General features: G+C 39.6%; 1 protein-coding gene and 1 non-coding gene across 3 annotated transcripts; one reads left to right on the top strand and one right to left on the bottom strand.

Annotated features, from left to right (window-relative positions):
* Positions 1–29,470: 29,470 nt before the first annotated feature.
* Positions 29,471–139,791, top strand: RNF182 (ring finger protein 182). 2 transcript variants are annotated; one of them, XM_066268352.1, is made up of 2 exons: positions 29,471–29,536; positions 137,117–139,791. In XM_066268352.1, the coding sequence occupies exon 2, from the start codon at positions 137,326–137,328 to the stop codon at positions 138,064–138,066; it is 741 nt and encodes a 246-aa protein (XP_066124449.1). In that variant the 5' UTR covers positions 29,471–29,536; positions 137,117–137,325; the 3' UTR covers positions 138,067–139,791. The 2 variants fall into 2 exon arrangements, with proteins under 2 accessions (XP_066124449.1, XP_066124450.1); XM_066268353.1 differs by lacking the exon at positions 29,471–29,536 and adding an exon at positions 29,963–30,007.
* Positions 87,866–87,941, bottom strand: TRNAG-ACC (transfer RNA glycine (anticodon ACC)). Its single transcript has one exon. It is a non-coding gene; the product is annotated as a tRNA-Gly (tRNA).
* Positions 139,792–144,179: the final 4,388 nt, after the last annotated feature.

The following is a 144,179-nucleotide window of genomic DNA, read 5'->3' as shown; positions in this document are numbered from 1 at the left end:
TCAAGCTGTTGGTTCTTTTTTTTTTACAATTATATTTAAATATACAGTAATGGATATGATAAATTTGCATTTCCAGTTAGGTCACTTTTAATGTTCTACCCATAGATGGCAGCAAGCGACCACTTGACTAAATCGGCAGGCCTTCGGCTGGTCCCTGTTAGGCCAATGAGTTGTAAAGCCACATTAAAAGGGAGAAAGTGGAATATGACAGACTGCATCTCTGGAGGAAGCTTCAGTTGTTGGAGATGAGGCTTTTCTGGTCCAAGAGGGAGAACTTAGTCCTGTTTTGATTCTTCTTCTAAAGTTTAAGAGAAGAACCCTGTAATGTTGAAGGAATGGTCAAGTCCAGGAAGAGGGAGCCTGTGGCTTGAGGAGTCCCTGGATTGCTCAGTCAGTTTCTTCTTCCTTTTGCCTCAATTCATTCAACTCCATGTGTTATGAAATCAAAGTTCCTTCTGATAACTCAGCCTTGCCTATTTGGTCCCTGTGGGTCTGGAGTCCTTCTCTCATATTTCCCAACCTCCCAGTTAATTATATTCTGGGGAAGTTCCTATCTGAGTCCTGATATGCAACAACTTACTGGTCCCTTGATGATGGAAAGTGAATTAGCAGATGACTTGAGAGAGAAAATTTAAAGTAGGTATATATATATGTATATGTATATATATGTATATGTATATGTGTATGTATAAAATAAAAGGCATATGTTATCCCTTTTATTCTGCACTTATTATTTGTCAAGCACTGTGACAAATACTTCATATATATCTCACTTAATACTCATAAAAGCTCAATAAATTAAAAAGAGAAAAAACTCATGGACATGGAAGTCAGTGTGGTGATTGCTGGGGGGAGGGTGGGGGAGAAGTGGAGGAGAGCATGAAGAGATAAACTGTGATGGACAGAGACTTGCCTTGGGCTGGTGAGCACACAATACAGTGTACAGACGATGTGTTGTATAATTGTGCACCTAAAACCTGTATAATTTTGTTAACCAATGTTAACCTCAATAAATTTAGTAAAAGTAAAAAAAAGAGCTCTATAAATTAGAGATCTGAATGTCTTTTGACCAATGAGGAAATGGAGTGAATTAACTTGTTCAAGTTTACAAATCTGGTTTAAACTGCTTTGGCTTGTTTAAGGAGGCTCCTTCTTGGGATGTGGTAAGACTTTGACCTTTCCAGTCAGTGTATACACATTACTTTCATGTATATTATAAAAGATACAAATCCATACCTTTGAAGACAGTGGGAGGGCTTACACACATGAAAAAGACATTGAGGCACAGAATTTGAGAATACCTAAATTATGGTAATGGGGGCCTTCAGAAGACACTGAAATAAGAGTTTTTTTTAGAAATGAAAAAGGCCTGGGTAGAAAAGGAAGCTAAAAAAGCATTGGGGGAAGTAGGTAGGGGGAAATGAAGGAGGGTACAGGAGGATAAGTGGTGATGGATGCAGACTTGACTTGGGGTGGTGAACACACAGTACAGTGTACAGACGATGTGTGGTAGAATTGTGCACCTAAAATCCTTATAATTTTGTTATCCATTGTCACCTCAATAAATTCAATTACAAAGGAAAAAAATAAAAAGGAACCTTGTTGAACTCAAAATCTACCATCTTCCTGATTTCCCTTGATTGGGATAACACTAACAACATGGCTATTGTCTTACCTTGCAAGGGTCAGATTGTATAAACCAGATCTTTTCAAACTCTCATGGGAACCAGGGTCTGGATCTGCTGTCAGAGTATCTCTGGTGATATAAGCTCTCTGGAAGCATCAACAAGAGGTATTTTATAAAAACCCATAGCTTACAAAGGACATGCAGAGATACTCAACATCATTAGTTAAAGTAAATGCAAATCAAAACCACAAAAAGATACCACTTCATACTCTTATGAATGATTAGAATCAAAATGTCAGAAAACAACAAATGTTGGTGAGAATGTAGAGAAATTGGAATTCTCATACCCTAGTTGGGGGAATGAAAACTGGTTCAGCTGCTTTGAAAAAACAGTCTGGTGGTTCTTCGAATGATTAAACATAAAGTTACCAAAGGACCTAGCAATTTCACTCCTAGATTTATATCCCAGGGAAATGAAAATATTACGTCCACACAAAAACTTGAACACAGGCCTGACCAGGCAGTGGTGCAGCAGATAAAACATCAGACTGGGATGCAGAGGACCCAGGTTCAAAACCTCGAGGTCGCCAGCTTGAGTGTGGGCTCATCTGGTTTGAGCAAGGCTCACCAGCTTGAGCCCAAGGTCGCTGGCTTGAGCAAGGGGTCACTCAGTCTGCTGTAACCCCCCAGTCAAGGCACACATGAGAAAGTAATCAATGAACAACTAAGGTGCTGCAGTGAAGAATTGATGCTTCTCATCTCTCTCCCTTCCTGTCTGTCTGTCCCTATCTGTCTCTCTCTCTGTCTGTCACAAAAAAACCCCACAAAAAACAAAAACAAACTTGTACACAAATGTTTATAGAATTGTTCATAATGGCCTAAATGTGGAAACAACCCAAATGTTCATTAATTGATGAGTGCATATATCCAAATAATGGAATAATATTCAGCTATAACAAGGAACAAAGTACTGATATATGTTCCAACAAAGACAAACCTTGAAAATATGCTAAGTGAAAGAAGCCAGTCACAGAAGACCATGTATAGTATGATCCATTTATATGACATGTGCAGAATAGGCAAATCTGTGGAGTTTAAAAGTAGATTTGTGGATGCCAAGAGTTGGGGGCATGGGATGTGCAGATAGGAGGGTGATAGCTAAAGAGTACAAGGTCTTTTTGGGGAGTCACAAAATGTTCTATAATTGATTGTAGTGATAGTAGAACAGCTTTGTAAATATATGAAATTATACATTTGAAATGTGTGAATTTTATGTATGTGAATCATATTTATTTATTTTTTTACACAGAGACAGAGAGAGAGAGTCAGAGAGAGGGATAGATAGGGACAGACAGACAGGACCAGAGAGAGATGAGAAGCATCAATCATCAGTTTTATGTGATGACACCTTAGTTGTTCATTGATTGCTTTCTCATATGTGCCTTGACTGTGGGCCTTCAGCAGACAGAGTAACCCCTTGCTCGAGCCAGCGACCTTGGGTCCAAGCTGGTGAACTTTTACTCAAACCAGATGAGCCTGTGCTCAAGCTGGCGACCTCGGGGTCTTGAACCTGGGTCCTTCCGCATCCCAGTCCGATGCTCTATCCATTGCACCACTGCCTGGTCAGGCATGAATCATATTTCAATAAAGCTGTTAAAAAAAAAAAAAAAGAAAGAATTCATGATCTGCTACAGCTACTTATGCAGAATATGTTTGCCAAGTATTGTTCTAAGCACTTTGCATGTGGTAACTCTTTTAGAGAGAGAGAGAGAGAGAGAGAGAGACAGACAGGAAGGGAGAGAGATGAGAAGCATCAACTCATAGTTGCGGCACCTTAGTTGTTCATTGATTGCTTTCCCATATGTGTCTTGATGGGGGGGGGGGTCTCCAGCTGAGCCAGTGACCCCTTGCTCAAAACAGTAACCTTGGGCTTAAGCCAGCAACTTTGGGCTCAAGTCTATGATCTCACACTCAAACTGGTGAGCTCGCATTCAAGCTAGCACTTCAGGGTTTTGAACCTGGGTTTCAGTGTCCCAGACTGACACTCTATCCACTGTACCACCACCTGATCAGGCACATGTTGTAACTCTTTTAATCTTGACATCTCACTAATTGGTACTTTAATCTTTCCTATTTTACAGTTAGGGTAGCCAAAGTGTAGACTCAGGGTGATGAAGGATCTTGCCCAAGGTTACTCAGCTTGAAAGAGGCTGCTTCAGAATCTTCTGGGTAGAACTAGAGAACCGCCAAGTCTTTTCTTGCTTGTTTGTTTGTTTGTTTGTTTAAGTGAGAGTAGCGAAGATAGAGAGACAGACTCCCTCATGTGCCCCAACCAGATCCACCTGGCAACCCCTGTCTGGGGCCAATGCTCAGACAAATTGAGCCACTGGCTGTGAGAGGAGAAGAGAGAGAGAAGGGGAAGCGGGAGGGGAAGAGAGCAGATGGTCACTTCTCCTGTGTGTCCTGACCGGGATCGAACCCGGGACATTTGTACTCTGGGCTGATGCTCTCTGTCCACTGAGAAAACCAACCAGGGCCCCAAGTATCTGCTCTTAATTGTAGGCCATACTGCCTTTGAAGGAGAAAATCCTTGTGTGTAATCGCCTAGTTAAACCCTTCGTTTTATATATGAGGGAAAGGGCACACTTAGAGTGGAGCTGGCCCAGAAGCCCCATCTACCATGCCATTTCTGGGACTCTCCATTCCATCATGTCATCCAGGTGTGAAAGAGTCAGACAAGGACAGAGTCTGAACCATTGCTGTATTCAGGAAGACAGTTGTTTATTTTAAACTAATTATTATTCATGTTGAATCCAGGAGAAAAGATAGGTCAAAATACATAAATGGTAGTGGAGGAGAATTAAAAAGAAGAAAACGAAGGAGCAGGAAATAAAATTGGTTGGGGATTTGGGAATTTATGAGAGGTAATATGCAAGCTTATGTATGAAATAGTGCCCTTTTCATTCTCTATTATCAGAAGGTTTCAAGGAAACTGAAATCCAGAAAGATCTTGCAGTTAGAGCAATTCTTTTTAATATGAGAGACTATTAGGCATTCCATACAGTATTCCACTTCTGCTTCACTGAAATATATCAAGGAAGTGGGCAGATAGCAGCAAGGCAGTGGAGAAAGAGGGAAAGCAGGAACAAGCCTTGACATTCTGTTACAGCGACTTAAAGTCACAGAGTATCAAAGAAAGCCCTCTGCATCAGCATCTGATCAAACCCTCTATCATTGTTCCTCCACAAAGCTCTCTTTCATGCATCATTCTCTTATTTACCTAAATCAGCCATCTGTAACAGACCCCAGGCAACTTTTGTGCTCCTCTTGTCTCTTTACAATATTGGCACTCGGTTTGGCCCAAGGTTTTCTGAGGGTTTTTTTTGAGGCCATACTCATTCTGTTCCCTGGCATTTTAGTCATTCTTTTTGAATTGCTCAATTGCTGTGTTCATTCACCCTGCTGTCTCCCGAATGGCTCAATATGAAGCACAGCTTCAAAGAGCACTATGATATTTGGAGTCTCACATTTGATTTTTAACCTTGAAGCTTTCCCCAGAGGAGAATTTATAGATCCCTGGGCAATGTTAGATTGCAGCATGATCAAAGAACATTGCGGTGAACGTGTGAATGCAGGACATGACCCATCCATGCAAAAGTAAATAAAATAAATTTGAGGTGAGAAAGAACATTAGAAAAAGAAAGTAAGGATGCAAGGAAGCATGCTGTGAAACCGTGATCAAAGATAAATGACAGTTGTAGTCTGGCCAACAGGAAGTGATCAAGGTTGGGTGACTCAGTTTGAATAAAAGCTCATGATCATGGGCAGATTGAGAGGAATTTTCCCACAAGTCAAGATAAGCTTTCAGATCCAGTAATTACACATAAGCCACTATGTAATTTAATGACCAACATGAAAAGAATAAATAATGATAGCCTTTCAGCTTAATTTAAGTAAACATAGAGAAATGTTTCCAGTAACCGTGCATAATAATATCCAGGACAATAAAACAAGCAACAGTTTAAATCAGGTAGACAGTCTTGGTCTTTCAGATTCAGCCCTTCCTCATTATTTCTTTCTTTTTTTTTTTGTATTTTTCTGAAGTTGGAAACGGGGAGGCAGTCAGACAGACTCCCGCATGCGCCGGACCGCACGGAGAAGATCCACCCGGCACGCACACCAGGGGGCGATGCTCTGCCCATCCGGGTCATTGCTCTGTCATGACCAGAGCCACTCTAGCGCCTGGGGCAGAGGCCAAGGAGCCATCCCCAGCGCCCGGGCCATCTTTTGCTCCAATGGAGCCTTGGCTGCAGGAGGGGAGGAGAGAGACAGAGAGAAAGGAGAGGGGGAGGGATAGAGAAGCAGATGGGCACCTCTCCTGTGTGCCCTGGCCAGGAATCAAACCCAGGACTTCCCCACGCCAGGCCGACGCTCTACCACTGAGCAAACCGGCCAGGGCCTCATTATTTCTTTTGATACTGATAAGATAATATTATTATTTGTTTGGATTTGGGTTAATCTATGGGCATACCATGGAGGCATTGTGGGTTCAGTTTCATACTACTGCCAGAATGTGACTATTGCAATGAAGTAAGTTGTAATCTTTTTTGCTGGTGGAGGGTCTTGTCTTCAATTTGTAAAAAAACATATCTGTGAAGCACAATAAGGCAAAGGGTGCTAAAATGAGGTCTGACTGTGCATGGAAAGTCCTCTATTCACTCCTGTCACTATTGATTAACTGCTTATGAAGCACCTTCTCAATATTAAACTATACATAGATGGAGAGAAGTTTATAGCGTTTGTCAAGTACAGTAGGTTGTTTGCCCAACAACCATTTTCCCTATTTCTTACTCTGAGAACCCCATTTTTTTGTTCACCTGGCAGTGTGCCAGGTGAATAACAGGGAATGGCGTGACTGGCCTCTGCCCTCATGGTTTTTGAGTTTCCCTTTGACAAGGATTGGTCCAGAGATGAGACTCAGTTCACTTCACTAACACCTAAGCTGCTGAGGAATTCTAGGAAAAATGATCCTCTCTAATTAAAGAGAGTAGCTGATGAGAAAAGCCTTTTATTACATATCATTTCTTCCTGTTTGGATGTAGTTATGTGAAGGCACGATATTTAGAGTCATGCCAGCCATTTTGTGATTATAAGAGGGACTGCTGCTGACTTTCTGGGAGAGGAAAAGAGAGCAGAGACGTAGCAGGAGCCTATCTATCCCTGGCTGATAGGAGCTGCAGAATGTCTTTTTTTTATTTATTTTTTTTTATTTTTATAGAGACAGAGAGTGAGTCAGAGAGAGGGATAGACAGACAGGAACAGAGAGATGAGAAGCATTAATCATTAGTTTTTGTTGCGCGTTGCAACACCTTAATTGTTCATTGATTGCTTTCTCATACGTGCCTTGACCATGGGCCTTCAGCAGATCGAGTAACCCCTTGCTCAAGCCAACAACCTTGGGCTCAAGCTGGTGAGCTTTTGCTCAAACAAGATGAGCCCTCGCTCAAGCTGGCGACCTTGGGGTCTCAAACCTGGGTCTTCCACATCCCAGTCCGACACTCTATCCACGGCACCACCGCCCGGTTAGGCCAGAATGTCTTGTTTTGTGAAATAAACCCTTATTATTTGGAATACTTTTAGTCAGTTATTTCCTTTCTTGCAGTTGAAAGCATCCTACCTGATATATGTTGCTACAATCTGAGTGTTTGTAGTCCTCCCAAAATTCCTGTATTGAAATTGAAAGCTCAGTGTGATGGTATTAGGAGAAGGGGCTTTGGGGAGGTACTGAGGTCAGGAGGGTGAAACTCTGATAAGTGGGAATAATGCCCTTATAAAAGAGACCCCAAAGGGATCACTTCCCCTTCTGCCATGTGCGGTTATAGAAAAAGATGAACTATGAACAGGGAACTGGGCCCTTGACTATATGGATCTACAGCACCTTTATCTTGAACTTCCCACCCCCAGAGCTATGAGAAATCAATGCTTATTGTTTAAGCCACCCAGTACCTGGTACGCATATATATAATAATATTTAATATATATATAATATATATTAATATATATAACATATATATATGTTAATATATAATATAATATGTTGTATATATAATATATATATAATATGTTATATATATAATATATATAACATATATAATATATATATAATATATATATAATATGTTAATATATATAATATATATATATTATAGCAACCCAAATGGACTAAGACACAGGTACTTTAACAGCTTAACATTTTGCTGTTATAAACATGTAAACACTCAAGACAATCTGGGATGTATGCCATTAGTTTGTCCCCATGCCCCCGAGACTGAACTATCTTTCTTCTCTCTTGCATTTCATCCACTTTAATCATCTTATTTTGTGCACACACTACAGTGTTACAAATAAAATCCCCAAATAGAAAATAAAACCAAAATAAAAGTTTGCTTAAGAAAATTGATCCTGTTAAACCCTTTTGGAGTAAAAGCTGATGAAACAAACATGTCTGTAGTGGTGGGGTTTTCAGGCTGTTAAACAGGGCGAAAGTCCCAAGCTGGAAAATCCTCCAACAAAAGAAGCCCCAATAAGCAATCAGGGACACAAGAAAGGGAGCTCAGATTGCAACTTCAGAGTGGTGCTTTTGTACCACTAAGAGCAAAGGGATGAGTTACTTTCCAGGCCACAATTTACAAACTGGCACCTCTTCAGCTTGCCTTCATGTAATACCCCAAATGACCAACGACCAAAACAGAAAGACAAAACAAATCTTTGATGTGCACTCTCATTTGCCAGCTAAACAAAATGCTACAGTAATGACTTTGATGGAAGTTACAGCAGGGCTGCAAGTTCTATGTGGAACAAAATACTTAATGAATTAATTCAACAAAAGAAATGCCAATGGAGGGGAAAGCACCGTGTTAGGAGGAAAGATGCCATGCTAGGAATGATGTGGAATTCAAATATAGGATCTCAAACTTTTGGATTAGGAGTTTTTATTCCTGACATGTGCAATACCAATCAGCACAAAATGTAAGGTAGTAAATTCTACAAGAGAGATACAAGGTCACGTGTTGTGGGAGAGACCAGGTGGGAGAGATTCAATCTCACCAACAGGATGAGAGATCTTTTCATGGAAGTATGGGTGTTTGGAGTGAGTGGTGAAGGGGGAGGTAAAATTTGAACATGAGGTACTATCTGAACATTAGAGAAAAAGGCATTGCAAGCAGAACAAACCCAGCACTATAGAAGGACACTATGTTTTAGTCTAGCTGTAGCATGAAGACAATGTAGTAGGCATTACAGTGGGAACAGTGAGTTAGTGCCAAATCGTAGAGAGCAGAAGATTTGGGAAAGGTTGTCATTCCAGAGGCAATAAGGAGTTACAGAATGCTCAGGAGCAGGGCATGGCATGTGCAAAGCTATGTTTTAGCAAGATGGGGTCAGCAACAATGAGTGAGATGACTACAAAGGTAGGGGGAGACCACATGACCAGTTAAAAAAGCTGTTATATCAGATAAAATATAGTAAAGCTATTTTATCAGATAAAATATAGTAATCCTTAGGAGGGTTATGTGAGCAGGAGGATGGGTTTAAAATTTAAATAGAAAAGTAGAGTTGTTAGAAAGTGGCAAATGGCCAGAACGCAGAGGGAAAGGTTCACCCAGGCTTTTGCCTAATGTGAATTTCTGAAAGGACAGAGTACCCTCCTAGCCTACAGGTTTTGTTTTCATTAAAATCAAATGGTTCTAATGAATGTCTTTCCTGTTAAATGAGTTAACTAAAGCCCCTTGTGATTCCATGATCTCAATAAGCCTACACACAGGCAGCTTTGGAGGATTCCTGGCTCACTGCCTTTCTCCAGAAAGCTGCTGTCATTGATGAGGTTGACAATGGCACTGGTCTTGGCGACACTGGATATCCGTCCATGGGAACCTGGACTGGGACCAGCAGACCTCTAACGTCCAATACTCTTTATTATTAATCCTTTTCAGCTTTAATATTTGCTAAGCTCTTTCGAAGGCAGTCTCATAGAGAATGTCAAAGAGCACTCAAGAAAGGATGTGTGAAGTTCCCCCTACTCAGCTGCAAGGGACCCCTGAAGCTTTAGCATTGAGAGTTGCCAGTGGCTGGGAAAACCTAGGAGGGAACAGAGTCAGGCTCTGTGAGGTCTTGCTCATCAGGAAAGCACCTTTCCAGGGCTAGAGTTTACTATCCTGGGCTTTAAAATAAATGCATTTTCCTTACACTGGTTCATACAATTTGGTCCTTGCTACTGTACCAATACAATTTCCTGCCACTATCCAATAAAAACCCTGAATTCTGGCCACACACCAAATGGAGCCCTCAGAACTTGATATGCTAACTCAGCATCTCAGCACCTCGCATCTCTTGTTTCCTCTACCTGGAATGACCTCCTTTCCTTTGTTGCCTCCAGAATCAGTGGGGAAATTACCTTCTCGGTGGCCATCAGGGCCCAAAGCATGAACTGCAGAGTGCCACAGAGCTTACCACCTGTTCAGCCATCGAGTGTCACCCTCATGTCTTCTTTGCAGACAGCCTCCACTCATGGAGGCTGCCCCTTCCTCATCTCTACATCTCTGGCTTAACCCAGGGATTGCACAGAAAAGGAAGGCAATGCAAACAAATAAAATCTTGATATATCCGTTCTAATTTTTAAAAAGTTGTGGTTCTTTCCCTTGTTAAGGGTTGATATATCCCCTAGCTATTGTCCAGACTTCTGTTGATTTACATTCCTATGAGTGTTCTGGGATGACCCTTTGCTGGTTAGGAAAAAAAGGCATTTGAAGGAGGTCAAAGAAAAGGAAAGGTTATTATAAGGGCATGACTATGTTATAGTGGTCAAAGGCAGAAAACAAGCTAGAGTCACTTCCTGTGAACTAGAACCTGAAACTGGGACACCATCCACAAGAAGCCCATTCACTAGGCATTTACTGAACACCACTGCACCAGGTGCTGTTCTAGTGAAAGAGACAGGCAAATCCCTGCAGTCTGGGAGCTCGCTTGCTAGAAGGTGGGGTGGTGGACTCGTAAACGAATGACAATTTTGGAAGATGGTATTTTGAAAACAATAAAAGAGCATAATGTGATAATGAGAAACTGGGGTTATTTTAGATTGGGCGATCAGAATGTTCTCTTTGAATCAATGACATTTAAGTGGGTAGCTGAAAGACACAAAGGAGGTAAAGTGGGAGGGGACAGCGTTCCAAGTTAGGAAACAGAGGAGCAAGGAACTCAGAAACACACTCAATGGGGTCCAAGCACAGAAGGAAAGCCCATGAGGCCACCCTTTAGATCAGGGGTCAGGAACCTATGGCTTGTGAGCCAAATGTGGCTCTTTTGATGGCTGCAGACAAATCTTTAATAAAAAGAATAATAACGTTAAAAATATAAAACATACTCATGTATTATAATCCATTCATTTCCTATCGCTCATGTTCATGGTTATGGGTGGCTGGAGCCAACACAGCTGTCCTCTGGGACAACACCAAATTCTTTTTTCTTTCTTTTTTTTTTTTTTAGGGGTGGAGAAGCAGATGGGCGCTTCTCCTGTGTACCCTGGCCGGGAATTGAACCCTGGATTCCTGCACTGCAGGCCGACACTCTACCACTGAGCCAACTGGGCAGGGCCACCAAATTCTTTTTTTTTTTTTTTTAATAATAAATTTTTATTAATGGTAATGGGATGACATTAATAAATCAGGATACATATATTCAAAGAAAACATGTCTAGGTTATTTTGTCATTAAATTATGTTGCAAACCCCTCGCCCAAAGTCAGATTGTCTTCTGCCACCCTCTATCTAGTTCTCTGTGCCCCTCCCCCTCCCCCTAACTCTCTCCCTCCCTCCCTCCCATGTCCTCCCTCCCCCCACCCTTGGTAACCACCACACTCTTGTCCATGTCTCTTAGTCTCATTTTTATGTTACACCAATGTATGGAATCATGTAGTTCTTGTTTTTTTCTGATTTACTTATTTCACTCCTTATAATGTTATCAAGATCCCACCATTTTGCTGTAAATGATCTGATGTCATCATTTCTTATGGCTGAGTAGTATTCCATAGTGTATATGTGCCACATCTTCTTTATCCAGTCTTCTATTGAAGGGCTTTTTGGTTGTTTCCATGTCTTGGCCACTGTGAACAGTGCTGCAATGAACATGGGGCTACATGTGTCTTCACGTATCAATGTTTCTGAGATTTTGGGGTATATACCCAGTAGAGGGATTGCTGGGTCATAAGGTAGTTCTATTTGCAGTTTTTTGAGGAACCACCATACTTTCCTCCATAATGGTTGTACTACTTTACAGTCCCACCAACAGTGAATGAGGGTTCCTTTTTCTCCACAGCCTCTCCAACATTTGCTATTACCTGTCTTGTTGATAATAGCTAATCTAACAGGAGTGAGGTGGTATCTCATTGTAGGTTTGATTTGTATTTCTCTAATAACTAATGAAGCTGAGCGTCTTTTCATATATCTGTTGGCCATTTGTATCTCTTCCTGGGAGAAGTGTCTGTTCATGTCCTCTTCCCATTTTTTAATTGGATTGTTTGTTTGTTTGTTGTTGAGTTTTATGAGTTCTTTGTAAATTTTGGATATTAGGCCCTTATCTGAGCTGTTGTTTCAAAATATCATTTCCCATTTAGTTGGCTGTCTGTTTATTTTTATATCAGTTTCTCTTGCTGAGCAAAAACTTTTTATTCTGATGTAGTCCCATTCATTTATCTTTGCCTTCACTTCTCTTGCCATTGGAGTCAAGTTCATAAAATGTTCTTTAAAACCCAGGTCCATGATTTTAGTACCTATGTCTTCTTCTATGTACTTTATTGTTTCAGGTCTTATATTTAGGTCTTTGATCCATTTTGAATTAATCTTAGTACACGGGGACAGGCTGTAGTCGAGTTTCATTCTTTTGCATGTGGCTTTCCAGTTTTCCCAACACCATTTGTTGAAGAGGCTTTCTTTTCTCCATTGTGTGTTGTTGGCCCCTTTATCAAAGATTATTTGACCATATATATGTGGTTTTATTTCTGGGCTTTCTATTCTGTTCCATTGGTCTGAGTGTCTATTTTTCTGCCAATACCATGCTGTTTTGATTATCGTGGCCCTATAATATAGTTTAAAGTCAGGTATTGTAATGCCCCCAGCTTCATTCTTTTTCCTTAGGATTGTTTTGGCTATTCGGGGTTTTTTATAGTTCCATATAAATCTGATGATTTTTTGTTCCATTTCTTTAAAAAATCTCATAGGGATTTTGATGGGAATTGCATTAAATTTGTATATTGCTTTGGGTAATATGGCCATTTTGATTATATTTATTCTTCCTATCCAAGAACAAGGAATATTTTTCCATCTCATTGTATCTTTTTCGATTTCCCTTAACAATGCTTTGTAATTTTCATTATATAGGTCCTTTACGTTCTTTGTTATGTTTATTCCTAGGTATTTTATTTTTTTTGTTGCAATCGTGAAGGGGATTATTTTTTTGAGTTCGTTTTCTAATATTTCATTGTTGGCATATAGAAAGGCTATGGACTTTTGTATGTTAATTTTGTATCCTGCGACCTTACTGTATTGGTTTATTGTTTCTAATAATCTTTTTGTGGAATCCTTCGGGTTTTCGATGTATAGGATCATATCATCAGCGAAAAGTGATACCTTTACTTCTTCTTTTCCGATATGGATGCCTTTTATTTCTTTGTCTTGTCTGATTGCTCTGGCCAGAACTTCTAGCACCATGTTAAATAAGAGTGGAGAGAGTGGACAACCCTGTCTTGTTCCTGATTTAAGGTAGAAAGTCCTCAGTTTTATGCCGTTTAATAGGATGTTGGCTGATGGTTTATCATATATGGCCTTTATCATGTTGAGATATTTTCCTTCTATACCCATTTTGTTGAGAGTCTTAAACATAAAATTGTGTTGTATTTTATCAAAAGCCTTTTCTGCATCTATTGATAAGATCATGTGGTTTTTGTTCTTTGTTTTGTTGATATGGTGTATTACGTTAACCGTTTTGCGTATGTTGAACCATCCTTGAGATTCTGGGATGAATCCCACTTGATCATGATGTATTATTTTTTTAATATGTTGTTGTATTTGGTTTGCCAGTATTTTGTTTAGTATTTTAGCATCTGTATTCATTAGAGATATTGGTCTGTAGTTTTCTTTCTTTGTGCCATCCTTGCCAGGTTTTGGTATGAGGGTTATGTTGGCCTCATAAAATGTGTTTGGAAGTATTGCTTCTTCTTCAATTTTTTGGAAGACTTTGAGTAGAATAGGAACCAAGTCTTCTTTGAATGTTTGATAGAATTCACTAGTATAACCGTCTGGGCCTGGACTTTTATTTTTGGGGAGGTTTTTAATAGTTTTTTCTATTTCCTCCCTGCTGATTGGTCTGTTTAGGCTTTCTGCTTCTTCATGACTCAGTCTAGGAAGGTTGCATTGTTCTAGGAATTTATCCATTTCTTCTAGATTGTTGTATTTGGTGGCATATACTTTTTCATAGTATTCTACAATAATTCTTTGTATATCTATGATGTCTGTGGTGATCTCTCCTCTTTCATTTTGGATTTTATTTATTTGAGTCCTGTGCCTTTGTTCCTTGGTGAGTCTTGCCAAGAGTTTGTCAATTTTGTTGATCTTTTCAAAGAACCAGCTCCTTCTTTTATTGATTTTTTCTATAGTTTTTCTGTTCTCTATTTCATTTATTTCTGCTCTGATTTTTATTATCTCCTTTCTTCGGCTGGTTTTGGGTTGTCTTTGTTCTTCTTTTTCTAGTTCCTTAAGGTGTGAAGTTAAGTGGTTTACTTGGGCTCTCTCTTGTTTGTTCATATAAGCCTGATGTGATATGAGCTTTCCTCTTATTACTGCTTTTGCTGCATCCCAGAGATTCTGATATGTCATATTTTCATTTTCATTTGCCTGTATATATTTTTTGATCTCTGCGCTTATTTCTTCTTTGACCCATTCATTTTTTAGAAGTATGTTGTTTAGTTTCCACATTTTTGTGGGTTTCCCCCCCTCTTTTTTGCAGTTGAATTCTAGTTTCAAGGCTTTATGATGAGAAAATATGTTTGTACAATTTCAATTTTTCTAAATTTGCTGATATTGTCTTTGTGGCCCAACATATGTTCTATTCTTGAGAATGTTCCATGTACACTAGAGAAAAATGTATACTCTGTCGCTTTGGGATGAAGTGTCCTGTAGATGTCTATCATATCCAGGTGTTCTAGTATTTTGTTTAAGGCCACTATGTCTTTGTTGATTCTCTGTTTGGATGACCGATCTAGAGCCGTCAGCGGTGTATTGAGGTCTCCAAGTATGATTGTATTTTTGTTAGTTTTTGTTTTAAGGTCAATAAGTAGCTGTCTTATATATTTTGGTGCTCCTTGGTTTGGTGCATATATATTAAGGATTGTTATGTCTTCTTGATTCAACTTCCCCTTAATCATTATGAAATGACCATTTTTGTCTCTGAGTACTTTTTCTGTCTTGTAGTCAGCATTATTAGATATGAGAATTGCTACACCTGCCTTTTTTTGGGTGTTGTTTGCTTGGAGTATTGTTTTCTAGCCTTTCACTTTGAATTTGTTTTTATCCTTGTTGCTTAGATGTGTTTCTTGTAGGCAGCATATAGTTGGATTTTCTTTTTTAATCCATTCTGCTACTCTGTGTCTTTTTATGGGTAAGTTTAATCCATTTACATTTAGTGTAATTATTGACACTTGTGGGTTCCCTACTGCCATTTTATAAATTGCTTTCTGTTAGTTTTGTATCTAGTTTGATTCTTCTCTTTTGTTTTTCTATCATTTGTTTTTGTTTGTTTGTGTTCCATACTTCTTTCCTCTGTTGCTACCTTTTTTAAGTCAAGTGTTTTTGTGGTGTTTTTTTCAAGGGTGGTTACCATTAAGTAATGAAAAGGGTACCTACCATATTCATTGTAGTACCCTATCTTATAAGTATTTCTGCACTTCATCATCCTTTGCTACTGTTAATCTCCATCCTCTCCCCCCCTTTTTTCCTTTGTTGTCACAGTTTAAGTTTGGTTTTATTGTGTTCTTGGTGGAGCTGTTACTTGTGGTGTTGTTTTCTTTTGTTCTTTGAATCTGGTTGGAAAACCCCCTTTAGTATTTCCTGGAGTGGGGGCTTTCTGTTGATAAATTCTCTCATCTTTTCTGTATTTGTGAATGTTTTTATATCTCCTTCATACTTGAAGGATAGCTTTGATGGCTATAGTATTCTTGGCTGAAAGTTCCTCTCTTTCAGGGCTTTAAATATTGGGGTCCACTCTCTTCTAGCTTGTAGAGTTTCTGCTGAGAAATCTGATGATAATCTAATAGGCCTTCCTTTATATGTTGTACTCTTCTTTTCCCTGGCTGCCTTGAGAATTTTTTCTTTGTCATTGGTTTGTGTCATCTTTATTATGATATGCCTTGGAGTGGGTTTGTTGGGGTTAAGAAAACTCGGTGTTCTGTTTGCTTCTTGAATTTGAGGCTTTAGTTCCTTCCACAGGCTTGGGAAGGTCTCGTCTATTATTTGTTTGAATATATTCTCCATTCCATTTTCTTTCTCTTCTCCCTCTGATATACCTATTATTCTTATGTTATTCTTTTTGATGGAGTCAGACAATTCCTGTAGGGCTTTCTCGTTTTTTATTATTTTTGAGTCTCTTTCTTCTTCTCTCTGTTGTGCCTCAAGTTGTTTGTCTTCTATTTCACTAATCCTATCTTCAATCTGGGCTGTTCTGTCAGCTAAGCTTGTTACCTCGTTTTTCAGCTCGTGAATTGAGTTTTTCATTTCTGTTTGATTTGTTTTTATAGTTTCAATTTCCTTGGTAATATATTCTTTGTGTTCATTGAGTTGTTTTCTGATCTCCCTATATTGCCTTTCTGTGTTTTCTTGTATATCTCTGAGTATTTTTAAGATTTCTATTTTAAATTCTCTGTCATTTAGCTCCAAGGCTTCCAATATGTTAAGTCTTTTCTCCATAGATTTTTCCACATCTATTTGTGTTACCTCTCTTTCTTTTGTATCCATAATATTCGATTTCCTCTTTCTTATCGGCATCTGAGGGTGGTCTTGTTGATAGCACTAATTAGAATTAATAATGAGTAAAAAGAAAAAAAAAAGAAAAAAAAAAAGGTAAAACACCCCACAAAAAAAAACAGTAATAATTTATTATTTCCCCCTTTTTTTCTTTCTTCTCTTTCCCTCCTCTCCCCTCCTCAGGGAAATATCATGCCTATAATGGAGGGCCTGATTTGGGGTGAAGAGTTCAAGGGGCAAAAAAAGGGAGTAGGGACCTACTAAATGCAAAAAAAAAAAAAAAAAAAAAAGGAAGAAAATCTTAGACAAGCATAAGATGATTTGCTTGTAAGTGATGGTCAACTAAGAGAAATAATGAGAGGGATAAGAGGGAACCAGAAAAAAGGAACAAAAAAGAATAATAAAGAAGAAAAAAAATAAAAATAATAAGTAAAAATCTGTTGTATTAAGTGGAGCGAAGATTAAATACAATGGAGACCTTGGGTTGGGAGGACCCAAAATGCCACAAAAATAAACAAACAAGAAAAAAAAATAAAAACAAAAGCAAAAAAGAGAAATAAAGCCAAAAAAAAGCCTTGAGTCCCAAATTAACTAATTTGTTCGTGATTGAGGATTATATGGGAGAAAAGTAAAATGAGAAAAGAAAAAACGAATAGAAAGGAAAAAATAAGAAAAAGAGAAAAACGAAGGAAGAAATAAAATAGGAAGAGAAAAAAACAAAATAAAGCAAGACAAAAAAAAAAACAAAAGAGGGGAGAGTGAGAGTTAAGTGTTTTGGAGTATAACCTTAAAGGAGGGTGAGGATGAAGAAGAGAAATAAAATGCAACACTCATGAGTAGTGTAGTTCAAGAAAGGGGAAGCATAAGATGGGCAGAGAATAGAAGGACCAAGGTGGAGGAAATAAAGGCAATAAGATAGAAGAAACAAACAACAACAACAAAAAAATTAGTGGATCAAGTTGTAAAGTCTGTGGATTTTTCTTGATTTTGAGAGGTTAACTTCTTCCTTTTTCTTTTCTCTCCCTCTTCCTGGTCGGTGACTCTGTACCCCAGGCTCTGCCCCTGTGTCACACTTAGGTAGGGATTGCAGTTGATGGGATTCTATGGCAATGTCATATAATTGGCTTTAGTCTTGTTGGTAGTCAAGGCTTGTTGGCGTTTGCAGGGTCCAACGATGAGAGAGTTTGCTTTCCTGGATTCTCTCTCCTAGTCCCCCCTTTCTGAATTAGCAGCCTGGTGATCCAGCTATAAGGCTGCAACTGCTTCTGCCTGGGGAGTAAAAGGCTCAAAGAGCTGGGAAATCCCTCTATCCCCACTCAGTGCAAGGCTTTGGGAAAGGCTCTGAGAGTCAGGGCCTCCAGTTTAATCAGGCGGGGGTGGGAGTCAATTGTTGTCAAGGTGACTGTTCAGCCCCTATCATTTAGTTGGACCTCTCAACCCAGGCTTTCCACACTTTGTTGCCTGTTTTTGCAGGGAAGAAGAGGCACTAGTCTCTGCTTGCGACTAGTGTAGTATAGATCTTATTATCTGCCAAGTCCTTCTTGTTAGCGTTTATCCCTGAATATGGAGGCTCTATCAATCAGAAGTTGCCCCGCCCCTTTAGCGAGAGGCACTAAAAAATATCACGCCTCTTGTCTTGGATCGCTGAACTGAGAGAGATCTTATCAATTAGAACCGAGGGTGCGCAGATTTCATGGGTTAAGCTAATTTCAGTGATTGGGTCGCAGCTGTGCTTCCGAAGGTATTTTAGGCTGCCTGCGTGCGCCCCTCCCCCAACGCTTGATTGTTAGCTTGAATGGCTGGGTGAGGTGCCCCGCCCACAGAGAGAATCTCCCAAGCCTCTCCCGCTCGCCCTGCCGCTGGCGGCTGGATCGCACCAGGCGCAGGATAATGGAGCACCCTGGGTGTGCCGTCCAGTAGGGCGCTCTGGGCGCGTGGAATGCCCAAGGCACACGCGCGAATGGGGTGCTCCAGGCACCGGTGGCTGGCGACTCTCACTCGCTCTGTGCGGGCCCCTGGGAACGTTAGCGGTGCCCAACCGGACCGGGTGCTCGCGCGGCTGCTCGCGGCGGCTCGCGGCGGCGCCTCGCGGCTCCCAAGTGTGGGCTGACTCACCACAGGCGCACTTCCTCGCGGCTTGAATGAACGTCCTTGCGGTAGCTTCCTCCACACCCTCGTCTCTCAGCTTCAAGTGATAACAGTCCTTTCGCTTTCAGTTTGTGTGGAACTCCGGAATGCTCCGAGGATAAATTTTTCTGTTTCTAGTTGATAAATTTGTTGTGATTTAGGGGAGAGCTGTCGGACGCGCTGCTCACGGCGCCATTTCCGTAATGTCACTCCACCAAATTCTTATTGAATAATGTGTAACGTACATGGTCGTTGTGAGGTCAGGAAGTAAACTTCCCTCCTGTTAATCATGTAGTCAGCTAGCTAATTGCAGAAACCCTTTTGAAGAAGAAGATGGCTAAAAGAAAAAAAAGATGAGGTGTATCATACTTTTCAGCAGGAATGGACAGAGGAATTCGCCTTTGTGGAGAGAGCAGGTTCTGCAGTGTGTCTAATATGCAATGATAAAATTGCATCAATGAAACGGTCAAATATAAAGCAGCACTTTGACACACACCATACTACATTTGCATCGAAATATCCAGCAGGGACAGCAGTAAGAAAGCATGTCAAGAGCTACTGTGCAGAGTGCAAGCTAGTCAGCAGCAACTCCGAATTTGGACCCAACAAGGTAACTGGAATTTGGCTAGCTTTGCTGGTGCTTTAGCAATTGTGAGAAATGGAAAGCCATTCATAGATGGAGAGTATGCCAAAACATTCGTGCTTGATGTTGCCAATGAACTTTTTGATGACTTTTTAGATAAAGACAAGATAATCAAATGAATAAAAGACATGCCTCTGTCTGCAAGAACTGTTCACAATCGTACCATCACGGTGGCAAATCAGACTGAGGCAACACAAGTGAAGGACATAAATGCAGCATCATTCTTTTCTCTCATTATAGATGAGTCAACAGACGTAAGCCATTTATCCCAGTTCAGCATGATTGCAAGGTATGGTGTCGGTGACACAGTATGTGAGGAAAGTCTTGCTGTTTTGCCTATGAAAGAGACAACAAGAGGGGAGGATTTATTCAAGTCTTTCATTGAGTTCACTAAGGAAAAAATCTACTGATGGATAAACTTATTTCGGTGTGTACTGATGGTGCTACATGCATGGTGGGGAAAACCAGAAGATTTGTAGAGCTTCTTCATGAACATGAAAAGAGATCCATCCTAAGTTTTTAATGCATCCTACATCAGGAGCACTTTGTGCTCAGATGTCTGGCGAGCAGCTTAGTGAGGTGATGTCGCTGGTCATTCAGGTGGTCAACTTTATTGTTGCCCGAGCTTTAAATGATCACCAGTTTAAAACACTGCTTGATGAAGTTGGGAATAATTATCCTGGTCTGCTTCTGCATAGCAGTGTGCGTTGGTTGTCAAGTGGGAAGGTGCTCAGCCATTTCGCGGCTTGTCTGAGTGAAATCCAGACTTTTCTTGAAATGAAAAACGTTGAGCATCCTGAGTTAGCTAACACTGAGTGGCTCCTGAAGTTCTACTATGTTGTGAACATGACTGAACATCTGAACCTGCTCAATGTGAAAATGCAAGGCATTAGAAATACAGTCTTATCCCTTCAACAAGCAGTGTTTGCATTTGGAAACAAGCTGGAACTCTTCATCACTGACATTGAAACAGGTCATTTACTACACTTTGAAAAACTGGGAGAGTTTAAAGATGCATGCACAGCAAGTGACCCTGCTCAACATCTTGATCTCCAGCAGCTAGCGGCCTTCACATCTAATCTCCTGCAGACATTCAAAGCGCGCTTTGGAGAATTTCATGAGTGCACTCATCTTTTTACATTCATCACCCATCCACATGAGTGTGCAGTGGACAGCGCCGACATGAGTTACATCCCCAGGGTCTCCATCAGAATTTTGAGCTACAAGCTCTGACCTGAAGGCCTCAGACATGTGGGTGAATAAGTTCAAGTCAGTGAATGAAGATTTGGAAAGACTTGCACGACAGCAAGCAGAGTTGGCGAGCAAACACAAGTGGGGAGAAATGAAAATCTTCAACTCTGGACCAGCTGATTGTCAATACTTGGAACGCACTTCCCATCACATACCACACACTGCAGCCTGTGAGTATTGCTGTACTGACAATGTTTGGCTTTACGTGTGCATGTGAGCAGTCTTTCTCACATCTAAAGAACATTAAGACCAACCTACGATCACGTTTAATGGTTGGAAGTCTCAATGCCTGCATGAAGCTTAACCTCACTACCTATCAACCTGGTGACTACAAAGCCACCAGCAAAACCATGCAACTCCAGAAGTCGCATTAATGGTAAGAAGTACTTTATTCATCATTGGTTAGCAACAGCATAACAACGTTATTAAAAAGAATTCAGAGACTTATTGTACGTTAAAAGTGTTGGTCTTACATAAAATGCACACATTTACTTGTATTTAGTGTTAAACATATTGTATGGCTCTCACAGAATTACATTTTAAAATATGTGGCATGCATGGCTCTCTCAGCCAAAAAGGTTCCCGACCCCTGCTTTAGGTCTTCTAGGGGCCACAATATTCTTCTTTCTGTTTTCTCTTTGCTGTTGATTATCTTCCTTCTGCCCTGAAATCTCCATGGTAGTGAGCTCTATCAGTGCATTATGACATCTCACTATATCCACTTCCACCATCTGGTCTTAGTTTCTTCTTTCAGGAGAGATAACCTAATTGGCTTAGTTCCTCTCCCCTGACAGAGTTCTTTATGGTTGCCCAGAAACCTAGGAGGCATTCTAGGCACTCTCCTCTCCCTTTTTGTCTTAGAGGAAAACCCTTACTAAGACTTCTTCATTCTTTCTCCAAAATATTTATCCTTTTTAACTTCTCTCCATCTCCACTGCCATCACCCACCCTGCTCAACACTAAATCATCTGTCACCTGATCTAATGAATTATCATACTCATGAATCGCTTTGTTTTCATCTTGCTCACCATTCTTTGTAAAAAATGAGTGATCTTCAAATATTGCCAATTGGGAGATAGACTCATTTGTGGTGGTAATACATATTAGAAACTTTGGGATGGATTTTTCAGACTCTATTTCCTTGTTGGAAAATTTGAAATGCCTCTGGGGGAGTATGAAGTGAGGTATTACTGATTGGAAGGTTTGGTTTCATGAATGGTATGGAGGCAGAAACACTGAGAACCACCCCTCTAGCCCGGTGTTTTGGGACTCAGCATCAGTTTACACTTGTTAGTGTGGCCTGGATCTTGTGACCAGTTCTAATTACTGTGCTCTTCTTCTCCCCAATCTTCCCCACATCTACCCACACTCACTTTATTGACCATGTACCTGCACTACCATGATTAGCCATTGACTAAGATCATGATAACTACAGATATTGCTCTGTGCACTAGAACAGGTTCTTCCTCAGAGCTACACCTGCACCTGTTGAGATCTTCCCTGTGCTCTCTGCCTAGGGTTGACTGAGTTAGCAAATAAATAGAGAGGATACCCAGTTAAATTTGAAGTCTAAATAAACAAAAAAAAAGTAAGTTTGAATATCTGTAATTCCCAAATACTGCACATCCTGTGTTTTATCTGACAATTTTACCTGCCTTTTACCCTGACCCACTGAGCAGACCTTGTTTCAGATCCCTATTCCTGCCTAAATCTGACACATCTGGCTACAGTTAACAAGCCAATCTCCGGGCATTTCCTGTGATCTGAGCCTATCTAGCAAAGCAAGGTATGCTCTTGAAGTGATGGTGAGGCATCAGTGAACATGCTGTCATGCATATTTCCTTTGACACATTGTGACCTCATCCATGAAGAGCCTGCGTGATCACAACACCCTTGGCTTGCCTTTGATGGTGTGGAATACTTCATGCATGATGTTCAAAAGATGTAGTCACAAAGAGGAACTTCAAAATAGTTTCACTATTATAATGAAGTGTGGAGCACAGTTTCCCTTGAATGCCTCTTCTAGTCTCTCAGTCCAGTAGTATTACAGCATTAGAGTCACACAGGACCTTTGCTCAATGAGCTTTATTGAACAATCTAATTAAAACTTACGAAATTCTCTCCTGGGGATAAGGGCAGGCTTCAATACCCTCATTTTAGAGATGAGAAAACTAGAAACAAATTATTTCCATTCTGCTAAGAGGTCATTTGCAGCTCTGTTAGGAATCAATAAGTACATACACTATGAATTTAAAGCAGACAATATTGGAAATAGTTCATATTCTGACACTTTTTTTTTTTTTTTGCCATTGAAATAAGATAAGCTGTGAGTGTGGAGAAGGTCTGATGCCAGGGAGCTCTAGAAAAAGATGTGAACCTCTGATTAATGACCCCAGGAAAGGCAGCGACATCTTTACAGTCACTCTTTGAACACAACCAAAAGTTAGTTTATTTAAAATAAAACATTTAAACCAGATTAAAGCACATCAAAAGTTCAATGTGATCTGATCAATGTGATCTGATCAATATCAAATTATGCTTTTGGCTGAGATATCATATTGCTTTCTCCATAGGGAGCTTTTGGCAAAGAACTGTGATGTGTTTGTTTCTTTAATTCTGTTTCCCTGCCACTTTCTTCATGGGCAAATAATATGTGTATATTTTAAAATAGGGTGAATGATAAATACAAGGAGATAAAAAATGATGAGTAAGACAGTCCTTCTCAATCCCATCTACTTTTGGCTGCATTCTCCATGAGTCATAGAAGATTCATTTCTCTAATTAACATAGCTTTTCTCACATTAATATTTACTGATATGTCAAGTAGCTAAATGATATGGCCACTATCAATTATTGACAACATTTTTCTCAATACTTGATTAAGTAGCAAGGTAATTTCAACAGTAATCTTATCTTTGAAGAATGGATTACAGTGAGAACTTCATTTCCTTCAGTTCTATAAACAATTATGGGACTGTTTGGCATTGATAAGAAAGCTGGATTTCTTTTTGTTTTTTTACTGCTAAAGCTAATAGGGTGCTCCATAGTCTATTGTCAACCAACACATTATACACAGAGCTCATTTCAAGTTAGGTGACAAATAGCAACAGTGATCTTGAGAAAGAACAAAGTTGGAGGAACCATGCACCTGATATCAAATCATACAACAAAGCAATAGTAATCAAAACAGGATAGTACTGGCATAAAATTAGACATAATAGAGAGCCCATAAACAAAGCTATGACTTTATAATCAATTAATATTTTACAAAGGAGGCAAAAACATACAATGGGGTAAAGATAGCCTATTCAATAAATGGTGTTGGAAATATTGGACAGATGTGCAAAAAAAAAAAAAATGAAACTAGACCACCTTTTTACACCATATACAAGAATAAACTCAAAATGGATTAAAGACTTGAAACCATAGAAATCCTAGAAGAAAACATTATCAGTAAAATCTCCAACATTTCTTATAGCAATATTTTTTCTGATATATCTCCTCGGACAAGGGAAACAAACAAATGAAAAAATAAAGAAATGGGACTACTTCAAGTTAGGTGAAATTCTTGTCATTTGACTGGATCTTTTATTTCTCTAAGAGATTATGATGAAGAAATTGATTATGTTAACTAGGCATCTCTTGGATATTTTGAAACAAATATGATTTTTTTTTCTTAAAGCAAGAGACAGGGAGTCAGAGAGAGCGACAGATAGGGACAGACAGACAGGAAGGGAGAGAGATGAGAAGCATCAATTCTTTGTTGCAGCACCTTAGTTGTTCATTGATTGGTTTCTCATATGTACCTTGACCTGGGGCATGGGTGGCAGGGGCTACAGCAGAGCAAGTGATCTCTTGCTCAAACCAGTGACCTTGGGCTTCAAGCCTGCGACCTAGGGTTCAAGCCAGCCATCATGTGATCATGTCTATGATCCCATGCTCAAGCCAGAGACCCCATGGTCAAGCTGGTGAGCCCACGCTCAAGCTGGTGACCTTGGGTTTCTGAACCTAGGTCCTGTGAGTCCCAGTCTGATGCTTTATCTACTGTACCACCGCCTGGTCAGGGGGAACAAATATGATTTAAATGCTCCTGTATGGCCACAGGTTTTTGTAGTCCAAAGGACCAATATACTTTCTTGGTGCCAGGATAGCCATGCTGCTTTGAAGCAGCGTATAAAGAAGTGCATTTTTCTCTACTTGCAGGACTATGGTAGTCAATATTTGCCTTTGAGGGCAGCTTTGCTTAGTGTCCTAGGGAGCTTTTGGGAGGAGAGGAGTCTGTGAGTTCTGAATTTTCAGCTTCTATAGACTTAGCAGAGTCTTTGATTTTCTTTTTCAAGTATTCTGAATGGCCAGAGCTCTGTTTTCCCAATCAAATTGTAAAACTATCCATAAAGAAAACTCTTTTAAGACATAGACAACAGAAGTATTTTTTTCGTGTGTTTTGAGTCTGTTGATATCACCTCATTAAACAATGTTGGAACATGACTAGAAGGCAAGGGTTGAAGGAATTGTTGTTTAATGAGGTTGTAAGAGAGAACATTGAAGTTTGCTTTTTTTCTTTGCCTGTTTCAAAACTCATGGCTTAATGTGATACAAAATATTTGAACTCAAGCTCTCAAATAAGATATTTCTTAGTGTGTAGTGGTTAAGAGTTTAGTAATTCTGCTACTAAATAACTGGGTGACCTTGGGTACAATGTGCAATAAGTATTAGTTATCATGATTTATAATCAAGTAAAAAATAAGGGTTTGGATAGACAAATTTCAAATTATAGAACAAGAACTTTTTTTTTAAGTGAGAGAGAGAAACAGAGTTAGGGAGAGAGATGAGAAGCATCAATTCTTTGTTGAGGCTCCTTAGTCTCCTTAGTTGTTTATTGATTGCTTTCTCATATATGTCTTGACTGGGAGACTTGAGGAAAGCAAGAGACCCCTTGGTCAAATCAGCGACCTTGGACTCAAACCAGCGACCTTGGGCTTCAAGCCAGCAACTTTTGGGCTCAAGTAAGAGACCTCAGGGTTTCGAACTTGGGTCTTCAGCATCCCAGGCCCATGCTCTATCCACTGTGCCACCACCTAGTCAGGTAAGAACAAGAACATTTTTATACAAATACTTCAGTAGGGTAGGGATAACTTCTTTATTTTACAAATTAGGGATTTAATGATAATAAACAGAATGTAAACCATTTTAGACATTTGTTGTATTTTGTTAAACCTGGAAATTTTAATATTTATCAAAATGAAATTATTATGAAGGCAGATCCAGTGATTGGAATTTTCATTTATTTTGCAAACTTAAAATGGATCAAAATATCTCTTTGATTTTGATAGCTGTTTTATAATCAGTGTAAGGATAAGGAGAATGAAATTTTGATGGCTCAGTCACAGTTACAATAAGCTTATTTAAAGAAATATGAAAGAATTATTATAAATATAGACTAACCTAAATTGAAGGTTAGTAGAATGTGACAGACCTGACAAAACGTAATAATAATAGTAGTGAATAATAATAGCTAAAATTGCCTGACCTGTGGTGGTGCAGTGGATGGAGGGTCGATCTGGAATGCTGAAGTCACTGGTCAAAACCCTGGGCTTTCCCTGTCAAGGCACATACGAGAGCTGGTCAAGGCATATACGAGAAGTAACTACCAGAAGTTGATGCTTCCCTCTCCTCATCCCTTTTTTCTCTCTCTCTTCTCTCTAAAATAAAAAAAATTAGCTAACATTTATTCAGCATTGAATATAATCAGGTATTGTAATTAGAGTTTTTGATGCATTCACTGATCTCATTCTCACAACAACTCAATGAGGTAAGCACCATTATGATCACCATTTTATAGATGAGGAAATTGAGTACCAGATGTAGTAAACTGCTTGCCTAGGTCATATAGCTGATAAGTAGTAGAGCTGGGACTCAGTATCAGGTAATATATCTTTAGAATCTGTAATAAAATTTTCCTAAAATATAATCAAATGTCTCTATATAGCATTTTTCTAAGTTTAAATTATTTAACATAAATTACTATATTAGGGCACATCTATACATTGGGAAGTATTAGTGAAATAATTATTTTGTTTCAACTAAAAGTGAAGTAGAATAACTCACTTTAAATTTCTTTCTTTCTTTCTTTCTTTTTTTTTTTACAGAGACAGAGAGAGAGTCAGAGAGAGGGATAGATAGGGACAGACAGACAGGTACGGAGAAAGATGAGAAGCATCAATCATCAGTTTTTCGTGGCAACACCTTAGTTGTTCATTGATTACTTTCTCATATGTGCCTTGACCGTGGGGCTACAGCAGACCGAGTAACCCCTTGCTCAAGCCAGCGACCTTGGGTCCAAGCTGGTGAGTTTTGCTCAAACCAGATGAACCCGCGCTCAAGCTGGCGACCTTGGGGTCTCAAACCTGGGTCCTCTGCATCCCAGTCCGATGCTCTATCCACTGTGCCACCGCCTGGTCAGGCCACTTTAAATTTCTTAATGATATTTTACCATAAATACCAATTCTAAATTAAAGCTGTCCAATATGTAATTTAGGAACCATGTTAAAACAAAACAAATGTAATAATTTTAATGATATATTTTATTTAACCCATTATATTAAAATATTATTTCAACATGTAATCAGTATAAATATTACTAATGAGATATTATCTTTTTTGGGAGCTATTGTTACAAGTCTTCAAAATCTGGCGTGTATTGTTCACATATGGAACATATCACTTTGGCCCTGTTTTAAGTTCTCAATAGTCACATTGGCTAGTGGCACTGAATTGGATAGTGCAGCTATAGAGGATCTTTTTAGGAAAGTAAATTCATTAGTTTGCATGTTTCAAAAATGGTGAGAATAAGAAAGGCCAGTGTGCATCCATATAATAATTTCTCAGCTCCAGCACCTTCATTTCCAAATTCACTAATTGGATTAATGCCTGCCACTTAACCTGTTTAAATGCTATACCCTGGTAGGTAAGGTGACATGTTTTAGAAGTATGGTTTCCTTGCAATCTTGTAATTTTGCCTAAGAGCTAGGCTGGAGCTGACCTCAAGTTAAAACTAAATCTCCTTGGGAGAAGTGAATGTCTGCAAGAATATCTACCTCACAGAACAAGCAGAACCAGTTCACTAAGGAATTCACTAAGTGTGGACCCAATGTGGACTTTCTAGCCTTTAGCATCTGAGGGCTGGACTGGCCAACTCAATAGCTTTTCACTGTTCTGTATTCATTTTTCAACCAAGCAGTTGACAAACACTTGTTAAGAATCTTTGTTTCTGATTCTTCATTGAAAAAATTACTAATACATGCTCATTGAAAAGGAAAATCAAACAAACCAAATAATACTGGATTGTTTATATAGTAACAAGTAATATTTCCTTCAATTCTCACTTTAGTTTCAGAGATAACCACTGTGAATGACTAGGTATATATTCTCCCATACTTTTATCTATATGTCTATGTCTGTGTTTCTATCTTACCTAGAACATTTTTTTGGTATGATAATGGACATACCCCATAAATATTGTACTGCAGCCTCTCTTTTTTATTTAGATGAAATCAATCTCTTCCTATGTATTTTATACATTTTATTCTTATTAATGGTATTATATGGTATGAATGTGCCAAATTTATATAGCCACCTCACTATAGATGAACAAACAAGTTGTTTTAAATTTTTGCTATTGCAAAACTGCTGCAATGCACATCCTTGTACATCTGTCACTGCACATTTGTGTATTTCTGCTTGAAATATTTCTAGGAACTGAGATATCTGGGTGAAAGGCATGTCCATTTAAAATTTTAACAAATACTACCAAACTGCTTAGCAGTTTGTGGGAAAGACCTTGTCTCTTGACTTCACCTGGAAATACCAATGCTCCCATTACAGGAAAGTGGCCAACCCTTCTGAGAAACCAACTGTTTCTATTCTCCACTCTAAACAGGATCTTATATAGTATTTTCATTAATTAATATGGGTGTCTTCAATTGGTAATAACAGTGTTCTGCTTTATAACTTCTCAGATAGATAGAAAACACAGAAAGAAATCAGCTACCCTGGAGTTTTATTATAAGTTTTAGACATTCCTTTGGTGATTTACAAATGCCAGAAAATAAACGCCATGTTCCCCGGGGTCTAAATGAAGACATTGTGGGTTTTGAATTCAGTAACTGAACTTTCAAGAAGACATAGTATGGGGTGGTGACTCATTCACCTGATGGTATCTGTCCTCTAGCTCTGTCCTTTAGAGGTAGCATTATTGTGGATCTACTAGTACTTTTCCCTCCCTCTCCAAGAATTTCTTTAGGCGAGGATGCCTAGCAGGTGCCAAGGTTAGCCTTGTCCCTCTCTTTTCCGGAGCAGAGCGCCGTGGCCTGCAGTACACAGCCCCTCCTTGGCACACAGTCAGCCAGAGCTCATGATAGATGCTTAGCAGTCACAGCCAGTAGCTGAGCACTGGCAGCAGCGTAGACTCCCAATGCAGCTGGAAAGTTGTGTTTTAGCCTGTGAGGTTACAAGGTGTATCCTGTGTTTACAATAAAATAAGTAAATAAATAACAACAAAGCCCCCTCCCTACTCTGTCCTACTGGAGACCTCAACAAGGCAGATGCAGGATTTCGATGGAGAGAGACCAGACCCAGCTGAGGCAAGCTTGATGAGGGAGGGAGGCGGAGGAGGAGGTACGGTGTCCCTTGGCAGCTCAGTGCAGGCTGCGGCAGAGGCAACAGAAGCGCCAAGTACCAGTTGCTCAACACTTTATCAGTTTGCACTGCTTTCTTTTCTCATCAGTGAATTTCCATTTTGAGGGTTCAGATCCATAGAAGAAAGGTGTGTTGGGGCGTGGGAGGAGGTTTGGAATGTCCCGTGTGGGAAGTCAAAGGGGGTGCCTGCTAGGATGGAAATAGGAATTGGTTCGGACTGCTCCTCCGTCTCCCCTTCCTGTCCTGCTGGGGCGAAACAGCGATTCGGCCAGGGAAACTGACAGGGGTGTGTTTGTGGTGGCGGCGGCTGGTTTCCCTCGGAGCACTCAGACTACTGAGGAGAGGAGCGGGGGCTCTGCCCGCGGCGGCCCGGAGGGTCCCGGACTCTGGACGTCCAAGGGTCCCCACTGGGTCCCGGCCCCCGGCGGTTGCCATGGTGACGTAGGGTCGGCAGCTCCACGCAGTGGAAACAAAGCCGCCCGCCGGCCCGCCTGCTCCTCGTCGGAGCTCCTCCTCCGCGGCCGCCTCCCTCACTCCCAGGCGCCGCGACCGCCGGAGTGGCTCCGGGCCCGTGCCCCAGGCGGCCGCCGTGGGCCAGGTAAGGCGGGCGTGCTCGCGGCAGGGGCGGGGGCGGGCGCCTTGGGCGTGCGGGTCCGCCCGCCTGAGGGCAAGGGCGCCGGGCCCGCTGCACCCGAGTCTCCGCCGGGCGCGTCCCCGTAGGGAGATGGCCTCCCTGCACCGGGGAGCCCTCCGCCCGGCCGCCGGCGCGCTGAGGCCGGGGGACCGCGGCGGCTGCCCCGCGGCAAACTTCGCGGCCAGCGGCGGGCGGGCGGGCTGAGCCTCTTCCCGGCCCGACGGTACTGGCGCCGCTCGACGGTCCGCGCCGCACGGAGCTTGAGCCCAGGCCGGCTGCATGTTGGCTGTGATTTTGCAGAGAGGCGGCGGGTGGTACCTCACCTATATTCAGTTTCAGCCTCTCTCTCTCCCTCTCTCGCTCTTGTTATCGAGGCCTTTAGAAAAAACACATGGAAATATTTACCTTTAGGCTTTTGTGTTTCATAGTTTCTTCTCTTTGAGGATTGGATGGGAGGGTTTTCAAGGGGAATATATCATACAAGACGTCTTTTACAATCTCTGGAAAGTGCGCTCATATTCCTATGCCAGGGACAGAAGCTTTTGGAGGTGCTTATGAAGTTCGTGTGGGTTTTGAACGTACCAACCCTATCTCTGGAAGTTGTAGTTGCACCTGTAACTAAATGGGAAAGGTAGCCTGGGTTTCCCATCCAGCAATACTAGAGCTCATAGCAAGACGGGTACTTTGTGGATTAACTGCATACTTGACACCTATGTCATTGGTATTGTTTCCGGAAGGTATTGTACTCCTGCTTTAAGAAACTGCAAAATGCCTGCGTTTTTATATGTAAGGAAGCAATGTTAAGTACCTCTGAAAGCAGGTAGCTGGGCGTATTTGCATGTGTTAATGAGTGTGATGAGGGTTACCATGCCGTTGTCAAGGGCGTACGGGTATTGGATGGGGAATTGCTCAAGTATGGATGCCCCCTCCTTTCTTAACGGCCCAAGTTCTGCCTTTATTTCGTTATATTTAGTTTGTTGCAGACACAAAGAATGTATTAAAAATATTGCGAAGACTGTTTTGTGGCTACTGACATATCTTACGTGTAATAATGTGAAAGACAGGAAACTTCATATTCAGAAATATAGCTGATTAATTTGAAAGGAAGTAATATATTTGTTAATATTTGTTTTAGTGAGAGATGTCACATGGATAACAGGAAATTGAATCAACTAAATTGTAGATACAATTTAGTAAAATAATTTATAAGTTGGAATTGGTCAATTAGCACACTATTTCGAATACAAGAGATTTATCTTTGCTAAAAGGTAGTTAATGAAAAGAAACCAGTGGCATGGGTCATTTTGAATTGCATTTAAGTTGATTAGAATTATGAGTATTAAAGCTACATGAGGTGTCAGGCATAACGTGATTATCTAATATCCCTCTTCTCTCTTTCGAGATTCAATACCTGTTAGCCTGCTGATTACTAGGTTTCTTTCAATACTAAGGTTTCTAAGTCTGTTCATATTTGCTAGCAATTTTAAGTAATGTCACTTTATTAGAAGATTGTATTGGAAACTAAATGAATAAATTGCAACAACAGTTTGCAGATTTTTTCACAATTGGGTTTTTAACTGAATTTTACTTGTAGAGTGATTCACAGATGCTCTGCTAAATACTCTTTGATGATGGTAATGAAATGGTACATTGATTAAAATGAAGTAGATCTTCAGAATATTGAAGTGTAGGCATATTACATAGACATTGAGTGTAGTTTCATATTTTGTACTAAAACATGTTTTATGTTCTTTCTGAGGTGCCAAGAGTACAGCTTTATTCAGATCTTTGTTAGCAAATCCAACATTCATGTGAAAGAACTTTATTCAGATCTTTGTTAGCAAATCCAACATTCAGGTGAAAGAACTGTGGACCTGCTTTTCAGCCAGACAGAACTCTCCCTATGAATTTTAGCCTGCACATTTATATTGTGGCTAAAGAATGTATTTTGAAGAATGGAGATATCCAGTGTTAATTCAGCACAATAAAGACTTAACGTCTTGCCTTTTCTGTGAGCTCACACAAGCTGTATATTCAATATAGTTTGGCATTTTAAAGCTGTATCACTTTCTGCCAAAAGATAAAGTCAGTAAACATCAGAAACAAACAGTCATGTATTGCAAGCACTGTTTTGTTGTAGTGGCTTTTTTACCCGAGCTCTGAGGCATGAAATGAAGCTTTTGTCAGTGCAGCACAAAACAATCATCTGGCATGTTGATGTATGTTATTAACATTCTGAGGTATGTGTATAACCATTTAATGAAAGAAAAAAATTCTGTGATATCTAGAGTGTCTTCTTCAGAAGTACAAATGGAAAAGTGTGCTTTATGTCCATGGTTTAGTTTAGCCACCTGGCGGAGGTAGGGAACAGCACAGCACATCTTCAGGTATAAAACACTGTTTATCATTTACTCCGATTCATGGCAGTATGAGACTTCCGCATGTCTATGCTTAAGAATCTTTAATTTTATGAAGTAAAACTGGTCCCCACTTTTTGGTATAAGTTAAAAAATAAGGTCTATAATTGTAATCACAACCATTACTCTACCTGAAGAATTCTGTAACTTACCAAGTATGTCCAAAGATATAAAATGAGCCAAGAAATGTTCTTGTTTAAGTTAGGGTGAATATTATACTTCTTCCATTGAAAGTCAGTTGTTTGTAACTGTATGAGCCTGCATGGGCAGCATAAGGCCACTGAAACCTTTATTAGCTGTTTCTGGGTCAACATTCTCTTGCAATTTCTAGTTGCACTGTGATAGCATGGTGACTGGTTGGTAATTTATCAATAGTATCTAGTACAATGTGTTGTAGCATTTATAAGGGCACATTTGGGAAAGATGATAGCTTTTTTTTTTTTTTTTTTTTCTGAAGTTGGAAACGGGGAGGCAGTCAGATAGACTCCCGTATGTGCCCGACTGGGATCCACCGGGCACTCCCACCAGGGGGCTATGCTCTGCCCATCTGGGGCGTCACTCTGTTGCAACCAGAGCCATTGTAGCACCTGCGGCAGAGGCCACAGAGCCATCCTCAGTGCCCGGGCCAACTTTGCTCCAATGGAAGCTTGGCTGCGGGAGGGGAAGAGAGAGACAGAGAGGAAGGAGAGGGGGAGGGGAGGAGAAGCAGATGGGCGCTTCTTCTGTGTGCCCTGGCCGGGAATCGAACCCGGGACTCCTGCACGCCAGGCCGATGCTCTACCATTTAGCCAACCAGCCAGGGCCAAAGATGATAGCTTTTAATGATTTCTTTATTATCAGAACACTTAGGTTTGGATCTATGGCTGGGGAGAATAATGTAGCCCTGAGACCAGGCAGAAAATGTGTTATAAAGTATTGTTAACTGACCTGCTGTGCATGGTAGGTATTGACTATAATTACCATGTTGAGAAAAAGCATGGGAGACACATTGTGGTGGTGACAAGAAGTGTCGTTTTGTGATATGGACTTTTTTTTTTTTTTTTTTTTTTACGGGGAGAGAGAGAGAGAAGGATAGATAGGGACAGACAAAGATGGAGAGAGATGAGAAGCATCCGTCATCAGTTTTTCATTGCGACACCTTAGTTGTTCATTGGTTGCTTTCTCATATATGCCTTGACCACAGGCCTTCAGCTGACCGAATAACCCCTTGCTCAGGCCAGCGACCTTGGGTCCAAGTTGGTGAGCTTTTTGCTCAAGCTAGATGAGCCTGTGCTCAAGCTGGCGACCTCAGAGTCTCGAACCTGGGTCCTTCCGCATTCCAGTCTGATGCTCTATCCACTGTGCCACTGCCTGGTCAGGCTGTGATATGGACTATTAATAAGTGATTAATGGAGGTTGAAAAACTTTTGTTGGCATGTGTTTCATTTTTTTTGTGTTCCCAATTAAAATAAAAATAAGATGTCATAAGTCATTTTGTAAACCACAAGTGCTTGGGGTAAATGCATACATTTATGCTGTCTGGCACATAATTAGAGTGTTATAAATATAGTTTGAGATGAAAGATTGATTTCCTTATAAGCCAGTTATTTGTAGTGATTATATACTATAGTTTTGGACATCAATCAACAAATACTTACTTGATGTTTCCTTCTCTATAATACATATTGCTTGGTACAAGTTATCTAAGCTCTTATGGATGAGGAATTACTTGTTTTCCAACTATTATGATTATTTATCTTATTTTATGTTAAACACCCAAATAGTCTCTTTTGGCCTAGTTTTCAGCCTCCTTTTCATATAGGGAAAAGTTACCAGTTAATTCCTTAGTACTTTTAAAATAATTTTATATCCCTAGGACTTTAAAAAATATGATTTGGTTAAGTTGTTATTCAACCAGCAGAATATTGGAAACTTAGTTTATAATGATGTGCATTAAAAACACACACATGAAAACACAATACATGTTATAAACCTTAATTTCACATTTTGGACATTTACAGAGTTTGTGTGGTGGACAGGAAAATGTGGGATCTTGTTAGGTGAGTGACTGTTCATTGCCCTGAGTGTCTTGAACTAGGTCCTTGCTTTTTTATCTTATAATCAGTAAAAGTGAATGCTAAAGGACCTCAAGGTGGAAGTTTTAGTAACTTAAAAAATGTTAGTTAAAAAGGAAGATTAATATATACTTAGAGCCTGCCGGACTTGGTGGTGAAGGGGAAGAGAGGAAAAAATACTCCAATGGCACTAATAATCTCTTCAACACCTTACGAAGAATCCTGAAGCTATTACCCAAGGGCTTTTATGTGGTTTCTAGAGGTTGGCCAGTTCTACAACAGATGCTGGTTCTGGTTGCTTACCCCTACCATTTCTCCTCACTAATGAAAAAGTGACTCCCTTAAAAAAAAAGTGACTCCCTTGAGTTGTGGTGTAAATGCTCTTTGAATATTATAAACTATAAATTAGGACATAAAAGCAAAGGTTTTCCATATGGGTATATTACGTAAACTAATCTGTGGGTGGAGTGCAGAGCGCATTCCTAGCAAAGCTGCAGCTGATACAATGCTGTGAGAATACTCCAGCTCCCAAAAGCCTCCTGGGCATACCCAGGAAGGGAGCTTGCCTGCTATAAGGAAGTGACTTAGTGCCAACCATGCAGCTCCCTGATCTTTTCAGCCATTGGCTATGAAGGACACGCTGTAACATTCTATTGTTGAACCCATGTATATAAGCTAGCTTACTTCCTGAATAAAGTGGATCTGCATCACTGAACCTGGTCCCCGGAGTTGGGTCTTTGCGTCTCCGTCATCCTCATCCCCGGCAGGACTTGTCCACAACTGGCGTCCAACGTCGGGCAGGGACCTAACTGGCATCCAGGGGACGGGTGAGTGACCCTCTGCAATGGGAAACCTTCTCCCCCACTCTCGAGCCCCGCAGGCTCGAGCCCTGCACGCCCTATTGCAGAGTAGGCGAGTTGAAGTTTGTGAAAAGGATCTCTGTACTTACTGGGAGATTCTCTCTGGTCTCAATCCCTGGATTGAGGACACGCCCCTCTGGGACCCAGATACTTGGGCCCAAGCTTTCCGGCACATTTGTTCAGCTGAAGTACATGGGGGACAAACTTTCCCTCTCGGCCTCATTCCTGCCCTGCTAGCAATACATGCCTGCCTGACCAGTGCTCCTGCTGAGGACCCTCCGCTGGTCCCGAAGGTCCTACAGGCTACTCCTCTTTTAGAGGAACCCCTACCTCCGTATTTGCCTCCCCCTGTAGAGAAAGAAAAGGGTTGGGCCACTGAGTTTAATGGATTTGCAGCCGAGTGTGCAGAAATGCAACTAGATACATTAGAAACCGTGCTATCAGCTCTGCCACCCGAAGAAGTGGAAGTCGCTACTTCCACATTCCCTGCCAGGGCTCGATGCCCCACCCCAGCCTCTCAGATGCCATTTTCTCCAACACATGTTCTTGCTGCAGACCCTTGGGCCAGCCCATACGCCTCTATGTGTCTTTTTTCTTTCTGTCTGTCTATCTTGTCTATTTTTCTGTATCTCTCGCTCTCTCCCCCGCCTCTCTCTCTGAAATGATGCTGGAAGGACCCAGCCACGGCACAGTGGCGGCGATCACACCCTCTTCTAATGCAAGGGAGAGGTTATGCTTGTGTTTTTCAGCCAATTTGGATCCCAGGAACCCCCCAACCTGCTTGACAGGGTTTCTTGGGCACCTACTAGGTGGTTCATTCTTCACCCGTCCAAAGCCACAGACCTGGCCTTCTCCACACCTACTACGCCTGAGGGGAAGAGAACCTCAATGCTCCAGAAGAAGACCTCATGGCCGGCATGCGCGCCCCATCACCTGGGGGGATGTGGAGGTTTGGTGGGGCAGGCCCAGAGAGTTGCTCCTGACGGACCCCCAGCCCCTAGTGCTCTGATCTTGCTTATGTGTGCTATAGTAACTGCTGACTCCCAGATGCAGGCGGCGGCAGCCCAGGGCTTGAACCTGGCAGCACAAGGTGCTGTATTCAGTTCATCCTTGGAGGATGAGAATTGGGCCGGAGTTGTGAGTTGCAGACTCCAGAAGGTAAACAGCGGCAGCTGCGGCAGGAGAATGAATGGAGGCCAGGCTTGCATCGTGGAGTGGCTGCTGGAATGTCAGGGAGTGCCTGCTAAGCCGCTGGTGGGTTCACTGACTTTTTGGGACATAGGGGCGGATGCCATTATGCTCTCTGGAGCAGAGATGAAAATGCTGACTGCCATTGCCACGTGCTCCTCCTTGGGACAGTGTAAGACCTGCCAGGACGGCAGGGATGAGGGAGTGGCTGAAGCCTCATGTGCATGGACTGATTGATTTCCTAGACTATGACCGGAGTGAGCATTGGCTCATACTCACTAAACAAATTTTTATGACCCTGATGGGGGTGGGGTGCGGCTTTGCTAGAGGCCCTTCCCCTGCCCTGGGAAGCTTTTCCCATGGCTAGAAAGAAGGCCGAGGACATTTTGTGCTTTTGGCAAAGTACTCTGAGACTGGTGAAACGTACCTTTGTAATTGTTGAAATTGTATGATTTGTCATGTTGTTGTAATTTGTGTAATGTACCTTGCTACCATATGCAGTATGCAGCCCATGGCAAGCCATCTGTTACATGTTTGGATGCTGGGACCTTTGTGGGAAGGGGGTGTGCATGGACCTACGTCCATTTTTTACAATCAAAATGGAACTGTGTTTAACGGCACCTAGAAGGTCTCTGTAACACAATGGGAGGGAAATGACATCCTGACCCCTAGGAGGAATCCCCTGTTTAAGACCTCCATTCTATTTCCTAACTAGTCAAACACTACAGAAGCTTGCCTCATTGTTTAATCCAGCTAATCTATTAGCATATAGTGTAATAGGTATGATAGTTGTTTTAGTTTTACTAGGGTTCCATTGCATAATGCGTAGCATTCAGAAGCTACAAGAACAGCAAGCTGTCATTCTTCAAGTCCAATTGGCCTTAATTAAAAGAGAAGGGGGAGATGTGGGTGGAGCACAGAGCGCATTCCTAGCAGCTGCTGCTGATGCAATGCTGTGAGAATACTCCAGCTCCCAGAACCCTCCTGGGCATACCCAGGAAGGAAGCTCGCCCGCTATAAGGAAGTGACTTAGTGCCAACCACGGAGCTCCCTGATCTTTTCAGCCATTGGCTATGAAGGACACGCTATAAAACCCTATTGGCTGAACCCATGTATATAAGCTAGTTTACTTCCTGAATAAAGTGGATCTGCGTCACTGAACCTGGTCCCCAGAGTCGGGTCTTTGCGTCTCTGTCGTCCTCACTCCCGGCAGGACTTGTCCACACTAATCGGTCAGGTAGACCAGTTAGATAATTGATATAGTAATGTAATTTTTATTGTAAAATAAAAATTATGTATTTGATGTATGTAAATGAAAAATGGTGTATCTGAGTATCAGTCCATTATAAATCATCTTCCCTGCTCTATAACCATAGTCATTCAAGGGAGACATGGCATTTTACATAGTTTTATCATGACAGGTATAGTTATAGAGGAGAACAGATGCTCACTCAATCTCTTGAATTGTAAATCTCTAATAAAAGGTTTTTGTGTGGTCTTATCTGCCATTTCTTCTTGGTATAAATGTTTTCCTCAGATCCTGTGTAGTTTGATTGCAACTCAATCTTTTTTCTACCAGTAAGTTGAACTCTTACTAATGCTTCCTATGGGCCAGGTATTTGTTCTGAGCACTTCACAAATATTAACTTATTTAACCCTCATAAGAACACTATGAATTAGGTACTGTTATGATCCCCAAATTTAAGAAGGAGGAAACAGATGTGATTGATCTCTCTCTGTTATATTAACCTAAAGGTAAATATACTATACCAGGATTCTGTTTTTTTTATGTCAAGGAATGCTGCAAGCTTTGCTTTTCAATTTGCTGATATATTTCAAATGTAGAAGTAAAGGAAGTAATTGTTATGGCAGTTGGGCTTTTTACTTATTTTAATAAAAAGAAGTAAAACCTAAAGTCATAAAGTAAGAAGCATTTCTTCATAGCATATTGTGACATGTACTAGTATTTTCCATACAGAGAAACAACAGGGGAGATGGTTCTCAGGAGGTAACAAGACAGAAATTTTTGTTGGCGCTTGTTGCTGCAGACTCCAGGTAGGATGTGGGGGTTGGAGGAGGGGGAGAACTCGTCCCTTCAAATTTATTTTTAGAATTAAAAACAAAATCAAATGAAATTATCTTCTTGCTCCAGAACTTATTTTAATTTTACACTCTTCCTGGATTGGGAGCTCACTCAGAAAAGGGCCACAGAGCTGACAGAGGATAAAAACAAATGAAATGAAAAGTAATTCATCAAATGTCATAGACTCAGGCTGGACTTCTCTGAGGGTCTTTGTTACTGTAGGGGAGTCCCTGGTCTTAGGATGCTACACATCCAGAGTATTGGGCCAGGATGAAGTTAGAAGCCTTGAAAATGGTTCTCTTTTGGGTCATTCCCTTGTACACCATAGTTTTTCCTGGAATTCTTAGTGCAAACATTTTTTAATAGCTACTGGGAAAAAAGAGGAACAAGAGACTTTTAGTTAAAATCTTAACAGGATGTAAAAGCTCACTTTTATGAACTACTTACTATTTTTATCAAAGTGAGCTCTTTTTCACATTCAAGGGCAATATGAAAGTCAGGGAAGCACTGTGGTTAAGGGCATGAATTTTGAAAGCCAGACAGCCTGCCGTTGGAATCCTGGCTCTGTCACCTTCTGGCTGTATGACCTTCTGGCAGCTGCTTTCTCGTGCTGTGCCTTCATTTCATTACCTGTGAAATGGGGAGACTACCAGTACATCTCTGCATTGTTGTGAAGATTAAACGAATTAGTATTTGTAAACTACTTAATTAGTAGTTATTAAGAGTAGTTTTATAAAAGACACAATCCAGAAGTCACAAGAAAAAAAATGGACATATTTGACTACATTAAAGAAATACAAACTTCTAAAAAAGCAAGACATTTTAAAAAGTTAAAAAGACATAGGACAGGGCCCTGGCTAGTTGGCTCACTGGTATAGTGTTGGCCCGGCGTTTGGAAGTCCTGGGTTCAATTCCTGGCCAGGGCACACAGGAGAGGCACCCATCTGCTTCTCCACCCTTTCCCCTCTTCTTTCTATCTCTCTCTTCCCCTCCCACAGCCAAGGCTCCATAGGAGCAAAGTTGGCTTGGGTGCTGAGGATTGCTCCATGGCCTCTGCCTCAGGTGCTAGAATGACTCCAATAGCAGCAGAGCAACACCCCAGAGGGGCTGAGCATCACCCCCCCATGGACATGCCAGGTGGATCCCGGTCTGCACATGCTCCTCTGTCTGTCTGCCTCTCCCCTGCTTCTCACTTAGGAAAAATACAAAAAAAAAAAAAAAAAAAAAAGAGTTTTGTGTACAGAAAGGACAATTAATTTATATTATATGTAAATCACAGGTGAAAATAAGAATCTAGATTTATATAGGCCTTTAAATTCAACTTATCTTTTTCTGTTTATAAATCTGGCAAATGTGAGCAGTCACCTTTACTTTTTCTTTGTTGAAACTTTAGTTCAATTGAACAGATTCAGTCCCTTTAACTATCAGCCTCATTTGCAAACTTAGCTAAATTTTAACCCTTAAATATTTTCAATTGCACGTGTAAACAATGTATTTGATTTTCTATTTAAACAGATCAGATGCTTATTGGGCAAATTTATGACCCAAATGAGTAAAACCTTTCCAAATAATTAACTCATGTTCTTTTGACTGTTCTATCACTTATAACATTTTATTTTAGAATTTATTTTATATCACATTTTACAGACATAGCCAAATCTTCTTAAACATTTCAAATCTAAATAAATCATGTCTAAATTTATCACATATTTAAAACTAGACTTACAAGGCTCATCTGTCAGTTTATGTCAGTTTCATTTAAACATTAAAAACATAATTATTCACAAACTGTTCCAATTGCTATAAAACATATTTTTAAGCTTTTCTAAAAGGTATTAATATGAGTCTGATTTTCTTCATCATTTCTGTGTTTAATCCTAAGCCTTCTCTAGATCAGGAAGTCACTAACCCACCAGAAGGAACTTTCTTGTCCCAGGTAAGCTGGCTGTACTATTCCAGATGAGGGTTAGTTATCACACCACACCATGTTGATTTCAGGTTATTGCTTGACTATTTTACATTAAAATATGGCTTCTGATTGATGACAGATTTAAGGCTTAAATACTGCACCTAGGCTGCGTACATCCTGGATAATTCTTCTTGTAACATTGATGGATAAGTTTGGACTTCTTTTATAGTCACCATGACAATAGGTGACTCCAAACTGTACTTTTCAGATAGTATTGGTATTTTAATCCTTAGACCAGTGCTGTCCAGTATGTAATTTTGTTTTGGGTAGCCATATTAAAAAAGCAAAAAAATTTTAATTTTAATAGATTTTATTTAACCCAACATATCCAAAATATCACCGTAGTTTTAACAGGTGGTAAGTAGAACAATTATTAAGATATTTTACATTTTTGAAAAAAATTTTGAAAAGTTTTTTTATTGAGAGGCGGAGAGGCAGGGAGGCAGAGAGACAGACTCCTGCATGCGTCCTGACTGGGATCCACCCAGCAAGCCCACTAAGGGGTGATGCTCTGCCCATCTGGGCTCCGTTGCTCTGAATCTGAATGGAGCTATTTCAGTGCCTGAGGCGAGGCCAGGGAGCCATCCTCAGCCCCTGGGGCCAAATTGCTTGAGCCATTCCAGCCGTGGCTGTGGTAAGGGGAGAGAGAGAGAGAGAGAAGAGAGAGAAGGACCGGTGGATTGAGAAGCAGATGGTCGCTTCTCCCGTGTGCCTGACCGGGATTCGAACCCTGGACTTCCAGACGCTGGGCTGATGCTCTACAGCTGAGTCAACCAGCCAGGGATGAAAAATTTTAAATGAAGCTTTTGAACCCTGGTATGTATTTTACATTGAAAGAATATCTCAATTTGGATGCTAACTTTTTAGCAGTTACAATGAAATGCAGCCCTGCCAAAATAGTCAAGTTGTATTTGATGGAAAAACACTTGACATTGCTTCAGTTTCTAAGTTAAAATTTTAGTTCCTTAGTTGCACTAGCCACATTTCAAGTGCTCAGTAGCCGAGCCTGGCTAGTGGCTCCCATACTGAAGAGCATAGCCCTATCTCTGGGTTCAGACTTACTTCTCACTTAATTCTTTGATCAGCTTTAGGTTGTGTCCCCTGCTGTTTCAGGGAGCTCCTGTCACTCAGTGGGGTTTTTCATTTCTGTAGATCACAGGAATTTAAATGATACCTGATTGGCTTGACAGGAATTTTAATATCTTATTAAATACAAATATTCCAACTTTTGTCTGTTTTTCTGAGTAGTTCTCAGACAACTTAAAAAATTTATTTGTTTAAAAACAGCAGTAGTGGTTTCAAAGGAGGTACAGTGGGGTAAACTGATGCTGTCTCTGTTACATCATAAGCAGTTTGCCTTTCAGATGGTAATGTTAAGACAACATAATCCTGCGGTGCACATAACCCACGTGTGACTGGCAGCCCTCCCTTTCCTGCTTGTTATCCTGCTCTCCTAGACAGTCATTTCTTCTTTTCTCTCCTCAAACCTGTGTTCCTTTCTCTTTCCTTATCCTCTGCAGATGCCTTTGCTTCAAGGAAACTTCCACCATTGGGTCTTCGGCCTAACCTGCTTCTCAACCCCACTCACTACCATTTCCTGTGGGACCCAAAGCGACCGAACTCCTCCCTGCAGCCCTCCTTCCCTTTGCATTCTTTCTCTCTTGCCCACTCATGGATGACGGTTTCTCTGCCATCAGTTTCCTTGTTGTTGGATCATTTCCATCAGTTTATATATAGTAATATTACAAACTGTTCATTTAAACTAATCTTAAATAAAGAAACACGATACTTCTTTAATGCCTAAGATTTGGACGTTGCCAAATCCAGAATCAGGTGATCTTCCTCTTACCAACCTATCAATAATATTTGATAGTTAACCATGCCTTCTTGAGAGACTCTGCTCACTTGGTGTAGACCAGTGTTTCCCAACCTTTTTTGTGCCATGCCCCACCTTAACCTTTCTAAAATTTTTATGTCCCCCGCTATGTAACATACATAATTTTTAACATTAAAAAATTGATTTATTCACTTAATAAACATAAATGATAGGTGCTATGAATAAATCACTATGAAATTGTTAACAAAACACAGTAAGTAAAATTTCAAAACATATAATGAAAAACAGAAATTTAAATTCCAAATAATTTTAATACAGATTTTTCTATATTAATTTATTATTTTAATTTAGTGTGATCCTTGCGCTTGATGCTTGCTGCACAGAGATTTTATATTAGGTTCCAATTTGGTTAGCTTTAGTCTCAAGTCTCCACGTTGTGTTATATCCAGCAGATTTCTTTTTTTGACCAGTAAATCATTTACAGCACTAAATCCACATTTAGCTAAAAATGAAGATGGAAACGGTAGCAATAGTTTTCTTGCACATTTGGTTGAATTTGGGTATTTGATTTCTGTTTCCTCACAAAGCCATGCCATCGCTCCTTTGATATTAAATAAAGCTTTAATTGACTCATCATTTTGCAATTCTGCGAGTTCTCCTTGATACTGCATATTTGATATATCAGACAAATCCACTAACATTGGCTGCATCATCCATGTTGGGAAATCAATTTGTTTTAAATCAGAAAATCTTTCTTTTAAATCAGCCGATAGAATATTCAAATGATTGACAATAACAAGTAAAGCGGTATCAGTTACTTCACATTTTTGGAGCCAATGAAACTGTTTAAAGTTTTTGTTGTTAATATGTTTCTGACATAACTCAATATTGGTAATGAAACCAAATATCTTTTGCATCGACAAGAGTTTTATTTGTTCCTTGAAGTTGCTTATTTAATATATTTAGTTTTTCAAAGATATCGGCTAAATAACTCACAAATGCTTTACCATCTATTGTTAACAGATACTTCATTTCAGGTTTGTCGCTTAAAAAATCACTAAGAGTATCAAACAGTTCCATAAATCTTTTCAAACAGTTTCCTTTAGATAGCCATCTGACTTCAGTATGAAGTAAAAGTCTCACATGGTCTTCATTTTGTTCTTCACAAAATAGCTTGAAAAGACGCTCACATTTGGCACTAGCTTTAATAGCATTAACATACTTTATTACTGTATGTAATACTTCATTCAGAACAGGCGAGATGTTTTTAGCTACCAAGTTTTCCCTATGAATAACACAATGCACAAGAATCATTTCTGGATTCGCATATTTCATTAATTTTAAGCAGCCATTTTTCTTGCCCATCATATTGGGAGCACCATCTGCAGCACAAGATGTTATATTTTTCATTGGTGTATCATTGACCTCTAAGTAGTTTTTTAGCTTATTATATATATATCTTTGGAGGTAGTGGTGCTTTCTAATCTTTTACAGAACAACATTTCTTCAGCAAAATGTCCTTTATCAATATATCTTACGTAAGTTATCAATACTGCCTCACTGTCTCTCAAAGTTGATTCATCCATTTGCAAGGAGAATTTTCTTGTTTTCAGCTTTTCAATAAGTTGTTTTTCAATATCCTCACTCATTTCGTCTATTCTTCTGCTAACAGTATTGTCACTGAGTGGCATAGCTTTTACATCTTTGTCATCTTTTTCAAGAACCGTTTTAAGAAATGCTGATATTGACGGTTTTATTAAATTCTCTCCTATAGTGTGATTTTCTCCAGTTTTAGTGATGAATAAAGAAATTTGATAACTAGCCTCAAGAACACGATTATTAGTTGAAGTATGAGCAGTAAATAGAGACTTTAATGTTGTTCTTTTTTCAAAATTTTTCTTTAAAGTTTTAAAGTAACTCAAATCTGAATTAATATGAGCACTATGTTTCGCCTTCAAATGCGCCTCAAGACGACCTTGTTTCATTGATTCATTGGTCAAGCATTGCTGGCATAAAAGACAAAAAGGAATCCGCTCATCGTGAACAGCGGGTATGAACCCAAATTTTAAATATTCCTCCGAATATTGACGAGTTTATTTCTTGCTTGCACCACTCATTTTACTATGGGCTATAAGAAATAAAAATAAGATCAATTAAAAACTAATATTAAAATATGTGTTAAAATATATTCAATGTGACATAGAGTAAACGTATACTAAAAATTCATATTTATTTAAATGTATATAACACATTTACTACACTACCACCACAAATCAAAAGGTATCTATATTTTTTCCACTTGACAAAATTTTCTGGAAAGTTATGCTTCTAAAATTAAAATTGTCGTGCATGCACTATTATAGCCCCAATATTTATAAAATATTAGTGCTTTCTAGCCCCGATGCAAGAAGTATTTAATAAAGAGTTTAATATTGAAAAATAAAATCAAATACTTACCAGTTATATCTATACAATATATATATGTATATTTATTAAATCAATGAGCTCTTACAACAGTTTTGACTGGCACTTATTTCAAATTAACACCAACTGAATGATGTGAAACACTACAGAAGTTGCAATGGGCCAATTAGGTGAGAATAACTGCGTTGTTTAGCGAGTTTTTAAAACGTCCGGGGTTCCCAGCGGCAGACGGCACGCTCCACGGGGTGAACCCAGGACAAAGTTTACTTGACGACGCCAATCACCCAGTTGATATTTTGGTCTCGTCAAACAAAATTATACTTAATAATTATTTACCGCAATTATTTAAGAATTGCATATCTAGCATTGCATTTAAATGGCCTGGGGCGAAAGAGTTAAAGTCGTGTCGAGTCCATTTTCAGATTGCCCCCCTTAACTATCGAATTGCCCCCCTGTAGGGCGTGGGCCCCACGTTGGGAAACACCGGTGTAGACACTGCATTTCAGAGCACACTAAAATTCAGTGGCTCACATGTAGTCTTTTTTTCCTGGGTTTCCTAGGTTGACTGTGGGCTGAGTTGAGTGGCCCTGCTCCAGGTTGTGGATTGATTTAGATCTGCTCCTCATGTATTTTCTCTGGGAGTTAGGCTAAAGGGACTCCTAGGGTATGCTCTTATTGTGGCAGATTTTTGGGGTCCAAGAGTAAAGTCAAGCCATATAAGCACATGAAGGCTTTTTATTTCATCTTTCCCACTGTCATTCCCATTGGCCAAAAAAATTCACATAGCCAGCATCCATGGGTAGAGAGTATCATCCATCCACGATTGTGAAGGGAATGGGAGTGAATATTTGCAGAACTCTAATCCAGCTCATCAATCACATGTGGCCTCTAGCACACCTTTCTTTGTTGATTCTCTGCCCATCTCACTGGTTTTCCTGCTCAATGTCCTTTGATGGTTTCTGCAGATCTCTAAACATTGCAGCACCTGCAAATTTAGATTCTGGGTTCTTTCCTTTTCTTTCTTTTCTTTCTTTCTTTCTTTTTTTTTGCCCATCCCCATTTCCTAGGTAGCTCATCTTGTCTCATGGCTTAAATAGCATTTACCTGCTGATGAGTCTCAAATTCAAATCTTCAGTAGAAAATTCTTCCCTTAATTCCCTACCCATTTATCCACTTGACATTTCTACTTGGATGTCTAAATAGGCACCTCAAACTCAACATATCCAAAAAAGGAACTCTGATTCCCTGTACCAGTACCTTCCTGACCTGCTGCCTCAGGTTTTCCAAATTTACTAGATGTCATCGTCATTCTTTTACATTCCTTGTTCATTACTTTGGACTTGACTTCTTCGTAACTTGATTTTTCCCTTCATACTCTAAATTGAGCCCATTAGCTGATTTGTTGACTCTGCCTTCAAGTTCGGTAATTTCTCCCACTGTAGTAAAATCAGCCGCCAATTCCCTTTTGTTTTATTGCAGGTACCTTCCAGCTGGTCTCCCAGCTCTTCCTTTATAGGGCAGAACACAGCCTGTTTCCCTAGGCAGCAGTGAGGACAATCCTTTTGAACTTAAAAGCAGATCCTGGCCGAGGCCGGTTGGCTCAGTGGTAGAGCGTCGGCCTGGCGTGCAGGAGTCCCGGGTTAGATTCCCGGCCAGGGCACACAGGAGAAGCGCCCATCTGCTTCTCCACTCCTCCCCCTCTCCTTCCTCTCTGTCTCTCTCTTCCCCTCCTGCAGCCAAGGCTCCACCTGAGCAAAGTTTGCCCGGGCGCTGGGGATGGCTCTGTGGCCTCTGCCTCAGGCGCTGGAGTGGCTCTGGATGCAACAGAGCGACGCCCCAGAGGGGCACAGCATCGCCCCCTGGTGGGCGTGCCGGTTGGATCCCGGTCGAGTGCATGTGGGAGTCTGTCTGACTGCCTCCCCGTTTTCAGCTTAGGAAAAATGCAAAAAAAAAAAGCAGATCCTATCACTTCCCTGGTTCAAAAGACTCTGATGCCTGAAGAAAACAAAATAACCCAGCTGTCCTGGTTCCCCCCTCACTCAATGTAAATGGCAGAGCCAGTTCAGGGGCCATGAGGCTTGCCTGCTCTTGCACTCCAGCCTTACTGTTCTCTGAACACACCAAGACTGCTCTGGCCTCCAGATTTTCGCACTGCTGTCCCCTTTGCTGGGACTGCTCTTTCTTGAAATATTTGCAAACTCACTTCCTCGTTTATTTTAGGGTTAGTACTTTAATGTTATCAGGCAGAGTGGCCTTCTATAAAAAAGCACCCTATAAAATCTTGTAATCTTTGTCTCCTGTACTCTCTGTCCTCTTGCCTGTTCTTTTTGTAGCACTATTACCACCTGGCACAACAAGTAAATAAACAAAAGGTATACATCGGTTTGTCTTCCTTTTCTATTGTGTAAATTCTATGAACACAGTGACTGTTCTGTATTCTTAGCTTCTAGAACAATGCCAGAACTATAGTAAGTGCTCAATAAATATTTCTTGAATGAATAGAAGAATTTTAGATGTTGCCTGTTTATAGCACAGGGTGATCAGTCTTAAGAAAACTCCAGAATATTATAGAAAAAGTTTTAGACTTTTGTAATGAAGCCTCTGTGCTTGGTGTTGTGAAGTGTTTTTTTCTATAGCTTATTCAATGGCTCCAGAAAAGAACTCAGAAAATGCCATCCTCTGTTCTGGTAAACAGATCAGAATTATTTATTTGGTAAAATTGGAGACATCTGTAATCACTGTGACACAAGCATTACCATGGCAGAAACTTTATATTTTAACTGTTTTCTTGAAGTCTTAAAAAAGAAATGATAGTTTCCCTCTCTTCTCAAGGCTTTGTAAAAATGGACATGAACAGTTCAAAGATAATTTTTGAGCCCTTGCTAATGTTGATATGAATTAGAATTGCTTGTGTGCAGTGTTAGGACTAAGAAAAACACCTAACACCCACTTCTCTGTAAGCTTGAATTAGCAGTTTGCTTGCAGATATTCAAGTACTAATGATCATAACAAGCACTTTAAAGAAACATGGTGTCTTTGGGTCAAGGAAGGTAAGAGAGGGCATGGGGGGGGGGCAAACGCTGAGGGAAGAAGACCTGACCGGGGGTGGTGAACACACTGTGCAGTGTACAGGTGATGCATTATAGAATTGTGCAGCTGAAACCTGTATGATTTTATTAACCAGTGTCAACCCCCAAATTCAGTAAGTAAAAAAAAAGGTGTCTCAAGAGCTAGAGGCTGAAAAATCAAGTAAGTCTCATAGTTCTTTGATTCAGTTCTTGAAACTGAACAAAAATGTGTCTGGGGCGGGGGTTGAAAAGTGCTTTAGCAAAGCTTTTCTTAGTCATTGAATATGAACAGACTATAGAAAATACAAAATAGATCCTCACTCTCAGCCTGTGAATTAAGAAGAAAATCTATTGGCCCTGGCCGGTTGGCTCAGCGGTAGAGCGTTGGCCTGGCGTGCGGGGGGACCCGGGTTCGATTCCCGGCCAGGGCACATAGGAGAAGCGCCCATTTGCTTCTCCACCCCCCCTCCTTCCTCTCTGTCTCTCTCTTCCCCTCCCGCAGCCAAGGCTTCATTGGAGCAAAGATGGCCCGGGCGCTGGGGATGGCTCCTTGGCTTCTGCCCCAGGCGCTAGAGTGGCTCTGGTTGCGGCAGAGCGACGCCCCGGAGGGGCAGAGCATCACCCCCTGGTGGGCAGAGCGTCGCCCCTGGTGGGCGTGCTGGGTGGATCCCGGTCGGGCGCATGCTGGAGTCTGTCTGACTGTCTCTCCCCATTTCCAGCTTCAGAAAAATACAACAAAAAAAAAAAGTTAAAAAAAAAATCTATTTGTTGTTATCTGATGTGTATGTATCATTTCTGAACTTTCTCTTTTTGAGCTTATGCCCATGTTTCCTGAGAAGTGAAGGTTATTAAATCAGTTCTTAGGTACTGAAAGATGGGAATGAATCAGCTGGTATTCATTGGCGCCTGGTCTGCCTTGCTGGTTCACTCTACCTACATTGCATGGATGGGAGGAGTGTGCACTTCCTAGTTGTCAGATCTGAGTTGGAGACCTGCCTTTGGTGTTTATTTAGTATTGTGTGACCAGCACGTTCCCTAACTTCCCTTGCAAGCTTCCCATACCTAAGTACAAAGTGGAGTACTAATGGTGCCTACCATGGCGAAAGGTCTAGAGCAGTGATCCCCAACCTTTTTTGGGCCACGGACCGGTTTAATGTCAGAAAATATTTTCATGGACCGGCCTTTAGGGTGGGATGGATTAATGTATCATGTGACCGAGACAAGCATCAAGAGTGAGTCTTAGACGGATGTAACAGAGGGAATCTGGTCATTAAAAGAAAAATAAAACATCATTCAGACTTAAATATAAATAAAACGGAAATAATATGTTATTTATTCTTTCTCTGCGGACTGGTACCAAATGGCCCACGGACCGGTACCAGTCCGTGGCCTGGGGGTTGGGGACCACTGGTCTAGAGGGTTAAAGGGTTCAGTGAGGTAATATGTATTATTATTTATTATCAGCTGATTTCTCGTTTGTTATGAGGTATATGATATTAGCTTGGAGAGATTATGATAGAAGTGGATAGTAGTACTGTACTGCATTTTTATAGGAAAGGATGGTATAACCACCTTAGACATAAACATTTCTAGTAGTGGGAATTGATTTGTGTTGATTTAAAGGTGTTTTTGTCATTTAGCTCCCTCTGACAGCAGTTTCATTGGAGTTCAGATGCACCTGAATTAGAGTACATGTTCTTGCAGCTGATATCAATCTGTATGTGGGCGGGAGGTAATTAGATTTAGCTCAACCTCGAGCAGAGGGTTGAGATAGAAAATTTTGGAGACTGTTGGGAAGAAATAAATTTGTTAGGATAAAGTAGGAAGTTCTTCCTACTAATAAATGATGGTAGTATGAAGTTTTAAAGAGCAAGGTTAACAACTCTTCCTGTTAAAACTCTTATATGGGTAGTTCTGAAGGTGTCAGTCCTGTACTTAGCTCATCATTTCTGGTTTTATGAGAATATATTCATTTACAGAGTACATTCATGCAGGTAAAACAAATGGCACATGGATAGGCAGAGACCAGGAGTCAATGGATACTGAACTGTAACAATGACACCTGGTAGGGTTGCCGTGAGGATGAATGGTGGATGGATGCATGTATAGTGTTCAACACATGTGATGGATAAAATGCACTTAATAGAAGGTAGCTCTCTGCTATTGGGCATCTTTTTCCTTCATTGCATGACTTCTCAGTTATGCCTTTTCCCCTAGGAGATGAAGATGCACTTAAAGATCATTTTTAATCATTACTTAAAAAAAATAATTCTGGCATTTTACTTTTTTTTTTCAAGGTCTCTGTTTATTTTTTAGTCACAAAGTTCTTTACACATTTTTTTCAAATGCAGAATCCTATATAATTTAAAAACTGTATTGTGAGTCTGTTTAAAAAAAATTAAGTGTGGTATATTAAAATGTCAGACATAATTAGTAGAGCATTAATAATATCTCAATGAATAAAAACAGGGTTTCGCCTGACCAGGCGGTGGTGCTGTGGATAGAGCATCAGACTGGGATGTGGAGGACCCAGATTCGAGACCCGAGGTTGCCAGCTTGAGCACGGACTCATCTGGCTTGAGCAAAAAGCTCACCAGCTTGCACCCCAGGTCACAGGCTCAAGCGGGGGTTGCTTGGTCTGCTGAAAGCCCGTGGTCAAGGCACATGTGAGAGAGCAATCAATGAACAACTAAGGTATCGCAACGAAAAACTGATGATTGATGCTTCTCATCTCTCTCTGTTCCTGTCTGTCTGTCCCTATCTATCCCTCTCTCTGACTCTCTCTTGGTCCCTGTAAAAAAAAAAAAGACAAAAAAACAAAACAAAACACCACAGGGTTTCTTAGTAGACCAAATCTACAAATAAATTTCCATTAATTAACATTTCCATTGATTGAAAGAGAGAGAGAGAGAGAGAGAGAGAGAGGAAGGGGGAAAGAGTGAGAGAGAAGGGAAAAGTGAGAGAAAAAAGAGAAGTGTTAACTTATTGTTCCACTTAGTTGTTCCATTTAGTTGTGCACTCATTGATTGCTTCTCCTATGTGCCCTGACTGGGGATCCAACCTGTGACCTTGGTGCACCAGGATGACATGTTATTCACTGTGCCACTTGGCTAGGGCTGATATGTTTTATAAAACATTTTCCATGTAGCCCTATTTTTTTAATAGAGTAATCTATTGAAATCAGGCCAGAAAAATAAGAATAGATATGATTAAATTGTAGAATTTAGGCTAAATATGTTGTAGTAGATCCTTTCCTAAAAGCATAACTAATTCAATTCATTTTTATCTTGTTATTTATGCCTGCTTTGGTTTTATTATGGTTTTATTTTTAGAAATCACTTTTGTAGTGATTTCTAAAGTGTATTTGCTCAGAACTGACAGACGTATTAATTTCATTGAATAATACTTGCCTTTGTAGCCTTCAAACAGCTAACAGATCTCTCCTAACATTTTTCTCAGCTTTACGTGTTTGTTTGTATTCTGAATTCTTCTCATGGATCTTATTCCAATTCCTTGTTTGTGCAATGCTTCTTCCTGCCCCTGGGCCTTTGAACTAGCTATTCCTTCTGTGTGATGTTCTTCCCTTCTCTTTTCACTCAATAACTCCTGCTTGTTTTTTTGGATCACAACTTAAGTTATTTCCTTAGGAAAATCTTCCCTTCCATTCCTAACCAGGTCAAACACCCCTATTCATTTGACAGATTTTGAGTGGCTACCCTAGGCCAGGCAGAGTTCTGAGTTCTGAGAATATAAACAGATAAGGTTCCTTTTTGTGGTGCTTGCATTCTATTGAGGAGATACTTGCACTCATGCATACACACATGCACGCACACACATAATCCAAATAAAAAAGAAAATTAACAGAGAAAAATAACATGTAGATAATTAAACTAAGGTGAGTTTTGGATGCTACCTTAGATTAGGAGAGGGAAGGTAACATTTAAGCTGAGATCTGAGTGACAAGTGGAGTCCTTGATCAGGAGCAGAGCATTTAAGACAGAATAAGTGCAAAGACCCTGAGGCAGTGAAAAGGCAGGAGAGTGATATTAAATGAGGTTAGAGAGGGAAGGAATGACCAGATTACTCAAGGCTTTACAATTCAGGGTAAGGGCTTGTGTTTTACTCTATGTGCAATGGGAAACCATTGGAGGGGCTTTTGCAGGGGTGGAGTTTGGGAGAAATGGGAATAATTTGGTTTACATTTTAGAAATACTCTTCCCTGTAGAGACCGGATCATGAAGGAGCAGGAGTGTAGCAGGGAGAACTGTTAGGAGCCTATTGCAGTAGTCCAGGTGGAAGATGGTATACTTGTTACAATTATAATTTTGCATTTATTTATATGATTATTTGATTGGTATTGTCCTCATTGTACTGTGAGCTCTCTGAGGGCAGAGACAGTATCTTTTTTTGCTTAAAGTTGAATTCCCAGTCCAGAGCCTGGCACGATGTGGACACTCCTTGCCTACTACTTGAGTGACTAGATAAGGATTTTGAGCAACAATGAATAAGATATAGTTCATCTATGTTGGTATAACTATCAATTCAGTGTGTTTTTCTTTTATCACACATGATACATATCACATGTATGTATCATGCCCAAAGAAATTATTATAGCTAGCATGAAAAAATTTATAAAGTCATAATATCAAGGTCCTTATTCACGTATCAGATTAGATTGCAAGTCCGTCATGGCTATTCTGACAGTGAAACTGCTACAAGCCAGGTATTAATTTTGAGGGAAATCTGTGAGAATGTTTGATAGTCAGAAAGGGATAGCATGTCAGTTTATAACCCTATAATGTCACTGACACTGTTGAGATTGTTAGGATCTTTTAATCATGTAATATATGGGAAGTAAAGTTAGTCAGTGTATCTTACATTGACTATATATAAAATATGTTTTAATACATTTAATTTTTTAAAATAAGACATCTGACTGTGATTCTTTTAGACCTCACTATAGTAGGGCATTTGAAATTGACCATGATACTGATTTATACTGTTTGATACGGAACTAGCGACAGAAACTTAAATGTTTTTCCTTTCCTATCTTTATATACAATGATGGAAGAGTTTGAAACCTTTAAACAATTTTACTCCATTAGTGGGACACATAATTTGGAGGAGCTTAAAGCATTTTACAACTCAAAATTATGTCTAGACTGAGATTCAATTATTCTTTGGTCTGAAGTAAATTTAAGTGACTTGATTATTAACCTTTTGGTCATGGTTGATTGGTCTATAAAAGATAGATGTTTTTGCCAGAGAAAGTCAGCATAAAAAAAAAAAAAAAAGGAAATTTAGACAGCCCATGTAAAAATCTTACATTGTAGAAAGGAGGATATTTTTTAGGTAAATGAGTATAAGGATTATGCTTTCTCTATTACCTCATTTATTCAGAAAGTATTTATTGAATACTCACTGTGTGCAAGGCACTGATGACTCAAAGATGAACACCCTCTTGGGGCCAACAGTAGTGACTGGTCACATCACTGGAGAGTGATGTGAGAATTTGTGATGTCTGCGGAAGCATGTAGAAGAAATGTTCAAACCAGATTTGAGTGTGATTAATGTCTGTGCTGAATGAAGGTTGTCCCAGGCAAAGGGGCAAGTATGGGATTGGTTAGAGTGGTGAGAGTAAATAAAAAATCTGGGGAGAGAGAACTTTGCACACTAAAAGCCCAGAATCTGTTCTGGAGATAATGTAGCTTCTTTTGGAGAGTTACTAGACTTGAGGAGGGGGTGCAATGAAGTGGGGGAGGAGGGAGGGCTAAGAGATGTGGCTGGTGAGGAAGGCAGAAGCCAGATGATGAGGAAGATACTGGGTTCTAAAAAAATCTCTGGGTGCTTTGTGTAGACTTTAAAAAAATCACAACAGTCTTCTATCTGTTTTGTGTTCTATGTCTCATGTATAGACATATGGAGGCATTATTTTTATATTTGTTAACTTTTTTATTGAAGGTTAAACTGCACAGAGAAAAGTACACATTTTCATAAAGTAAGCCACCTGTGAAACTACTATCCACATTAAAAAATAAAATATGATCACCCCAGAATCTGTCTATTGCTTTTGTTTAGTCATGTCCTGTGCTAGAAATGTGACCACCAGTTGGAATATATCATGATTGATTAGCTTTGCCAATTTAAAATTTTTAAACAAATGAAACCATACATTATGTACATTTTGGGTCACTATTATTCCTTTATGATATTCATCCATGCTGCTGGGTGTAGTAATTGTTTTTTCTTCCTTCACATCTTGATATTTCATTGTTGTGTATACTACATTAAAAAAATTCATTTACAGTTATAAGCATTTGGGTCATTTCCAGTTTTTCTCTATTACAAATAGTGCTGCCATGAACATTCTTATACATGTTTATGGGGGCACTTTTGTTTAGTGTATACCTCAGAATGGGAGGGGTTGGAGGTCATGTGCATGATTTACCTTTGGCATTGCCAAACAGTTGCCCAAAGTGGTTGTACCAGTTTAGTTAACATTCCCAGCATCAGTGTATGAAAGTTCTAGTTGCTTCTCATTCTTGTTCATATTTGGTATTGGTAGTCATAGTGGTGGATGAAATGTGATATCTTATTGTGGTTCTTATTTATACTATCCTAATAATATACTGTTGAGCACTTTTGATGTTTTATTAGCTGTTTGAATAGCCTCTTCTGTGAGATGCTTGTTCAAGTTTTTTGCTCATTAAAAAAAAGATTGTCTTTTTCTTATTGATATTTATGGAGTTCTTTATATTTTTTAGATACATGTCCTTTGTGAGATAAATGTGCTCCAGATATCTTCTTCTACACTATTGTTGGCTTTTTAATTTTATAATGTTGTTTCTTTGATGAACAGAATTTTTTTTTCTTTTTTTCTTTTTGTGAGAGGAAGGGAGATAGACTCCCGCATGTGCCTGACTGGGATCCACCCTTCAACCCCCATCTGCGGCTGATGCTGAAATCAGCTGAGCTATCCTTAGCACTTGGAGCCTGTGCTCCAACCAATCGAGCCACTGGCTGCAGGAGGGATGAGAGAGAAAAGGGAGAGAGGGAGGGGGAGAGAAGCATATGGTCACTTCTCCTGTGTGGCCTCCCTGGGAATCAAACCTTGGATGTCCATATGCCAGGCTAATACTCTGTCCACTGAGCAACCAGCCAGGGCCAGATACTACATTTTGTGGTTCAGTCTCTCCTTTTCTCCTGAAGGAACAATTTTACATATTTGTTAGACCTTTTCACTATGTCCTATTTGACTCTTAAACTCTTTTCTGTGTTTTCCATTGTCTTTTTTTTTCTTTGCTTTACTTTAAAAATTTTCTAATGATCTATCTTCCAGTGCACTAATACTCTCTTCTTAGTATTTAATCTGCTTTTAAAAGCATGTATTGAGTTTTTATTTTGTTACAGCTTTATTGACATATAATTTACATGCCATAAGATTCATCCATTAAAGTATACAATCCAATGATGTTAAATTTATAGAGTTCTGTAACCATTACTACAATCCAGTTTTAGAACATTTATCCACCCTCAAAATTCTCTTGAGCCCATTTGCAATCTCTGCATCCATCCCTAATGCCAGACAACCACTGTTTATATATTTGTCTTTTCTATTTATTTAATATAAATTGAATTGTACAATATTTAGTCTTACATATCTCTCTTCTTTAACCGAGCATAATGTTTTTAGTTTATAAGGCTTGTCCATATCACAGCATACATTAGTATTTTATTCCTTCTTAGTGCTGAATAGTATTATGTTGTATGGATATACTATAGCCTGTTTTATCTGTTTATCAGTTAAAGGAAATTTGTGTTCTTTCTAGTTATTGAAGATTATGAATAATGCTGCCATGGCAATTCATGTAAGTCTTGGTGTAAACATGTATTTTCATTTCTTTTAGGTAGTGGAGTAGAATCTTTGGCTTATGTTGTATATGTATGTTTAAGAAATTACCAAACTTTTCTCAAGTGGCTATAACATTTTTTATTCCTACCAGCAATGTATGAAGATTTTAGTTTCTTCATTTCCTGCTCAACAGTTATTGATTACAGCCATTCTAGTGGGTGTGTAGAGGTTACTTTGAGTTTTAGTTTGTATTTTCCTAATGCTTAATGATGTTGAGCACCTTTTTATAGGCTTATTAGTCATTAGTATGTTTTGCTTGGTGAGAAATCTATTTGGTTCTCTTGCCCTTTTTTTAAATTGGATTGTCGTCTTACTAATTTGTAAGAGTATTTTATTTATTGTGGATACAGACTCTTTGACAGATATATGATATAAAATATTTTTCCCAAACCTGTGACTAGTGTTTTCATTTTTAATACTACCTTCTTTTGACATATAAAAGTTTTAAATTTTGATGAAGTCCAACTTATTAATGTTGTCTTATATGACATACTTTTGTTGTTGTACCTAAGAACTTCTCTAATCTGAGCTTTCCTATATTTACATGAAAATAGTGCCTGACCTGTGGTGGTGCAGTGGATAAAGTGTCAACCTGGAAATGCTGAGGTCGCTGGTTCGAAACCCTGGGCTTGCCTGGTCAAGGCACATATGGGAGTTGATGCTTCTAGCTCCTCCCCCCCTTCTCTCTCTCTGTCTCTCTCCTCTCTAAAATGAATAAATAAATAAAAAAATGTTTAAAAAATGTTCTGCACTTCATATTAAAAAAAAAAAAAGACCTGTGGTGGGTGGCGCAGTGGATAAAGCGTCAACCTGGAAACGCTGAGGTTGCCGGTTCAAAACCCTGGGCTTGCCTGGTCAAAGGCACATTTGGGAGTTGATGCTTCCTGGGCCTCCCCCTTCTCTCTCTCTCTCTCTCTCCTCTCTATAATGAATAAATAAAATCTTAAAAAAAAAAAGAAAATAGTAATTTTCTTTTTTTTGTGACAGAGACAAAGAGAGAGACAGAGAGAGGGACAGTTAGAGACAGACAGGAGGGGAGAGAGATGAGAAGCATCAATTCTTGGTTGCGGCTCCTTTGTCTCCTTAGTTATTTAATGATTGCTTTTTCATATGTGTCTTGACTGGGGAGCTCTAGCAGAGTGAGTGATCCCTTGGGCTCAAGCCAGCGACCATGGGGTCGTGTCTATAATCCCATACTCAAGCTGTTGAGTCTGCAATCAAGCCAGATGAGCCTGCTAAAGTTGGCAACCTCAGAGTTTTGAACCTGGGTCCTCTCCTTCCCTGTCCAATGCTCTATCCACTGTGCCACCACCTGGACAGGCAAAATAGTGATTTTCTATATTTTGTTCTAGAAGATTTATAATTTTCACTATTACAATTAGATCCATGATCAATTTTGAATTAATTTTTACATATGATGTGATGTAAAGATCTATTTGTTAATTTACCTATCTGTTTATTTGCATATGGATACCCAATTACTTACCAGCACCATTTGCTGGTAAGATTATGACTTTCTCACTAAGTTAGCATCTTTGTCAAAAATCAATCAATAAATGTAAGACTTTATATCTGAACTTTCAAATCTGTTTGATCTGTCTGTCCATCCATTCATCCATCCATCCTTCCTTCCATCATGTGGATGGATGAATGGATGGACAGACAGAATCTTCCATCAAGATTTCTTTTATTAAATCTTGAAATCAAATAGTATAAATCTTCCAGCTTTGTTCTGGTTTTACAAAATTATTTTGGTTATTCTTTTTTTTTTGTGACAGAGACAGAAAGAAGGACAGATAGGGACAGACAGGTAGGGAGAGAGATGAGAAGCATCAATTCTTTGTTGTGCTCCTTAGTCTCTTTAGTTGTTCATTGATTGCTCTCTCATATGTGCCGTAACCTGGGGTGCAGGAGGGCTTGCAGCAGAGCGAGTGACCCCTTGCTCAAACCAGTGACCTTGGGCTTCAAGCCAGAAACCATGGGATCATGTTTATGATACCATGCTCAAGCCAGTGACCCCGCGTTCAAGCTGGTGATCCTGTGCTTAAGCCAGATGAACCCACACTCAAGCCAGCGATCTTGGGGTTTTGAACCTGGGTCCTCTGCATCCCAGTCTGATGTTCTATCTACTGTGTCACTGCCTGGTCAGGCTGTTTTGGTTATTCTTAAGTCCTACACATCCCCATATAAATTTTAATATAATTTTGCCAATTTGTCTGAAGAAAACCCAAACCAAATTAAAATGGAAAAACAACTACTGGGATTTTGATAGAGACTGTGTTGAATCTATAGGTTTGTTTGGGGAGAATTACCATTTTAGTAACATTGAGTCTTCTAATTCATGAATATGGTGGAATGTCTCCATTTATTTAAATCTTTAACTTCCTTTAGTGATATTTTGTGGGTTTTGGTATGTAAATTTTCAATTTCTTAAAAAGTTTTATTTTATTTTATTTAATTTATTGATTTTATGGAGAGGCAAGAGAGAATAAAGGGTGACAGGAGAGGGAAGTATCAACTTGTAGTAGTTGCTTCTCATATGTGCCTTGACCTGGCAAGCCTGGGATTTTGAACCAGCAACCTCAGCATTCTAGATCAGCGCTTTATCCACTGTGCCACCACAGATCAGGCTTGAATTTCTTCTGTTAAACTTATTTTTAAGTATTTTTTAAATTGAGGTATAGTTAACATACAACATTATTTTAGTTTCAGGTGTACATAATGATTTGATATTTGTATACATTCTGAAATGATTTGTCATATAAAGTTACAGAAAATATTTTCTTGTGATAAGAACTTTTAAGCTCTACTCTTTTTTTTAATCTCAGAAGGTTTTTTTTTGAGTTAAATGTGAGATGTGTAATAAAAGAGGTAAATCCATTGGCCCTCCCCCCCCAATTTTTTTTTCTTCATCCCCACTTCTGCTCACCAGCTTCCCTCCCTGCGAGCCCTTCTCTCAGGGCCCCTCCCCCTTCTCAGGGTTTCTCCCCTTTCTTCCCCTCCCGCTCCTTTCCCCAGTTACTGTCACTCTCCCCATCAAGGTCCTGTCCGCCCCCACCCCCCACGTGGCTGTCTCTTTATGGCCCCTTTCTGACCTCTCCTACCCGTCCTGTGTCCCACTCTGTCCCCTGACCCCTCCCAGCCCCTCTCTGCGTGTCCCCAGGGCCCCTTCACTGTCGCCGCTCCCACACAGCCCTCCCCACGTGAGCCGGGGGCTCTTCTGGGGACCCTGGGTTCTCCCCTAATCCCCACCCCGTGGAGAGTGTGCTCTTCCTGGATCGGGCCCTCTTATTAAATGGGGTGTCTCAGGAGGGGGGTCCGCAGATCCCCAAGCCGGGGGTAGGGGAGGCTGGGGGAGTGAGGGGCTGGGGGAGGCTGCCTCCTCTGGACCGAGGCAGGAAACCCCTCACTCAACGCTGGGGGCTCGGGAGCAGGGCTCTCGGTGTCTGCAGGGACCCTCAGGCTCCCCACATGCAGGAATGAGGACGGGGAGGGTCAGGTTTAAACCAGGGAAGTAAGCTCTACTCTTTTAGTGACTTTCAAATATGTAACACAGTCAAATGTAGTGGCCACGCTGTACATCATAGCCCCATGACATTTATTTTATAACTGGAAGTTTGTACCTTTGACTCTCTTTATCTATTTTTTCCCCACCCTCCATTATTCTTTTGATGCTATTGTGAATGGACTTTCTTTGTTCATTTCATTTTCAGATTGTTGCTAGTAGGTAGAATACTACCTAGTTGTTACAAAGCTAGCTGATAAGAAGAAATACAGTTGATTCTTAGGTTCATTTCTGTGTCTTGCGACCTTCTTAAAATGTTTAATAGTCTAGGAATTGCTTATGGATTCCATATTCTACATATAGTATGCAATAATCTGCCATTAAAAAGTTGTTTCTTCCTTTCAAATCTGAATACCTTTCTTTTCTCTCTCTCTTCTTCCTACCTCTTCTTTATTTTTCCCTCCCTCCCTCCTTCCCTCCCCCTCCCCTTCCTTCTTTCTCTTCTTTTTTCTTTTTATAGTAGCCAGAATTTTCACTATAATATTGAATAAAAGTGGCAAAAGCAGACATCCTTGTTTTGTTCTTAAACTTAGGTGTAAAAGCATTCAGTCTTTAAACATTATATATAAGGTCTACCAGAAAGTTATGTCCATTTTGGGAATAAAACAAAATACAAATATTTTTTTACCGTAAATAAACTTTATTAAATGATATAATTGCCATTATTATTAATGATTTCTTGCCAGTGTGAGGGTAATTTGTATATCCCATTTCCGAAAAATGTTTTATCTTTTGATGCAAAAAATTGAACCAGTGCTTGTTTGATATCTTCTTCATTTTTGAATTTTTTGCCCTTCAAAAAATTTTGTAAGTACAAAAACAAGTGGTAGTCGGAGGGTGCTAAGTCTGGGGAATATGGTGGGTGCAACAGATATGCTTCTGTAGCATTTCTTCCTTGTTGAAATTTGTAAAAATTATAGTGGCATAAATGAATTTTATCAGTAGCCATGGGTACACTATCGCAGTGTTTTTCAACCAGTGTGCTGCGGCACGATAGTGTGCCGTGAGACATGGTCAGGTGTGCCGTGGGGAAATTAAACATGGGTCCCCAAACTACAGCCTGCATGCCGGATACAGCCCGCCACCAGCCGCCTCCATCTGAACATAAACATTCCCCTCACAATCCCTCCAGCTATCAGCGACAGGAAGAATGGAGGCACAGGGAACGCTCACTGACCAATCACCTTCTAGGATTCATCCCGACCACTAGCAATGAACCAATAGTAGGCCACACCCAATGAAAGCATCCACACCCAGGAAGGTTCCCCGCTTGGACTGCCGCGCACTTCATTGTGTGGCCACAGTGAATAGTTGAAGCTGCTACTCCTCCCCATGATCCCGATTTCTAATCCTGGTCAGGACTGGAGGTAAATGTTGCCACCACTAGATGAAGCCTCAGCCTCAGCTGGTTATGTCTATCCTGTCAGGCATCCCCAAACTACGGCCTGCGGGCCACATGCAGCCGCCTGAGGCCATTTATCCAGCCCCCTGCCGCACTCTGGAAGGGGCACCTCTTTCATTGGTGGTTGGTCAGTGAGAGAAGCAATGTATGTGGCGGCCTTCCAATGGTCTGAGGGACAGTAAACTAGCCCCCTGTGTAAAAAGTTTGGGGACCCCTGGTAGATATTTGACCTTTTTCTTTTTAAAAGACACCCCCACAGAGGGTGATATACAATGCATCACAATGTTATCTATATTGTATATGGCCTTCTGAAGGGTCATCTTCTTAAAGAGCTCAAATCTCTATAAACACCATCAAAACAGACAGAACCAAGGCCCCTGCACCCAGCTGACCATGGGATTTGAACCCACAACCTCAGGGAGAACTCTAGTATTTATCAGAATCCTTACCTAGAAAGCAAACTTCTTAATCTGACAGTAGAGATGCTCTGAGGTCTTATGATGTTACACAAGTACCCAACATTTTTTAAAATTGATTTTGTCCAGTCTCTATATAGAGAGAGTATTTGCCAAATTGATTTGAACCCACAACCTTGATGAAAGCTCCAGTATTTATTAGCACAGTGGTTTTCAACCTTTCTAATGCCATGACCCTGCAATACAGTTCCTCATGTTGCGGTGACCCCCAAACCAAAAAATAATTTTGGTGGCTACTTCATAACTGTAATTTTGCTATAGTTATGATTCGGAATGTAAATACCTGATATGCATTATGTATTTTCCGATGGTTTTAGGCGACTCTGCTGGGGTTGCGACCCACAGGTTGAGAACCGCTGTATTAGCAGGACTGTATATATGAGGGGTTACATGTATATATGAGGTTACATAGGACTGTATATATGAGGTTACATGGGACTGTATATAAGGGGATGTTACGTAGAACTGTATTTATTAGGGGATGTTACGTGGGACTGTATATATGAGGGGGTTATCCTTTTTTATTTAACTTTTTAAAATAAATGTAATTTATTTAAACTTTAAATAAATCCTAACAGAGTGTCATTTTGTGTCATTTTGGTAGGTGGTGTGCCCCAGGATTTTGTAAAAGTAAAAAATTGCCGCGGCTCAAAAAAGGTTGAAAGTCACTGCACTATCGCTTCACACATAAAACTAACGTGAATCAACTTTGTGTTAGTTAATTTTCTATGTCAGTATGTATACATTAAGTGATAAAAATAGAGAGGCACACATGCACCAAATAAACATGTGCTTACGTGTTGAAACTTGTTGTGATATTTAGAAATGGACAGAACTTTCCGGTAGACCTTATATAATGTTAGCTGTAGTTTTTTTTGTAGATGTACTTTTCTTAGATTAGAAAAGACACTTTCTATACATAGTTTGTGAGTTTTTAAAAATAATCACTGGAACCTGACCAGGCAGTAGTGGAGTGGATAGAGTGTCGGCCTGGGGTGCTGAGGACCCAGGTTCGAAATCCTGAGGTCACCAGCTTGAGTGTAGTGTCTCTGGCTTGAGCATGGGATCATAGACATGACCCCATGGTCACTGTCTTGAAGCCCAAGGATACTGGCTTGAGCAAGGGGTCACTGGCTCAGCTGGAGCCTTCCTCCATCCCCTGTCAAGGCACATATGAGAAGCAATCAATGAATGACTAAAGTGCTGCAACTACCAGTTGATACTTCTTATCTCTTTCCCTTATTGTCTGTCTGTTTCTCTCTCTCTTAAAAAGAAATTATCACTGGATGTTGGATTTTGTTAAATAGTGTTTGGCTCTGGTTGGTTGGCTCAGTGGATAGAGCATTGACCCAGCGTGTGGACATCCTAGGTTCTATCCCCAGTCACATGAGAAGCAACAATCTACTTCTCTTCTCCTCCCTCTCCCCCTTCTCTCCCTCTTCCCTGCTCACAGCCAGTGCCTCAAATGCTCTGAGCGTTGGCTTGGGGTGCTGAGGATAGCTTGGTTGGTCCAAGTGTTGGCCTGGGCACTGAGGATAGCTTGGTTGATTTCAGCATTGGCCCCAGATGAGGGTTGCTGGGTGGATCCTGGTCAGGGTGCGTGTAGGAGTCTATCTTCCTGCCTCTCACTTAAAAAGAAAAAAAAGTAAAGTTAGTAAATTTTAAGGGAAATGACTGTAATTTACTAAAGCTCACTAAATACCACAGAAATCCCTTATTTCAGAAAAGTACAAATATTATTTTTTAAAGCTATCTGAACTACCTATTTGAGTACTTTGTAATTTTAAAAATTATAGTATTATGTCATCAATAAAATGAAGTTTTCATTTTCTTACATACTAATGTCCTAGTATCATGAAAATTACTAATACATTATGCCAGCCTCCTCTACCATTCCAGTAACAAGGTAATTGTCCAAGACCATTTTTTTTTTTCATTTTTCTGAAGCTGGAAACAGGGAGAGACAGTCAGACAGACTCCCGCATGCGCCCGACCAGGATCCACCCGGCACGCCCATCAGGGGCGACGCTCTGCCCACCAGGGGGCGATGCTCTGCCCATCCTGGGCGTCGCCATGTTGCGACCAGAGCCACTCTAGCACCTGGGGCAGAGGCCACAGAGCCATCCCCAGTGCCCGGGCCATCTTAGCTCCAGTGGAGCCTTGGCTGCGGGAGGGGAAGAGAGAGACAGAGAGGAAAGCGCGGCAGAGGGGTGGAGAAGCAAATGGGCGCTTCTCCTGTGTGCCCTGGCCGGGAATCGAACCCGGGTCCTCCGTACGCTAGGCCGACGCTCTACCGCTGAGCCAACCGGCCAGGGCTAAGACCATTTTTTTTAAGTGAGGGGGGACAGAGAGGGAAAAGGAGAGGGACAGACAGACAGGAAGGGAGAGAGATGAGAAGCATCAACTCATAGTTGTGGCACCTTAGTTGTTTATTAATTGCTTTCTTGTATATACCTTGATGGAGTGGGGGGTTCCAGCCAAGCCAGTGCCAAGCCAGTGACCTTGGGCTGAAGCCAATGACCATGGGGCCATGTCTGTGATTCCATGCTCAAGCCATTGACCTTATACTCAAGCTGGTGAGCCTGTGTTTAAGCTGGATCAAGCTGGTGACCTTGGGGTTTCGAACCTGGGTCTTCAGCATCCCAGACCGACCTTCCATCCACTGTGGCACTGCCTGGTCAGGCAAGACCATTTTTTTTTTTTTTTTTTTTACCATTTATAGGTTATGGAAAAAAGAAAAAGCAATCCAAATGAAACTATGTAAGCATTTTAATATTTTGCTAGGGAAATATAGATGTACCTTGTAATTCTAATTCATCTGAAATTATGTTAAACAAATTAATTACTTTCTCTAACTCATATTTCATATTTTTACCTTAATATACAGTTTACAATGGCATAACAGATTTAAGGTATGTGCAGTAAGTTTCTTTCAAAATACATAATGTTATTTTGGAAACAACTAAAAACAATCTGTACATATACACACAAAAAATAAGGGAATCACAATGCCTCACCACCACCACCAGAACAAAATAAACACAAAGAAAGAACAAAGTTGGAGGATTTACAATTCTTGATTTCAAAACTTAATACACTGTTACAGTAATCAAAAAGTATGGTAATAGCATAAGGCTAGACATAGAACAATGAAACAGAATTTAGAATCCATAAATTAACCCATTTATCTATGTCCAGCTATCCTTTGACACGGGTGCCAAGACAGTCTCATCAACAAATGATATTGAAACAACTGATCTCCATGTGCAAAAGAATGAAGCCAGATCCTTACTTCACACCATTACATTAACTCAGAATGAATCAGTGACCTAAATATAAAAACCTCTTAGAAAAAAGCATCAGAGTAAATTCATGACCTCAGATTTGGCAGTGGACACTCTGATGTGACACTCAAATTTAAAGCACTGAGAGTTACACTGAGGGTTGAGGGACTTGAGATGCACATCTGTTTTAAAGATGGTAATGCCACATTTTACATACACAAAGGCATCAGTCAGGTCACTAGTTCAGTCCAACACTGGCAAATGGTACCCGGCAGTGATTTTCACCTTCAGCTTCGCAGGCATGGTCTAGGCTTCGGCTCTTCTTAGGCTTCTGCAGAAGCAAACAAGTGAGTTGGCACTGAGCTCAAAGCCTGGCAGGGGAGTGGGAAAGTGTGGGAAAACTCCAGTTCAAGATATTTTTATTAAAAAATTTTTAAAGCTATTTATTATTCATTTCTTGGTAGGATAAGTGTTGGAGAGTATAATACAATTCAAATGAAGTAGCTACTTGGCTTGACAAAAAAAAATACTTGTAAAATTAGAAAATTATTATAAACATTGAAAACAAATGGGCACAACATCTTGTAAGTTTTATAGATTTTGCAATTTAAAATTATAGTTCATCAGAAACTGTTTTTCTTCTACATTGATACAAAAGTAATTGTATTTTGGCTTAAATTGCAATTGGTAATAATTTATCCCTTTGTATATAAACATAATATTCTTTCTATGTTTTACATGAAAAATTGTACAATATTTATAAAGCTTATAAAGTAAATTGCCAACAATAATGTAAAGTCATATATACATTTCTGACAGGGAGTTATTGCAATTACTATGCTATAAAATGTCAAACATAGACATTGTATCCAAGTTATAGCATAGTTATGAAATAATAAAAGAAAGTATATTTTCAAATTAATAATTTAGTAAATTTGTTTAATGAATAAAATTAACCATTATGAGAATGGGGTTCTGACTGTGTGGATCTAGCTCTTGCTGTGCTATTTTTTTGAAATAGGTGACTAATCCAAACCCCCCTATGTTTCTGGATACATTACAGTGAGATACAATTTTAGGGAGTAAAACATTTTTATTGAAAGAGAAGCTCTGTGAACATATTCTTAATACAAAAATGTGAGTATTGGCCATTATGAAATTTGTTCTGTTGCAATGCTAGACTTTTCTAGAGTAAGTTTTACACATGTGTGAATATGTTAAGGCTAGGAAAAGGATTTGCTTAGGTAGGGTGCTGGATTCAGCATAGGCTAAACAGATTATACCTTGTTTCAGTTACTCCTTTTCAGCATGCCTTGTGTCATACATTTGAACTACAGTATGTATTAGACATATGCAGTAGAGAGGTTTTGGCAGATTGGAAACGTCCCAGAATCTCTTGATGGTGGCTGGGGGCTGGTAATTTTGAGGTAACTGATTTCCTGAATGTGCTGCTATTGTAGGGTTCTCCAAGTCTCAGTGATGCCAAGAAGGAGCCCACGAGGCTAGTTTAGCTGTGCTTTATTTCTCTTTTCATACAATCATCTAATAAGCAATATGTCAATCTGATTCTATCAGAAAAATCAACAGGTTGCCTGAAAAAATATCTTACTTGCTGATCACTTTACTTGGTTAGAGTTTTAGGCATTAAAGGCTAGAAAGTACTGAAAAAAACCAACAATGACTTGTCTGTATTAGGATCTTGTGATTTTAGGTGCTTCAAAAAGAAATTGATATATAAATGGGTATTTGCCAAAACTACAAACTAAGTAACTTCTGTTATCTAAATGAACCAAAGGAGAAGAAATAAGCTAAAACCTGTAATACTTATTATTGTGCATAATATACTTTAAGTTGGTGAGACAAGATCAAATACAGGCAGAGTATTTATTTGTAGTATACCTGTATTCCTGAAAACCCATCAGTTAGTCACTAGTCACACGGGTTCTGCCACATCTAAACTATATCTTTGCAACAACATATCTGACTGGATGAGGCGATTTATATACCCCTCAGTGACCTCTCTGCACTGGCCAGCTTTATCCCTTTTAAATGCTGTAATTGAGGAATGTTTACACTAAGTGTTTATCTTTAGTAATACTGTAGTTGCTAATAAATGGCTATAGATTGATAGAAAACTCCTTAATTAAACTACCGTTAAACAGGAGATAGGCTGGCAAAGAAGAATTTGGATAACTTGTTACCTTACTTACAAAGTGAAATGTCCATATAACAAAAATGAATAATTCCAAAATGTTAAATAAAGCACATTATCTTCTTATCCATTTAGTCTTGAAAAATTTATATAGTCATTAAATAAAATGTCTTATCTTTTTCCAAAGTGGGATACTTCTATGTACCTTTACCAAAATATTATGATGACTAATGGAAACTGCTGTCATGAATGCATTTGTCTGAATGTGAAAAGTCTGCATTCTTTTTTTTTTCTTAAGTGAAAAGCGGGAGGCAGAGAGACAGACTCTTGTATGTGCTCCAACCTGGATCCACCTGGTAAGCCCCCTATGGGTCGGTGCTCTGCCCATCTGGGGCTGTTGCTCTGTTGCTCAGTAGCTGAACTATTTTAATAGTACGTGAGGCAGGCCGTGGAGCCATCCTCAGCACCCAGAGTCAACTTGCTCCAACTGAGCCATGGTTGTGGGAAGAGATGAGAGAGAGAGAAAAGGTAGAGAGAGAGAAGGGAGGGTGAGAAGCAGATGGGCGCTTCTCCTGTGTGCCCTGACTAGGAATTGAACCCAGGACATCCACACACCAGGCCGACACTCTATCACTGAGCCAACCCATCAGGGCAGAAAAGTCTGCATTCTTAATGTTTACCACAAATCCAGTGCAGCTGATGATCAGTCTGAAGGTTCGTCTCTTCTTCAGTAATTGTCCAGCTACACTGGCAGGTCTCCTTTTTTCTTTACCAACTTTGTTTTTAACTGTGGAATCCTGGCATGTTGTTAAGCTGTAAAGTAGCTGTTCTAGTACTGCACGGAGCAGCTTTTACCAAGGCCTTGAATGAAAATTTGGACAGATGTATCACCTGAAGATTTAGATTTTAATAAAAAAAAATATTTTAAAATCAATGTTGGGTTCTTTAAATATTTCATTAATAAGACTCTTTATTGAGGATCTCTATTTGTTGGGTCATTGTTATCATCCTTTCCTTTAAGTCTTTCAGCTTATTTTCCCTGTAAATGTATTTGTAATAGCAGCATGAAGTATTTGCTGAATCTAACATATGAGGTCACTCAAAGACTTTTTTTTGAATTGTTTTTTAAAGTAAATGCTTCAAGAAAAAAGAAGGTCAGTGGCCTATAGTCAGGTTTTGGTTGGAACAAACAGTAAATTCTTTGGGCAGCATTGAGCTTTCTCAGGCAGGCCTTTTAGGGAACTGAGCCATCTTTCTAGGAACATGACCTTGAACTAATAGAAACTATGCTAGTGTTTAAGTCTCTTAGTGTGGGAGGTGGATGAAATAGATTGTGCTGGAAGATGCGGTTCTTTTAGGCCAATGTTGCGGCCTAGTTAAGTAGACGACTCAGAGGAGCCTGACTAAAGTTTGGTCAAAGAGAGAGTCTTTGTCAATAACACAGGGCAAGTAAGAGTGTTTAATGAATGGAAACCCAGATGAAACGAGAAATGGGCTGTCAGGGATACCTTGAAGAATGTAATGTCCAGACTGTTGAGGGGAGAAGGAATTAATATTTGTTTAATCAGGCACATTTTATCTGTTATTTTTACTTAATCCTTCTAAATACCTTGTGAGGTCACTACTAACTCTATTAAATCAGGAGACAGAGGCTCAGATATCTGTCTATCTATCTATCTATCTATCTATCTATCTATCTATCTATCTCTATATATATCTTTTTTTATTTAAAATTTTTTTTATTTTTCCAAAGTGAGAGCAGGGGGGAGGCAGACAGACTCCTACATGCGCTTGATTGGGATCCACCCTGCATGCCCACCAGGGGGTGATGCTCAGCCCCTCTGGGGCATTGCTTTGCTGCAATTGGAGCCATTCTAGTGCCTGAGGCAGAGGCCATGGAGCCATCCTCAGCGCCTGGCTCTATTAGAAGGGAAGAGAGAGATAGAGAGAAAGAAGAGGGGAAAGGGTGGAGAAGCAGATGAGCGCTTCTCCTGTGTACCCTGGCATGGAATCGAACCTGGGACTTCCACACGCCGGGCCAATGCTCTACTGCTGAGTCAACTGGCCAGGGTGGCTCAGATATTTTAAATAACACAATCAAAGTCATGCAGTTAGTGATGGGTGGAGTTGGGATTCAAACCTATGTTTTTTTTTTTTTTTTTACTTCAAAGTGCCATCCTCTGATGATCAGCAATTTGTGTTAATATTGTTATAGAGCAATTTTTTTCTTGGAAGTAATTACATTTATAACAATTAATGCAGATAAGTTGCTTACTCTGTGTCAGATCCAAAGAAGAAAATTAACAAGGCTTTATCTACATGAAGCAATGAGAAAGCGAGTGTTACTAGTATTTGCTTTGTCAGAATATAAATGCTCTCAGTTGTCATTTGTATTATGGCTAACAACATTCCAATGCATATGGAAAGCCTGCTCCTAATCACAGGTCCTTGTAATGTTGAAACAGGAAGGTGTTTAGCCATCAAGCCTAGAATCCTAATTTCTTAGATGAAAAAGCCATGACCAAGAAAGGCTGTGATTTCCCCAAGTGTTCTTTACTCAATATCCTAGAGCAGGGGTCCCCAAACTTTTTACACAGGGGGCCAGTTCACTGTCCCTCAGACCGTTGGAGGGCCAGACTATAAAAAAAACTATGAACAAATCCCTATGCACACTGCACATATCTTATTTTAAAGTAAAAAAACAAAATGGGAACAAATACAATATTGAAAATAAAGAATAAGTAAATTTAAATCAACAAACTGACCAGTATTTCAATGGGAACTATGCTCCTCTCACTGACCACCAATGAAAGAGGTGCCTCTTCTGGAAGTGCAGCGGGCCGGATAAATGGCCTCAGGGGGCCGCATGCGGCCCGCGGGCTGGGCCGTAGTTTGGAGACCCCTGTCCTAGAGCGTGCTCATCAGAGAAAGCTGGGATTTGTTTTACCAAGAATGATGTGGTCCAGTTTGGGCGTTTACCCTCAGCTGTTGTGACTACAGTATATATTTATCAAAGGTCAAACTGCCACTGTGTTGCCATTGTCTATTTTTAGAAAATCACATTAAATGGTGAAATTGCCCACAGGCAGCATTGACAGTGACTGAACAGTGTCCCCAATGACCCCATCAGGTGATTTAGCAGAACTCTGTTGTCAGACACTTTTCTCTGAATCTGCCAAATCTCTTTTGAGTTACTTTCACACTATAGTTTAAGCAAAAATAAACGGTAATATGACTACAATAACAAAGTAGCCAACACAGATCTAAAAAATAAGTAAACTTTAAAAATTTTTTGAATCACTGTGACCACTACACTGTTTTAAAAATTGCAGATATTGAAGTATACCACTTCTTTTCCTTATGTCAAAACCTATTTACTTGTGATGTTTTGAGTATTAGTAAGTTGGGTTTTGTTCCCCTTGTTGTTTTCTCTCTATTATTGTTGTACCTGGATTTCATGTTGACAGTTTTTCTCTGCTTTTTTTTTGTAATAAAATCACCCATTAAAAAATTGTAGTAAGAACACTTAATATGAGCATTATCTTCTTGTTTTACGTGTGTTGACTGTATTGTTTACTATAGGTTCAATCTTGTTAAGCATATCTCTAGAACTTCTTCATCTTGCTTAACTGAAACTTGATGCCTATTGAGTAGTCACTCCTCTTTACCCCTTCAGTCTCCCCCTGGCAACCACCATTCCACCCTGATTCTATGAATTTGACTACTTCAGATACTTCGTGTGAATGGAATTATGCAGTATGTATTTTTCTGTGACTGGATTATTTCACTTAGCATCATGTCCTCAGGGTTTATCCATATTGTTGAAAATGACAGGGTTTCCTTTTTATGGCTGAATAATGTCCCATTGTATATATATACCGTGTTTTCTTTATCCATTCATCCACTGAAGGATATTTAGGTAGTTTCCACATCTTGGCTATTGTGACTGGTGCTGTAGTGAACACAGGGGTGCTAATATCACTTTGAGATCTTGATTTCAATTCTTTTGGATAAATATCCAGAAGTAGGATTGCTGGGTCAAATGGTAATTCTATTCATAATTCTCTGAGGAACCCATTCCATAGTGCTGCACCATTTTGTACTCCTACCATTAGTGTGTAGGGGTTCCAGTTTCTCCATTTCCTTGCCAAAACTTGATATTTTCTGATATTTTTGCTAATAGCCATTCTGACAGGTATAAAGTGATACCTCATTGTGATTTTGATTTGCATATTTAGGGCCTTAGGCTAGTTTTAATGAAATTATTAATTTTCTGCTCTTGAGTCGTAGATTGAGGCAGTCAGTGAGTCACAGAAGTGAAGGACCATGAAGAGTGGAGTGAAGGCAGAATCCAATGTTGTACTTTCATCAAGTCATGGATAAGCAGTAAGAAACTTCTGGGTTGTAAGATGGGGTAAGTTAGAGCCACTTAGATAAGAGAGAGCTATTGCTTAGGAGAGAAAAAGCAGAATATCAGGATAGAGCAGTGGTAGTCAACCTGGCCCCTACCGCCCACTAGTGGGCGTTCCAGCTTTCATGGTGGGTGGTAGCGGAGCAACCATAGTATAAATAAAAAGATAGATTTAACCTTACTAAGATGTTTTATAAAGATTTATTGTGCCAAACTGAGCGAAAATCTGACATAAAGTACTTGGTAAGTATTTATTGTTATATACTTTAACTTGCTGTAACTCTGCTTTATAAATTTTATAAAGTAAAGTTACTTCCCTACTTTATAAATCACCATTACTGTGGAACCAGTGGGTGGTTAGAAAATTTTACTACTAACAGAGATACAAAAGTGGGTGGTAGGTATAAAAAGGTTGACTACCCCTGGGATAGATCAATATACTATAAAAATATTAAGGGGTAGGAATGAGGAACACTTCTCTGCACTCCCTTAGCATACTTGTCTTGCAGCATTTATCTTCAAGTACTGTAATAGTTGAGTTACTTACTGGGCTCTCCCTCTAGACCAGCGGTCCCCAAACTTTTTACACAGGGGGCCAGTTCACTGTCCCTCAGACCATTGGAGGGCTGCCACATACAGTGCTCCTCTCACTGACCACCAATGAAAGAGGTGCCACTTCCAAAAGTGCGGTGGGGGACCAGATAAATGGCCTCAGGGGGCCGCATGCGGCCTGCAGGCGGTAGTTTGGGATGCCTGCTCTAGACTGTACATTCCTTGAAGGTAAGATTATTGCCAGCACCTAGCAATTTTCAATAAATACTCAATTTAGTTAATGAACAGATAAACATGGTGGATGGGCAGGGGAAGAAACGAAACATTCATGAACACAATTGTTGGAAAGTAGAGACAGAAAGCTTTGCTAAAGGTTTTTATTTTTATCTTTTTATTGTGGAAAAACTTTAAACATATTCAAAAGTAGAGAAAATGGTAGACTGGATCCCTTTTTACTAATCACTCAGCCTTAACAATGGTCCACATATGTCTAATTTTGCTTCATTTATCTGCCCACTTCCCCATTGGTTTGTTTTAAACAAAGCCTAGATGTTACATTCTTTCATCTGTGAATACATCAGTATGTATGTTTAAAACAATACATACTTAAAAAAAAATAGAACCACACAATATTAGCACACCAGAAAACTGCGCACTAATTCCTCACTGTCATCCAGTATCTGATTAGTATTCAAATTTCCATGATTGTTTTGTAATTCTTTTGTCTACTTAATGTGCCTGAATCAGAATCCAAACAAGGACTACACATACATTTAGTTGATAAATTTCTTAGGCCTCTTTTACTCTATAGATTCACCTTTTCCCCATTGCAATTTATTTGTTGAAGAAACCAGATCCCTTGCCTGTAGAATTTCCCAGTGTGATTTTTTTACCAATTGTGTCCTCTTGGTGTAGGTTTTTTTTTTTCTGTCCCCTATATTTCCTGGAAACTGTAATTAGAGTCAGAACTTTGATCAGATTTTCATTTTTTGGCAAGAAGACTTTAGAGCAGGGGTCCCCAAACTTTTTACACAGGGGGCCAGTTCACTGTCCCTCAGACTGTTAGAGGGCCAGACTATAAAAAAAACTATGAACAAATCCCTATGCACACTGCACATATCTTATTTTAAAGTAAAAAAACAAAACGGGAACAAATACAATATTTAAAATAAAGAACAAGTAAATTTAAATCAACAAACTGACCAGTATTTCAATGGGAACTATGCTCCTCTCACTGACCACCAATGAAAGAGGTGCCTCTTCTGGAAGTGTGGCGGGGGCTGGATAAATGCCCTCAGGGGGCTGCATGCGGCCCGTGGGCCATAGTTTGGGGACCCCTGCTTTAGAGGTATGTACTTCCTATATTGCAGGGCATAAGGGGACACGTAATACCTGCTCCTCTCCATGTGAGGTTGTTTGACCAGAAAGCACAGGTGTTGTCATCCTGGTTCATCCATTATAAACTTCCCCATTTGCTTTTTGCTTAATGGTTTTAGCAACCATTGATAACTATTGTCTCGACCAGGGGTTGGCAGACGTTTTCTGTAAAAGGCCAGATAGTGAATATGTTTCAGTTTTGCAGACCATATTGTTTCTGTTATTGTAGTGCAGGACTTGGGAACCTATGACTCGTGAGTCAGATGTGGCTCTTTTGATGGCTGCATCTGACTTGCAGACAAATCTTTAATAAAAAAAAATGTTAAAAATATAAAACATTCTCATGTATTACAATCCATTCATTTCTTACCGCTCATGTTCATGGTTGTGGGTGGCTGGAGCCAATCACAGCTGTCCTCCGGGACAACACCAAATTTTTATTGGCTAATGTGTAATGTACATGGGTCGTTATATGGCTCTCACAGAATTACATTTTAAAATACATGGCGTTCAAGCCTCTCTCAGACAAAAAGGTTTCCGACCCCTGCTGTAGTGTGACAGCAGCAGTAGGTAGTGTGTAATAAATAGGCATGGCTATGTTCCTATAAAACTTTATTTACCAGATCAGATTTGACCCGCTAGCCATTATTTGCCAACTCCTGACTACATCAATTATTTCATTAGGATATGTAAAATAAAAATAATATAATTCCATCATCCCTTTTTTGTCTATTAATTGAAATGTGTCTATAAAGCCTTATTTGGTTACTCTAAGGAACTTTTTGTAAAGGAAAGACAGGATAAATGTTTCAGCCTTCCCTTTATTTATTATCATCCATTTTCAGAATGAGTCAGTTTCCTAGCATCTTCCAAAGGTGTTTTTAAAGTATCATCACAACATTATGGATTTTTAGCATATTTGATGTTTCAGTGTCCCTAGACTTAGGCCCCATACCTGTGCTGGTGTCTGTTGGCAGTTACCCTGAAGCCATGTGGCAGAGACATTGTTAGCTCCATGGCAGATATCTCGGTTGTAGTTATAAAATAAATCGGGGGTCTCTGTCTAGATCTAAAATCCATGATGCTACAGTTTTCATTTTATTAGGTAAGAAAAACACTTCATGTTTTTCAAATTGAGAAATCATATTCTTTCTTGGAATTTTAATAATTTTTTATCTATGTTAACATCTTTTTATTATGACTAGATTGCTGTTGTTTAGCAAAATTGACAGTAAATGTTCATAGTGCAGTATTAATTTTTGTTAGCCTACAACCTGAAATTTGATTTAATACCCTTTGATTTTTCATTAGTGCCAAGTTGGAAAAATAAATGGACATATTTAAAGAGCTCAAACTTATTAACATATCAAAATATTCTCTTCTGGCCTGACCAGGTGGTGGCGCAGTGGATAGAGCGTCGGACTGGGATGCGGAAGGACCCAGGTTCGAGACTCCGAGGTCGCGCGCGGGCTCATCTGGCTTGAGCAAAGAGCTCGCCAGCTTGGACCCAAGGTCGCGGGCTCCAGCAAGGGGTTACTCGGTCTGCTGAAGGCCCACGGTCAAGGCACATGTGAGAAAGCAATCAATGAACAACTAAGAAGTCACAACGCGCAACGAGAAACTGATGATTGATGCTTCTCATCTCTCTCTGTTCCTGTCTGTCTGTCCCTGTCTATCTCTGCCTCTGTAAAAAAAAAAAAAAAAAAAAAAAAAAAAAAAAAATATATATATATATATATATATATATATATATTCTCTTCTGATTTATCACCTATGTTTGATTTAACCAGTTGACTATTCTAATTTTCCTCCTTGCTTCTTTTATCTATCATCTTAACTGTTCAAATTCATCATCTGCATTTTTTCTCTGGCATGCCAAACTTGCACTATAAACCTACTGTGATCTGCCTTCCCCTTAGAAATTTGTGGTTACATGTGTTCTCCTCTAAGCGTTTCTTCCTTTTTCTTTTTTTATTTTTCTGAAGTGAGAAGCGGGGTGGCAGAGAGACAGACTCCCGCATGCGCCTGACTGGGATCCACCCAGCATGCCCACCAGGGGGTGATGCTCTGCCCACCTGGGGCATTGCTGCATTGCAGTGGAGCTATTCTAGCACCTGAGGCAGAGGCCATGGAGCCATCCTCAGTACCCAGGCCAACTTTGCTCCAATGGAGTCTTGGCTGTGGGAGAAGAAGAGAGAGATAGAGAAGAAGGAGAGGGAGAAGGATGGAGAAGCAGACAGGCCCTGGCTGGGAATCAAACCCAGGACTTCCACATGCTGGACTGCCACTCTACCACTGAGCCAACTGGCCAGAGTCATGTTTCTTCCTTTTTTTAAAAAAATGACATTTATTGGAGTGACATTGGTTAATAGGATTATATAGATTTCAAGTGTACATTTCTGTGATACATGATCTGTATGTTGCATTGTGTGCCTATCACCCAAAGTCAAGTCATCTTTCATTGCCAGGTATTTGTCCCCTTTGCCCTTTATTACCCTACACTACCCCCTTTTCCTCTGGAAACCACAGTACTGCTGTGTCTTTGAGTTTCAGTCTTCTAATCCCACATATGAGTGAAATCATATAGTTGTTAGCTTTTCCTGACTGATTTACTTTGCTTAGCCTGAAAGTTTCAGGGTTCATCCATGTTATCACAAATGGCATTATTTCATCTTTTCTTATGGCTGAGTAGTATTCCATTGAATATGTATACCACATCTTCTTTATTCAATCATCTATTGAAGGACAGTTCGGTTGTTCCATATATTGGCCACCATGAATAATGTTGCAATGAACACAGGGGTTCATACATCTTTGTGAATAAATGCTTTCAAATTTTTGGGGTAGTACCCAAAAGAGTGGTTGTTGGTGGAAATGGGGCTCTTACAAGGAGTCGCAGAAAAGCATTTTAGGGAGGATGAGGTGTGTGGTAAGATATATTGGAGTTGGAGCAAACACAAAGGACTGTCCCTAGGTGTCGGTGTCTCATTGATGACCAGATAGCTTAGCTCCATTCCATTGTGGAATAAGTCCAGCCTTATCTTTAGCAATCCCAGAAGTAGGGCTGGGGTTCAGAGATTCTGTGCTATTGGTCTGGCAGCAGCAGGGCATTTGAAGCTTTCGTAGTTCATTTTAGTCCATGCCAAAGTTTAGTCCAGCTTAGTCTCTGCCCTGTCTGACTAGCGTAGTCTTTGTTCCTGGCCGTGCACCAGCTAGTGCTGGGCTGCTATACCCAAGCCCACACTTGGGCCTGTGCTTTTAGCTCATGCTTGGGCCTGTGCAGCTTCCAGGCCCATATGGATGCAGTGGAGAGAGAATGTGTGAATAAATGGGCGAAAATATGGACGAACACGTGATACCAAGAGGGACCTTTGTTAAGTTTTGATTATATTATCTTGGGGGTGGGAAAGGCTAACTTTCTTTCAAACTAACCAATCTCTTTTCCAGCCCTTCATGGGCTTGGGCTGGGTCCTCCTTCTATCCAATTTCTTTCCTAGATCTTCCAGGGTTGCCTGCCCTCATCCAATCTGATCCTTTTCCCAGGCTAGATACTCCCCTTTATGGTCACTTTTTGGTTCCTATGTACATATGCCCAGCAGAGGAATAGGGGAATTTCCTCTTCACTGGTTCTTTCTCCACTTACCACCCTAATCTCTGGGAAACAGGCCAATTGTTCCCTCAGGAGACTGGAAAGCTGCTCTTTCCTCTCTGTGGGGTGGGGGTGGGGGTACAGAGTTATAATTTCCAGACTCAACAGGCCCAGCTAATCTAGCTCCCTTCTCTTTTGTTAACTCCTAGTTGTCTATACTAACATTGTGGTAACTTGATTCTTAATTTTTTGAGGAACCTTCATATTGTTCTTCATAGTGGCTATACGAGTTTACCTTCTCACCAGCAGTGCAGGAGGGTTCCTTTTTCTCTATAACCTCTCCAATACTTGTTAGTACTTCTCTTGTTGATAATAGAAGAAGACATAGGTACTAAACTTATGGAACTTAGTCTTAGGAGAAGATTTTATGATTTGATCCCAAAGGCAACAGAAGTAAAGGCAAAAGAAATGAATGAGACTGTATCAAACTAAAAAGCTTCTGCAAAGCAAAAGAAAATGCCAGCAAAACAAAAAGGCAACCAACTGAATGGGAGATGATATTTGCAAACAATAGCTCTGACAAGGGGTTAATATCCAAAATATATAAAACACTCATACAACTCAAAACCAAACAAACAATTCAATTAAAAAGTGGGCGGAGGACCTGAACAGACACCTCTCCCAATAGGTATGTGAAAAGATGTTCAACCTTAGGGAAATACAATCAAAACTACAATGAGATACCATCTCACACCTGTTAGAATGGCTGTTATCCTCTAAGTATTTCTGTCATTGACCTACTTCTTGCTTTAGACCTCCTTGTCACCTTTCTTTCCGTGGATTTAGGGATAATTTTTTTTCTTATCCTCCTGATTCCTTTTCTCTTTTCCCAACTCATGAATGATGTTCCTGGTTTTGTTTTATATATCCTCAGCATTTTGTACTTCCTTTCTAAGTTTCTCTAACTTCCTTGGGAAACTCATAGTTTGCCAGTCTTATTTTCATGATTTCAGTTAGAACTCTGTCTCTAATTCTGAGCTATGGTGTTCCTATATTTTGAAGTATAAGATGTTTAAACTTTGACTTCTTTTCTAATAACTGAAAATAAAAACCTAAGAGAAGAGAGTACATCATGTTCTCGAGGTACCTTTTAAATGTATTCATGTCATTTATTGAGCCCTTGGTTGCTGGCTGAATATGAAAAGATTTTAAGAGGGGTTTAAAGTCTTTGAAAAGTTGTCTTCTATTTTTTTTTTTTTTTGTATTTTTCTGAAGCTGGAAACGGGGAGAGACAGTCAGACAGACTCCCGCATGCGCCTGACCGGGATCCACCAGGCACGCCCACCAGGGGCGATGCTCTGCCCACCAGGGGGCGATGCTCTGCCCCTCTGGGGGGTCGCTCTGTTGTGACCAGAGCCACTCTAGCGCCTGGGGCAGAGGCCAAGGAGCCATCCCCAGCGCCTGGGCTATCTTTGCTCCAATGGAGCCTTGGCTGCAGGAGGGGAAGAGAGAGACAGAGAGGAAGGGGGGGGTGGAGAAGCAAATGGGCGCTTCTCCTATGTGCCCTGGCCGGGAATCGAACCCGGGTCCCCCGCACGCCAGGCTGACGCTCTACCACTGAGCCAACCGGCCAGGGCCAGTCTTCTATTTTTATCTTTTGCTGCACCCTCTCTGTGCTTTAGCCCAGTATCTGCTGACTGTCCTTTCTGTTCTGTGACATTCTTTGTCTATTTAATATATCTTGTTCCACTGCAAGTTTCTCTTCTTCACAGGCAGATTTTTTTCCAGATTAATTTTGACCGTCTTCTGGAGTATTGGCAGTAGAGCTCTTTTTCTCTCAACCATAAAATGAGGAGGATTTTTTTCTTGACTTGAAAGCTTCCCAACCCCATTATTTTCTGGGCTGATAAGAAAGGAAGCGGTGCTCCTCAGGCTTTGCCTCCAGAGTGTGGGATTGTTTAGTATGTCTGCCATACAACCGTCACTTAACTTTCATGTGTAACAAATGTAAAGTTACCTTTCTTAACATCTGTATCTTTTCTTATACAGATATCATTTTTATCTCATTGGAAATATATTGTGGCTTTTTACTTTCTTTTGGTCTTCAGAGTTGAGTATATATCAATCAGTAGTGCCACAATATGTGGCTGTGTTGCAAAGTGACATGTTAAGATGAAGTCTGACAGGCCTTTTGAGAAAAGCTATTCAGGGCAAATAAATTCAATGAAATTTAATTTATATTTCTGTTTCTCCTTGCCATGCTTGGATTAGGGCAGTGTAGTCAACCTGCTCCCTACCGCCCACTAGTGGGCATTTCAGCTTTCATGGTGGGTTGTAGTGGAGCAACCAAAGTAAAAATAAAAAGATAGATTTACCTATAGTAAGTTGTTTTATAAAGACTTATTCTGCCAAACTTAGCGAAAATCCGACATAAAGTACTTTGCAAGTAATTATTATTATATGCTTTAACTTGCTGTAACTCTGCTTTATAAATTTTATAAAGTTACTTCCCTACTTTATAAATCACCATTACTGTGGAACCAGTGGGTGGTTAGAAAATTTTACTACTAACAGAGATACAAAAGTGGGCGGTAGGTATAAAAAGTTTGACTACCCCTGGATTAGGGCATATAGTAAATGAGGTAGAGGATAGAAAGTTTTTCTTTTTTCCTTTTGCCCATTGTTAATTGAAATAGTTCATTAACTGGAGTGGTAATGTTTTGCTAGTCAAAGTACAGTTGGTGGTGAATATAAAGACACTGCATTTCAGGAGGTGTTATAGCCATTTTTATTAATGTGTGAGAACAGATGATATGTTTTTTTAAATCTTATTTTTTTTAATTTTAATGCAGTGCCATTGATAAATCAGGGTACATATGTTCCAAGAAAACATCTCCAGATTATTTTGACCTTTGATTATGCTGCATACCCCTCACTCAAAGTCAAATCGTCCTCTGTCACCTTCTATCTAGCTTTCTTTGTGCCCCTCCCCTCCCCCACTCCTCCCACTTCTTCCTTTCCCCTTCCCCACCCCTCCACCCCACTCCCTGTTACCATCACATTCTTGTCATGTCTCTCATTTTTATGTCCCATCTATGCATGGGTTCATATACTTCTTAGTTTTTTCTGATTTACTTATTTCACTTCGTATAATTTATCAAGGTCCATCCATGTTATTGTAAATGATCCGATGTCATCATTTCTTATGGCTGAGTAGTATTCCATAGTATATGTACCAGAGCTTTTTAATCCACTCGTCCTCTGACGGACACTTGGGCTGTTTCCAGATCTTCGCTATTGTGAACAATGCTGCCACAAACATGGGGGTGCATTCTCCTTCTGGAACCGTTCTATGGTGTCCTTGGGGTATATTCCTAAAAGTGGGATGGCTAGGTCAAAAGGCAGTTCGATTTTCAGTTTTTTGAGGAATCTCCATACTGTTTTCCATAGTGGCTGCACCAGTCTGCATTCCCACCAGCAGTGCAGGAGGGTTCCCTTTTCTCCACATCCTTGCCAGCACTTATTCTGTGTTGTTTTGTTGATGAGTGCCATTCTGACCGGTGTGAGGTGATATTGCATTGTGGTTTTAATTTGCATTTCTCTAATGATTAGTGATGTTGAGCATTTTTCATATGCCTATTGGCCATCTGTATATCCTCTTTGGAGAAGTGTCTATTCATTTCTTTTGCCCATTTTTTGATTGGATTGTTTGTCTTTCTGGTGTTGAGATTTATAGGTTCTTTATAAATTTTGGTTATTAACCCCTTATCAGATGTACTGTCAAATATGTTCTCCCGTTGTGTAGTTTGTCATTTTATTCTGTTCTTATTGTCTTTGTCTGTGCAAAAGCTTTTTAGTTTGATATAGTCCCATTTGTTTATCCTGTCTTTTATTTCTCTTGCCCGTGGAGATAAATCAGCAACTATATCGCTGCGAGAGATGTCAGAGAGCTTACTGCCCATGTTTTCTTCTAAGATGCTTATGGTTTCACGGCTTACATTTAAGTATTTTATCCATTTTGAGTTTATTTTTGTGAATGGTGTAAATTGGTGGTCTAGTTTCATTTTTTTGCAGGTTGCTGTCCAATTTTCCCAACACCATTTGTCGAAGAGGCTGTCTTTACTCCATTGTATGCCCTTATCTCATTTGTCAAATATCAGTTGTCCATAGAGCTGTGGGTTTATTTCTGGGTTCTCCGTTCTGTTCCATTGATCTACATGCCTGTTCTTATGCCAGTACCAGGCTGTTTTGAGTACAATGGCCTTGTAGTATAGCTTGATATCAGGAAGTGTGATACCTCCTCCTTTATTCTTCTTTTTTAAGATTGCTGAGGCTATTCGTGTTCTCTTTTGGTTCCATATAAATTTTTGTAATATGTGATCTATATCTTTAATGTATGTCATTGGTATTTTAATCGGTATTACATTCAATTTATAAATTACTTTGGGTAATATAGACATTTTAATGATGTTTATTCTTCCTAACCATGAGCACGGTATATGCTTCCACTTGTTTGTATCTTCCTTGATTTCTTTTATCAATGTTTTATAATTTTCCGAGTACAAGTCTTTAGTCTCCTTGGTTCAATGTACTCCTAGGTACTTTATTTTTTTGGTTGTAATAGTGAAGGGGATTGTTTCCTTAATTTCTCTTTCTGACTGTTCATTGTTGGTGTATAAAAATGCCTCTGATTTCTGAGTATTAATTTTATATCCTGCCACCCTGCTGAATTTATTTATCAGGTCCAGTAGTTTTTTGACTGAGACTATAGGATTTTCTATATACAATATCATATCATCTGCAAATAATGATAGCTTTACTTCTTTTTTTCCAACTTGAATGCCTTTTATTTCTTCTTCTTGTCTGATTGCTGTGGCTAGGTCTTCCAGGACTATGTTGAATAAGAGTGGTGAAAGGGGGCACTCCTGCCTTGTTCCTGATCTTAAGGGGATTGCTTTTAATTTTTGCCCATTGAGTATGATGTTGGCTGTGGGTTTGTCATAGATGGCCTTTATCATGTTGAGGTATATTCCCTGTATCCCCACTTTGCTGAGAGTTTTGATCATGAATGGGTGCTGGATTTCATCAAATGCTTTTTCTGCATCTATTGAAATTATCATGTGGTTTTTCTCCTTCCTTTTGTTTATGTGATGAATAACTGATAGATTTGCGAATATTGTACCAGCCTTGCCTCCCCAGAATAAATCCCACTTGATCATGGTGTATGATTTTTTTCCATATATTGTTGGATCCGGTTTGCTAATATTTTGTTGAGGATTTTAGCTTCTATATTCATCAGGGATATTGGCCTATAATTTTCTGTCTTTATGTTGTCTTTGCCTGGTTTTGGAATCAGAATTATGCTCACCTCATAAAAGAAGCTTGAAGTCTTCCTTCCTCTTGAATTTTTTGAAATAGCTTGAGAATGATAGGAGTTAGTTCTTCTTTGAATATTTGGTAGAATTCACTTGTGAAGCCATGTGGCCCAGGACTTTTCATTGTTGGAATTTTTTGATAACTGTTTTGATCTCATTTGGTGTAGTTGGTCTCTTTAGGTTTTCTGATTCTTCCAGATTGATTTTTGGAATATTGTATGTTTCAAGGAATTTGTCCATTTCATCTAGGTTGTCTAGTTTTGTTTTTTGTTTTTTTTTTGGTTGTCTAGTTTTTTGGCATACAGTTCTTCAGAGTATTTTCTTACAATCCTTTGTATTTATGTTGTGTCAGTTGTTATTTCTCCCCTCTCATTTCTAATTTTATTTATTTGAGTCCTCTCTCTCTTTTTCTTGGTGAGTCTAGTTAAAGGTTCATCAATCTTGTTTACCTTTTCAAAAAACCAACTCCTAGTTTCATTGATCCTCTGTATTGTTTCTTTAGTCTCTATGTCATTTATTTCTGCTCTGATGTTTATTATTTCCTTCCTTCTACTACATTTATGCTTTACTTGCTGTTCTTTTTCTAGTTCGTTTAGATGCAGGGTTAAGTTGTTTATTTGAGCTTTTTCTAGCTTCTTTTTTTTTATTTTTGTATTTTTCTGAAGCTGGAAACGGGGAGAGACAGTCAGACAGACTCCTGCATGCACCCTACCGGGATCCACCCGGCACGCCCACTAGGGGCGATGCTCTGCCCCTCCGGGGCATCGCTTTGCCGTGACCAGAGCCACTCTAGCGCCTGGGGCAGAGGCCAAGGAGCCATCCCCAGCGCCCAGGCCATCTTTGCTCCAATGAAGCCTTGGCTGTGGGAGGGGAAAAGAGAGAGAGGAAGGAGGGGGAGTGGGGTGGAGAAGCAAATGGGCGCTTCTCCTGTGTGCCCTGGCTGGGAATCGAACCTGGGTCCCCTGCACGCCAGGTTGACGCTCTACCGCTGAGCCAACTGGCCAGGGCTTTCTAGCTTCTTAAAGTGTGCCTGTAGTGCTATAAACTTCCCTCCGAGTACTGCTTTAGCTGTGTCCCATAAATTTTGAATTGTTGTATGCTCATTATCATTCGTTTCTAGGAATTTTTTTATTTCTTCTTTGATCTCATTCTTAATCCATTTGTTATTTAGCAACCTGCTATTTAGTTTCCATGTGTTTGAGAATTTTTGAGCTTTTCTGTTGTGATTGATTTCTAGTTTCATGCCATTATGATCAGAGAAATTGATTGATATGATTTCAATCTTCTTAAATTTGTTGAGACCACTTTTGTGCCCTAACATGTGGTCTATTCTAGAGAATGTACTATGAGCACTTGAAAAGAATGTATATTCTGTGGCGCAGTGGATAAATCGTCGACCTGGAAATGCTGAGGTCGCTGGTTCGAAACCCTGTCCTTGCCTTGTCAAGGCACATATGGGAATTGATGCTTCCAGCTCCTCCCTCTGTCTCTCTCCTCTCTAAAAATGAATAAATAAAATTAAAAAAAAAAGAATGTATATTCTGCTGCTTTAGGGTGAAAGGTTCTGTAGATATGTATTAAATCAAGTTGTTCTAGTGTCTCCTTTAAGTCTGCTCTTTCTTTGTTAATTTTCTTTCTTGAGGATCTATCTAGTAATGTTAGTGGGGTATTAAAATCCCCTACTATTATAGTGTTGCTGTTGATTTCACTCTTTATATTCATCAAAGTCTGCTTTATATATTAAGGTGCTCCTATATTAGGTGCATAGATATTTATAATAGTTATATCTTCCTGTTGGATTGCTCCCTTTATCATTATGTAGTGGCCTTCTTTATCGCTTACTATATTCTTTGTTTTAAAGTCCATTTTGTCTGATATAAGTATTGCTACCCCAGCTTTTTTTTCATTTCCATTTGCATGAAATGTTTTTTTCCATCTTTTTACCTTCAACCTATGTGCATCTTTTGTTTTAAGGTGTGTCTCTTGTAGACAGCATATGTACGAGTCCTGTTTTTTTATCCAGGCAGCTACCCTATGTCTATTGATTGGATCATTTAATCCATTTACATTTAAGGTTATTATTGATATGTAGTTTTTTATTGCCATTTTATTCTTTAAAGTTGTATTCCTCTTTTGCTATATTCTTTTCCCACTTTGATCTGTTTACAGCATGACCCTTAACATTTCCTGCAGCATTGGTTTGGTTGTAATGAATTCCTTGAGTTGTTTTTTGTCTGGCAAACTTTTTATTTCTCCTTCAATTTTATTTTATTTTATTTTATTTTATTTTATTTTATTTTATTTTATTTTATTTTATTTTATTATTTTATTTTATTTTTTTTTCATTTTTCTGAAGCTGGAAACAGGGAGAGACAGTCAGACAGACTCCCACATGCGCCCGACCAGGATCCACCCGGCACGCCCACCAGGAGCGACGCTCTGCCCACCAGGGGGGCGATGCTCTGCCCATCCTGGGCATCGCCATGTTGCGACCAGAGCCACTCTAGCACCTGAGGCAGAGGCCACAGAGCCATGCCCAGCGCCCAGGCCATCTTTTGCTCCAATGGAGCCTTGGCTGCGGGAGGGGACGAGAGAGACAGAGAGGAAAGCGCGGCGGAGGGGTGGAGAAGCAAATGGGTGCTTCTCCTGTGTGCCCTGGCTGGGAATCGAACCTGGGTCCTCCGCACGCCAGGCCGACGCTCTACCGCTGAGCCAACCGGCCAAGGCCCTTCAATTTTAAATGATAGCCTTGCTGGGTAAAGTAGTCTTGGTTGTAGGTTCTTGTTCTGCATTACTTTGAATATTTCTTGCCATTCCCTTTGGCTTCAAGTGTTTCTGTTGAGAAGTCTAATGTCATCCTTATGCGGGCTTCTTTGTAGATGATAGCCTTTTTTTCTCTCACAGGTTTTAATATTTTCTCTTTATCACTTAGCTTTGGTATTTTAATTATGATGTGTCTTGCTGTAGGTTTCTTTGGGTTTCTTTTTAGTGGGGTTCTCTATGCTTGAATTTGTGAGAGTTTCTCCTGCATTAATTTAGGGAAGTTTTCAGCTCTGATATGATTGAACAAAGCCTTTATCCCTTGTTCTTTTTCTTTTTCTTCAGGAACCCCTATGATGCGGATGTTATTTCTTTTTATGTTGTCACAGAGCTCTCTTAGAGTTTCCTCAGACTTTTTGAGTCTCTTTTCTTTTTTCTTCTCTGCTTTCATTCCAGTTGTCCTCCAACTCACTGATTCAATTGTCAGCTCCATCCATCCTGTTTTTATCCTTCCATTGTGGTGTTCATTTCTGATATTGTATTTGTCATATCCGACTGATTCTTTTTTTAATATTTCAATATCCTTTTTTATACTTGCTATTTCTTTATTTAGGTGTTCATGATGACCATCCATTGTTTTTCTAAGATCCCTAAGCATTCTTACAATCATTATTTTAAACTCCGCATCTGGAAGTTTGATTATTTCCATATCACTCAGTTCATTTCCTGAAGGTTTCTCTTGGGGTTTCATTTGGATTGCACTTCTTTTTCTTCTAATTGTGTCTGGGTGTTTGGGTGTTTTCTTTGTAGAGCTGGTTGAGTCTAGCCTTGGTTTTGTCTGCCTCCAGTTTTTACTTGTGTTGTTTCTAGGTTCTTAGGTTGGCATCAGCTATTATTTGTAATCCACCTTAGGATTTGGGCCACTTTGAAGTCTTGATTTGTTTATTTTCTTAACAGGTGATTGTCTTGTTTGCTGATCTCAGCAGAGGGCTTATTTGAAACTGTATCCAGGAATGCGGTAGGTGTGACCTGAGGCTCTGAAGTCCTCTTCTGCCAGTTAATCTCTCTGGAGGTGGGTTGCTTTCTCAGCTTTAGTAGGGGGAGGTGTATCTCAGATCTCCATGGAGACCTGAGTTACTGCCCCTCCTCCCCACTTCTTTTTTTAAAATTTATTTATTAAATTTAATGCAGTGACATTGATAAATCAGGGTACATATGTTGAGAGAAAACATCTCTAGATTATTTTGACATTTGATTATGCTGTATACCCCTCCCCCAAAGTTAAATTGTCTTCTGTCACCTTCTATCTGGTTTTCTTTGTGCCCCTCCCCTCCCCCAACCCCTCTCTCCTTCTTCACCCCCTCCCCCCTCTCCCCACCCCCACCCCTGTTGCCATCACATTCTTGTTCATGTCTCTGAGTCTCATTTTTATGTCCCTTCTATGTATGGATTCATATAGTTCTTAGTTTTTTTTTCTGATTTACTTATTTCACTCTGTATAATGTTATCAAGGTCCATCCATGTTATTGTAAATGATCCGATGTCATCATTTCGACGGACACTTGGGCTGTTTCCAGATCTTTGCTATTGTGAACAATGCTGCCACAAACATGGGGGTGCATTTCTCCTTTTCGAGCCGTTTTATGGTGTCCTTGGGGTATATTCCTAAAAGTGGGATAGCTGGGTCAAAAGGCAGTTCGATTTTCAGTTTTTTGAGGAATCTCCATACTGTTTTCCACAGAGGCTGCACCAGTCTGTATTCCCACCAGCAGTGCAGGAGGGTTCCCTTTTCTCCACATCTTTGCCAGCACTTATTCTGTGTTGTTTTGTTGATGAGCGCCATTCTGACTGGTGTGAGGTGATATTGCATTGTGGTTTTAATTTGCATTTCTCTAATGATTAGTGATGTTGAGTATTTTTTCATATGCCTGTTGGCCATCTGTATATCCTCTTTGGAGAAGTGTCTATTCATCTCTTTTGCCCATTTTTTGATTGGATTGTTTGTCTTTCTGGTGTTGAGATTTACGAGTTCTTTATAAATTTTGGTTATTAACCCCTTATCAGACGTATTGTCAAATATCTTCTCCCATTATGTAGTTTGTCTTTTTATTCTGTTCTTGTTGTCTTTAGCTGTGCAAAAGCTTTTTAGTTTGATATAGTCCCATTTGTTTATCCTGTCTTTTATTTCACTTCCCCATGGAGATAAATCAGCAAATATATTGCTCTGAGAGATGTCCAAGAGCTTACTGCCTATGTTTTTTTCTAAGATGCTTATGGTTTCACGGCCTACATTTAAGTCTTTTATCCATTTTGAGTTTATTTTTGTAAGTGGTGTAAGCTGGTGATCTAGTTTCATTTTTTTGCTGGTAGCTGTCCAATTTTCCCAACACCATTTGTTAAAGAGGCTGTCTTTACTCCATTGTATTTCCTTGCCTCCTTTGTCAAATATCAGTTGTCCATTGAACTGTGGGTTTATTTCTGGGTTCTCTGTTCTGTTCCATTGATCTATATGCCTGTTCTTATGCCAGTACCAGGCTGTTTTGAGTACAATGGCCTTGTAGTATAACTTGATATCAGGAAGTGTGATACCTCCCTCTTTATTATTCTTTTTTAAGATTGCTGAGGCTATTCGTGTTCTCTTTTGGTTCCATATAAATTTTTGGAATATGTGTTCTATATCTTTGAAGTATGTCATTGGTATTTTAATTGGTATTGCATTGAATTTATAGATTGCTTTGGGTAATATAGACATTTTTTTTTTCATTTTTCTGAAGCTGGAAACAGGGAGAGACAGTCAGACAGACTCCCGCATGCGCCCGACCGGGATCCACCTGGCACGCCCACCAGGGGCGACGCTCTGCCCACCAGAGGGCGATGCTCTGCCCATCCTGGGCGTCGCCATGTTGCGACCAGAGCCACTCTAGCGCCTGAGGCAGAGGCCACAGAGCCATCCCCAGCGCCCGGGCCATCTTTGCTCCAATGGAGCCTTGGCTGCGGGAGAGGAAGAGAGAGACAGAGAGAAAAGCGCAGCAGAGGGGTTGAGAAGCAAATGGGCGCTTCTCCTGTGTGCCCTGGCCGGGAATTGAACCCGGGTCCTCCGCACGGTAGGCCGACACTCTACCGCTGAGCCAACCGGCCAGGGCAATATAGACATTTTAATGATGTTTATTCTTCCTAACCATGAGCACGGTATATGCTTCTACTTGTTTGTATCTTCCTTGATTTCTTTTATCAATGCTTTGTAATTTTCCGAGTACAAGTCTTTAGTCTCCTTGGTTAAGTTTTACCTTGGTTTAGTCTCCTAGGTATTTTATTTTTTTGGTTGTAATAGTGAAGGGGATTATTTCCTTAATTTCTCTTTCTGACTGTTCATTATTGGTGTATAAAAATGCCTCTGATTTCTGAGTATTGATTTTATATCCTGCCACTTTGCTGAATTCATTTATCAGGTCCAGTAGCTTTTTGACTGAGACTTTAGGGTTTTCTATATACAATGTCATATCATCTGCAAATGATAATTTTACTTCTTCTTTTCCAACTTGAATTCCTTTTATTTCTTCTCCTTGTACTGAATAAGTCAGCTTTCATGTCATCACCAATATTCCTCTCCCCCTCACCATCTGTCTCTCTCTCTCTCTCCTTTCTTTTTGGAAGACAAGCGGGCCCTTTCAATACACCTCATTCCATGGTTTCCAGGCAAGTGACTGTGAGCAGTATTTACTGCTCTTTTCCTTGGAGTGAGAGTCCAGCCTCCCCCTCCCGTCTGTTCCTGTAAGCAGGGGAGATTCAGGCTCTTCCTCCCAGGTTTGTTGGGGCTTCTTCTTTGCTCCTTGGTTTTTCAAAGCTGTTCTTGTAGTCCAGATTTGGTTTTTCATGCTGATTGTTTATAAATTTGTTTATAATCCAGTTTGGTGGTGTGAGCTGGGAGTCTCTGCCTCACTTTTTTGGCCCGTGCGATCTTAACCCCAGTGCAAAAGTGATATTTATTCAGATGATATGTTTTTTAGAATTATGGGAGGTGAGCAAAACACTTTGGGAGAGATGAAAAGGAAAAATATTTTCGTAACTTTGTTTTTATTTTAGAATAATATTGAAAAAATAACATCTTTGTAGCTCTTGCTACATTTATAATTTTTCAAAAGCTGTGAATGTTAAGATATAGTAGTGGTGGGGAGGGTGGGCACAAAGGAAACTAGATAGAAGGTGACAGAGGACAATCTGACTTTGGGTGATGGGTATGCAACATAATTGAATGACAAGATAACCTGGACTTGTTTTCTTTGAATATATGTATCCTGATTTATTGATGTCGCCCCATTAAAAAAATAAAATTATTAAATAAAAAAATGTAGTAGTGGTGACTATTTTGCTTAGTATATAAGGGAATACTCACTCAGAGAAAATTTAAAGCCTTACATACAAAACACACCTCCTCAGATTGCTATCTAGACATTTAGAGAGAAACTGTTGTTAGGTGCCAAAAGCTACAGAATTAATATTAATATTTTAGGAAGTTTAAATAACATTTTATTAATTTGGGCTAGGTGTGCAGAAAGATTTTGTGTGATTTCTATGCTTGTGTTATTAGCAGCAAAACTAAGATGGCCGATGGCATTGTGTTGTAAATGCAGAAAAGGTAGGAGACTTGGATTCTCTGACCTTCCGCCATACCTATGGGGAAAGGGGTAAATAGCTAGCCAGGTACAGGAAGAAAAAGATTAAATTAAAATCTTTTCTTATAATGATGAGCCATTTACAGGCATTTTTCCCTATGGAAACTACCCCTCCCCTCCTGAAAGCATGTAGTTAATGTATGTATCTCTAAACAAAAGGTATAAACTTATATTGTGATGTCAGATTTTCTCTCCTTCCATGTATAATTGGGAGTATATAAACAGCCCCTGAACTATTTTTGAGGTCTGCACAATTTGGGTCTGATGCCCTGTGTCAGCCATATGTGGCCAGCATATTTAATAAATTTCCTCCTTTAATAAAACTTTTCAAAAACTTATTTGGACTACGTGCCTCTACGAACACTCATGGAATTGTGGATTGGGTACTTTACAACATTTTGCGCCCACTCAGGGCCTACGGTGTTTAGTGTCACTGGGTAGAGGCACCCCAAATTGGACGGACTCTCTGCAGAGCTGCCCGGGGCCCATCTGAAAGTTGAGGAGAGGCACCACCTGAAACTTCCAGGGCTCCTGGTCTTCCTGTGGGTTCTGGACAGTTCCCTGGTAGACACGTCTCGGTTCCAAAATTTGACAATTTGCATAATTCAGCATAGAAATCAAGGAAGTAAGCAAGGCAACTTTTTGCTTTATATTCTAGCTTTCCTCTGAACACTTGCTTTTGCTTTTCTGTTTAGAACTGGTACTGGTCTGGGACTAGGTATAGGTAAAGTAGACTTGTGACTTACTAATTTGTAACTCCAGTGCGTAGATAAGGCAGATCTCCTGTGTTTTTTTTTTCTGTTTTTTTTTTTTTTCCAGATCTCCTGTTTTGCTGATTTGAAACACTGGTAACTCTGGCAGCCTGTAGGTAAAACGAACCCTTTGTTTTTACTAATTTGAAACTCCAGAGACATAAGTGGAACAGATCTTTTATTTTACTGATTTGAAACTTCAGTGTGTAGGTAGAACCAGCTGCTTTACTGATTCAAAATTTGTCTCTACGTTTGGTGATGTTCTCGGGAGGAAACCTGAGTCGGGACTGAGTCGATGCTGAGCTAATCAGTCCCGTCTCAGGACTTTTTCAGGGACACTTTTGTATTTATTGAGATCTCATTCTTCTTTGTTCTCCTTACTTTTAAAGTCTAAAATACCTGGGTTTAAAGTCTAAAGTTTTTGCAAGGACACGGCCTGTGTACACCTGAGAGGCCACGAGGGAAGCCCTTCCCTCGGCTATGAAAGCGCACTCATGTGTATATGTGTGTTTGTGTATAAGTCCTTTGTTTAATGTCTAAATGTGTGTTTTAAAGCCTGGCTTTGGTCTTTTGTGTTAAAACTGGAAGCTTCTGACTAAAAAGCAATCTCAAATGGTGACTTGTATATACTGCAGACTCTCTTTGTTTCTTTAAGAGACCTCTCATGACATTTCATGGTTTGGACCCCTCTGCCCTGCTCCACTGCATATGTTCTCTTGGATTCAGAATCTCTGGCTTCAAGGGGACTTAATAGACTTCTCCCCTGAAGAGATCATTCTCTTCAATTGGCTTCTTCCCCTTGTCTTGTGTAATAATTAATATCTCTATAGTGAAGTACCTTTGTTTCAGGTGCTAGTTAATTATTTGTCTTTTTGTTTTTATTGGTGCACTAACTTCTGGATTTTTCTGAAGTAGTTTTAATTTTGTAATTAGTAACCTTCGCTATTAAATATGGGAGGAGGGGCCAGTTCACAGAAGACCCCATTAGGTTGTCTTTTAAAGCACATCCAAGAAGCTTATGGAGACAATTGTGGGTATGGCATTAAATGGTCTAAGAGAAGGCTTTGCACTCTCTGTGAATCAGAATGGCTAACTTTCTGGGTTAAATGGCCAAAAGTTGGGACTTTTAATCCCCAGATAGTAAAAGCAGTCTGGAATATCGTAACTGAGGATCCAGGCTAGCCTGATCAGTTTCCATACATTGATCAATGGCTAAATTTAACATTAAATCCGCCACAATGGCTAAAAGCTTGCTCGATACAGAAAGGGCAATACGTCTTCCTAGTCCGGCCAGACTTATATCTAAGACAGAAAAGAGATTCAAAAGAAAAAATTAGAACTCAGGAAGAAATCAGTTTGCTTACTGCAATAGGGAATATGGCCGGGAAAGTATATATTTCTCCAGCCTCTAGGAGAAAAGGCTGGCCAGTGAGCGATTTAAGTGAGAAAAGAGAAAAAAGCCGAGTGGCAACGTGTGGTGTGCGGAACGATAGAGTGGGGGTGTGGTCTAGAGTGGGGGTGCGGCCACGGAGAGGCGACGTGGACATGCCTCCTCCCCCTCCTAGCTACGTTCCTGCCCTCACCACCACCGTGCACCCAAGCAGAAGGTAAACATCAGGCAGAAGGCAGAGCACCAAAAGGCAAGCCCCAGCACCACCTCTAGATGCATGGCTAGACTAGGGTCAGCTTGCTGTGTGTATGGCAGGGGAAAAAGAGCAATAGAGAAAGGATGAAATAACTAAAATATAAAATAGAAATTGATTTCAAATGTCCACCTCCAGACCAAAGGAGGTTTTGCCCATTTGGAAAATGCAGGGTAGGAATAGTATTAAAAAATTACAACTTTGTTTTTAAAGAAAATCTTAAAGGAGGAAAAAAGAATTTAGAAATGAACATACCATAGGTGTGGACCTTGCTAGTTAATTGGTGGTTTCTTAAATTAAAATGCAACCCCAGAAGGAGTGATAAAGGCATGAGTAATAGAATTATAGGGAGTAAAATTTAAAAATTAAGCTCTCCATGGGTTGGGGATGATGGCTTCTTGCCTCCACTGGTGTAAAAATGGGGGAAAAGGTTCCAACACTCTCTCGCGGGCCGAGGGCGTGGTCGAATCTCCTCCAAGTCTCTCAGTTATGTAGAAGGCATGGAGTTCATAAGGAAGACCCACAGCATTAACCATAATGGTAAAAACTGTAAGAAGAATTTTCAGGGAATTGCAGGGAAGATTGGAAACCTCATATAGGCTAAAACAACTCACTGTTAAGAAGGTAAATTTGTAAAATTTATGTTAATTTGCTGCCTTTGTTGTAAGAAGTAAAGCTAAACAGCTGCTGGGGGGTGTGTGTGTGAAAGTCAGCTTAGTTCTTAGAAATACCGGGTTGTGCAAGAAGAGACAGGCCCGCTGGATGCCTCTGCCTCTCCCCGCTTCCCTAAGAACCCTGGTCAGCAAACTGCCATTTGCAAACAGCTTGCGGGCTACCAAAGGCCTTTTTGCCCTCTTAGGTATAGCTCGCCAACAAAGTGCTAAGTGTGGGCGCTGCCTCAGTAGGAATGGTGCCTACATCTATAGTTTAAATTTAAAATTTGGCTCTTAAAAGAAAATTTAGTTATTGTACTGTTAGTAATTGGCTCTATTAACTAATAGGTTTTCCAATCACTGGGTTAGGAGTGGTTACTTATTATCTCTCCTCATTATTGTGTACAAAATATATTTTTCACTTTAAAATGTATGTGTTATTTTAAAGACCTTTTGTTAATTCTTGATATGCCATTTTATAGCCCTATAATATTAGAATCTTAGTTTAAATATTAGGAATTTTTAATAATATCTTTTTATGTAATGTTTAGTTTATTATCATTTTAAAACAATATTAGATAATACAAAAGAAAGAAGTCATATCCTGGAACTCATGCAAATCTATTTTATCATGCTTTTGTTGAAATTTATTTTGAATACTAATGTACTGAGTTATTCAGCAGCAAAGAGACTCTGGAATTCTAAAGGAGGCACCAAAAACCTGTTTTTCTTAATTTGATCCAGCTGCTAATGCTGTTTTGTCCTTTTCCAAGAGTTTATATATACAGAAAAGGGCTCTCAAGTCCCTCAGCAAGATCTTCTGAGCATGGCTTTTAAGGTCTATAATGACCAAAATAGTAACAGAAAAGGCAAATGAGGCCCAAAAGAGATCAGGAAAATACCAGCTTTTGGCATATACTCTTAAAGGCTCCAATGTCCCAAAGGGCTTTATAGGATTCCATCAGGACCCTGCTTCAAGAGTGGAAAGAAAGGTCATTGAGCTGAGGCCTGCCAGACTTTCCAGCCCCACCGGGGGACATGTCTATGCTGTAGAAAAGGGACACGAGAAGGTAAGCTGCCCCCTTGCTCCATGGAGGGAGGGTTCAGTCTCTTCTAGCCCTTTCCAGCTACCTGTGATCTGACCTTGCCCAGCCTGTTGGGACCTGTCACTGAAGGCCATTTATGAGCCTAAGGGAATTTCTTCCAAGAAGCAGGTAAAACTGATCTCATTTCTTGTAAAGATGAGGGCCATTTACTATGTCTTGCCTGAATATTTAAGTTTTATTTATCCCTCAAAGATCTTTTTTATTTATTTATTTATTCATTTTAGAGAGGAGGGGAGTGAGAGAGAGAGAGAGAGAGAGAGAGAAGGGGGAGGAGCAGGAAGCATCAACTCCCATATGTGCCTGTATCCCTCAAAGATCTTTACTGGGGATAATGACAGTCTGATTTTTGTTGCTTTATTTAATGTATAGTGTCTCCTTTATTCCTCTTGTCTCAATGCCCCATACCTATTGTAGGCTGGGACCTGATCCTAATTCCAATTAAAACAATAATCATGAGGGCTTTAAACTCTAGCTGCAAAATGTAGAAATATGACCATGGTTCCAGTGCCTTGTAGATTTTTCCTAAATGTGTATAACTCCTGCTCTTTAGGTCATTTCTCAAACTGAAATATAAATCAGGTTACATTTGTGAATAAAAAGCAATAGTGTCAACATAAATTTAGTGAAATTACGTTAATATGTTAAGGACATTTGTGACTGTAAGAATTTTATTTTGAATCCTGTTATATTGGTTAGAACTTCGTTTAATAATCTAGTAGGCTTTAGTCACTTTATTGTATTAAGATGCTTGTTATAGTATTTGTTAACATTAGCTATTTGAATTTTATTGTTAATTGTATATTCTTCCAGTCTGCCTCAATATTGGAACATAATAATTCAAATGAATAGATGCTACGCAGAATCAGTGGGATTTTGGGACCCTTATTGCCAAAGATTTATTCAAAACCAATTAGAAAAGATTAAAAAACAGGGAAGAAAGGAATTTTCTCAGGTAAACATTTAGAAATAGACTTTAATAAATTGACAGTTGTTAGGAAATTGCTATTTATGGTTCTTTCCAGGTTTAACTTGCCCATTCTAGTATTGGACCTTCATTCGTGTCCATAGTCTCAAAGCTAGTAGAAAAGGAACTCAATATTAGAAGCTAATTTAAAGTTACATTGTACCCACAGGTACCCAAAGGATCAGGGCAAGTAAATTATATGAATCAAATAATAAAAGAAACATAACCACTGTTTCCTAAGTACTTGCAGGACTTACAGGCTATTCAGCAAACTGTTCAAAAGACTGTCCAAAGGCGCTGCCAGCAGATCCAGTACATCACCCAAGGACTGACTCCCACTACTGCCAAAATAGAAGGCATCAACCACAAACAGGAAGCTGGTTGGTCTATATATGGTGAATATATGAAGAAACTAAGGACTCTTTTTAATCAGACTTTGGGGAAAAGGGAAACTAGGGTAAAACAAAAGCCAACTTAATTGTCACTAAAAGTTAAAAATTTTAAATTAGGAAGACAAGATGGTGCTGGAGTAGGCGGACGTACCAACAACCACCTCCCAGAACCAAAGTGAATTACAAACTAATTTTAAGAACTATCATGTGGAAAAACCAACTTTGGACTAAACTAAGAGGACTCTTCAACCAAGGAACACTGAAGAAGCCACACTGAGACTGGTAGGAAAAGCAGAAACGTGGAGAGGGCTGCCCAGCTCCCCAGAGCAAACAGCAGCTGAGAGAGACTCGCGTGGCGGGAAGTGAGTTTAGTAGAGAGGGGAGGGTCCTGAGTCCCAGGAACAAAGCCCCAGCCTGCAGCCCCAGAGCCTAGAAGAGGTGTATGGACAGTATTTAGCTGGAAAGAAGTCAGGATACTGTTTGTGAGAAAGAGTCTCATTTCTCAGACCCAAGATTCTTCTTAAAGGGACTGTGCAGAACATCTCTCTCTCACAACCATTCACCTGGGGCTCCAGGGGACAGGGAGAGAGGAGAGGACCGGAGTGGCAGGAAGAGAGTATAATCTAGGAGGCACAGGGAGAATCATTTTGGGAGACAGCCACCCTAACCCCTGGGACAAGTCACTCCCCAAATCTGAAGTGAATATTTTCCCTGGAAACAGCAATACCAGCAAAGGGAAGCAGGACACCAGCCAAACAAGCTCTCCCGTGGCACTCAGAGCAGAGTTGCTTAGAAAGAGGGAGCTTTCGGGACTACAGTAGTGAGTGTTAGGGTCTGAGCTGCAGCGCCCGCACCCTACACAGTTGAGGGCTCGCCCGAGGGCGGGCGGCAGGGACGGAAGCTGGCTGGCTGCCACTGGGCTCAGGTGTGAGCTCAGTCTTGCCCGGCTGGGGAGGAGTAGGCATGCAAAAGCAGTCAAGCCCAGCTGCCTGCAGCATGCAATCCACCCTGTGGGAGAAGGACGGGAACCCCAGAAGGGGTGGAGACTGGCCCTTGAGCAAGGACACAGGAGCACAGCCTTGCCCCGCCCGTGGAACTGAGGCTTGTAGCCTGACTTGGGAGCCAGCTCCTCCCAGGGGGGAGGGGTAGAGCCAAAACCCAGAACAGGCAGAGTCCCACTACTGAGCGTGGGCACGCAGTCCCGCCTGGCCTGTGGAGCCAAGGCAAGCAGTCGTTCCATGAGCAGGCTCCTCCTGCGAGGGTGGGGTGAAAGCCCGGAAACAGGCAGAGACCCACAGCTGAGCAAAGGTGCTCGCCACTGCCCTCAGGGCCGAGCATAACGCCACCCACAGGGGCGGGGCAAAGGCCAAGGCCACCAAGGCTTGGGCATCCCAGCACGTGATCACAGCCACTCCCCATGAAGGAGAGGTGGAAACCACAGCAAAAGCCCCAGTGGGCAGGCACCAGCAATGCCCAAACCCAAAAGCCCTAGGCAGCAACAGAAGAGTGGGTGGCGAGCCTGCAGACAGACTATACCTAGGGAACACAGGCCATACCCAGGGGACTCCAGAGGCCAAAACCTTCCTTTACACAGAGAAAATACGAAGGCAGAGAAAATGCAACACAAATGAACCAAGAGAAATCCCCAGAAAAGGACCTGAATGAATCAGATATAACCAAATTACCAGATGCAGAGTTTAAAATAATGATTGTTAGGATGCTCCAAGATATTAGAACAACAATAGATAGTCATTATGAACACCTAAATAAAGAAATAGCAAATATAAAAAAGGACATTGAAATAATAAAAAAGAATCAGTCAGAAATGACAAATACAATATCTGAAATAAAGAACACAGTGGAAAGAATTAAAAGCAGAATGGATGAAGCAGAGAATCGAATCAGCAAGTTAGAGAACATGATAAATAAAGGCATGGAAGCAGAGCAGAAAAAAGAAGAGACTCAAAAAGTCTGAGGGAACTCTAAGAGAGCTCTGTGACAACATGAAGAGAAATAACATCTGCATCATAGGGGTTCCTGAAGAAGAAGAGAAAGAACAAGGGATAGAGACTTTGTTCAAGCATATCATAGCTGAAAACTTCCCTCAATTAAGGCAGGAAAACATCTCACATGTTCAAGAAGCACAGAGAACTCCATTAAAGAGAAACCCAAAAAAACCAACACCAAGACACATCATAATTAAAATACCAAAGCTCAATGATAAAGAGAAAATATTAAAAGCTGCTAGAGAAAAAAAGTATTACCTACAAAGGAGCCCCCATAAGGATGACTTCCAACTTCTCAACAGAAACACTTGAGGCTGGAAGGGAATGGCAAGAAATATTCAAAGTAATGTAGAACAAGAGCCTACAACCAAGACTACTTTATCCAGCAAGGCTATCATTTAAAATTGAAGGAGAAATAAAAAGCTTTCCAGACAAAAAACAAAAAACAAACAAAAAAAAAAACTCAAGGAATTCACTACAACCAAACCAAGGCTGCAAGAAATACTAAGGGACCTGTTGTAAACAGATCAATGGAGAAAAAGAATATAGCAAAAGAGGAATACAGTTTTAAAGAATAAAATGGCAATAAACAATTACATATTAATAATAACCTCGAATGTAAATGGATTAAATGATCCGATCAAAAGACATAGGGTAGCTGCGTAGATAAGAAAACAGGACCCATACATATGCTGTCTACAAGATACACACCTTAAATCAAATGATGCACATAGACTGAAGATAAAAGGATGGAAAAAAAATATTTCACGCAAATGGAAATGAAAAAAAAGCTGGGATAGCAATACTTATATCACACAAAATGGACTTCAAAACAAAGACTATAGTTAGAGATAAAGAAGGTCACTACATAATGGTAAAGGAAGCAATCCAACAGGAAGATATAACCATTATAAATATCTACGCACCTAATATAGGAGCACCTAAATATATAAAGCAGACTTTGATGGATTTAAAGGGCGAGATCAACAGCAATATTATAATAGTAGGGGATTTCAATACCCCACTAACATCACTAGATAGATCCTCAAGAAAGAAAATGAACGAAGAAACAGCAGATTTAAAGGACATACTAGATCTACTCGATTTAATAGATATCTTCAGACCCTTTCACCCTAAAACAGCAGAATATACATTCTTTTCAAGCGCTCATAGTACATTCTCTAGAATAGACCACATGTTAGGGCACAAAAGCGGTCTCAACAAATTTAAGAAGATTAAAATCATATCGAGCACTTTCTCTGATCACAATGGCATTGAACTAGAAATCAACCACAACAGAAAAACTGAAAAATACTCAAACACTTGGAAACTAAATAGCATGTTATTAAATAACTAATGGGTAAACAATGAGATCAAAGAAGAAATTAAAAAATTCCTAGAAATGAACGATAATGAGCATACATCAACTCAAAATTTATGGGACAAAGCAAAAGCAGTTCTGAGAGGGAAGTTCATAGCATTACAGGTATACTTCAAGAAGCTAGAAAAAGCTAAAATAAACAATTGGACCCTACATCTAAAAGAACTAGAAAAAGAACAGCAAGTAAAGCCCAGAGCTAGTAGAAGAAAGGAAATAATAAAGATCAGAGTAGAAATAAATGACATAGAGGCTAAAGAAACAATACAGAGGATCAATGAAACTAGGAGCTGGTTCTTTGAAAAGGTAAAAAAGATCCATGAACCTTTAATGAGACTCACCAAGAAAAAAAGAGAGAGGACTCAAATAAATAAAATTAGAAACGAAAGTAGAGAAGTAACTGGCACAGCAGAAGTACAAAGGATTGTAAGAAAATACTATGAAGAACTGTACACCAAAAAACTAGACAACCTAGATGAAATGAAGAAATTCCTTGAAACATATAATTTTCCAAAAATTAATCTGGAAGAATCAGAAAACCTAAACAGACCAATTACAACAAACGAGACTGAAACAGTCATCAAAAAACTCCCAAAAAAGAAAAGTCCTGGGGCCCTGGCAGGTTGGCTGAGTGGTAGAGTGTTGACCTGGCGTTCAGGAGTCCCGGGTTTGATTCCCGGCCAGGGCATACAGGAGAAGCGCCCATCTGTTTCTCCAACCCTCCCCCTCTCCTTCCTCTCTGTTTCTCTCTTCCCCTCCCACAGCTGAGGCTCCATTGGAGCAAAGATGGCCCGGGCACCAAGGATGGCTCTGTGGCCTCTGCCTCAGGCACTAGAGTAGCTCTGGATGCAGCAGAACAATGCCCCAGAGGGGCAGAGCAATTCCCTCTGGTGGACGCATGCGGGAGTCTGACTTCCTCCCCGTTTCTAGCTTTGGAAAAATGCAAGAAAAAAAAAAAAGTCCTGTGCTTATTCTACGAAATATTCAAAGAAGAACTAACTCCTATGCTTCTCAAGCTATTTCAAAAAATTCAAGAGGAAGGAAGACTTCCAAGTTCCTTTTATGAGGCGAGCATAATTCTGATTCCCAAACCAGGAAAAGACAACACAAAAAAAGAAAACTATAGGCCAATATCCCTGATGAGTATAGATGCTAAAATCATCAACAAAATATTAGCAAACCGGATCCAACAATATATGAAAAAAATCAGACACCATGATCAAGTGGGATTTATTCTGGGGAGGCAAGGTTAGTACAATATTTGTAAATGAATCAATGTGATTCATCACATAAACAAAAAGAAGGAAAAAAACCACATGATAATTTCAATAGATGCAGAGAAAGCATTTGATAAAATCCAGCGCCCATTCATGATCAAAACTCTCAGCAAAGTGGGAATACAGGGGACATACCTCAACATGATAAAGGCCATCTATGAGAAACCCACAGCCAACATCATTCTCAATGGACAAAAATTAAAAGCAATCCCCTTAAGATCAGGAACACGGCAGGGGTGCCCCCTTTCACCACTCTTATTCAACATAGTCCTGGAAGTCCTAGCCACAGCAGTCAGACAAGAAAAAGAAATAAAAACATCCAAATTGGAAAAGAAGAAGTAAAACTATCATTTGCAGATGATATGATATTGTATATAGAAAACCCCAAATTCCCAGTCAAAAAACTACTAGACCTGATAAATAAATTCAGCAAGGTGGCAGGATATAAAATCAATTCACAGAAATCAGAGGCATTTTTATATACCAACAATGAACTGTCTGAAAGAGAAATTAAGGAATCAATCTCCTTTACCATTGCAACTAAAAAAATAAAGTACTTAGGAATAAATTTTTTTTTGTTTGTTTTTATTCACTTTTTCACAGGTTCCAGATAGGGGTTTGGGGGATTGGGAATAAGAGGAGGGGGGCTTGTGTGGAGCCTGGCACCCAGATCCTGCAGGAAATGCTGAAGCCAAGGCAGGACAGGGCAGGAACTTCTTGCAAGAAAATTGGGGTTGGACTTCCTGAAATCTGGTGTAAGTGCCAATGCCAGGCTGAGAAAGGCCTGACGGAGGGGGGACTAGAGAACACAGTGAAGGGAGGGGCCCCTGGCCAGCAGGGGAGGAGAAAGAGAAGGTAGTAGATGGCAAATAAGAAACAGGTTTTTGCGAAGGGAGAGGAGGAGGCTCTCAGAGGAAAGAGATGTCTGCAGAGGGACCAGAGAAAAGTCCCAAGAGAGGGAGAAAGAGAGAGAAAGAGTGTGAGAGAGAGGCGCCCCTGGGGGTCAGGCAGGAGGGAAAGAGTTGGGAGTCCGCGGAGAAGGAAAGATTAGGAGTGGAGGTTTTAGGTGAGGTTTCTCTGGCCAGAAAAAGGCCTGCGCGGTGGAACAGGCAGCACAGAGATTAAGGACAGGTGCGCAAGTAATTAGAGGCCATGAATGTAAGAGATCTCCAATCAGTTCCCAGCTTTTTTGGCGATAGTTAAATTGGTGAGGGTGTTAACACCGAAAGTCCCGTCAGGAGGCTAATTGAGTGGGTTCTGTGGCCTGGCCACGGCATAGAAGAAGAACAGTTTCTTCTTCCTTAGGGAGGGAGACTCTCACGCCCCAACAGCCGCACTCAGTTCTTGGAGTGGTCAGACCTGAGCATTAGCGTCCTAAAAACTCAATGTCTAGCCACGGATGAAAGTGAATGTGCTTGGGGAGATCTCCACAAGCACAAGCTTACTCAGACAGAAAAGAATTCCCTGACGTAGCTACGGTTTCGGATAGGGAGTCTCGGTGGAAAGAACTGAGAGGAAAGCTGGAGGCAGGGGACTTACCACACCGTGCGCCGAAGTGGGTGGAAGTTGGAGATCCTGGTACTTTCTCCTGGTTCTTTCTCAGAGGGGAGGAGAAAGGAGCGGTCCTTCCGGACTTCTAACTCCTTCTGGGTTTTCGGCACCAAAATGTAAGGTATTTTTCCCCGCTGAGAAGGAAGGAATGGGCCAGAGCCACAAAGTGTGGAATAATAAACAGCTTTATTGAGTACAGAGTGCACATCCTGCCCGGCAAGGTTCCCTGGCCCTGAGGAAAGAAAGATGGAGGCTAGGGAAGTTGCCCTTAGGAATAAATTTAACCAGGGAGATTAAAGACTTGTACTTGGAAAATTATAAAACATTGATAAATGAAATCAGGGAAGATACAAACAAGTGGAGGTATATACCATGCTCATGGTTAGGAAGAATAAACATCATTATAATGTCTATATTACCCAAAGATGTTTATAAATTCAATGCAATACCGATTAAAATACCAATGACTTACTTCAAAGATATAGAACACATATTCCAAAACTTTATATGGAACCAAAAGAGAACATGAATAGCCTCAGCAATCTTGAAAAGGAAGAATAAAATGGGAGGTATCACACTATATTATAAGCCCATTGTACTCAAAACAGCCTGTTACTGGCATTAGAACAGGCATATAGATCAGTGGAACAGAACTGAGAACCGAGAAATAAACCCACACTTTTATGGACAACTGATATTTGACAAAGAAGAGCATACATTGGAGTAAAGACAGCCTCTTTAACAAATGGTGTTGGGAAAATTGGACAGCTACCTGCAAAAAAATGAAGGTAGACCACCAACTTACACCATTCACAAAAATAAACTCAAAATGGATAAAAGACTTAAATGTAAGCCATAAAACCATAAGCATCTTAGAAGAAAACATAGGCAGTAAGCTCTCTGACATCTCTCACAGCAATATATTTGCCGATTTGTCTCCACAAGCAAGTGAAATAAAAGACAGGATAAACAAGTGGGACTATATCAAACTAGAAAGCTTCTGCAGAGGTAAAGACAATAAGAACAGAATAAAAAGACAAACTACACAATGGGAGAATATATTTGACATTGCGTCTGATAAGGGGTTAATAACGAAAATTTATAAAGAACTTGTAAAACTTAATACCAGGAAGATAAACAATCTAATCCAAAAATGGGCAAAAGAAATGAATAGACACTTCTCCAAAGAAGACATACAGATGGCCAATAGGCATATTAAAAAAATGCTCAATATCACTAATCATTAGAGAAATGCAAATTAAAACCACAATGAGATATCACCTCACACCAGTCAGAATGGCACTCATCAACAAAACAACACAGGATAAGTGCTGGCAAGGATGTGGAGAAAAGGGAACCCTCCTGCACTGCTGGTGGAAATGCAGACTGGTGCAGCCACTGTGGAAAACAGTATGGAGATTCCTCAAAAAATTAAAAATCGAAATGCCTTTTGACCCAGCTATACCACTTTTAGGAATATACCCCAAGAACACTATAGCACTGTTTGAAAAGAAGAAATTCACCCCCGTGTTTATGGCAGCATTGTTCACAATAAGAAAGATCTGGAAACAGCCCAAGTGTCCATCAGAGGATGAGTGGATTAAAAAGCTTTGGTACGTATATACTATGGAATACTACTCAGCCATAAGAAATGATGACATCGGATCTTTTACAACAACATGTATGGACCTTGATAACATTATACTGAGCAAAATAAGTAAATCATAAAAAACTAAGAACTATATAATTCCATACATAGGTGGGACAAAAAAATGAGACTCAGAGACATGGACAACAGTGTTGGGGTTACAGGGTGGGGGGAGGAGAGGGAAGGGGTTCGTCGAGGTGAGGGGCACAAAGAAAACCAGTTAGAAGGTGATGGAAGACAATTTTATTAATGTCACCCCATTAGAATAAATAATAAAAAAAGAACACACACAAAAAAATTTAAATTAAGAATTCTGACTAAAAGTAAATTGTTATAAATGCCAGTTAGTTTTATGTAAGTTGCAAAAGGTTTGTGCAGTTTATAAGAAATTAATCAATATCATTTGTTTCTTTAGTGAACTGTATTGGTATTAATGCTGTCTGTTAAATATCTGTTGCATAAGTTAATATTTCTACACAACTGTCTTATACTCATCAGTAAATTAAGTCAAAGATTTGACTTAGGAAATAGAATTAGTAGGGAATGTTGTAAGGTGCCAAAAGCTACAGAATTAATAATATTTTAGGAAGTATAAATAACATTTTATTAATTTGGGCTAGGCATGCAGAAAGATTTTATAAGTGTGATTTCTATGCTTGTGTAATTAGCATCAAAACTAAGGTGGCCGATGGCATTGTGTTGTAAATGCAGAAAAGTAAGGAGACTTGGATTCTCTGACTTTCCCCCATACCTGTGGAGAAAGGGGTGAATAGCTAGCTAGGTACAGGAAGAAAAAGATTAAGTTAAAATCCTTTTTTATACTGATGAACCATTTACAGGCATTTTTCCCTATGGAAACTACCCCTCCCCTCCTGAAAGCATGTAGTTAATGTATATATCTCTAAACAAAAGGTATAAACTTATGTCGTGATGTCAGGTTTTTTCCCCTCCCATGTAATATAATTAGGCATATATAAATAGCTCCTGAACTGTTTTTGGGATCTGCACAATTTGGGTCTGATGCCCTGTGTCAGCCATATGTGGCCAGCATATTTAATAAATTTTCTCCTTTAATAAAACTTTTCAAAAACTTATTTGGACTACATGCCTCTACGAACACCTGTGGATTTGTGGATTGGGTACTTTACAACAAAACAATTCCACAGGAATTGTTATCTGTGAATTTTGTTAATGGATATATTCGATGAGCCTAAACCTGAAGCTGATGCGGACAAATATTTATGAAATTTGGGAAATTTCAATGGTAAAGATAAAGAAATTAATTCATTTTTCCAATATTTATTGAGAACTTCTTAGATGCTGTGGTTTATGTGTTGTTTGATAGATTTTATTTTATAGTTAAAGATTTCTTGGGAAATTTAGCTGATCTGAGTCAATATTTCTTTATGGAAATGATTGGGTGTTAGATGTATAATTTTAAAAATCTAGATTAAGAATTGATAGTATTCAAGAATATTTATCAAGACAATGTGCTGACTTGAACACACGTAGACAGGAAGGTTCTGGTATACTATTGTAGATCATTAGAGATAGGAGGAATCTTGGAGACACTTCAGTGTATTTATTTATTTATATAACAAGTAATCAATGAGTATTTACTCTATGCTGACATGATAGGTGCTTAGTGCAACCATGGAAAACAACATATCAATGGCTCTTTTAGTCTTATAATTTACATTCTAGTTGTAGAAATTGAGAGCAAACAAATGAATTAAACTGTGCTGGTGAAAGGTTGTTGAAGGAAATACATGGTAAGGGATTTAAAAAATAGGGAAGTTAGGGAGAACCTCCTTGAGGCCTTTTATATTGAAATTGAGATCTATGAGAAGGAATGAGCTTAGTAAGGGCATTTTACATGGAGCAAACAGCCTAAAGCAGGAAAGAGTTTGCAATGTTTATGGAAATTAACAAAGGCCTCTGTGACAGGAAGGCCATATGGACAATTCAAGATTGGGACTAGAAGGCTGGTAGGGGCCAGATTGTACAGAAACTTGTTGTATGGAGTTTGGATATTAATTTCTATGTGATGAAAAACTACTGAACAGATAATCATATCATGTAATTTATATTTTTAGAAGCTCACTTTTAGCTGTTGCAAACAAAATAGTTTGTAGTGGGACTAGAAGCAGGAAGATCAGTTAGGAGGCATTTTTGTGATGACAAGGTCAAAGACTGGATGAAGTTAGAAGATTGGAAACACACTTTGAGGTGGAAATGCCTTGACTTGCCAGTGGGTCACGGTGGGAGGTGGGGAGTGAGATATGGTGTAGAATCAAAGACAACTCCTAGTGTTTGACCTGAGGGAATAGTGGTGCCTTTTGTTATGATGGGGAAACTAGGTTGAGTGGGGTTAGAGGTGAGGACTATGACTTGCCTTAGACTTAACTTAAATTTGAAATGTTTGGAGTGATGTCAGAGAAATGGCGCTGTAAGGAGTGATACCGAAAAATCTCCCCCAAAATTCAAAAAGATCTTCAACCGGAGACAGAAAAATCTATCCTTGGAGCCTCCAGCAGTTCCTCACTAAACGCAAAGGTATGATTGAGTGAAAAATTGACTAAACATATAATCAACCCTGAAGGAAATAAGACTGTGGAAAAAACACTCCGCCTTCCTCACTAACCTAAATAAGGGCTGCTTTCACTGGGAACTGAGAGTATAGGAACTAAGGCAGGCATAGGGTGTGAATAGTACCAGCCTGCAGCACAAACATCCAGGCTGAAGAAAAACTGTTCTTGTGGCAACCCAGTCAACACAAGCTAACGCTCGCGCCAAATCCAGATAAAGAAAAACAAGTCGGGCAGCCATCTTCCCCATCTCCTGGTCGGCGCATGCAGATAGTGTGTGAAAGACTCTTCCTAAAGTCCTGGGAGGTGGCGCCCGTGTTATTGGTTAGAGGGGCAGAGTCAGAGGCCTTTGTGTGGGCCGAATCTGGACTCTTGGGGTCGCCCCTGCACCCTGAAAAAAACGGCGAGTGGGAAGGGAGCAGGAGCGAAACTCTCTATGCTCGAACTTTTCCGTGCGGCGCCTCTCCCGGAGTGAGAGTGGCCTGCCTGATATCTTGGTTGGCGAGCGCAAATAGTGGGCGAGAGATTTCCCCCGGAGAGGGTGCCCGTGTTACCGGACAGAAGGACAGAGTTAGAGGCCTGTGGGCCGAATCCGGAGTCTGGGGTCACCCCTGCACCCTGAAAAAGCAGTACGCAGGGAGTGAGCGAGAGCTAAATTCCCTATGCTTGAACTTTTCCGTGTGGGCGGGATGCCTCACTCGGAGTGAGAGGCGGCCGGCCTGATATCCTGGTTGGTGAGCACAGATAGTGGGCGAGAGATTCCCCCGGGAGTGGGCGTCCGTGTTCCCAGACAGAGGGGCAGAGTCAGAGGCCTTTGCATGGGCTGTGACTAGAGTCTCAGTGTCACTGACCCTGTGCCCTGAAAAGCGGCACGCGAAAGCGAGATTCCCTATGCTTGAACTTCTCCAGGCAGGTGGGGTGCCTCACCCAGCCATACAAGCTAACAGACCCGTGAAGGATTAGCTTAACCCACATTCTGCTCACTTCCCAACTGACCTATGCGACCCTAACTGACAAGATCTCTCTCAGGTCAGTGATCTAAGACAAGAGGGGATATATTTTTTAGTACCTCTTGTTATGCTATACACATAGGGGTGGGGGCAACCTCTGATTGGCAGAGCTTGCATACTCAGGGCTATAGGTTAAAAAAAGGGATTTGGCAGCTTGTAAGTCTTCCTGCTTTGCAAACAGTGACTAGAGCATCTTCTACCCAGCCAAAACAGGTTAAAAAGTGACAAAAGCCTGGGTAAAGGGGTCCCACAGAGTGCTGAAGCATTCGGGAGTGACGTCACAGAAATGGCGCCGTGAGCAGTGCGTCTGACAGCTCTCCCCTAAATCACAACAAATTTATCAACTAGAAACAGAAAAATTTATCCTCGGAGCATTCTGGAGTTCCACACAAACTGATAGCGAAAGGACTGTTATCACTTGAATCTGAGTGATGAGGGTGTGGAGGAATCTACCACAGGGACGTTCTTTCAAACCGTGAGGAAGTGCGCCTGTGGTGAGTCAGCCCATACTTGGGAGCCGCGAGCCGCCGCCGCGAGCCGCCACTGTGAGCCGCCGCGAGCGGCCGCGCGTGCGCCCGGTCTGGTTGAGCATCGCTGACGTTCCCAGCGGCCTGCACACAGCGAGTGGGGGTCACTGGCCACGGTTGCCCGGAGCGACCCATTCACGTGCGTGCCTTGGGCATTCCACGCGCCCAGGGCACCCTGCTGGCCCGCACACCCAGGGTGCTCCATTATCCTGCGCCTGGTGCGGTCCAGCCGCCAGCGGCGGGGCGAGCGGGAGAGGCTTGGGAGATTCTCTCCGTGGGCGGGGCACCTCACCCAGCCATTCAAGCTAACAATCAAGCGTTGGGGGAGGGGCGCGCGCAGGCAGCCTAAAATACCTTCGGAAGCACAGCTGCGACCCAATCACTGAAATTAGCTTAACCCATGAAATCTGCGCACCCTCGGTTCTAATTGATAAGATCTCTCTCAGTTCAGCGATCCAAGACAAGAGGCGTGATATTTTTTAGTGCCTCTCGCTAAAGGGGCGGGGGCAACTTCTGATTGATAGAGCCTCCATATTCAGGGATAAACGCTAACAAGAAGGACTTGGCAGATAATAAGATCTATACTACACTAGTCGCAAGCAGAGACTAGTGCCTCTTCTTCCCTGCAAAAACAGGCTACAAAGTGTGGAAAGCCTGGGTTGAGAGGTCCAACTAAATGATAGGCGCTGAACAGTCACCTTGAAAACAATTGACTCCCACCCCCGGCTGATTAAACTGGAGGCCCTGACTGTCAGAGCCTTTCCCAAAGCCTTGCACTGAGTGGGGATAGAGGGGGGATTTCCCAGCTCTTTGAGCCTCTTACACCCCAGGCAGAAGCAGTTGCAGCCTTATAGCTGGATCACCAGGCTGCTAATTCAGAAAGGGGGGACTAGGAGAGAGAATCCAGGAAAGCAAACTCTCTTATCATTGGACCCTGCAAACGCCAACAAGCCTTGACTACCAACAAGACTAAAGCCAATTATATGACATTGCCATAGAATCCCATCAACTGCAATCCCTACCTAAGTGTGACACAGGGGCAGAGCCTGGGGTACAGAGTCACCGACCAGGAAGAGGGAGAGAAAAGAAAAAGGAAGAAGTTAACCTCTCAAAATCAAGAAAAATCCACAGACTTTACAACTTGATCCACTAATTTTTTTGTTGTTGTTGTTTGTTTCTTCTATCTTATTGCCTTTATTTCCTCCACCTCGGTCCTTCTATTCTCTGGCCATCTTATGCTTCCCCTTTCTTGAACTACACTACTCATGAGTGTTGCATTTTATTTCTCTTCTTCATCCTCACCCTCCTTTAAGGTTATACTCCAAAACACTTAACTCTCACTCTCCCCTCTTTTGTTTTTTTTTTTGTCTTGCTTTATTTTGTTTTTTTCTCTTCCTATTTTATTTCTTCCTTCGTTTTTCTCTTTTTCTTATTTTTTCCTTTCTATTCGTTTTTTCTTTTCTCATTTTACTTTCCTCCCATATAATCCTCAATCACGAACAAATTAGTTAATTTGGGACTCAAGGCTTTTTTTTGGCTTTATTTCTCTTTTTTGCTTTTGTTTTTATTTTTTTTCTTGTTTGTTTATTTTTGTGGCATTTTGGGTCCTCCCAACCCAAGGTCTCCATTGTATTTAATCTTCGCTCCACTTAATACAACAGATTTTTACTTATTATTTTTATTTTTTTTCTTCTTTATTATTCTTTTTTGTTCCTTTTTTCTGGTTCCCTCTTATCCCTCTCATTATTTCTCTTAGTTGACCATCACTTACAAGCAAATCATCTTATGCTTGTCTAAGATTTTCTTCCTTTTTTTTTTTTTTTTGCATTTAGTAGGTCCCTACTCCCTTTTTTTTCCCCTTGAACTGTTCACCCCAAATCAGGCCCTCCATTATAGGCATGATATTTCCCTGAGGAGGGGAGAGGAGGGAAAGAGGAGAAAGAAAAAAAGGGGGAAATAATAAATTATTACTGTTTTTTTTTGTGGGGTGTTTTACCTTTTTTTTTTTCTTTTTTTTTTTTTTTTTTTTTACTTTTTACTCATTATTAATTCTAATTAGTGCTATCAACAAGACCACCCTCAGATGCCGATAAGAAAGAGGAAATTGAATATTATGGATACAAAAGAAAGAGAGGTAACACAAATAGATGTGGAAAAATCTATGGAGAAAAGACTTAACATATTGGAAGCCTTGGAGCTAAATGACAGAGAATTTAAAATAGAAATCTTAAAAATACTCAGAGATATACAAGAAAACACAGAAAGGCAATATAGGGAGATCAGAAAACAACTCAATGAACACAAAGAATATATTACCAAGGAAATTGAAACTATTAAAACAAATCAAACAGAAATGAAAAACTCAATTCACGAGCTGAAAAACGAGGTAACAAGCTTAGCTAACAGAACAGCCCAGATTGAAGATAGGATTAGTGAAATAGAAGACAAACAACTTGAGGCACAACAGAGAGAAGAAGAAAGAGACTCAAAAATAATAAAAAACGAGAAAGCCCTACAGGAATTGTCTGACTCCATCAGAAAGAATAACATAAGAATAATAGGTATATCAGAGGGAGAAGAGAAAGAAAATGGAATGGAGAATATACTCAAACAAATAATAGACGAGACCTTCCCAAGCCTGTGGAAAGAACTAAAGCCTCAAATTCAAGAAGCAAACAGAACACCGAGTTTTCTTAACCCCAACAAACCCACTCCAAGGCACATCATAATAAAGATGACACAAACCAATGACAAAGAAAAAATTCTCAAGGCAGCCAGGGAAAAGAAGAGTACAACATATAAAGGAAGGCCTATTAGATTATCATCAGATTTCTCAGCAGAAACTCTACAAGCTAGAAGAGAGTGGACCCCAATATTTAAAGCCCTGAAAGAGAGGAACTTTCAGCCAAGAATACTATAGCCATCAAAGCTATCCTTCAAGTATGAAGGAGATATAAAAACATTCACAAATACAGAAAAGATGAGAGAATTTATCAACAGAAAGCCCCCACTCCAGGAAATACTAAAGGGGGTTTTCCAACCAGATTCAAAGAACAAAAGAAAACAACACCACAAGTAACAGCTCCACCAAGAACACAATAAAACCAAACTTAAACTGTGACAACAAAGGAAAAAAGGGGGGGAGAGGATGGAGATTAACAGTAGCAAAGGATGATGAAGTGCAGAAATACTTATAAGATAGGGTACTACAATGAATATGGTAGGTACCCTTTTCATTACTTAATGGTAACCACCCTTGAAAAAAACACCACAAAAACACTTGACTTAAGAAAGGTAGCAACAGAGGAAAGAAGTATGGAACACAAACAAACAAAAACAAATGATAGAAAAACAAAAGAGAAGAATCAAACTAGATACAAAACTAACAGAAAGCAATTTATAAAATGGCAGTAGGGAACCCACAAGTGTCAATAATTACACTAAATGTAAATGGATTAAACTTACCCATAAAAAGACACAGAGTAGCAGAATGGATTAAAAAAGAAAATCCAACTATATGCTGCCTACAAGAAACACATCTAAGCAACAAGGATAAAAACAAATTCAAAGTGAAAGGCTGGAAAACAATACTCCAAGCAAACAACACCCAAAAAAAGGCAGGTGTAGCAATTCTCATATCTAATAATGCTGACTACAAGACAGAAAAAGTACTCAGAGACAAAAATGGTCATTTCATAATGATTAAGGGGAAGTTGAATCAAGAAGACATAACAATCCTTAATATATATGCACCAAACCAAGGAGCACCAAAATATATAAGACAGCTACTTATTGACCTTAAAACAAAAACTAACAAAAATACAATCATACTTGGAGACCTCAATACACCGCTGACGGCTCTAGATCGGTCATGCAAACAGAGAATCAACAAAGACATAGTGGCCTTAAACAAAATACTAGAACACCTGGATATGATAGACATCTACAGGACACTTCATCCCAAAGCGACAGAGTATACATTTTTCTCTAGTGTACATGGAACATTCTCAAGAATAGAACATATGTTGGGCCACAAAGACAATATCAGCAAATTTAGAAAAATTGAAATTGTACCAAGCATATTTTCTGATCATAAAGCCTTGAAACTAGAATTCAACTGCAAAAAAGAGGGGGGGAAACCCACAAAAATGTGGAAACTAAACAACATACTTCTAAAAAATGAATGGGTCAAAGAAGAAATAAGCGCAGAGATCAAAAAATATATACAGGCAAATGAAAATGAAAATACGACATATCAGAATCTCTGGGATGCAGCAAAAGCAGTAATAAGAGGAAAGCTCATATCACATCAGGCCTATATGAACAAACAAGAGAGAGCCGAAGTAAACCACTTAACTTCACACCTTAAGGAACTAGAAAAAGAAGAACAAAGACAACCCAAAACCAGCCGAAGAAAGGAGATAATAAAAATCAGAGCAGAAATAAATGAAATAGAGAACAGAAAAAGTATAGAAAAAATCAGTAAAACAAGGAGCTGGTTCTTTGAAAAGATCAACAAAATTGACAAACCCTTGGCAAGACTCACCAAGGAAAAAAGGCACAGGACTCAAATAAATAAAATCCAAAATGAAAGAGGAGAGATCACCACAGACATCATAGATATACAAAGAATTATTGTAGAATACTATGAAAAAGTATATGCCACCAAATACAACAATCTAGAAGAAATGGATAAATTCCTAGAATACAACCTTCCTAGACTGAGTCATGAAGAAGAAGAAAGCCTAAACAGACCAATCAGCAGGGAGGAAATAGAAAAAACTATTAAAAATCTCCCCAAAAATAAAAGTCCAGGCCCAGACGGTTATACTAGTGAATTCTATCAAACATTCAAAGAAGACTTGGTTCCTATTCTACTCAAAGTCTTCCAAAAAATTGAAGAAGAAGCAATACTTCCAAACACATTTTATGAGGCCAACATAACCCTCATACCAAAACCTGGCAAGGATGGCACAAAGAAAGAAAACTACAGACCAATATCTCTAATGAATACAGATGCTAAAATACTAAACAAAATACTGGCAAACCGAATACAACAACATATTAAAAAAATAATACATCATGATCAAGTGGGATTCATCCCAGAATCTCAAGGATGTTTCAACATTCGCAAAACGGTTAACGTAATACACCATATCAACAAAACAAAGAACAAAAACCACATGATCTTATCAATAGATGCAGAAAAGGCTTTTGATAAAATACAACACAATTTTATGTTTAAGACTCTCAACAAAATGGGTATAGAAGGAAAATATCTCAACATGATAAAGGCCATATATGATAAACCATCAGCCAACATCCTATTAAACGGCATAAAACTGAGGACTTTCTACCTTAAATCAGGAACAAGACAGGGTTGTCCACTCTCTCCACTCTTATTTAACGTGGTGCTAGAAGTTCTGGCCAGAGCAATCAGACAAGACAAAGAAATAAAAGGCATCCATATCGGAAAAGAAGAAGTAAAGGTATCACTTTTCGCTGATGATATGATCCTATACATCGAAAACCCGAAGGACTCCACAAAAAGATTATTAGAAACAATAAACCAATACAGTAAGGTTGCAGGATACAAAATTAACATACAAAAGTCCATAGCCTTTCTATATGCCAACAATGAAATATTAGAAAACGAACTCAAAAAAATAATCCCCTTCACGATTGCAACAAAAAAAATAAAATACCTAGGAATAAACATAACAAAGAACGTAAAGGACCTATATAATGAAAATTACAAAGCATTGTTAAGGGAAATCGAAAAAGATACAATAAGATGGAAAAATATTCCTTGTTCTTGGATAAGAAGAATAAATATAATCAAAATGGCCATATTACCCAAAGCAATATACAAATTTAATGCAATTCCCTTCAAAATCCCTATGAGATTTTTTAAAGAAATGGAACAAAAAATCATCAGATTTATATGGAACTATAAAAAACCCCGAATAGCCAAAACAATCCTAAGGAAAAAGAATGAAGCTGGGGGCATTACAATACCTGACTTTAAACTATATTATAGGGCCACGATAATCAAAACAGCATGGTATTGGCAGAAAAATAGACACTCAGACCAATGGAACAGAATAGAAAGCCCAGAAATAAAACCACATATATATGGTCAAATAATCTTTGATAAAGGGGCCAACAACACACAATGGAGAAAAGAAAGCCTCTTCAACAAATGGTGTTGGGAAAACTGGAAAGCCACATGCAAAAGAATGAAACTCGACTACAGCCTGTCCCCATGTACTAAGATTAATTCAAAATGGATCAAAGACCTAAATATAAGACCTGAAACAATAAAGTACATAGAAGAAGACATAGGTACTAAAATCATGGACCTGGGTTTTAAAGAACATTTTATGAACTTGACTCCAATGGCAAGAGAAGTGAAGGCAAAGATAAATGAATGGGACTACATCAGAATTAAAAGTTTTTGCTCAGCAAGAGAAACTGATATCAAAATAAACAGACAGCCAACTAAATGGGAAATGATATTTTGAAACAACAGCTCAGATAAGGGCCTAATATCCAAAATTTACAAAGAACTCATAAAACTCAACAACAAACAAACAAACAATCCAATTAAAAAATGGGAAGAGGACATGAACAGACACTTCTCCCAGGAAGAGATACAAATGGCCAACAGATATATGAAAAGACGCTCAGCTTCATTAGTTATTAGAGAAATACAAATCAAACCTACAATGAGATACCACCTCACTCCTGTTAGATTAGCTATTATCAACAAGACGGGTAATAGCAAATGTTGGAGAGGCTGTGGAGAAAAAGGAACCCTCATTCACTGTTGGTGGGACTGTAAAGTAGTACAACCATTATGGAGGAAAGTATGGTGGTTTCTCAAAAAACTGCAAATAGAACTACCTTATGACCCAGCAATCCCTCTACTGGGTATATACCCCAAAACCTCAGAAACATTGATACGTGAAGACACATGTAGCCCCATGTTCATTGCAGCACTGTTCACAGTGGCCAAGACATGGAAACAACCAAAAAGCCCTTCAGTAGAAGACTGGATAAAGAAGATGTGGCACATATACACTATGGAATACTACTCAGCCATAAGAAATGATGACATCAGATCATTTACAGCAAAATGGTGGGATCTTGGTAACAGTATAAGACGTGAAATAAGTAAATCAGAAAAAAAACAAGAACTACATGATTCCATACATTGGTGGAACATAAAAATGAGACTAAGAGACATGGACAAGAGTGTGGTGGTTACCAAGGGTGGGTGGGAGGGCGGACATGGGAGGGAGGGAGGGAGAGAGTTAGGGGGAGGGGGAGGGGCACAGAGAACTAGATAGAGGGTGACGGAGGATAATCTGACTTTGGGCGAGGGGTTTGCAACATAATTTAATGACAAAATAACCTAGACATGTTTTCTTTGAATATATGTACCCTGATTATTAATGTCATCCCATTACCATTAATAAAAATTTATTGTAAAAAAAAAAAAAAGCATTCGGGACATGCCTAAAGGAGCATAGAAAGGCACCTTGAAAACAATTGTCTCCCAGCCCTGCCTGATTATGCTGGTGGCTTTGACTGATTGAGCCTTACCCAGAGCCCTGTGCTGAGTGGGAATAGAGTGGGGATTTGCCAGCTCTTTGAGCCTCTTACTTTCCAGGCATAGGCAGCAGCAACCCCATAGCTGGATCATCAGGCTGCTAATTCAGGAAGGAAAGACTAGGAGAGAGGCTCTGGGAAAACGGACTGTCTCATTGTCGGAGCCTGGAAATGCTAGTGAGCCTCGACTGCCAATGAAACTGAAGCCCAATATATGACATTGCCATAGAGTCTTATCAACTGCGAACTTCTACCTGAGCATGCCACAGGGGCAGAACCCGGGGTACAGAGTCACCGACCAGGAAGAGGGAGAGAAAAGAAAGAGCAAGAAGACAACCCTCTCAAAATCAAGAATAATCCACAGACTTTATAACCTATCCAATTTTATTATATTTGTTCATTTGTTTCTCTTCTTGTCTTGATTATTTTCTTCCCTTTTTAATTTGGTTATTTAATTCTCTGCCAGTCTTACTTTCTCCACTCCTTGAACTACACTACCCATAAGTGTTACATTTCTTATCTTTCCTTTCCTTTTCCTTTCTCTCTATGAGGGTTGCACTCCAAAACCCTTAACTCTCTCTCTCTCCTTTTGTTGTTTTTTCTTTTTGTATTTTCCTTCTTTTTTCTTTTTGTGTTTTCCTCTTTCTTTTTTTCTCCCTCTATATCAGGTTCTTCTTTTCTCCTTTACTTTTCCTCTCATTCAATCCTCAATCACGAACAAATTATTTTATCTGAGACTCAAATTTTTCTTTGTGGCATTCTGGCTTTTTTTTACTTCACTTTTTTTTTTACTGTTTATTTTTTTATTTTTTTAAATTTATTCATTTTTAGAGAGGAGAGAGAGGGAGAGAGAGGAGAGAGAGACAGAGAGAGAGAAGAGGGAGGAGCTGGAAGCATCAACTCCCATATGTGCCTTGACCAGGCAAGCCCAGGGTTTCGTACCGGCGACCTCAGCATTTCCAAGTCGACGCTTTATCCACTGTGCCACCACAGGTCAGGCAACTTCGCTTTTTTTTTTTAACTCACTAGCAGTGCTTCCAACCCTGGCTCTCCATTTTATCTAGTTTTGCTCCACTGAATACAGTAGTAATTTAAATTTTTTTCCATTTTCCCTGTTTCCTTCTTATTCCTCTCATTATATCTTTTAGTTAACCATCACAAGAAAGCAAATCATTTTATTCTTCACCCAAATTTTTTCCTGTTTTTGCATTTTGTAGGTCCATACCCTCCTTTTTTTTTTTTTGCCCCTTTATCACTTCTCCCCAACTCATGCCCTCCATTATAGGTAGTTTTTGTTCTATTTAGCAGAGTAGACTTCACAGATTAGCACAAGATTTCCTCAGGAAGGAGGTAAGATGAGAGGAGTGAAAAAGGGGAGGGGGGAGGGAAATAATATTTTTTTAAATTTTTTAATTTTTTTAAAACTTTTTATTCTTTATTAATTCTCATTAGTACTGTCAACAAAATCACCCTCAGATGCCATTAAGGAAAAGGAAATCGAATATCATGGATACAAAAGACAGAGAGGTAGCACAGATAGATGAGGAAAAATCTATGGAGAAAAAATTTAATATATTGGAAACCTTGGAGCTAAATGACAGAGAATTTAAAATAGAAATCCTAAAAATACTCGGAGATGTACAAGAAAACACAGAAAGGCAATTTAGGGAGCTTAGAAAACAGCTCAACGAACACAAAGAATATATTACCAAAGAAATTGAAACTATAAAAACAAATCAAACAGAGATGAAAAACTCAGTTCACAAGCTGAAAATTGAGGTAACAAGCTTAGCTAATAGAACAGGCCAGATAGAAGGTAGGATTGGTGACATAGAAGACAAGCAACTTGAGGCACAACAGAGAGAAGACGAGACTCAAAAATTAAAAAAGAGATATCCCTGCAGGAATTGTCTGACTCCATCAAAAAGAATAACATAAGAATCATAGGTATATCAGAGGGAGAAGAGAGAGAAAATGTAATGGAGAACATATTCAAACAAATAATAGATGAGAACTTCCCAAGCCTGTGGAAAGGACTAAAGCCTCAAATTCAAGAAGCAAACAGAACACCGAGTTTTCTTAACCCCAACAACCTACTCCAAGGCACATCATAATGAAATTGGCACAAACCAATGACAAAGAAAAAATTCTTAAGGCAGCCAGGGAAAAGAAGAATACAACACATAAAGGAAGGCCCATTAGATTATCATTGGATTTCTCAACAGAAACTCTACAAGCTAGAAGGGACTGGACCCCAATATTTAAAGTCCTGAAGAACAGGAACTTTCAGCCAAGAATACTATACCCATCAAAGCTATTCTTAAAATACAAAGGAGAAATAAAAACATTCACAGATACAGAAAAGATGAGGGAATTTATCATCAGAAAACCCCCACTCCAGGAATTACTAAAGGGAGTTTTCCAACCAGATATAAAGAACAAACCAAAACAAAACCACAAGTAAAATCTCCACCAAGAAAAAAATAAAACCAAATCAAACTGTGACAACAAAAACAAACAAAAAAAGGAGGAGAGGACAGAAATTAACAGTAGCAAAGGACAATGAGTACAGAAGTACTCACAAGATAGTACATTACAATGAAGAGGGTAGGAACCCTTTTCATTAGTTAATGCTAACCACCCTTGAAAAAACCACCACAGAAGCGTATGATTTAAAAAAGATAGCAACAGAGGAAAGAAGTATGGAATACAACCAAACAAAAACAAAGGATAGAAAAACAAAAGAGAAGAATCAAACAAGACACAAAACAAACTCAAAGCAATGTATTAAATGGCAATAGGGAGCCCACAACAGTCAATAATTACACTAAATGTAAACAGATTAACCTCACCAATAAAAAGGCACAGAGTAGCAGAATGGATTATAAAAGAAAATCCAACTGTATGCTGCCTACAAGAAACTCATCTAAGCAACAAGCATAAAAACAAATTCAAAGTGAAAGGCTGGAAAACAATACTCCAAGCAAATAACATCCAAAAAAAAAAAGCAGGCATAGCAATACTCATATCTGATAATGCTGACTACAAGACAGCAAAAGTACTCAGAGACAAAAATGGTCATTTCATAATGATTAAGGGGACGCTGAATCAAGAAGACATAACAATTGTTAATATATATGTACCAAACCAAGGAGCACCAAAATATATAAGAGAGCCACTTATTGACCTAAAAACAAAAACTGACAAAAATACAATCATACTTGGAGACTTCAATACAGCCCTGATGGCTCTAGATCGGCATCCAAACAGAGAATCAATAAAGATATATTGGCCTTAAACAAAACACTAGAGCACCTGGATATGATAGATTTCTATAGGACATTTCACCCCAAAGTGACAGAGTATACATTTTTCTCCAATGAACATGGATCACTCTCAAGAATTGACGATATGTTGGGCCTCAAAAATAACATCAGCAAATTCAGAAAAATCGAAGTTGTACCAAGCATATTTTCTGATCATAAAGCCTTGAAACTAGAATTCAACTGCAAAAAAGAGGAAAAAGAACCCACAAAAATGTGGAAACTAAACAACTTACTTTTAAAAAATGAATGGTCAAAGAAGAAATAAGTGCAGAGATCAAAAGATATATACGGACAAATGAAAATGACAATATGGCATATCAGAATCTATGGGATGCAGCAAAAGCAGTGATAAGAGGGAAATTCATATCACTTCAGGCCTTTATGAACAAACAAGAGAGCCCAAGTGAACCACTTAACTTCACACCTTAAGGAACTGCAAAAAGAAGAACAAAGACAACCCAGAACCAGCCGAAGAAAGGAGATAATAAAAATCAGAGCAGAAATAAATGAAATAGAGAACAGAAAAACTATAGAAAAAATCAATAAAACAAGGAGCTGGTTCTTTGAAAAGATCAACAAAATTGACAAACCCTTGGCAAGACTTACCAAGGAAAAAAGAGAAAGAACTCATACAAACAAAATCCAAAATGAAAGAGAAGAAATCACCATGGACATTATAGATATACAAGGAATTATTGTAGAATACTATGAAAAACTTTATGCCTCTAATTTCAATAATCTAGAAAAAATGGATAAATTCCTAGAACAATACAACCTTTCTAGACTGAGTCAAGAAGAAGCAGAAAGTCTAAACAGACCAATTAGTAGGGAAGAAATAGAAAAAACTATTAAAAAGCTCCCCCAAAATAAAAGTCCAGGTCCAGACTGTTTTACTTGTGAATTCTATCAAACTTTCAAAGAAGACTTGGTTCCTATTCTACTCAAAGTCTTCCAAAAAATTGAAGAAGAAGCAATACTTCCAAACATATTTTATGAGGCCAACATAACCCTCATACCGAAACCGGGCAAGGGCAGCACAAAAAAAGAAAACTACAGACCAATATCTTTAATGAATATAGATGCTAAAATACTAAACAAAATACTAGCAAATTGAATACAACAACATATTAAAAAAATAATACATCATGATCAAGTGGGATTCATCCCAGAATCTCAAGGATGGTACAACATACGTAAAATGGTTAACATAATACACCATATCAACAAAACAAAGAACAAAAAACATATAATCTTATCAATAGATGCAGAAAAGGCATTCGATAAAATACAACACAATTTTATGTTTAAGACTCTCAACAAAATGGGTATAGAAAAGCGGTTCTCAACCTGTGGGTCGCAACCTCAGCGGGGTCGCCTAAAGCCATTGGAAAATACATAATGCATATCAGGTATTTACATTCCGAATCATAACTGTAGCAAAATTACAGTTATGAAGTAGCCACCAAAATTATTTTTTGGTTTGGGTTCACCGCAACATGAGGAACTGTATTGCGGTGTCACGGCATTAGAAAGGTTGAGAACCACTGGTATAGAAGAAAAATATCTCAACATGATAAAGACCATATATGATAAACCATCAGCTAACATCATATTAAATGGCATAAAACTGAAGGCTTTCTCCCTTAAATCAGGAACAAGACAGGGTTATCCACTTTCTCCACTCGTATTTAATGTGGTGCTAGAGGTTATAGCCAGAGCAATAAGACAAGACAAACAAATAAAAGGCATCCATATTGGAAAAGAAGAAGTAAAGGTATCACTTTTTGCAGATGACATGATCCTATACATCGAAAACCCCAAAGAATCTACAAAAAGACTACTAGAAACAATAAGCCAATACAGTCAGGTCGCAGGATACAAAATTAACATACAAAAGTCCATAGTCTTTCTATATGCCAACAGTGAAACATTTGAGAACGAACTAAAAAAATAATCCTCTTCATGATTGCAACAAAAAAATAAAATACCTAGGAATAAACATAACAAAGAATGTAAAGGACTTATATAAAGAAAACTACAAAGCATTGTTAAGGGAAATCGGAAAAGATATAATGAGATGGAAAAATATTCCTTGTTCTTGGTCAGGAAGAAGAAATATAATCAAGATGGCCATATTACCCAAAGCAATATACAAATTTAATGCAATTCCCATCAAAATTCCAATGACATTTTTTAAAGAAATGGTACAAAAAATTATCAGATTTATATGGAAGTATAAAAAGCCCCAAATAGCCAAAGCAATCCCAAAGAAAAATAATGAAGTTGGGGGCATTACAATACCTGACTTCAAAGTATATTATAGAGCCACGACAATCAAAACAGCATGGTATTGGCAGAAAAATAGACACTCAGACCAATGGAACAGAATGGAAAGTCCAGAAATAAAACCACATATATATGGTCAAATAATTTTTGATAAAGGGGCCAACAACACACAATGGAGAAAAGAAAGCCTCTTCAACAAATGGTGCTGGGAGAACTGGAAAGCCACATGCAAAAGAATGAAACTCGACTACAGCCTGTCCCCTTCTACTAAAATTAATTTAAAATGGATCAAAGACCTAAATATAAGACCTGAAACAATAAAGTACATAGAAGAAGACATAGGTTCTAAACTCATGGACCTTGGTTTTAAAGAGCATTTTATGAATTTGACTCCAAAGGCAAGAGAAGTGAAAGCAAAGATAAATGAATGGGACTACATCAGAGTAAGAAGTTTTTGCTCAGCAAGTGAAACTGATAACAAAATAAACAGCCAACTTAATGGGAAATGATATTTTCAAACAACAGCTCAGATAAGGGCCTAATATCCAAAATATACAAAGAACTCATAACACTCAACAACAAACAAACAATCCAATAAAAAAATGGGAAGAGAACGTGAACAGACACTTCTCCCAGGAAGAAATACAAATGGCCAACAGATATATGAAAAAATGCTCATCTTCATTAGTTATTAGAGAAATGCAAATCAAAACTGCAATGAGATACCACCTCACACCTGTTAGATTAGCTATTATCAACAAGAGAGGTAATAGCAAATGTTGGAGAGGCTGTGGAGAAAAAGAACCCTCATTCACTGTTGGTGGGAATGTAAAGTAGTACAACCATTGTGGAAGAAAATATGGTGGTTCCTCAAAAAACTGAAAATAGTACTACTTTATGACCCAGCCATCCCTCTACTGGGTATATACCCCCAAAACTCAGAAACACTGATACGTAAAGATACATGCAGCCCACTGTTCATTGCAGCATTGTTCACAGTGGCCAAGACATGGAAACAGCCAAATAGCCCTTCAATAGAAGACTGAATAAAGAAGATTTGGCACATATACACTATGGAATACTACTCAGCCATAAGAAATGATGACATTGGATCATTTACAACAAAATGGTGGGATCTTGATAACATTATACGGAATGAAATAAGTAAATCAGAAAAAAACCAAGAACTGCATTATTCCATTCATAGGTGGGACATAAAAATGAGACTAAGAGACATTGACAAGAGTGTGGTGGTTACAGGCGTAGGGTGCGGATATAGGAAGGGGAGGCGGAGGGGCATAAAGAAAACTAGATAGATGGTGACGGAGGACAATCTGAGTTTGGGTGATGGATATGCAACATAATTGATCGACAAGATAACCTGGACATGTTTTCTTTGATCATATGTACCTTCATTTATTGATGTCACTCCATGAAAATTAATAAAAGTTTATTAAAAAAAGAGAAATGTTTGTAAGAATACAAGTGGAGGTGTCCAGTAGACAGTTGGAACTCAGAAGAAAGGTGTAAGTTGCAGACATAAAGTTGAGGGAGCTGTCAGGTGGTATTTAAAGCTGTTGGAGTGAGATAATACAAGGGAAAGAATACAAATAGAGAAGAAGCAATGGCTCAAGACCAAGTGCTATGGTGAGCCAACATTTAGAGATTTGATAGAGGAGGAGCTGGCAGAAAACACCCAGAAAGAGTGGTCAGGAAGGGAACTGGGAAAGTGGGACATCACGTAAGTAATGAGAAGAGAGGGTTTCAGGAGGAAGGGTGCTGCCATTGGATAGGAAGCCCTTGAAAGGTGAGAAGAGAAGGTGAGGGCAGAAAAGGATTCACTTACCTTTATTATCAGCTTCTACTTTCAGAAATCTCATCTCATTTATCTTTGCATCCTGATATCCAGCACATAGCTTGACACATAACAGTAAAGGCATTAAGTAAACACTTGTTGATTGGTTAAGTGAAAGAGATAGTATCAAAAGAAGCTACATCCTGAGTCCATCAAGAATTAAAATACAGCTGTTGCTCTTTTACATGACTATCTATAGTAGTTGAACATGATTTTCTTATCAATTACTAATATATTCATAAAAATAATATTGAAAGTTTGTGATCTTTAGTCATGTCTTCAGGTGTATAATCATGTACTTTTTGATCAGTAGGTACATTACCTCTTTTTCCCCCCAAAAGCAGTTACATTGGTTTGGAAGAAGAGGGAACATTTGAATGTGTGCATGTGCGTGTGTGTGTGTGTGTGCGTGTGTGTATGTGTGTGAGTGTGTGAGTATGCATGTGTAGTGTTAGTTTTATTTAGTGAAATAAGCATCAAAATAATTAACCTACCTCTACCTAAGTTTGAAATTATAGAAATGGTGCAAAGAACCTATGTTAGTTTAGTTTCTTTAGACATTTTATTGCTTTTTGATGCAGATAGAGTTCTATTGAACTTTGGCCAAGGAAAGTTATGGAGGAAGAAATTAATAGGAAAAAGATTTGTCTAATGAGAAAGGACTCAGTCACTTTTAATAATGTAATTTGCAGCTTGTATTTCTATTAACCCTTGATCTCCTTTAATTACATCTTTGTTTGCCTCTTTCAAGTAAAGTATGAGCTACCAAGCAAACACTGTAAATTTATATAGACTTATACATTAGCTGTTAGTGCCCCATAGAGGTAGAATAAGCAAGAAAAAAAATAAAATAAAATCTCTCTTTTAATTCATTGGGCAGTAGAGATTATTATGTTTTGCAAAACTGGTAGCTTATGGTTATTTTGGTCTGGGCTTTATTTATGGACAGAAAACCTGTGTACCTTTTGATATTGTGTTCAATGCATATTATATCCATTGCCAGTTTTGAATGCTGAAATACTTTAAAAGTATCAATTGATACGTTATTTCTGAATTTCTAATAGCATCCATATAGTGCTTACTTATGCAAAATATAAATAACTGTATTATTTTATTGAATTCTCACAACAATCTTGTGAGGCAGGTGTTATTTCTGAGTCCAAGGTAAGATTATTCATGTCAAAGCCAGGGCCCAGATCTAGGTCCCCTGACTGCAGATCCTCTGTGCTTCCATTTCAGACTGCCTGCAGGCAGAGGCCATGCTCCTGGCTGGACACGAGGGTCCTGAGTGATATGGAAAACTATACACAGAGTCAGAAGTATATGTTTTTTCTCCTTTCTTGCTAGATATTCATTGGTTTAAAATAGCTGGTAAAGATGCACAATAAATCCCTCCTCCACATGTATACATGGAGGCCTGTCATCCCAAATTAGAGGCCTAGAATTCCAGATCAATAACTTGGCTGTATTCTGATAAATAGTTATAATTACCCATCAAATCAAATTGCTTGGTCTTGAAAGAGTGGTAAAGTTAGAGTTTTCATCTTCGAGGGAAGTTTTCTAGAAGGTGCTCAATGTATTAAGCAACCACTAAGGGTTATTAGTATTGTAGGTTAAATTCATTTTGAGTCAGCTGTTGATACTAAAGAATGAGTGCTTGGCAACTGCTGAACTTGTTGTTTTAGGGTTTTCTTTTTTTCTTTTTTCTAATTAAAAAAAATTTTTTGTGACAGAGAGAGGGACACATAGGGACAGTCAGACAGGAAGGAGAGAGAGATGAGAAGTATCAATTCTTCGTTGTGGTTCCTTAGTCTCCTTAGTTGTTCATTGATTGCTTTCTCATAATGTCTTGACCCGGGGCGGTGGGAGGGCCTGCAGCAGAGCAGGTGATCCCTTGCTCAGGCCAGTGACCTTGGGCTCAAGCCAGCAACCTTGGGTTTTAAGCCAGTGTCTTTTGGGCTCAAGTCAGCGACCATGGGTCATGTCTGTGATCCCATGCTCAAGCTGGTGAGCCCATGCTCAAGCCGGCAATCTTGGGGTTTCAAACCTGTGTTCTCCATATCCCAGTCTGATGCTCTATTCACTATGCCACTCCCTGGTCAGGCTCTTTTTTATTTTTTGAAGATTTTATTTGTTGATTTTAGAGAGAGATGGGATATAGGAAGGAGTGGGAAGCATCAGCTTGTAGTAGTTGCTTCTCATATGTGCCTTAACCGGGCAAGCCCAGGGTTTTGCACTGGGACCTCAACATTCCAGGTCTAAGCTTTATCCACTGCACCACCACAGGTCAGGTAGGGTTTTCTAAATTAGAACCTTTTATTACACTAAGAAGGATTGTTTTCAGTGAAAAGGCATAGCAGAAACCTCAGTTCTGAGTCTATTGCACTATACAAAAGTTCAAATATTGTTAATGTTTCCTAAGGGGAGAACTCTGGTGATTGGAAATGTAACCAGCATATTGTTGGTGATTAGTAACTATTAACAGTAATGTGAGTCTTTTGCACTCTAACTGGAAGCCAACATATAAATCTCTACATGGAAAAATGACTTTCTTGAGGGTATATGCCACACGTATGGTTTAAGCCTAATTTAAGACTCAAGTGTCAAAAAGACTAAGATTTGGGGCGTAGGGTTTTGTGAATGAGCGACTTGGCATTAGAGAGATGGCAAGTGTATGTCATCTGTGCCTAAAACCAATGTTCTGCCTTAATTATTCACAAAGATTAATGATATTACAAGTGCCAGAATCTCTCATATATTTTGGGAGATAGTGTTATTAGAGAATTTAAGACATCATAAAAACTGATGGTAAAGAAATGGAAATGTTTGAATAGTGATGTTCCATTTTGCACAAAAAGACATTAAAAGTAGAATCAAGTCTTAACACCATCTCTAAGCAATGCCTTAATTTGTATCCATTTTTTGTTAGGGATCTCTTTAATATATATTGTCCCATCATGTAGAGAGCTATCGTGATAATGTTTACTTTTCAGAATGGGAAGAGGGTCCAGGAAATAGGACTTGAAACTTGGCAGTTGTTGCTGTTTCATAAGGGGAAAATATAATCAGTCCTGTTAATGTCAAATTGAGATGATTTATGGGCTCGGTGAACACTATTCAGGCAAATGAAAACTGTGAGAAATACTTGAAGAAGCTACACTCACCCAGCAACGTAAAAATTAATTTGTATTGACAGGAGAGTGACACACAGGATAGAGCCCTGGACAGAAAAAACAGGATCAGTGACAGCCTAGTGTTTGAATTCCTTTTGTCTCGACTTCTATGTAATCTTGAAGAAAATGCTTACCTACTGTGGGCATTTACACGTCTATAAAATGGGAATGATATTGAATTTATATTACCCTTCACCATTGTGAAGGTATATGCAGTGTTTCTAAAAATTTTGAGCTCCTTAGAGAAACTGTCTTAATTAACAGACAATATGTAGTGGAAATGATAAAAGTTTATATATAGAAGAATATACAGAAACTGTATTTTGACCAAAAATGTTCTAACACAAAAATTACAAGAACTACAGGTTTAGGCAGCTTCAAAGTATGTAAGAAAGTCTTCCAGGTAGAAATGATAGCCATTGATAAATGAGCAAAGTAATTTCTTTGGCAGAGCTGAACTTTGGGTTAGTTTGGAAAGGGATAGTTTAACTGATATGTTGGTTATCTACTGTTACAAACCAAACCAACTCAAAACTTAGTGGCTTAAAACAACAGCTATTTCCTTTTTTTTTTTTTTTTTTTTTTTTTACAGAGACAGAGAGAGAGTGTCAGAGAGAGGGATAGATAGGGACAGAGAGACAGGAACAAAGAGAGATGAGAAGCATCAATCATCAGTTTTTCATTGCGACACCTTAGTTGTTCATTGATTGTTTTCTCATATGTGCCTTGACCGCGGGCCTTGAGCAGACCGAGTAACCCCTTGCTCAAGCCAGCGACCTGTGTCCAAGCTGGTGAGCTTTTTTTTTTGCTCAAGCCAGATGAGTCCTGCACTCAAGCTGGCGACCTCGAGGTCTCCAACCTGGATCCTCCGCATCCCAAGTCCAACACTCTATCCACTGTGCCACTGCCTAGTCAGGCAACATTTAAAGTTGCTTACGATTCTGTGGATCAGAATTTTCTGCTGGGCTCATAGGAATGATTCTTTGGCTGGTCTGTCTTGGGGTCACTCACTGAAATGGTTGTAGTCACTTGGTGATTCAGCCAAGGCTGGTTGGTCTAAGATGATTTCACTTACATGGTGTTGGTGCTGGTGTTTGTCTGGGTTTTTCCCTTCCTCCCGCCCGCCTTTCCTCCCTCTCGCCTGCCTTTCCTCCCACCCTCCTCCCTTCCTTCCTTCCTCTCTCCCCCTCTTTTTTCCTTTTTCATCTTCAGGGAAGCTAGCATGGGCTTCTTCACACAGTTTCCAAGAGGGCAGGAGGAGAAGATACAAGGTACCCTGAAGTGAGGCTTCAGAATTGTCACAAAGTCACTTCAACATTATTTGTTAAAACGTATCATAGGCCAGCGTAGATTTACAGGCTGGGGAAACAGATTTCTTCACCTGTTAATGTGATGAATGAATGGAAAGCCACATTTCAAAGGCTGTACAGGACTATGGAGAATTACTGCAGCCATATTTGCAATCTATTGTACATGACAGGGGAAAGGCAAAGGGTATCTAGGTAAAATGGTCTATTAATAAATTTAAAATGGAAATAGAAGAGCTATATCATGATAACTGAGGAAGGAAACCCCAACAGCCTAAGACTCAAACAGCAGAAGCCCCAAACTTAGAACCTAAGTTTTACAAAGTATATATGAATGTTTCTGAAATAGAATCATATAAAGAATTCTTATATAATGGCTTTTTGATGTAACTCATATGTGTAATATAACTCTGAATTAAAATGTAGAACTCAAAAGGTATTATTTAGGAAAGATAGTGAAAAGAGAGGTAAATGGATTCTTTATCCTTTTGTGTCCAGTTTATGGGTTTTGGGGGTCAGTTAGCTATAGAAGAAGGAAAACAAAAGAATGTGCAGAAGGGAGAATTTTAAAAAGATCAATTTCAAAAATATAAATTTAGGGATGTGTATTAATTTGATACATATCTTTATGTAATAATTACTGAACATGATTATGACTGTCAATACTATTTCCAAACTAAAATTTTATCACAAATTCCCACATTTCCCATCTGGATAAATATTTTGGAAAATATTCAAGAATTATAGTTGGTGAGGATTCTGGGCTATAGTGAGGTAGAGTGGTTGAATATCCTGCTATTCTCAATTCTACTCTGCTTGCCTCTACTCAACCAACCACTCCTGTGGCCAGCAGGTGAAGCCCTAAACTCTGTGGAAGTTGAAGGTGAAGGGGTGATGATGATGGGACTTTTTTCTTGGGCTGGGTTGGCACTGAAGATGGGCATCTGATGAGTTGTGGGAAGGATCAGAATACATTGGATACTATAAAGAGCTTGACATACAGGGGTTTGGGGACTCCTGGGAGGAAAATTGAAAATTGCCTTTACCTGAGTGTGTGTGTGCATGTCCATGTGTCCTGCAAGAAACCATTGAGAAGATGAACACTTGGGCTGAGTCCTCCCGGTCTTGGAGGCTGGAAGAGTGTGAGGAGATTTTGGAGCAGAAAGTCTTCCATCCAGGTACCTTGGCAGAGCCCACGGCACGCTGCTAGGTTACAGGAGTAGATACCATTGTGCTTCCACTTCTCATAGAACTGCAGTGACGTGGGTCCTCCAGCAAGCAGACCTGAAACCCAGGGTGGTAACAGAGATATAATGGCACTACAGCCAAAGAGAAGGTAGCCTATGAGGACAGATAGGACAGATAGAGTGGAAGCTGGAGTCAGATGACCACCTGACAAAAAACAGTAAGAGCACATCAGGGAATTTAAATGCAGCATAGAAAATGACTCCATAGAGATGAAATGCACGATTTTCCAATCAAACATTTCAGTAAATTGAAGGAGATGATCATTTTTGAGACTTGAACTAGTAGCCTGGTCAGTCAAATGAAAGAAGCTGAAAGCACAGAACAGAAATATAAAGAGGTAGAGGCCACAAGAGGAAATAGGTCTAGAAAACACAATGTGAGTAACAGGAGAGCCAGAGGAGAAAAAGGGACAGATGGAGGAGAGGCAATCATTAAATTAATATAAGAAAACTTTTCAAAAAAAAAAAGAAAAGAAAAGAAAACTTTTCTGAGCTTAAAAATTAAGACTTGAGTCTATGAATTCTAACTGTTCACCAAGCTCCAGGAAATATTTATCAAAAAAGACATATCTGTATTTATTAGAAAAGCTCTTAAACCCTTAAGAAATAAAAAGCAAAATCTTAGAAGCTTCCAGGCAGAAAGAATAAGCTGCCTACCATTAAGAAATATTAGACGGGTAGTAGTATATTCTCATCGGTGACACAGGAAGCTAGAGCTAGTGGAGTAACTTCTGAAGACCATGGAGACAAAAAGCCACAGCCAGAAGATCACATACATAGCCACACTGCCACTTCTCTGTCCTCAGACAAAAAATGTACTGTTCTATTAGAACTTTACATCCCTGGAATACAGAATACAGTGTTCTTTGATGGATATCTTACAAAAATTGATCATATACTGGACCACAAAGAAGCTCTTAAGAAATTTAAAGGAAAAGAGATTTTTATAGGTCTTGTTTTCTGATCACAATCCAAAAATACTGGAAATAAATAACAAAAGGTAATAAAGAGAAACTTTATTATTTTGATTTTTTTTTTTTTTTTTTTTACAGAGACAGAGAGAGAGTCAGAGAGAAGAATAGACAGGGACAGATTGACAAGAACAGAGAGATGAGAAGCATCAATCATTAGTTTTTCGTTGCGCGTTGTGTCACATTAGTTGTTCATTGATTGCTTTCTCATATGTGCCTTGACCGTGGGCCTTCAGCAGACCGAGTGACCTCTTGCTCAAGCAGCGCCCCCTGGCTCAAGCTGGTGAGCTTTGCTCAAACCAGATGAGCCCGCGCTCAAGCTGGCGACCTCGGGGTCTTGAACCTGGGTCCTCAGCATCCCAGTCCGATGCTCTATCCACTGTGCCACCACCTGCTCAGGCTATTATTTTGAAAATTTAAAGTACCCTTTATAATTTTTGTATCAAAGCTGAAAAAAAAAGTCAAATTACAAAGTATCTAGAAATCAACAAAAGGAGCACAATTGATTCCAAAAACTATGGGATAGAGTTAAAGCTGTAGTTGGTGGAAATATTGCAGCCTTTGGATGTTTGCATTATTAAAAATAAAGACAAAGTATACTCATTATGAAGTGAGAAAAAAGGATGACAAAATACATTAGAAAGAGGAAATAATAAAGATAAAAGCTGAAGATGAAACAGATTGCAGAAAAGATAAATACATATAATAGTTTTGTTGTTTTTTTTTGCACCTTTCTGAAGCTGGAAACAGGGAGACAGTCAGACAGACTCCCGCATGCGCCCGACTGGGATCCACCCGGCACGCCCCCCAGGGGCAACGCTCTGACCACCAGGGGGCGATGCTCTGCCCCTCCGGGGCATCACTCTGCCATGACCAGAGCCACTCTAGCGCCTGGGGCAGAGGCAAGGAGCCATCCCCAGCGCCCGGGCCATCCTTGCTCCAATGGAGCCCTGGCTGCGGGAGGGGAAGAGAGAGACAGAGAGGAAGGAGAGGGGAGGTGGAGAAGCAAATGGGCGCTTCTCCTATGTGCCCTGGCCGGGAATCGAACCCGGGTCCCCCGCACGCCAGGCCGATGCTCTACCGCTGAGCCAACCGGCCAGGGCCAATAGCTGTTTTTTTTTGAAACAATAAAACTAAGCTTTATGTACCTGATTTGAAAATTCAAAAAGGTAAAAACTTTACAAGGCTAGAAATGAGAAAAAGAACATACTCAGAGATGTAGGAGTGATTCAAAGAAGATGACAAAAATAACTGCATTCAACTCTACGGCAAAGAATTTGAAAAACCAGAAGAAATGGATTATTTCCTTGTCAAATACAAATGTCCAAATTTGATTAAGGAAGAAGGGAAAACTCGAATAGATTGGAAAAGTGATTAAAGGTCTACTATTTTGAAAGGCAGTGGAATCATATGGAGTTATAGCCAAGTTTTAAGTAACCTTTAAACAACAAGTAATTGTACCATTACTCAGACTGTTCCAGAAGATTATGAAAAACTCCTAATTCATTTGTAAATTAAACATACATTTAGCTACAAAAATCAATAGAGCAAAAAAAGTGGGGAGCCCAATTTAATGTTAACTATAGAGGCAAGAATTCTAAATAGAATATTAGTGGATAGAATATTATTCCAAGAATACAAGAGTGGGCCCTGGCCGGTTGGCTCAGTGGTAGAGTGTCGGCCTGGCGTGCAGGAGTCCCAGGTTCAATTCCTGGCCAGGGCACACAGGAGAAGAGCCCATCTACTTCTCCACCCCTACCCCTCTCCTTCCTCTCTGTCTCTCTCTTCCCTTCCCACAGCCAAGGCTCCATTGGAGCAAAGTTGTCACGGGCACTGAGGATGGCTCCATGGCCTCTGCCTCAGGCACTAGAATGGCTCTGGTTGCGGCAGAGCAATGCCCCAGATGGGCAGAGCATCGCCCCCTGGTGGGCATGCCTGGTGGATCCCGGTTGGGCGCATGCGGGAGTCTGTGACTGCCTCCCCGTTTCCAACTTCAGAAAAATCCAAAAAATAAATAAATAAATAAATAAAAAGAAGTATAAATTAAGAACAAAAAGAATAGAAACTAAATATAATAGACCATTTACCCAAATCCACAATGAGTATCATTTTAAGTAATAAAACAGTAAAATTACAATTGGTATCAAGAACTAAACAGCCTTGCTACCAGTGTGGACTTATTCATTTAACAAATACATGTTCAGCAACTATTTTGGGCCAGAGTATTGTTCTGTGTTCAGAGGAATGAAGACGGAAGGCAGAAAGCTGTAATTTGTGGAGCTTAAATTCTTGTGGGAATTATTATTTAACATGTTTCAGTTTCTGGTGAATTCAGGAAGATAAGAAAAGTGAAATAAGTGGGATAAATGTTGGAAAGGACTAAGTTAAATGATCTCCTCAGTGGTAGAGCATCGGCCTGGAGGGTATATGTCCCGAGATTGATTCCTGGCCAGGGCATAAGGAGAAGTGCCTATCTGCTTCTCCACCCCGACCCCCTCTTCTTTTTCTCTCTCTTCTTCTCCCCCCACCCCCAACCATGGCTCCATTGGAGTAAGTTGGCCCCAGGCACTGAGGATGACTCCATGGCCTTCACCTCAGGTACTAAAAAAAAAAAAAATGACTCTAGTTGCAACAGAGCAATGGCCCCAGATTGGCAGAGCATCACCCCCTAGTAGGCTTGCCGGGTGGATCCTGGTCAGGTTGCATGCAGGAGTCAGTCTCTGCCTCCCCTACTCTCACTAAAGAAAAAGGAAAAAAAAGTTAAATTATCTCTTTTTCCTGATTCCATGATTGCATATCTTGCAAATCCAAGAGACTCCCAGTAAAAACTGTTAGAATGAAGAAGAGAATTTGGTAAGTTGTTTGATTCAAAATAAACAAAATAATCCTCCCACCCTATAATAGCATAAGGTCTTTAGGAATGAAAAGCAGGAAAAAATTACAATAGTGAAAAAACATAAAATACTAACATAAAAACATAAAATAATTGTAAAGAATAAATTTACAAGAAAGGTGTGAAACATGGAGAAAATGAAAATGGCTTACTGAAGAACATAAAGCAAGATTTGAACAAGTAAGACACCATGTTCTTAGACTGAAGTCTTAATTTTGAAGTTTACATTTGATCCAATTCAAATTCTAATCCCAGCAGTTATTTTTTTTTTCAATTTGATAAAATGATTTGGAAGTGTGTAACAGAAGGTTAAGTGACATCCACGGTGAATTTCCCACTGCCTCCCTCCAAAAACACTGGAATATGAACTCTGTGAGGGAAGGGGTTTGCTCACTGTCGCCTCACACCCTTAAGTGTGTCTGGAACATAGGAGACACTTAATAAATAGTTGAATGAATTAACCACAAAGACTACTAAGAAGAGACTTACCAGATATCAGAATATACTACAATGCCATGGTATTCAAATTATTATGGTCAAAGCAGATGGCTAGACAAATCAGTGTCATACAAAAGAAAACCGGAAATAGATCTCAGAATAAATGAGACTTTAATATATGGCAATGATTATATCTTAATCAGAAAATAATGGATTATTTAACAAATGGGATGGACACATGGCCGTTTGCCTAGAAGGAAATAAAATTAGAAGCCTGCCTTACACCACATATAAAAATAAGAAGTAAAGTTAAAAAAATAAAGCAAGGCCCTGGCCGGTTGGCTCAGCGGTGGAGCGTCGGCCTGGCGTGCGGAGGACCCGGGTTCGATTCCCGGCCAGGGCACACAGGAGAAGCGCCCATTTGCTTCTCCACCCCTCCGCCGCGCTTTCCTCTCTCTCTCTCTCTTCCCCTCCCGCAGCCGGGGCTCCATTGGAGCAAGGATGGCCCGGGCGCTGGGGATGGCTCTGTGGCCTCTGCCTCAGGCGCTAGAGTGGCTCTGGTCGCAACATGGCGACGCCCAGGATGGGCAGAGCGTCGCCCCTGGTGGGCGTGCCGGGTGGATCCCGGTCGGGCGCATGCAGGAGTCTGTCTGGCTGTCTCTCCCCGTTTCCAGCTTCAGAAAAATGAAAAAAAAAAAAATAATAATAAAGCAAGACCAATTTTATAAGAAAATAACTATTTGTATAATATTAAGAGCAGTATTAACTAAGATTAAAGGCTCAGAAGCTAAACATGACTACAAAAGTAAAATATTTTATATTTCACAGGATATTAAGCAAAGCCAATAAGTAGTAAATTTGGGGGAAATGGTTGCAACACAGAGGACAGAGCTTAATATCTGGAATGACAAAGAGCATGTACAAAATTTTTTTTTTTTAGATTTTATTTATTCATTTTTAGAGAGAAAGAGAGAGAAGGGGGGAGGAGCAGGAAGCATCAACTCCCATATGTGCCTTGACCAAGCAAGCCCAGGTATTCGAACTGGCGACCTCAGCACTGTAGGTCAATGCTTTATCCACTGCACCACCACAGGTCAGGCTGAGCATTTACAAGTTGACTAGAAGTCCCAACAATCCAATAGAAAAATATGCAAAAAATATGAAGACACAGTTCAGAGAAGAGCAAATAGAGAAGGCCAATAAATAAAACACTCAAACTCAAAATGATGACATATCTACTGTCAGGGGAAATGGTATCATATCACTGGTTGTGGTACGTGTTATAGTCTGTTGGAAAGCAAACCAGCAACATATGTTAGAAGTAATACCTGTATGACCCAGGAATTCCATTCCTTGTTCTCTTAAAGAAATAAAAACACCCATATGTAAGGACATGTATTACAAGGTTGTGTTCTGGAGTAATGTGTAGGGGGGAAATGGAGATAAAAGAATGTTTACCACAAAAGGAATAGTAGGCTATTATAACATATCCAAATGGTAAACTATCATGTAGCCATTTAGAAAGGAATTTAGGGCTCTATCAGTTGAATTGAAAGATTTTCATAAGCAATTATTGAATGGGAAAAGTGAGATGCAGAAAACTGGGTATGGTACAGTAGACAAGAGCAATGGAAAAAAGTGTGCTTATGTGTGTCTTTACAATTATGTGTACATGGATAAATGTATGTATGTGGAAATATATAGGCATAGCAAAAATAGGCTTACAGTTACAATATAAATAAATAATACAGTAATTAATAAATAATACAAGAATAAACTCTGTTTTACATATTCATAACCATAAGCCTACTTTTGTCTGTGCCTGTATATGGAACAAAATATACCAGGTATATGTTAATATAGGCTACTGGGGGAAAGGGCATGGTATTCAGGCTGATCAGAGTGGAAGAAAGTAAAGAGGAGAAATTAACCAAATAAAAAAAGAACGTACACACACGGAGACCATTGAAACAATATGTATGACGACTTCTGTATATTTATGTACATACATTTGTGTGTATATGTGTGGGCATGTGCACCCCCACTCATGCAAATGAAAATTTAAAAGTAAAGAATTCCTATTGGGCCTGACTGGGCGGTGGCACAGTGGATAGAGCATCAGACTGGGATGCGGAAGACCCAGGTTCGAGACCCCCGAGGTTGCCAGCTTGAGTGAGGGCTCATCTGGTATGAGCAAAAGCTCACCAGCTTGAGCCCAAGGTCGCTGGCTCCAGCAAGGGGTTACTCGGTCTGCTGAAGGCCCGCGGTCAAGACACATATGAGAAAGCAGTCAAGGAACAACTAAGGTGTTGCAATGCGCAATGAAAAACTAATGATTGATGCTTCTCATCTCTCTGTTCCTGTCTATCTGTCCCTGTCTATCCCTCTCTCTGACACTCTCTCTGTCCCTGTAAAAAAAAAAAAAAAAAAGAATTCCTATTGGCTCTGGGTTGTTTTGTTCAATTCTGTTTACTACTACTAACTTGAAACTTGGATCTAAAAAACACAGTAAATTCTCAAAATGCTAATTGTATCATGGCTCTTTGTGTTGTAAATAGCGGATATCCAACCATAAGCAGAAAAGGAAAAGTATGGGCTGTGCCCTCATGTGCAGTTAGATCCAGAAACCCAGCCCCGCTCTCATTAGGCATCTGTCTTTTGCCACTGTCTGTATCTCTGCCTCCTGCTTTCCTTTACTTCTGTTTTTATTTTTTGGCTTTATTTTCTCTTATTCTCCCTCTGAATGGCATGGAAGTTTCTTGGTACATCGATTTTTTTCTGTTTCTGTACTTCCTCTGTTTGGTAACTAGAAATCTAATCTTTAGATGTCTTTTTCTATTTTTTTTTTTATGTACCACATATGAGATCAAACTTATGCCTGACTTATTTCACCTTAGCATAATGCCTTAAAAGTTTATCCATGTGCTGAAAATCAAAGGATTTCCTTTCTTTTCTTTTTCTTTCTTTTTTTTTTTTTTTTTTTGTATTTTTCTGAAGCTGGAAACGGGGAGGCAGACAGACTCCCGCATGCCCCCGACCAGGATCCACCCGGCACACCCACCAGGGGGCGATGGGCGTCGCTCTGTCGCGACCAGAGCCACTCTAGTGCCTGGGGCAGAGGCCAAGGAACCATCCCCAGCGCCCGGGCCATCTTTTGCTCCAATGGAGCCTTGGCTGCGAGAGGGGAAGAGAGACACAGAAAGGAAGGAGAGGGGGAGGGGTGGAGAAGCAGATGGGTGCCTCTCCTGTGTGCCCTGGCAGGAAATCGAACCCGGGACTTCTGCACGCCAGGCCGACACTCTAACACTGAGCCAACAGCCAGGGCCAGGATTTCCTTTGTATGGCTGCATACTATTCCATTGAGTCGTATGAGTTCTTTATATATTTTGGATAATTAACCCCTGATCAGCTATATGATTTGCAGATATTTTTTCCCAGCCCATAAGTGATATTTTTATTTTGTTGCTCATTTCTTCTGCTGTCAGAAGCCTTTTAGTTTGATGGAGTGCCGCCTGTTTACTTTTGGTTTTGTTGCTCATGCTCTAGGTGTCATATCCAGTACATCACTGCCAAGACCAATGTCAAGGAGCTTTAGTCCTGTGTTTTCTTTTAGGAGCCTTACATTTAAGTCTTTAATCCATTTCGAGTGAATTTTTGTGAGTGGTGTAAGGTAGGTGTCTATTTTATTACATAAAAGCCTTTTGTTGGTGTTTTTATATGTATACTAGGGCCTTCTGTGCTTTTAGATGTAATCTTGCTCATTTATCCTCATTGAATGTTTCTCTCTTTTCCTGATGTTATTATGTATATGTTTGCATACTTTATTTTCTTTTTCACACACATCAGTTTTTTTGGTGGCAATAAGGGCAATCACTAGTGTGAATTCTATTTCTCATCCACTTCAGTGTGCCTGTGACTTAGACGGCATGAGGCTGAGTGGGAAGGCAGCTGTAGGGAGAATGTAACATGTTCCGTTTGGAAGGGCCTCTGTGTGGCTACCAGGGGAACTGCAGGAATGGGAGCTGTCCCATAAGAAGATCACCAGTGATTAGCGACCATTCTATGAAGGCAGCTGGGACAGGATGTGGTGGTAGTATTAGCACACATTCTTGTCCATGACTGTCATCCGAAGATGTTCATCCTACAACAGAATAAAAAGCCAGCTTTGTAGAATTGTGGGCAAAATAAAGTCATCTTTTGCAGTAATATGGCCAGATGTCTTCTGAACAGGATCAGGATTGGGAAGGAAGAAAATATTTAGGGCACACAGAAGGAAAAGAGATGGAAAAATTGATGCTTGTGTCTGTGTATCTTTTTTGTGTGAGGGTGGATACATAGCAGTTGGCCGGTACCAGTTTTGTAATATATGCATTCATATATAGTACAACTATGATTTCAGACTAGTATCAAAACAAAAAGTTTGAAATTGAATAATCAGATGGTAAAGGCATATAGAACAGATTTCTTTACACTGGGAAGGTGAGAACAGTCTACTGTATTTAAATATGCTGTCATCTCTATCAAAGTGCTTTCTGAAAACAGTTTAAGCACTTTTTCATTTTATTTTTTTCAGCACTTATCCTTAAGGTTTCTCTTCTTTTGTGTGTTCCTAAGCACTCTTGGGGGGTATTTAGACAACTGGTATTTACACCAAGGACATTGCATTGGTCTATATTGAATTGAATTTGATGATAAAGGTATCTGTTTCTGATAAATGACTTATTTTATTTTCAGAGGTCAGAATTTATTACAAGTTTCAGTGAGAAAATCACTATATCTTGCTATACTTAGAATGCTCTGGAGTGTATTTTACACCACAAAGAGTCTTAATTCCTTCTTTACTGTCATATTCGTGAACTGAAAAAGTTGAGTGTGGAGATAATAACAGATTTCTGTCCTGGGGGCAGAAATGTGTGAAAAAAATGAAGGGGATGTAATCTTTTAAGTTTACTGCTTCTAATTGTTGAAGCTCAGAAAATTCCATAAAGCACTTTTCAGTAGAACTCTTCACTATATTAGATTCTCTTTTTTCCTTTGCAGACCCCCATTTGGCCTTTTCAAATATGTGTTTGAGACAGAGTTATATGTAGAAGCTGAAAATGCCTGGAAGATTTTTTGTTTCTGTCACTACTTTTCCTGCCTTTTCGCACCTCTGCATGATTTGGATGATGTGATATTCAGAAGGACACCTTAATTGAATCCATTCTTCTACAGACGTATCTGGCCAAAGATTGTATATATAATTCAAGATGGCTAGTCAAGCACCAGAAGATGCTGCAGAATCTCAGGTCTCTGACGAGCTTGAGTGCAAGATATGCTATAGTAGATACAACCTGAAACAGAGGAAACCCAAAGTGCTGGAGTGTTGTCACAGGGTTTGTGCCAAATGCCTCTATAAGATTATAGACTTTGGGGACTCCCCCCAAGGTGTTATCGTCTGTCCTTTCTGCAGGTTTGAGACATGCCTGCCGGATGATGAAGTTAGTAGCCTGCCCGATGACAACAACATCCTTGTGAACTTGACTTGTGGAGGCAAAGGCAAGAAGTGCCTGCCAGAAAACCCCACTGAGCTGCTGCTGACCCCCAAGAGGCTGGCCTCCCTCATCAGTCCTTCTCACACTTCCTCCAACTGCCTGGTTATCACCATTATGGAGGTGCAGAGGGAGAGCTCCCCGTCTCTGAGCTCTACTCCTGTGGTGGAATTTTATAGGCCTACAAGTTTCGACTCTGTTACCACTGTGTCACACAACTGGACTGTGTGGAACTGTACCTCCCTGCTGTTTCAGACATCCATCCGGGTGTTGGTTTGGTTGCTAGGTTTAGTTTACTTCAGCTCCTTACCCTTAGGAATCTACTTGCTGGTCTCTAAGAAGGTCACTCTTGGGGTCATCTTCGTTAGCCTCGTCCCTTCAAGCCTTGTTATTCTGATGGTATATGGTTTTTGCCAGTGTGTGTGTCATGAATTTCTAGACTGTATGGCACCTTCTTAACCAATATGCAAACTAAGAAATTTGACATACATTGCCATGTTTCAAGTTAGATAATTTATCATATATTTTCTTCTACATTCTCTATGGTTAGCATTCATGACATTAACAAAGCCATTGGTCATATGTCTGTGGTCCATTTTTCACTAAATGTCAACAAAGTTGTTTTTCTTGTGCGCTGGAAGTACAAATGTTTACTTCTATTTAGGTGTTAGCAAAGAAGCAAAAATATGTAAGCTAAGCCTTCATGGAGCTCTTTGCATGCGTCTTCTGGAGAAAGGGCAGGATTTCTCTTAGCCCTATGAGACAGACACTGATCTGGGGGGCGAGGGTGTATGGCTGCAGTCGAGGTCTTTGTGGAAGGTTAGGAGTGAACATTCCTCTTCTCATTTCACTGATAATCTGTGATGGAGGGTGGACACTAGAGGAGAGCTGTTCCAAGACACATCCATTTGAAAAGTGTGTACACCCCCGCTCTGTTGTTAGGACTCCAGAATTCTGCTTTGGCTCTCTCCATATAAATTAATTCTGCTCTATGTGGGCTGCCACTACAGTTGAGGTGCTTGCTCCCTTTGCACATGCTCCTTTGTCAAGAGGAAACTCAGCTTCATTCCTTTGTGTGGTTTTAATTAAATATCTGTTTTCCACAATACTAAAGAGAATTAAAAACATTAAGCCATTTGCATCAAAGTAAACTTCATGATAATATGGCTACCTGTCTGTGAGACCTACCCTTTCCCCATCTTTACTATCTCCTCTCCCCTATCTTTGAAATTCTTACACAGCAGTTTTGTTCATGGAACTCTTCATTTGTGTCTTCCCTTAAGAATTTAGTTTAGTTTTTTCTTATAACCATGTTGTTTAATTAGCCCCACCCCTTATCCTGAATGAGGTTTCATTTAAATTAGTTGCTACAAGTTTATGAGGATTTTGATTTTTTTTCCCCCTGTTGTATTTTAAATTCCTATTGTGGATTTATTTAACTTAATTGCTATAACAATTTGGGGGTAAATTGTAATAATAGAAACCCAGAAACAATGAATGAGATGTTCTGGTTCATAGTTTGACATGCTGAGAGCTGAAATATTTTGTTGTACTTTACTGAGTTAACCAAAATGTAAAGGTGTTAAGGGTTACGTGCGAGACTGTGTTGCTGTGGGCACGCAAAAGATGGGCAAGAAGCACACAGCGCAGATGTTCTGCTTGGAAGGACCTGTCAAGGAAGTAAAATGAAGGTGGCAGAGTCCATTTTAGAATGTATTCAAGTCCTTATACAATTGATTTCAAATGAAATGTAAGCTGTGTGACGTGAAGTAATGAACTTCTTTTCATGATATAGGGAAGTTGAACGTATATATTTATGAAAGCATATTAGCATATTTTAGGTTTGAGGGAATAGAATGTCCACAGAAACTAGACAACAAAAGTTTTCTAGTCTCTGAAACCCATGAGTGATGATTAACATTAAAGTATTTATAATTCTTAGAAAGTGGCATTACGAAGACGACTTTAGCTTGCTTGTGATGAAACACTTGTGAGATATAATTACAGTGGACTCCTTCCAATCTTTTTCAGAAAAATTGACACTTATTTCTAGAATAGTAGTTTGATTTTAACTATCTGTTAACTTTGAGAATAGGTATGATGCCCAAGGTGAGTAAGACAGAAAAGTATATATAGGATATGTTCCAATGAATTTAAGTCCCCAAATACAGCTAAATACACATATGATTCCCTAAAATCTACTTTAGATAACATTGTGAATGCAATTTCCAAAAGTCCATTTGTACTTAGAGTAAAAACATGGTTAGAAGATGTTTTGTGGTTTGGATTTATATGTTTATAAGGTTTAAAAAATATGTTCATTTTGTCTGAACAAAAATGATGTTAAATTTGATATTAAAAATGTAACATCAAACAAATTGGTTTTATGATGAGGTTTCTAGAAAGTTCTGGACATGAGTACTGTGCACTTTGCTTATTTGTATAATGTCTGCGGTTTTAAACTTGTATTTTTCTCTGTATTGTGATGTCCTTTCCTTTTTTTAGTTCCTGGTAAGTTGATTTAGTTGTAAAATCTGTATGACAACTAAAAACTATGCTGTTCAATGGAAAAAAGGATAATGCTTTAATATTTTATTCACTGTGATGTTTTGTTTGTTCATTAAATTGTTATTATTTCCAAACTAGAAATTTGATTTCTCTGACTCATGGTTGAAATTTAATGATTATTTTGGACCTCTGTTTACATTAGGTAGCTGCAAACATGAACTTCTGGAATCAGCTAATCCCTTTATCATATGCATGATGGTTTCAAAATCTTCTGATAAAGCTCATCTAAGCCATCCCACTTGTAAAAGGCCTTCATACTTTCTTTTTTTAAGTTCTGGAAGAAAATTAGGGAAAATGAAACAAAAAATACTGTCTTTACCTTTCAATACATTTTTCAGTTTTGTTTTTCAGATTTTGCCTAGGTGCTCAACAAAATAGAATCTATTTTGGTTGGGGAATCACTCACCTCATGTGTTCTGGGTGAATTCTAAAAGTGACCTGATATCTAAATATGACCACTTTTAGTCAAAATAGAAATAATTTAGAATATGTAACAGTTATATGCTTATGATAATTAGTGATTGGTACCATATATTAATAAAGAGTTATGGTTTTATTCACTTCCAAAATCTTGACATAAACCAGCACAGAATCAGGTTAAGCAAAGCAGTTACCTGAGCTAGTTGTAACATGAGTGGACCTTATGCTCACCTGCTGGAAGACCCTCACATGATGAGCATTTGCCTGATAGTTCACAGATACTATTAGGCCTCAAAGATACCCTTGAAGAAATTTCCTTATACTGTATTTCCCCATGTATAGATGCTCCCATGTATAAGATGCACCTTAATTTTGGGGCCGGAAATTTGAAAAAAAAGTATTACATAAAGTAACTCAATTATTATTATTTTTTTATTCATTTTAGAGAGGAGAGAGAAAGGGAGAGACAGAGACAGAGAGGGAGAGAGAGACAGAGAGAGAAGGTAGGGAGGAGCTGGAAGCATCAACTCCCATATGTGCCTTGACCAGGCAAGCCCAGGGTTTTGAACCGGCGACCTCAGCATTTCCAGGTCAACGCTTTATCCACTGCGCCACCACAGGTCAGGCTAAAGTAACTCAATTATTGAACTCAAGTTTTATTTATCATAAAATTCATACAACTCCTTCTCACTGTCAAAACTCCCATCCATTAGCTTGTCCTCATCTGTGTCTGATGACGAATCACTGTCTTCAACAATGAGCACAAAAACAAGTGCAGAAATGTGGGAAATGCAAGTAAAAAAACCTGTATAAGACGCACCCAGTTTTTAGATCCCAAATTTTTCGGAACAAAGTGCATCTTATACATGGGAGAAATACGGTATGTCAACCAGGTCTAGGTGGTAGCTAGAGGCCCCTGTATTGCTAGGCAAGCTGATTTAGCAGTTTTAAGTGTGAGCTCTGTGACCATGGGGTTCAGACAAGGTGATGGAGGTAAATATAATTCCACGTGTTTCTGCATTTTTTGAAACTTGTTCTTTTTGCATACCCTAGTTGTGACCCTTTCACAGTGTTTCTGAGGCAGTTTTTCTGCATGGTGAATATGGATGCTGTGTGCCATTCTGACCTCCTTACATCCAGGAACACCTCCTCTAAGGCCTGGCACCCCAGCGCCTGCCTGGACTTCTGCTCGCGTGACAGGCCCTCCCACGCCCTGCCCACTTCCACATTCTCACCCTCATTCATGCTCCCGAAACCGCTCACGTCTGGCTTTTACTACAACTCTAATGAAACTGCTTTCTCAAAGGGACTAACTTTTTCAAAAGTAATGTCTATTTTTCTCAGAGCTATGCATGTTCATTGTGTCAGAAGCTAAATGTCGGAGGACATTCAATGAGAAACAGTTGATCCTGATGGGTGCTTCTAAGGGCAACTACTTTCTACTCTAAAAATCCTTTTTTCTTCTTGAATTTCAGAAAACAGTATTCATATGACCATTTCTTAAACTTTTTTTTAGTTTTATTCATTAGCTTTGATCTTCTTTTATGGAAACTAAGGACTGTGTTCTCACTACCTGCTCTCCACCACGCTCACACACACACGCACACACACGCACCTGCACACACATTTTTAGGCTCTACACGTTCTTAGTAGAGTTCGATTACAGTGTTTGGTAAAATCAATATTTAGTGCTTAGATTGTTAGGACTGTATAATACTATTCATAGCTGAGGTTACAGTGTGTGGTGAATACATTTTCTTTTTTAAAAAAACAGCTTTATTGAGGTATAATTGATATACAAACGATATACTTAATGTATAAAATTTGATGAATTTGGAGATATATGTACACACCTGTGAAACCATCACCACAAGCACAGTAATAAATATATCCATCATCCCCAAAGTTTTCTTCTGTTCCCTGTCTTTTGTTTTTTTTTGGTGGTAGAACACTTACCATGAGTTGTACCTTCACGAATTATTAAGTGTACAATACTGAATGAATTCTTAACCTTTTGAGTAGTGAGTTGTTTTTATGCTCGCTGACCCCCGAGAGTGAGGTTTTTTTTCAAAAAATGAAATTAATTTCAGTTCCAGTTTTATTAACTTAAAATCATGTTTGTTTGATAACCAATTTATGGAAACAAGAAGAACATACATTTGCCTCTTTTAAATGTTGCCTTACACATTTTTAAAATAAAAATTTTTGTACGTCATACTCTGGATGGTCAGGAAGCACGAGGACGTTCATGAACGTTGGTACTACTGGAAGGGTTAACTGTGGGCACTATGCTATACAGCAGAGCTCTAGAACTTCCTCATCTTATATAACCAAACTTGATGCCCCATGAGCAACAACTCTCTATTCTCCCTCACCCCCAGCCCTTGTAACCACCATTTTCTTTCTTATACAATTTTTACTTTTCCCTGGAATTAACTGCCTCATTTAAAAATGTACTTAGATGTCTCTGTACGTATAACTGAGTCACCCCCAGAGTCTTCCACTACTTAGAAGCCTCTCCTTCCTGTCAGACACGTATAAGTCGTAGGCCAGTCTCCCCTCCTGGAGCCTGCTTGTCCTGACCTGGTCTAGGTGAGCTGAATTCTGCACAGCTATCATCGGAGAATTCTCTGTTCTCGAATGCTTGCCATCTTTTTCTTGGTTTATTCATTTTTTGGCGAAGCACATTCTTCAGCAGCTTGCAAGGGGAATAAAAAGAGGCATAAAAGGTAAAAAAAATATATAAGACCCTGAATGTCTGAAATAATTTTTATTCTAGTCTTAGGCTTGAATGAGAGCTTGGTTAGAAATTCTTTAAAAAAATAAAAACACAAATTCTTTTTCCTCATTGCTCCTTTTACTGGCAACCCTTAGTTTCTAAGTGATATACATTTTTTTAAAATTTTATAAACTGCTAAGAGTCTTCATTTTGTTCAGATTGAAATTTCACAATGAAAACCTGTTATGCGTCTGTTCTCTATTTATTGGGCTAGGTGTTCAGTAGGCCTGTCCCGTGTGGTAGTGCACGTTCCTCAGCTCTGGACATGCTCTCTTCTCTCTTGCTCCGTCTGTCCTCTTCCAGTCACTGGGACCCCCGTGGCAGCTTCTGAAGCTTCCTGACTGGCCTGCTCTCCTGTTCCTTCTCTCCTGTGGCTCAGCTCTTTTATTTTTTTTATCTAATTCCCGAGAATTTTCAACTTGATCTATTAATCCTCCTCTTTAATTTATTATTTGTCATCATTTTTAGTTTCTTAAAGTGTTTTCATGTTCTCTGAATGTTCCTTTTTCTTTTCTTAACATGGTATTCTCTTCTCATTTCATGAGCACAGTATCTTCTCTTCCCTTAGTGAAAAGATTCATTCTAGAGTTTTTATGTCTTTTGCTCCCTGCACTGTCCGTTTCATTGGAGTTCATTTTGTCTGTTTATTTTGTTCTTTATATTTCATGGAGAACCATCCCTCAACTCTCTGATCCTTGGCTGTCTTTTCAGTTTAGTGAAGAGCTAAGCAAGCGGTTGGAATCCCTGCGTGGCAGGGGCTTATCAGCTGGTGGGCCTCCAGGGAAGGCTGTCCTGTCCTATTGGC

The sequence above is a fragment of the Saccopteryx bilineata genome, chromosome 3, assembly GCF_036850765.1.
Source record: "Saccopteryx bilineata isolate mSacBil1 chromosome 3, mSacBil1_pri_phased_curated, whole genome shotgun sequence".
Lineage (NCBI taxonomy): Eukaryota > Metazoa > Chordata > Mammalia > Chiroptera > Emballonuridae > Saccopteryx > Saccopteryx bilineata.
The sequence above is the reverse complement of the archived record's forward strand: the minus strand, read 5'-3'. Positions and strand labels throughout refer to the sequence as shown.

Excerpts from the sequence above, each read along its gene's own strand:
- RNF182 (XM_066268352.1), top strand. The coding sequence starts at position 137,326 with ATGGCTAGTCAAGCACCAGAAGATGCTGCAGAATCTCAGGTCTCTGAC.